General features: G+C 37.0%; 1 protein-coding gene across 1 annotated transcript; it reads left to right on the top strand.

Moving 5' to 3' along the window:
* The first annotated feature begins 12,657 nt into the window (after positions 1-12,657).
* On the top strand, positions 12,658-84,805 carry Macc1 (MET transcriptional regulator MACC1). Its single transcript, XM_021178531.3, has 5 exons — positions 12,658-12,736; positions 61,810-61,932; positions 63,700-65,738; positions 68,357-68,545; positions 83,372-84,805. The coding sequence occupies exons 2-5, from the start codon at positions 61,818-61,820 to the stop codon at positions 83,582-83,584; spliced, it is 2,556 nt and encodes an 851-aa protein (XP_021034190.1). The 5' UTR covers positions 12,658-12,736; positions 61,810-61,817; the 3' UTR covers positions 83,585-84,805.
* Positions 84,806-129,212: the final 44,407 nt, after the last annotated feature.

A 129,212-nucleotide genomic window follows, 5' to 3' on the forward strand; every position in this document is an offset into this window, starting at 1 on the left:
ATTGAATCCTTCCTAAAATAAAACTTTTATTCATATTATAAAAGCCCTGACTAATCATATATGCGTTTCAAACATTGGTTTTTAAGTGGGGGCTGGTGAGATGACTTAATTGTTAAAAGAACATGCTGAGAATCAGAGTTTGGTTGTTAGCACCCATTTCTAGTGGCTTACAACCATCTATAAGTCTAGGACTAAGGAATCAATGCCTTATTTTGGTCTCTGCATACACCCATGCACAAAATTTTGTCACTTACACAGAGACAGACAGAAACACACATACTTTAAAATTTAAAATGTGTAATTCTTATATCACCATTGGGAAATTAATAGCTAAGTTCTAGAATACGAATTGTACCATTTATTAAGAAAAATATATTCGTTGATCAACATTTTAAATACATTCAAAGGAATCAGAGTAACTTAAACTGGATATAATTCCAATTACAAATGGGTTATTTCCTTCTTCCTGCCAATATTAGTCTGGGGTGTGACTATCAAAAATTACCAGTTTGGAACTTAACATGATTGCTTGAGCATAGGACCAGTTTATTTCATTTCCCAGAAGCTCAGTAAAATTTGAAAGATTTTATTTATTTAAGATGACTTTTAAAGAAGATTTTTGTAAGATGACTTAGGCAATGCATATATTTCTTCTGAACTATCGAGAAAGAGAATTTTGTGGCAAGATACCAGCTATTTTCTCGCCTTTTTAATCAATGGTTACACACACTGGGAAGCATGTCTAATCACTACATTAAGTGTCACACATGAAGAATGCTTAAGAGATGTGGTGGGAAGACAGGAGATGGTTGTGTTGCTTATTTTGTCACCTGGACCATAGTTAACCTGTTATTAATAAGTTAATGTTGACAAACCCTTATCTGTCTTGAAAATAATATTTGTAATTTTCTCTGGCAATATTGAATATACATACTACTTTTTAATCTTTAGAACAGTTTCAACAAACATATCAATTTATTCCTATAAAATATAATTAAAAAAACTGTTGTATCTGTCATTCAATAATATACTTAGACTATATTTAATGGAGGTTTATTTTATCCTGATTCTGTCTTAACAACTGGAAAGATAATGATTAAGAAACATGTTGAGATACTGGCTTCAGGGAACCAACCAAAAGAACAAATGAGTTATTTACAAAATTTGTCATGGAATTTTAAGTTTCATAAAATTTCCTAAGGGATAGACATACTCCAAAGAATAAGAAAAATATTTCAGTGAAAGACAACTCAGAAAATTCTGGAATTGAAATAAGTGTCCTATGGGGCAGAACAAATCATCAAGATTGATATATGAAGAGTGAAGAGATAGAGAGCAAATTGGAAGATCTTAGAAGGCCTCATTAGTCAACTAAGAATCACAGACTTTCCTGAGAGCAAAGTAAAACTATTTGAGAATTTTAAAGTTGAAGCAATGATTTTTAAAACATTTACGTTTTGGGAAACATAAGAGTGGACTAAAGACCAGAACAAGTGAGTTAAGGGGGCCCAGCTAGGGAGTGCAGAGCTGGCTGGTGGCTGTGGGAATAAAATGAAGAGGATGGAATAAAATCTGTTTAGGAGGTATATAACAGGAGCTGGAATAGATACCAGGAGTTCTCTGAGAGTTTGATTTTCAAAAATGAATGGCTCGTGGAGCTATCCCTTAAGATACAAAACAGACATAGCAAGAATCCAGTCACTTTTATGATGCAGTTTCATATTGAGGTACACAGGTAGAAATGAGAAAGGGCTTAGGGCCCAGAAAACAGGTCTGATATGAATGTAAAATCCCGAGTGTATGCAAGACAACAGAAGCAATGCTAAGGATGACATCTCCCAAAAAAGGACATGGGGAAAGAGGACAAACAGTGCAGGAAAGAGTTTCCTTTTCTGTTCTGTCTGGTTGGTCCTCTGTGGGCTTCTTGTGCCAGGATAGGAATCTCTTTCTCTAGATTTAGGAAATTTTCTTTTATTCCTTTGGCTTGGAATTCTTTTCCTTCAGGAGATAGATAGATGATAAATAGATAGATAGATAGATAGATAGATAGATAGATAGATAGATAGATAGATAGATAGATAGAAGATAGTATATGCCTAGGAGTGGCTGGGTCCTCAGGTAGTACTATGTCCAGTTTTCTGAGGAACCGCCAAACTGATTTCCAGAGTGGTTGTACCAGCCTGCAATCACACCAGCAGTGGAAGAGTGTTCCTCACTCCAGTCAGAATGGTTAAGATCCAAAACCCAGGTGACAGCAGATGCTGCCAAAGATGTGGAGAAAGAGGAACACTCCTCCATTGTTGGTGGAATTGCAAGCTGGTACAACCACTCTGGAAATCAGTTTGCTGATTCCTCAGAAAACTGAACATAGTACTACCTGAGGACCCAGCAATACCACTGTTGGGCATATACCCAGAAGATGCTCCAATATTTAATAAGGACACATGCTCCACCATGTTCATAGCAGCCTTATTTATAATAGCCAGAAGCTGGAAACAACCCAGATGTTCCTCAACAGAGGATTGGATACAGAAAGTGTGGTACATTTACACAATGGAATACTACTCAGCTATTAAAAACAATGAATTTATGAAATTCTTAGGCAAATGTATGGATCTGGAGGATATCATCCTAAGTGAGGTAACCGAATCACCAAAGAACACACATGATATGTACTCAGTGATAAGTGGATATTAGTCCAGAAGCCCGAAATACCCAAGATTCAATTCACAAACCACATAGAAACACAAGAAGATGGAAGACAAAGTGTGGATACTTTGGTCCTTCCTAGAAGTGAGGAGAAAATGTCCATGGAAGGAGTTACAGAGAGAAAGTGTGGTACATAGACTGAAGGAATGACCATCCAGAGACCGACCTACCTGGGGATCCATCCCATATACAGTCACTAAACCCAGACACTATTGTGGATGCCAAGAAGAACTTGCTAACAGGAGCCTGATATAGCTGTCTCCTGAGAGGCTCGTCCAGTACCTGACAAACACAGAAGTGGATGCTCACAGCCATCCACTGGACTGAGCACAGGGTCCCCAATGAAGGAGCTAGAGAATGTGCCCAAGGAGCTGAAGGGGTTTGCAACCCCATAGGAGGAACAACAATATGAACTAACCAGTACCCCCCAGAGCCACCAGGGACTAAACAACCAACCAAAGAGTACACATGGTAACACTCACAACTCCAGTTGCATATGGAGCAGAGTGTGGTCTAGTTGGTCATCAATGGGAGGAAAGGCCCTTGGTCCTAGGAAGGCTCTATGTCCCAGTGTAGGGGAATGCCAGGGCCAGGAAGTGGGAGTGGGTGGGTTGATGAGCATTGGGAGAGGGGACAGGATAGGGAGTTTTTGGAGGTGAAACCAGGTAAAGGCATAACATTTGAAATGTAAATAAAGAAAATAACTAATTAAAAAAAATAAAGTTTACTTGAGAGGAATGTAGAAGTTGGCTTCTATATGGTGAAGGAAGCAGAGATATGTGGCTGGGAAGGCCTCAGATGAACACTGAACATTTCTTACAACCCAGGAAAATCACAGCTCTGAACTGCTAACAAATTTGCTCGAGAATTAGGGCTTACATGTGATCCTTCAGCTCTTTCTAAAGACAATTTATTTAGAGAATAAATAATACTTAAACAAACCTTACAGTAAATAATGAAGATATATTTACAAATCTTTTGTGGTATTTAATTCCAGTGTGATCTTTCCTTGCTGGCCCCAATGGTACCTGAAAGCAATGACAAGCTTTTACTTCCTTTACATCAGGATAAAGCTTTTGTCTACTGAGAACTAAGGCTAGTCAAAGCTCTACGAGACCAACATTTACTTTTGGTGACATCAGTTAAGTCTTTCATGGTACAAGAATACAGTGTTGAAGATGTATCAGGGAGACAGAAGTCAAAGTCTATAGGCACAGAATGTTACCCACCTTATTTGTGTAGTCATTCAGGAAGAACTTCCTGTGGTTAAGGAAAGAGCACACAGTCTTATAGAATTAAGGACCCTTAATGCCACTTGTTTTTATGTGCTTTCTCCACTGCAGTATGCTTTGCTCTTAGAACAATCACTTGTACTCAGTCAACAGCCAAGAAGTATTTGCTGAACACAAAAGGGTTCAACACTTACATTCAATACATTTTTGCCCTTGTAAATGAGTGTCAGAAATACTTTCTGTGGTTTTGCCATTCCTGTGACCACTCTATCTCTTATTGCTTTTTTGTCTTGGTGCCAATCAGTTATTTCCACCCTATTGCATTCTACTCATCTCTGAATGTTACTCAAACTTCTAGTGAGTTCATAGCTTCTTTCATTTTGTCAAGATGTTAGTCAGGGTTTTTCAGTGTGCACTGTCTATACTTCTATTTGAAAAATTTTATTTATGTGCCAAAGAGAAATGATAATGGGTTATCACTTAATATTAAAATATGCTAACAGGGCAGAGTCCACATGTTAGACTATATGATATTACTATCTAGCTATGTAGTTTTTCATTTTGTCCATGGAAAGCCATTGCTTATATAATTTGACAATCATCTAATATTCATTCACAAACACAGCATACATAGTGGGTAACAAATAAACATGCCAATACTTCTGTATGTATTCTGAAATGAAGAGTCTATGGACCAAGACTGTCTTTTATTATTTCAATGAATGCTGCTCCTGAGATATTTCTTCCATCATGTCCTTTCAGTTCCATTTTAATTCATTAAAATATTGTTAAGTTAAATTATATGCTATGCACTTTAAAAATAATTTCAATCTAGTTGCCTCTTACCAGTCATGTGAGGAGTAATGTCATGTTTTGTATGTCCTGAAAAATTTTGCCTGTCGCTAGGGTTTTTTTTTTTAATAAGGAAATTGTGGTGTGGCAAACAATCCATATAGATTCTCAAGTACAGGCAAACTTCTGTTTCTTCCTTTAGCCCCAGTCACTGCCACCTCCAGCTTTCTGCTTTTCATAACCTTATCTACATTGAAATGTTGTTGAGAGTACCACAAGACTCCCCTAGAAGTCTTGGTCCTCATGTCTTATATGTACAAATATGTTTCTGACATTGGAAAAGGGACTTTGTGGGTCTGTGCTTTGAGATGAGGGAGGGTGATAGGATTAGTCAGATTTGAATGTAATTATTGATCATTAAATCCAGACAGTTTTTCCACTGTTGTCACATACTAGATGGCAGAAGATAGATCAGAGAGACTTCATAAAAGGCTGCCACCTGCTTTTTCTGGCCTTGAAGGCATTTGAGTTGAGGAATGTGAATTCATGAGTGGCATCTAGAAGAGGAAAAGGGAAGAAGGACCCTTCCAATATCCATAAATGGATGTGATTCTGCAGACACTTTGGCTTTGACTCAGTGAAATGTGTGCCAGTCTCTTTAAATCCAGAACACAAAGATATTTTAAAATTACATTTAGTATGTTTGGGGACACATGCATGCAGAGGTCAGGGGACAATTTGCAAGGGATCTTCCTGTCATACAATATGGTGCTATTAATTGAACTCAGGTCCTCTGGCTTGGTGCTAGATGACTTTACTTGTGAGCCATCTCACTGGTCCAGAAACTAAAATTTGTAGTTTAAGCCATTAATTTTATAGTAATTTTATATTATTAATTAAAAATAAATATGCTATCAATGAGTATGTTAGCACTAGGCAAAGGTACCTTGATAGGTTAAGCATTCTGGATAGAAATCCTCCTTATAGAGTATTGGATGGGTGGTGTATGGTACCCATAGTCTTCTCTTCCATAGAGCTTGGAGATTTTTGACCCATATAGATAGATATACTGACATATGTATCTGTAGAGCTTTATCTTGCATCCTCAAATGATATTGTAGAGTTCATTGTGCCATAATACTAATTAGGAACATGAAATATATGAGCTAGCACTCTAGGGGAATGAGATCTTTTTCCTTCATGTCTTAAAAAATGTTTTATGTCTTGCGGAAGATTTAAAAGTCTTCAAGAAATAGATGTATTGCTTTCAACTAGTCTGACAATCACCAGAGGTAGTCAGCTTATACGACAAACTACTTATGGTGGTTCATAGCTTTGTAGATTTTAGTCAATGCTAGGTTCTTCTTGCTACTCATGTATCTACAGAGGGGCAGTATATCATGACAGGGTACCCAGTGAAATAGAATGCTCAGCTCGAGGACCAGAAATGAGAAGGAAGAAGGTTTCCCTTCAAGAGAATATTTCAATGGGCCGAGAACTTCCCATCAGATTTTACTTCTTCTTTTTTTTTTTTTTTTTGTAGTCACAAACCATTGATTTTATTAATTGAAAATAAATTTTTTACATAATAAATAAAAACACAAAAGCATACACTACTTATAGAGTTCTATGTTTAGTTGATATATTTATATCTTGTTATATGTGTTGAATGTGTCTATCATTTCAAATAGAATTTATTTATTTACACTCCAGAGACCTGGTAGGTGAGAGACTCTGAGGAATTAAAGGGAGGGACCTTAGATGAAATGCCTGACAGTAGAAAGAGGAAACTTATAGAGCCCACCTCCAGCAGGAAGACAGGGCATCAAATGAGGGAGGGGTTGCCATCCCACAGTCAAAACTCTTACCCATAATTGTTCCTGTTTGAAAGAACTACAGGGATGGAAATGGAGAGGATCCTGAAGAAAAGAAGGTCCAACAACAGGCCCAAAGTGGGATCCAGCTCAAGGGAAGGTCCCAAGTCTTAACTCTTTTACTGAGGCTATGGAACACTCACAAAAAGTGACCTAGTATAATCACACTCTGGAAGACCCAACAAACAGCTGAAAGAGTTAGATTCAGATATTTGCATCCAACCAATGGACAGAAGCTGCTGATTCCTGTGGTTGAATTAGGGAAAGGCTGAATGAAACTGAGGAGGAGGGTGAGATTTTACTTCTTAAAGATTCTAACTTGTTCCAATATCACCACATTGCAAAACAAGCCTTTAGGAAGCATTTATATGACACACAATGTCATATATCACCTAAACTATTTAGAGATATAAATAAGGGCTGTCTGAATCCCTTCCTTCCAACTTCCAGATTATGATTTTTGTAGAATACAATTCTAAGATGACATTCTTTTCTCAAAAAATATAAAAATCCTACCATTGATATACAAGAGATTAAGATTTCTCCCTAAATAGCTGATATAGTTGATATTCTGTGTACAAACACATACATATATGCACATGCAACACAGACACACAAAGTGAGAGAGAGAAACACATGTATATGTGCATGCTTCTATTAATGGAATGTGCAAATTTGTGACTTCTTAGAACTTATTGACAAAAAAACATGCTTTGGAAGTCCTATGAAAATCATAAACTCCAGATTAATGTAAATACACACAAAGGACTTTGTCTGAGTGGTGATGTTTATCTATGAGTGGCAATTATATTAATAAAATAGAGAAGAACCAGCGCATGGATAAATTTTACATCTAACATATAAGACAAGCAATATATAGGCCTTCTGGGAAAAAACTGTGCAGAGCATTTTTTCCCCTGAAGATTAGCAGCCGAAAGGTAGCCTGAAATATGCTGTGATGCTGTCAAGAGCTGACCCCTTCCCTTGAGGGTAATCCTGGAAGCAAATGAAAGGCAGCTGTAATGACTTCTAACCTGTTACTTGCTGGGGTTCAGTTTATAGATGATTCATCTCATGATTGAGCCCAGACTCAGAAAGATGTAATGAAGAAAAATGTGAAATTGTGAGAACTTGGCTCGCTTTCCTATTCTAGGAAAATAAGACCAATTATTCCTAAATTAACTCTAGTCCTAACATTCTATGATACTTGAGCTATTCCCCACAATTAAGTAGTAGTTGACCATATCATGAACTGTTTTTTTAAAATTTGCAGTGTGATCATGACTCAAGGGCAAAGTGACCCAGAAATGAAAGTTATAGCAAACCAGAGTCTGAAAGTCCATACATACTGAAACAGGATGAAGGAAAATTCCAAGGGTAATATTCTTCCAAGCTCCCAAATTTGTCTTCCTCTTTCCACAACAATCTATTAGGAAAAATGGACATTGGGGAATATACTGTTTTTCTTTCACTCTGGTGTAACTTCAATACAGGGATTGAACATATGTGACATTTAACATGTCATTAAGGGACATTTTTATTGGAAAAAGGTTTCATCATTAAGTAACAGTAAGCAATATCCTGAGCATATTCAAGCTCCTTTCCATGTCTTTTATTTTTCTCTGGGATATAGAAATTTGTAAGCTCCGCCACTTTCTAGACACAGAGAGGGAAATTTATTCAAATTCATAGCCATTTTCATCATTGGCTGGAAAAATTAGCTCTGCATTAATAAATAACTTGTCAAGCACCATGTATTTAGACAATTTTTAAGTTAGAAGGACTTTAAAGTAAGACTTCCTCATTTACTTCGTGATTCATTTTCTGTCAACAAATATGAACTATGACCAAGCAATTTGGAGCTTTTAGCCTTTTAACTATTTAGCAGTAAGTAATATCTAGTCTTTGATTTATTAGTATCTAGATATGGTGGGATATACAGAGCAGAGTTGATACCTATGACAATGTGGTACAAGATGTGATGGATAAGACTAAATAATTGAAGCTGATCAAAATTAAAAACCAGTATACAAAACTCCAGTCCCAGGTTTCTGAAAGGGCTGAGAAATCATAGCTTAAGAAGCTACAGAAGCAACCCAAACAATGTGTCTTGACAGGTTTATTATTTTTTGCTAAGTCATAGAAACCACAGTTTGCATGAATCACTAACATCATGAATCCCAGCTTTGTCCTCCTTGGTGGTCATAATCACAATCACATCCAAGAGTGAGGTGCTGTTTGCACAGCTGCCTTTGTTCACTGAGAGTGGATTGTCTTCTGTGCCTGTTTCTTTTTATTGACAGTTGCTAATTTTATCTCAGATAGTTGTAGCTGATCCACTATATTAAGAGCTTTGTCTCTCTCTTATCTACAAGGCTAAACAAGATAGCAAGTCACTAGACATTTACCTTCATTACTAGAATAAATAGATAAAAGGAAAGAGTAGAATTTAAACTTTAATGGAGTACATCAGTGTCTTTAGGCTGAGATGTTTTTTTGAGGGAATCTTGTTTTATTGTTACTCTTTGAGAATATATATATATATATATATATATATATATATATATATATATATTTATAGACATGCATACTGGGGAGTGAACATCACCTTTGATGAGGGAAAGAGGCCTGAAGTCCATGTTGTGGGTGTACACCATATCTGGCTCACTCTGTAAAGAACTAGATTTGTTGTTGATCAGAAGGCCTTTTGAATTCTAAAGAGCATGATACCCCTTAGTGAGTGATTCTTATCACGTAGTTTGGGTGCTGAAACTGTAGTCTCTTTGTCCTCCTTTTGACCCTTGCCAACCTATTGGCCCATTTGGCACCTTCATGTCCTACACTGAAGAAAATGGGATATTAATCCTTTATTGGCCATTCCAAATGCCCCTGAAACGAATAGTTATGCACGCTGTGACTAACCACAGAAGGCCTGCACTTGACACAAGCTAATATTCTGTGTATCCTGGTGTTTTTCAAAGAATCATGAACCAGTTAAAGTTCTTCCAATCTCTGGTTTCCTCCTCCAACCCACTAGATGGAAAGGGAATGGCCTCCATATTTTTCAACAAACCTGTGAATACATGAGGAAGTAACCTTTGTGGATATTTTAAATTTCTTTTAAGGACAATACATTCCAAGGTTGAATGAACATGGTCATGATTTTAGTAGGAAACTGAAAGCAGCTGGGAGAAGCATGCACAAGGCATCAATTCACTCACTCACAGCCATGTCAGTACAAGGAGTTGGGAAGGAAGCAGGGAAGGAGTAAAATGTGGAAAGAGATTTCCTAAAGGAAGCAACCCTAATCCCTGTGTGGAGGACTGGTGGTTGGCCTAACTTAGGCAGCTTTAATTATTTCCACACAGGCAGCCTATGGAGTCAACAACAGTACAATGCTATTAGAAACAGGGAGGTGAATGCTTTCATTATAGCCAGAAAGAACTCACCTTTATCAGATTGTCTTTGTGTCTGATGGTCCACAGAAATGTCACTGAGTGAGTCAGCACCAGGATCTGACTCACTTCCTCCACTACCGTTGACAGCTAGAAGACAGGTGAGCATGTGAAGACTCAGAGAATAACTCTGAGAGTGATGTGCACAACTAAGAAGTTCCGAGAATGCCTTTCTCTGTGTGAGGGAGATCAGTGATTAAGGACTGTTTTAAAGAGCCTATAATGTTTTAGGTTCAGACCCAGGAGATTAGGTTTTGGGGAAAGAAAAGCCAGAAATATGGGAACTAAGAATCAAAGATCCAAGATGAAGGCAAGAACAGAGCTCAAGAAAGCAACCATGGGGTAGAAAACTAGTCTTTAGAATTTAGAGAGTCAAGTAAGTACACTGCAGGAACTGGAGATGGAGAAAGAGCCTTCAATTCAAGTAGTGTCAGAGGCAGTATTTCTTTATTTAACACTGTGATTTTCTGTAAATAAGTGTAGTGGAGGCTGGTATGATGGTGCACTCCTATTGTCTCAAAAGACCAAAAAGGATTATGTTGCCAAGTCAACATGGATTGCATAGTAAGATCCTTATCTTAAAAACCAAGGCTAGAGGCTGGGGAGATGATTTTGTTGGAAAAGCCCTTGATGTGCAAGCTTGAGGACCTGAATTAAATCTCAAACTCCCATGTAAAAGTCCAGCTGTGGGGCTGTATATCTGTAATCCAAACACTAGAGGACAATACAAAAAGATTCCTGGAGCTGCTGGCCAGCCTAAAAAATAAGGTGGAGAGTAAGTAAGACAACAAGAAGACACTGACATTGTTTTCTGGTCTCTGTGTATTAGTACACACACACACACACACACACACGCACACGCACACGCGCGCACACACACACACACAGATCAGGATGGGGACGTAGCTCAATGGTAGATTTTCTTGCCTCCTATATGAAAGTCTCTGAGTTTGATCTCCAGCATTATGAGAAAGAAAGAAATATAAGTAAACGGTGTGGGAGCCTCAGTACATATTGGCCAGCAGACAGTTGTTCCAGCAGCATTTCCTGCAGAAATCTACTGGGTGGGAGAGAGATGACAGAAAACACTGAAATCCAACTTAGGTTCATATTGATATTATTTCCTGCATTGAGTATTTGCTTATCAGAAATATCTATGGGTATATTACTGAGTCAATGAGGTGGGGATAAAATAAAATTCTGCCTTCAAATAACGATAACAGTACTTTATATACACAAGCCCATATAAAATAAGAACACATGGAATAAGAGTATATCAGAAATTTTATTAAGTGGAAGTGACTAACTCTGATGAAGCCAGATGAAGCAAGAAAGCATTTTTCTTATTCAGTGAAAGGGAGACTCTTACCTATTTGATATAGAGAAACAGCTTGTAGAACAAAATGGATAGGGATAGGGAAATAGAGAACCATTATTTAGGGAAGCAATATAAACGAAACATAAGGAAGTTAGGTTGTAGTCAAGAGGTCAGGGATGGTTGGACTGTTATGAAACGACTCAAGAAGGAGCTTCAGCAGGACTCTGGCTGGACTGGGTTACTTTAACAGTACAGTTACAGAAACAGAGAACTGAAGAATTCTGGGACAGAGAGAGGAGAGCAGGAAATGGGAGATTCTCTTCTTGGTCATCTCTCTGCTGTCTTCTTGGTTTGATGACTCCTCATATTATGCTTTTAAATCCAGACCAAGCCAAGGCTCACTCCTTTCTGGGTTGTTTCTCACAGGAAATATGAGATTTAGATAGAGAGGCTGTATGAAAAAAAATGGGTAAAACACATTTCTTAGTTTTATATTCTTAAAAACTGTCCTGTTACTAATACTGCATAATATACTGTTTTATTAACTTATGCATTTCCTGTTCATTTTATTCCTCCTTAATTCTAAACAACTGGGAATAATGCTGGAATTTACAAAAGGAAAAAAATAGAGCCAGAAAGGAAAGGGGGGTTCATTTGCTCATAGTTTTTAAAGCCTATTATAAGTCTAGTGTTTTTGTTTTGTTTTGTTTTGTTTTTAAAGTAAGAAAGTTTTGGAAAATAAAGGAAGAAAACAGCCCTACATGTCTGCAGCATCTCCAAGTGATAAGGAAAGCGCTGATGTAGGAGGAACTGAAGCTGTCTCACCTTACCTCTGCTTTTCAATCCACCTGCCTCCCCAGGCACAGAGGTGCCCACACCCTGAATCACCGAAAGAGAATCTGGCCAGGCAGGTTCCACAGCTGTAAGAACATTTGTTTGCACAAAGAATTTTCATTTCCTGCCAAAGGAGTTCTTGAGGTTTTTGGCAAACATCACACCACTTTAATTTCCTTTTATGGAAAAAGAGCCTTAAGTCTAGTCTGATCTTAGATGTACCTTCTCCTTCCCAACCCCAAGCTTCATCCTCATCCAACCCCACATGACATTTTAAACAGCTTCAATTTTCTTAGAGTGAAATGGTAGCCATCTCCCTGATTTGATAGTTTCAGGTATGGAGCCTGAATTGTGGGTATTGTAGTTCTCTTGCCTTCCAGCGTTTCTGGTTGGGCAGCATCTGTGTCACGTTGGTAGGTATTTGAATCCCAGGTTGCTCTGTCAGGAAGAGTGCTGGTGCTCTTGGATCGCGGAGACAGGCATGTGCCTAAGCTGAAGAAACCTGGACTCATATCCACAGATGTAAGTGTTACTTTTAAAACATAATATTCCTTGCATTGTTGATGTGTGCTACACACCGGGAAGTTCATGATTTTCAGAACCATTAACTAATGGACTGGTTCTTCTTTTATAAGCACTGCTTGAAAAAAAAAACTGGGAGGTAACTTATTCAAAATACTTGTGGGACAGAGTTAGGACAACACTTTGAGGTATGGTTTAAAATAGCTTGTTTTTAAGAGAAGGAACAGGAGTAACATGAAAAGCAAGTTGTAGAACAAAAACAAACAAACAACAATACCTAACTTTAACCTGGATTAACATTTGCTTAAAAGCCTCTGAAAATACTCTTTCAAAGAGCATCTGATTTTGATGTGTTGAAAAGATTGAGCTTTGGAATTAGGTGGAGATGGTTTGACCCAAAGTAACGGGGTGTTTCATGCTATGAAGCCTCAGTTTCCTTATCTGTAAAGTGCACATAGTCTATCACATATCATCACATTATTCTTAACACATGCTAGGCAGTACCTGATAGAGGTGATTTAACCTCATCAAACTTAAGCGTTAATTAAGCTTTAGAAACTGATCAAAGAGACAAATAAATATATATATTTACTCACATAAGATAGCTAGATCAGTCAGTTTCAGAAACATAGAAAATAGAATGGTGGTTGCCAGGGTCTGGGAAAGAGAGGAAGCAGGCATTATTTTTTATGGGTGTAGAGTATAAGTTTTGCGCAATGGAACCATTCTGGAGATGGTTTCCATAACTGTGGCATTTGCTTGATGATACTGTACTTTATAAATAGTTAGGGTGGTGTTGTTACATTATGGTTTCCCACAATGAAATGACCAAAAGGAATGCAGTAAAACTCACAATGCTATCTGCTTATTAAGGTTCTTTGATTCCTTAAAGCGCATCTGAACCTGTATTCATTGTGCCCAATTTCAGGTAACTATTGAGTTGATGAGGCTAGGGTATTGTGTCTCCATCAGAATAGCTAAGAACTGATGGTGATGTACTTTAGCCACGTTTTTAAAGGTATCTGGATCTTAGTGGTTATCATTTTATGCCCTCCTTTACATAACTACATTATTTGCTTTAATTCATAATGATGAATTTTTCAGAATTTCCTAGGTAGAGTATAGAATGTACCAATTATGAAGTTCTGTTAATTAATACAATGGACATGGAAGCTGTAGTTAAACAATTCATTTATAACACTTACATCAAATGCATTGTTTATTTCTGTTTCTCACCTTCCCTGTAGCTAATTTTTAAGCAGAATATTTTTACCTGCCTGTGTCTTAGAAATAATTAAGAATATTAAACCAAAGCTTGCAAAAGTCATCTTGTGTTACATGTACTAGCTAGTTTGAAGGATAACATAGTTTGAAATTATATTGAAATTGAATATATGGTTATTTAATTTTTAGTAAGTCTTTTCTCAAAAGACCCTGGTATGGTCTCCTATATGTTACTAATAGAAGTGACCTATGATTTGGTTTCTGGAAAAAGTCTCATCTATTTGTTTAATAAATATATCTAGAACTGCTTCCGTGAGTTCCACCAGGGTTAGGCCTGGAGACCACAAGAATGTCTTAGGTAAGCCTTATCTATTCCACAAGACTCTACTCAAAATAATTAGCAGGAGAAGGGGCTCACCTATTAGTTACCTGGGATACTCAGGGAGTCACTACTGCTGATCCCTCCCCATAGAAAGTGTGATGGTGAGAATCATAGGATTACAAAGCAGCCTCTATAAGTCTTTATTTTGAATTGAAGGCAATGGAGGCTAGAAAAGTGAATGTGTGTAGGTGTCATTCAAAAGTGGATGCCATTGGAAGTAACAGTAACAGTGTAATACACTTTCAGAGGGCACTGAGGAAAGTGGTGGACCTTTAACTGGTCTAGAAGAATGGACAACGATGATCTCTCCAGAGAAAGATGGTGAGATTATTGCATGCACAGTAGCAGTTTCAAGACTGTATACATGAAATTATTTTAGGCAACATATAGGCTAGAGAATCATCACCATTGAAATATCAGACTTAGAAAGCTGCTATTTTCTAACATATCACACTATCTCAGGATAAATTTTTTTATTTGAAAATTCTTCTAATACTTGTTTTATCTTTATTCATAACACCACCAGAATACGCAATAGATTTTATCAGGTGAAAAGTAATTCAATTACTCTTTTAAAATAACATTCATTTATAGGTATTGATTATTTATTGCACATATATTAAAAACATAACATTTTAATGTTATAAGTTAACCTTTAAAACATTTATCTGAATTTAAAATAATAGTGGATTTACAGGCATATTAAATGAGAATATTGCTTGTATGGTAATTGGCAACAAGTCTGAGAAATGAATACTAAAGTTAGTTGAATTCTGAAATAGGAAAAAACTTAAACATAAAAATCTGGCATTTTCTATGTGTTTTGGGAAAGAAGGAATGTTGAGTATTCTATGGAGAGGCCAGTGGGAGATTTGGGACAATAGCTCTGAAATCGGATTGACTATGGAAACTTTAAAGAGATGTGGACTTCTAGATAACAGAGTATTCAAAATTGTCCTGACTCAGTGACTTAGGAACATTGTCTTAGAAGTATCTTAGGAGCCTTGCATTCCTCAGCAGATGCATCCAGGAGATAGCATGCAGGTGAGCTGGGGAATAGATGGCAGAGATATAATGGAACTCATGAAAACAGACTGGCAATTTAAGCATGGATAAAAAGGAGTCCAACAGATAAGGAGAGCGGCACAGGTGTGTATATATACATGTACACTGAGATGTACATACATGTGAAGGTTAGGCATTGGTGGCAGTTTTCTGCCTTTATCACACTTTCTTCCTTATTTTTTGACACTAAGTTTCTTATTGAACCTGGTGTTCACTGATTTGGATCTAATAGGTAAAGTCCTTAATGTACAAGCACAAAAACTTGTTTCACAGTAAAGACCTGTTTGGGATGCAGAGACATGCAGATCCCCAGAGCTTATTGGCAAACGGTCTAGCTAAATCAGTATACACATGTACCTGTGCACACTACCTCCCCGCAACACACACTCATAGAGAAATGAGGGTATAATCAATCCATAAGAATGTTGAACAATAATGACAAAGCTTGAATCAATCTTGAAAGCTTAAAAGAGAATGACTAACACTGTAGGCCATTGGAAATTGAGAAAAATAAATCTGTAAGCTGAAAGGGAAACTACAGTGTTCATCAAGAGAAAAGGGTAGTTACAGTGCAGTCAGAGCATGGCAGGAACAGTGAATGCCACCCATAAGAACAAGACCTAGCCTATTCTTCACCCCATCCCACTGAGGCTTTTGGGGAAGAAAACTGAAAAAAAAATCCTCCAGGTGTATAGAGATATTGGAAGCTGGTGAAAAGACACAACTTTATCTAATGACTGACTTTCTCCTGGGGTTCTCTCTTGATTACTTTGACTACCTTGCTCAGAGGTATTTGATGCTTCAATATCCAGGATAAATAAAGATTTATTTCTCAGAACACATAGGAATGTTTTCATCTCTAGCCAAGAGATGGGGTGGGTTTTGTTGTTGCTATTGGTGGTGGTAGATTTTTTTGTTTTGTTTTGCTTTGGTTTGGTTTTGGTTTTTATAGGAACAATAGAGGAATTTTGTATATTTCCTTTTTCAAATAGAGAAAGAAATTAATTCAAATGTTTCTTTAAATCATAAGCTATTTGAAGATAGCCATCACAAAGACTTGTATATTTAAGTACCAGATTCAGAAAAGAATAACATTAAAAATTTAAAAACAATATTTCTTAATCTTGATCCTCCCCAAACTCAAGGATCATACTATACTGTGTGTAGACCCTGCAGAGTGTATATGTATATGAATATTTCATTAGTTAATGTATTTATTTACTTTGCATCCGGATTGCAACTTCCCCTCTCTCCTTCCCAAGCAGTCCTTCCCTCTTCTCCCATCTCCCTCTCTCCCTTTTCTTTATAGAAGGAAAGGATATCAGCTCACCTTGGTATACCAAGTTTCATCTTCTTTTATTGAGACTAGACAAGGCAGCCCAGTTAGGGGAAAGGGATCCAAAGGTAGAAAACAGAGTTAAAGACTGTCCATGTTCCTGGTGTTAGGGGTCCCACATGAAGACCAAGCTACATATCTGTTACATATGAGTAAAGTATATTTTTACCTTATATTTTTAAAAAGTTTTATTCTTTCCACTGCCATATGGGCATATCTATAGGTGATATATAGATTGCCTTGGATACTTGGGCATTGTGCACAGACATTAAAGTATATATAATTCATATATAACTCCCTCTTTGCTCTCAACATACATTTTGAGATCAATTGGGTTGATCCATACAGAATGACCTATTAATTCCCACAGCTTCATTTTGTTATAATGCATAAAACTGTAAGATACTCTACCACATTTTCTTACAAACTTCAGAATTAGACTAGATAGTTTCTAGGAATGGATTTGTTGCACCAGAGGTATATTTGTCTCTTTTATGAGATACTGAAAACTGTTCCAACATGTTTATACCATGTTTATACTCTTTCCCCAGCCAAAATCAGACTTCCTGTTTTTTTTCCCATTATGGAGAAGTTTGTTGATAAAATTGGAACAAATAATCTTCCTGGATATAAGAAAAGTGAAGCACTCCTGTCATCTTGGAGATTCTGACAATTTTGGAACATTCCAATCTCTAAAATATGGTGAACAATTTCATTTTAAATTATCTATATTATTAGCTGATGGTGCAAGACATTGTCTGACTTTTCTTTTAAATGACATTAGTTTTGTTATAATTCAATTAATAGAAATTGTGATATTGATAATAAGGCCTAAGAGTATTAGAATATTTTCACAGGCCAAATAATGTATTAAATGCTTTATTTCGCTTACATTAAATTTTGAGGATCAGATGATAGTTTATTTTTTAGATAAATCAAAAAGGCATCCTTGAAGGATTCAAATAAGCTCATGTTTTTTTACTAAACTGAGTAGAGTTTAAGTTTACCTTCATGTGGATCCCCTAACTAGAACAGGGGTTATCCCTAAAGTTCCTGTCTGTCTGGAGCCTAACTGGGCTGCCTTGTCAGGTCTCAGTGAGATCTAACTATGTAGAGACTTGATGTGCCAGCATGTGGAGATACCCACAGGGGCCTTCACTCTTTGAGAGGAGTGGAAGGAACTGTGTGTGGGGGCCTGGAATGAGGGGAGCAATCAGAATGTAAAGTGAATAAATAAATTCATTAATTAAAAAAAGTTTGTCTAGTAAATACCAGATCTTATGTTTACAATTTGACCAAACTTTACAAAACTTTGTATACTTGAGAGAGGAAATTAAAGGGGTAAAAAACTTGGAGGGGATAGCTTTTAGACAATGTGGACAGCAAATCTCTAGCTGGAAAAGTTAAGTAATTTATTCAAACATTAATTCAACAAATAATTTTGAACATATACTATATAAGAGCTGAGCTATTTTGAAATATAGCAGTTATTAAGAAATATGGCACCTCTCCTTACTGATAAAAAAGCTTGGGATGGAGTATTCAGGAAGAAAAAAACCCAAAAGAACAAAGGAAAATGATGGAAAAGGTGGGTGGCCATAATGTGAAGGCTTTTCAGGTCATAATGTACACCTTTCACTGAGGTCTGAAAGAATATATGTAAGTTATATGGCAGCAACCATTATTTATTCATTCAATATTTATTGTACCTGTAGCTTGCTTAGTACTGAGGATGGAGGAAGTAAGGCACTTATCATGAAATAGAAGCGACAAAGAAAGTATAAAATGTATAATGAAATATGAAAATGAAGTCATGGGTTTACATCAGAGGCCAGTGGAGGGAAGAGCATGTAGGAGATATGCCACAGTGTTTTGAGGTGGTTGGATATCTTTTTAATATTTTTAAATTTTAATATATAAGTGCACCCTGTTGGTCCATTTGGTTTCTTGCATATGTATGATTTTAGGCTGACCACTTGGTATTGGATAACAAATTAGGTCATTCATCCCTAGGGAAAACTTTCTTTAGTGCTCGGCATTCCTTAGTTGTCTGTAGGTCTTAGTTTGTGGGTGGGGCCTATGCTTCTATGTTAATAGGTATTTTACTTGTTCAGGACAGTTTAGGCAGTCTTTTTTTTTTTTTTTTTTTTTTGAGGTATTGTGGATGAAGCTTCCCCACCATTTTTAAAAGCCTCAATTTCACAGCAGATTTCCTGGCCCTTGACTTTTATAATCTTTTTTGCTTCTTCATCTGAGATGTTCTCTGGACCTTACAAGAGTTTCGTTGTAGACATACCAAATGGATAAGGAACTCCTTGGTCAACTGTGTTCTGCATTTTTGGACAGGAATGTTTTTTGTAATGGTCTCTATTTATAGCAAAAAGAAGTTTCTTTGATGAGTGATGAGAGGTACATTTATTAGTGGATATATGGATAAATATTTAGAATGCAATTAGGAATTATACTGGTTTAGTAAAGTGGTTCTCCTTTAAGACCAATGGTTTCAGTATCCCTAGGTAGTAGGCTAGAGGATCAGGTATGATTTCCCTCCTGGTAAGAGAGTCTGGAATCCAATTAGAGAGCTGTTGGTTACTATCAAGTTAAGAGCACCACTATGAGAGGTCTTTGTTGTGGTTCACAGGTATCATGCCTGGTTGTTTTCCTTCCTCGAAAGCACTTCAGTTACTATGAAAGCTAGTCCTCAGAGAGTTTTTCAGTTCAGATCTGTTTCACATTCTCCAAGTCCTGTGTCCAAAGGACATAGTATCTTTATCAATAGGGACTTATCTTCACCATCTGGGAGGCAACCAAAGGCAACAGTAATTGCCCATATTGTTTTAGAAGTCTGATAAACTCCACTGACCAGGATATTGGATATTCTTAAAGAAGATAGATTTAGCATTTTATAAAAATATATAGTTTTTTTTCTTTCTGATTTAAAGGTCTTTTCTGCTTACTGTAATAAATTTAAGGATCATATTCATATTACTTTTAAGTTTGTGTGTCTGTGTATTAGTCTGGTTGTACCTAAAGTAGATATTCAGAATGGCAATTCACAAAAAGGTTGTGTGGCCTTTATGTCTCACTTATTATACATTACTAATTGTTATATCACTGTTACATGTTATTCTACAACAAAATTCAGATTAAGGGCAGTTGAGGATATATTGCAACTATTTCTTAAGAACAATGTAGACCCTTTCCAAAAGATGTGACATTAGTGATGGAGTATGATGGGAGTGATACCAACTACTTAGAAATTAGTAGATTGAGAACAATGCCTGAAGGGCAGGGAGGGGTCAAATTGATTCTGGATGACCTCATTCTTTCTCATATGGGTATCTTATTGGGTGGGTAATAGTGTGTTTGTTTCTTTAGATAGGAAGACAGGAGCAACAGGTTTTTGGAGAAGGACTATAAGTGATTTGAGTCCAGGCTGGTAGACTTTGACATTCTGTGGTTTTTCACACAAGGAAGTAACTGGGCAGATATATGAGTCAGCAGTGTAAATGGGTTATACCTGGATATAGAATCAGCAGACCTTAGGTATAGCTGCCATCATTGTTATAATTGTCTTTTCCAGTTGGTGCCTGTGACAAAGCAACAGCCAAAGAAAGTTAAGAATGAATAAGAAAGGCCAAAGAAGTAGGGGGAAATCCCACTTAGAAGAGAGTCAGTGAACAAAACAGGGGAACTTTTAAAGAATGGAGAAGTTGGAAGTGTGTGTCACAGAGAGGTCAATGAAGAATGAATGATGCCCTATTAAGTGTCATTGTTAGTTTTATCCAGAGCCATTTCTCCAGTGTTTCAGGGACAGGCATCAGATGACATAGGACTTGTGTTTCAGGAAAATTACATTTGGGCAATATGTAGAATGCCTTGCAAAAGAAAAAAATTAAGTGACAAACTAATTTAATGAAGAGGGTTATAGAAGGTGACAATAAAGACTAACCCAGAGCAGAGATTAAGGCATTAACAGAAAGAGACTAAGGCAGTTGGATATGTTGACTTGATGTCTTTGATATATGAAGAAGACGGCTGAAGTTAAGGGAGCACAAGATTTTAGTTGGGAATAAATGTGAAGATTGTAAAATAGTGAACAAAAGCAGTGTGATGGTGGAAATTTGAAAAGGAGAGCTGTTGTTTGAAGTTTATTTGGAGGTGAACACCAATTTGGAGGTGTGAGCACCAATCTCAGAGAGATACCTTGCAGGTGAATGTCAAGGTTCCGCAGCTCAGGGAAGGTATTTAGGTGAAATATTAATAAACTTCTCCTGTAAAAGCTGAGATTTGGAAGGAGGAAAAAGGCTGGAATACTTCAAGGATATTGATGAACATGAGAAGAGAAGAAATAAGACAACCTTTAGAAATAGCTAAATAAATATGTAATAGAGAAGAACCTACTGGAATGAACAGAGAAGGAATGATCAAGTAACAGCAGTAAAATCATGGAAACCTTAGCTCAAGAAATCAGAAGATGAGAGAACATTAGACATCCAAGGTTAAGGCCAAATCAGACAACAATCACAGAGAAGCAGGAAGAGAACCAAGCAGATAATCTGGGCTTCTTCCAGTTCTCTCTTATTGGGAAAGCTATGTGATACTGTGATTTATATCTTCTCCAAGTAAATTTTTTTCAATTTCTCTGTTTTTGTACATGCTATTAAATATTTACTGTAGATTTTGTAAAATGTACTTAAATGAATCCATAGGAAACATTTTATGAATTGGCAACATTGCCTAAAAATGACCTGCTTGGACACTATGAAAATTCATATATCTCTTGCAATTTTCAAGAAAATAAACTTTATTGATGTCAGAAGTAGTATTGATGCATATATTAAAATGCATCTGTTGAAAATTGCTCCTTAATAAGCCTAGCATAAATTGAATTCTAGGATCTACACATTAGAATGATGGGGAGAACCTCTTAACTCTTCTATGACTAGAATAGGGAGCTTTCATTAGTGCTTGCATCTTACTAAGTTGGTCATTCTCTTTTTGGATAATTTCAATAAGCAGAAAAAAGTAGCAGCTATTATTTGCTGTTAATATAAATAATTCAATCTAGTTTTTAAGTACAATGGTTAAACTTTCTTACTGTCATGTTACTTATGAAGTTATATGATGCACAGTTTGTGTTAGAATACTGCTCATGTTTCAACCTATTTTCTTTAATTCGTGTATAAAGAAAGAGTTGTAGATCATCTGTTTACTGGAAAACACCAAGCCCCTTGTTCACTCAGAGTTTTAGAGGTTGGTTTAATTAACTAATTGGCTGATTACGTGCTTTTTACTTTGACTTGGGTTGAAGCTCCAATGTCTTAGGCTGCCAGAACTGAAAAACAAATGCTGGGAATATTGTGCAAAGATAAAGACTTTTAATAAATCAAACTAAAACACAGCAGGCAAATATAGGCTTCAATATATTTCCCAATATCCATGTAAGGATAATAAAAGTATGTTGTTGGGCCAGTGAGATGGTTCAGGAGGTAAGTAAGGATGCTTGTTGTTGTCAAGCCTTACAATCTGAATTCAAGTGTCAAGACCTACATGGTAGAAAAACAGAACCAGTTCCAGTAACTTGTCTTCTGAATGTGGGCAGTGGCATGTGTACATTCACTTGTATGTATACATATCACATAAACACATAGACACAAAATCAATAAATAAAATGTGAAAAAAATTCAATGTTGTTTTGTACTCTTAGGTGTGAAACCCAAGCCCCTGCACATACCTGGCAGGAACTCTACCATTCATCCCTGAATATAAAGTAATTCTTACAAACAAAGCAATTCCACAGAGTATAGAAGTATATACATGCTCATATTTTATGTCTTAATATACAAATGCAGCATTTCTAGCTTCCAATAGTTTACTCATGATATTTTCTGATAGAATCCTCTTGCTTATGAGGCATACCTTTCCTAAACCATGCTGATCATGCATGTTCCAGTATCTGATGATAATTATCAGAGAGCCAATTTTGATCTGTATTGATTAGTTTTGCACAGAAACACAATGTAAATGGGGTGAGGATTATCTAAGAGTCAAAGACAATTGATTTCAGATACCTTAAAGAAATCTGGCAAAAAATCCCAGCGGGGAACATTTTCATAGCATTTAAACTGAATTCTACCTGCAACTAAACCAAAAGTGTGAACAGACATTAGGAATTTGTGAGAGTGATTTAGAAAGTTATTTCAGTCCTGATAGAGATAAAGTAATCTGTTCTCTCATGTCAACCTAGAGGATGGGGCTTCCTGTGTTTCTTTGCTAGCAATCAGAGCTCTAGGAGGCTTAAGAACTGAATGCCTCAGCTACTTCACAAACATGGCTGAAAAGTTTCTGTGGATCTCCTGAAATGTGGGTATGGGGACATATAGGACACACACACCACCACTACACATTAACAGTGGCATTGACAGTGATAAACATCAGCCAGGTCCATAATAGAGAACCAAAGGCAAATTTGTTTTTTGTTAGAGACACGGTCTCTCTAGCTGTCCTAGAGATCACTATGAAGACCAGGCTGGCCTTGAACTTATAGAGTACACCTGCCTCTGCCTTGTGATGGAATTCACCACTATGTCTGGTCTCAAAGACAGCTCAAAATTATTCTAGTAGAATACAAATGTTTTGCTATGGTTCTTCGCCACCTTCCTTATTCTCGAAATGGAGCCACCATTATTCCAGCAACTCGAGGCTGGGTGATAGTAGAGGAGTGGTAGGCAAGAGAAGAAGCAGAATGTACCCTCTTCCCAATTCCCCAAAGGCTATAGACCCATATAATGATGAGGCTGATCTATACCAGGAGCTTATATACTGATGGAAACTTTCATTAAAGGCAGGCAGATAAAGGTGAAAAAAATCCACATTAGTCTCCTTGCAAATTGGAAAGGAAAACATTTTTATCTAGTAGTTCCTAACTTGTTTATATTCATCAGAAGGTAAATATTAATCAGATAGAACCTCATCCTGTCTACTATCCAATAATTGTGTCTTCAGAAACATGCTATTAGCTCAATGTCTTAGCGGGTAGGCATGGTTATCTTCTTTGTCAACTTGATTGGCTTTGGAATCCCATGGGAGCTGGTGAGGTAAACCTCTGTTGTCGTCAGTAAAGGTGTTGTTTGTTTTTTGTATGTTTGTTTGTTTTTCAGAGAGAGAGCTGTGACAGAAATAAACCCTTTTCCCCTCAAGTTGTTTTTGTCAGTGTACTTTAATATAGAAACAGTAAAAGAAACAAGACAGTTATCCTTTACAAATGAAATTAATCATGGAAAAAAATGTTGCTTCATAGTAAGAATTCCACACTATGAAGTAAACTTCTTCATTTAAGGGGAAGGGAAAGTAGCAGGAGTCAGTGGGAAGAAAGTAAAAGGCAGGCATGGGGATACAGCACTATAATCTCAGCATTAGGAAGGCTAATAAGGTAAGGGAAAATGAGTGCCAGTCATGGCGACAAGTTGAATTCAAGGCTCTCCTTGGTTGATGAGATTCTTTCACAAGAAAAGGTGGTTAATTTACTGTACTTGGGATGTAAAACCTGCTTTCTGTCCAAGAAGACCGGTTGAATCTACCTTATCAATTTCCCCCACCATATGAGTCTACAGCCATTTTGGAGTTTAGAAGAGGTACTGACTATTTTTTTTCTTGCCTACCACACCTCTCCTATAACCCAGCTTCTAGCTGCTGGAGTATTGATAGCTCCACAGTCTGAGGATAAAGAAGGTGGACGAAACAGAACACTTGTATTCTACTTGAATATTTGGAAGTTGCCTTAGGCCCTTAGTTAGGCAGGTAGGCATAAGTCAGCTTTTTTTGGATGCAGAATGTTAGTGAAAATACAGTAGTGTTGAATGGGCACTGGACTTATCAGAATGGATGCTGGGTAGAATATGGAACATGACTACTCCTACTAGACATCCATTTTGCCTGGAAACAAAAGATAAACAGGAAATTATTTCCTGGACCTTGTGAAATTCCATTAGTGTATTGTACCCATGTTTCCTAGGTTGGGTTGGCCAGAGATGGCTTAAGAGTCTGAAGCTGTGCTCATGGAAATGTTTTCCCTGGATCAAGCAAAAAGAAAATTCACTTCTGAGTGTTGATACATTGCTTCAGCTCCCCTCTTATGCAACAACACTGCTTGATTTCTTACATCTTGGGCTAAATCTGGGTATTTGCTAAACTCAAAATTCCCTGTAATTAACCTATGCACTCTTGCCTGTAGCAATTTGACAACAATTTCCTTTCTCTTCCAGGATTTGTTGTTGTGAGCTGTAAGTTGGTCGAGACGACCAATACAAAAGGTCTTTTGTTAACCTCTCATTTCTTTGGATGTCATGGGGTGTTTTTCCAGTGTTTATTAGTTTGAACTGTAACTTCACACTGTTTGCTAATGGGAGAGGCATTTTCTTCTGTAGCTATTTCTTATAAGCTATTGAATGAGTGTGTAACATGTGTAGCTGCATGTGTTTGCATATGTAGGATGTGGGCACTGGGTTTTCTTTGTTCCGTTTGTTGTTCATGACTGCACAGGCAAACTCATTGCATCTTTAAAGCTAAGTTTACATTGGTCTCTTTCTTTTATGAAAATTTTTATAACTCATTACTTTCTTCTTGATTCATCTAGACCATTTAATTTGAGTTGCATTTGTCTTATAAAGCTTAAAAATGTCTATTTTAATTTTTTAAAAACAAAGCAAGGAGCCAGATTGAAGGCAAATCCCTGGTATCATTTCTGAGTGAATCTCTGTACTATGTCTCATCTGTGTGAATGAGCACCTTTTAATCAGTGCTGGGGGTTTGGTTCTCATAGTATTAAAAGATCTGTTTTCTCTCCTACTTAATTTGAGGAATTTTACTTATTCCTTTAGAAGAAATTCTTTCTCGATAATTATGGAACGATCTCTTTGGTGTTGTCACATGTGTAGTTAGAACAAGGTTGTTCAGGAATGGAACGCTGACATCAGACTAAGTGGATACCAAAGTGTCCATTTTGCTAGGCAAGGCCAAGGGTGGCCATCTGGGATCTCTCTGGCATCATCTAAGCTGATCTTCTGCCTCAAACACTACCCTCACTCTCCCAGGGCAGCATGTCTTTTGCTTTAGATAACTGTTCTGATGGTACCTACATTCTCCATGAGAAATTGCTAGGAGAAGGTTTATATGAGAATCTGTTTTCTCCTTTAGCAACTAATAATTTTCCCTTCTATTCACAGATTTCTTGTACAAGCCTTTATACAAGCTGCATAATATTTCAACATCTCAATGTTTTAGGTGCACGTGGTGCAAATAACATTGGTTGCTTCTCTTCTAAGACACTCTTGAGGACTAATAGCACAAGTGTAAGATGTTAGACACTCCTTAAATTCAAATTACTATGATTTAGCCACCCTTGCTTTCTAATGTCACCCAAGAAGTAGCCCTGACAGAGGATTTGGCATCAATAGTGAGCTTTGCAATGAAAAAGGGTTTTACAGTGCCTGCCCATTTAGACAACTTCTTTTTCTGTAGTCTCAACATCACATTTATGTGGAGAAAGGATTTGTTAAATGCTTTCAGTAGTATTCTCTTTTTCATTTACTCCTCATTGTTTTACCTATTCAAACATTATTATTTTATCCTTGTAGAGTCTTTAACTTAAAGAGTTCATCCTGTGTCCTTGCTGGGCATCAATTAAAGAAGAGGCTCTTGGTCCTGTGAAGGCGCAATGCCCAAGTGTAGGGAAATTTGAGGGTGCGGAGGTGGGAGTAGGTGGGTGGGGACACACCATCATAGAAGCAGGGGATGCGATAGAGGGTTTCTGGAGGGGGGGGAGAAATTGGGATAAGCAATTGAAAGGTAAATAAATAAAATATCCAATAATAATAATAATAAAGAGTTCATCCTGTGGCCAGTCTATCAGGATTTGTGGGATTTATTATTTTGACTAAATTAATTGTATAGAATGTATATAATTTGCCTATATGCATTGCTATCCTAAAAGAAAGTTAGTACTGGGGACCATGTAAGGGAGGTTGAGTGAAATCTAACTTACTGCAAGCCAGCTTTAGAAGCTTATCAAGTCACAACTGGGTAATCAAAGGGTGGAGTCTGTACAGAATATTTACTGATATGGATAAACCTGATATGCCTAAATTGGCCTATGTGTCACCTTTCTTCCCTTTCACCCACTAGGTGACTGACTACCTTTAAGCTCTCTTCCTGGACTGTGCTACTCTCTTCATTGTTTACATTATGAGCAGGCATAATAGGCTTGGCTCTTTATCCTTCTGAAGGTCTCATGCTGCCTTTGCATTTGATGCCTAGTGCTGTTCAGACAGCTCATGGGACTTTTCTCAAATACTAGTTTAATTAGTGCAGAGTTTCTCCAGCCTCAGAGAAAAGGACTCAGACATTGCTTTGATGGGCATGTCTAACACAGTGTTTTAACTTCTGTTCTTCCTACTCTCATCCTTCCCTGGAGGATCAGCTCTTCTCAGGAAATCCAGATGCTGTGGTCTTCATGAGATTTCTAAGTCACATCTAACACCAGGCCTTTCCCCTATTCTCTTCCTCACCTGTGTTAGTCATGAGGCAGGCTACCCCAGGTCTTTGTAGGTTAAGGGTTTCCCTACACTAGAGGGTGATGCCTTCTTTTTGTAGTCTTTGAGACTGTTGAAATCACTCAGATAAATCTTTCCCAGTGATGCAGGTACATTTCCAGAGGATAAACAAGCAAGCAAACAAACAAAAACTATATTGTAAAGAGTAAAAATTAAAACATTAGTGGTAGCTTTAGGAACATTTTTCCTTAAAGCTGTGATGTTAAATGCCAAAGAGTCCTTTAAAACTTTCCTGTTGTATGTAAAATTCAGGTGTAGGGTCAGGACTTTAAAATTTAAACTTCAAATGAACCTTCTTAAGTTTTCCATGACCTGTCTAAATCTTGTCAGGAATCTCTATTCATTATCCACAGGTTTTTAATGTTTCATTCTCCCTGGCAATATTTATAAAGTGAAGCATACCTTTAAGCTACTTCAATAGCAGTTTATTGACAACAGGACCATGACAGAATGCTCAAGTTTTATTTCATAAAGAAGTTCCCATGGATATGTCAAGAAGTAAAGATAGGACAACATTTAAAAATTCCTGAGGTAAGCACTAGTGAGAAAGTTCAGTGAGTCAAAGTGCCTGTCATGAAGCCTGAAGGCCCACGCTTGATCCCGGTCACACAGGGTAGGAAAAAATTGATTCCTATGTTATTCTCTTACCTCCAAACACATTCTGTGGCAAATTACATTTATGTACAAATACTTTAATATATGAATGTAATTTTAAAGTTTTTTTATTCTTACATCTGTATGTATATCCGTGTGTAAATGCACCCAGTGTGTACACCTGCCCACAGAAGCCAAAAGAGGGTGTTGAATCCCTTGGAGATGGATTAACTGGTGATTTTGAACCATCTGATGTGGGTATTAACAAAATTCAGGTGCCCTTGAAGATAGTAAGTGTGCTTAACCATCGAGTCATCTCCAGCACTATATAAATACAATTTAGAAGCCAACATTACAACATAGATGAGTGAACATCTCCAATGCCCTGCTCCCAGTTGTGGAGCAACAGACAGTCCAGGGGTTCTGGAAAAGTATAAAAGCAACAGTAAAATCTCTAACAAAAACTGAAAACAGAAATGCACAATTGTACTACAATAGCTAGAAATTTCATTCTAAGACCATCAGGTTCCAAAAACTTTGCTTATTACCACACTAGCTGAACACTGACTTCAAAAGCATGAGCATAATTATGATATTTTGGGCCAGTATTAACTTTTGGTCAATATTTGCATAGATCTTTCTATGTTAAGAAAATGCATATTTGGGTATCATTGGATCCAGTTTTGGAAGAGACCTGAATATTGGGTAGGCAAGTTCTTACAGATAAGTCACAGCTGTGCTGTACTTCATTTTTCATACTGAAAGTGACTGAAGTCAAACAAGTATTCAGATTTTTGCCTTCGAGAAACTTTGAATCATTTAGGTGACCTGAGAGTTCTCACTGCAGTGAAAGAGGGGAGGTCACAGGTAATGAGGATAAGCTTTTATACTCCTACATTTCTTACTTGGTTTATCTTTTCAATGTATTCTTTAATTTCTGGGAAATATTAGATTTGAAGAAACAGTTTCTTCACGTAGTATAGATGTATGTTTAAGTCATTCACTTAAGTTATTAAGCCCTTTTTCAGTTTTGAAGATAGACATTTCTGTGACTGTTAGCAGTAACATATTTTGTATAACTCAAATATACATGTCTGAGTTCTGTAAATGTAGCAGTCTGTAGAAGGATTTTAATCCATTAATATGGCTACTCTAGCTGGAATACAGACATGCCAACAATACACACCTTTAAGCCCAAACAATGAAGACAAAGTTAGTTTTAGAAGGAAGCACTCATGTTTGATAATGATGCTTAGTTGAATGGCAGACAAAGTGACAAATCAATTACATTGGTTTACATGCATGTACTGTTCTCCTCAATATGGCTTGATGTATGTATTCACAAAAATATATAATCAATAGAACTGGATCTCATTATAAACAAAAATCAAACCTTATACAATATGAACCAAGGATGACAGGTTGATAAATGCAATTATATATGTATTTTTAAAAATCATGTATAAAGAAAGTTACTCATGTGGACAGAAACCCAAGCTAAGTTGCCTTTGTAGCCTTGGTAAACTCTGAAACTCTTCAAATAAATGTTTTGTTGAAATTGACTTAAATAAGACTTGGCAATTGCTATGTCATGAACGGTGATCAGGACTTTTAAGAAATGTATATAGACAGTTTTGAATTCATGCTGTGACATTTGAATTCATACTGTGAGTGTTTATGAGAAATGTAGATGCTGCTATTGCTGCCTAAAAATAGCAACATGGATGTTTTGAGTGACAATTAAATTTTTGGCATGGTTCCTGATGCCAATGTGGACTCTGCAAGATAGGGCCTCAGATCAGGTGGGATTTTGTTTCTGAATGAGTTAGGTGTTAGGGTACAATGAAAACAACAAGGCTTACTTAAGTAAGGCTCTTCATACACTGCCATGTGAGCAGAAATGAATGCTTTCTCTTAGTCTCATTTTTGAATATTTAAGAGCTTCTGTATTCAATTTTTTAAAATTTAACATTCTTTTTAATTCCTTGAGATTTTGATACAATGTATTTTGATCACATTTACCTTCTACAACTCCTCCCAGATAACTCCTAATTTTCAAATCCCTCCCAACTTTGTATCTTTTTTAAAAAACAAATAACCCACCATGTCTAATTTATGTTCCCGTATATATTCATGGGTGTAATGCCTTCCCTTGAAACTTGGTTGACCTACCCAAAGCTACACCCTTAAAGAAAACTGACCTGTCTCCTCCAGACCCCTCGGAAGTCACCAACTGTCAACAGCTTCTCATATCGGGGCTTTTGTGAGGCCCTCACTTCTCCTTGTTAGAATGTTGACTGGCTTCATCTTATTCAGCTCTTATGCAGCTACCCACAGATGCTCTGGGTTCTTTGAATGTACTAGTCTGTAGAAGGATTTTAATCCACCAACATGGCTACTCTAGCTGGAATACAGAAACACCATTAGCACACACTTTTAGTCCTTCTGGCTGGAATACAGACATGCCCTTAATCCCAAACAATGAATGTAAAGTCAGTTTTAGAAGGAAGCACTTATATTTGAAAGTGATGATTATTTTGAGTGGCAGACAAAGAACCAAAGAAATATTTGGCAAAATAGCATATTCCCAACTCACACAAGAAGAGAAAGGAAAGAGGAGAGAGAGAGAGAGAGAGAGAGAGAGAGAGAGAGAGAGAGAGAGAGAGAGAGAGAGAGAGAGAGAGAGAGAGAGAGAGAGAGCATTACAGAAAGGGAGAAGAAGGTAGTTTTACTGAAAGAGTTTTATAGAGACAGGTTGAAGAGAGAGCTAGACACAGATAAAGACATAACAAGCCAGAAAATGAGAGTGAGCCAAAAAATTATAACACATTGCCAAAGTTAGTGTGAAGCCAAGCAGAATCATTCAGTCAGAAACAGAAAGAAGCTAATTTAAATCAGTCAGTTTAGAAAAGAGTTTCGAGCCAGAAAGCTGAGTTGAACCAGCCAGCCAGAATACAAAAAGAACAATAAAGGGTGAGCTTATTCAGCAGTAAGTATCAGAGGCTGAAAACATTCTAGGCCTCAATTGGATTGCACAGAAGGTAGAAGCTTCCAGGACTAGAGCTAAATTAGCAGACAGAGGCAGTAAGCCTCAGAGATGACAGTTACATCAGTCATACAAAGTTTACTTTTACAGCAGTTCCATATCCAGAAGATACTATTTCTTTCTGGTCCTCCCTGATCTCTCACTCTTACAATCTTTCCATTTCCTTATCAAAGATGGTATTCGAGCTTTGGAAGATGTCTTACTTAGGGTTTTACTGCTGGGAACCAACACAATGATCAAGGCAAGAGGCTGGCTCTCATGTTTAGAGGTTCAATCCATTACCATCAAGGCAGAAAATGGCAGCATCCAGTTAAACATCGTGCAGGAGGAGCTGAGAGTGCTACATCTTCATCTGAAGGCTGCTGGCAGAATACTGGCTTTCAGGCAGCTAAGATGAGGGTCTTAAAGCCAACCCCCACAGTGATGCACCTATTCCAACAAGGCAACACCTACAAATAGTGGCACTTCCTGAGCCAAGCATATTTAAACCATGGCAGATGATGATACAGATGCTCTGTTTGTAGCTGAAAATTCCAGTGATACTTATTTTCTGCAGTTTGATCAACTGTGAGTTTCTGCATTCATTACCTTCAACCGCACAAAGAAATTTCTCTGATAAGGACTATCTGTTATATTAACCTATAGTCAGAGATATTTAGTTTAGAGGGAAGTTTGATTCTATATTCACTCAGCAAAATTATTGTAGTAGGTTCACCTTCAAGGTCCATGAACTCCCCAAACATGCATTATTGACCAGATTTATGGCACCAGACATGCTTCCTCTTATAAAGAAAAATAAATACATTCATAAAACAATTATTACCCATAATATTTGTGCCTCTACTGTGCCTCTATATGCCCATAGCATAACTTGTTATGCTGGTATATTATTATAGTTTGCAGGGTTCCTAGCTATTGATAACTTTCCCCCACAGCAACCCATATAACACTTTTTAGCACTATGAAAGCTAGCCAGCAGGGAAGAACTTCCTGGTCAGCATCAACTTGATTTCTTTATGCCCTATGGCAAAGTGTATGGTATCTTCAGCAATTTGTCTTACTGAGTTCTTGTGGGCAACTAAGAACAATGACAATAGCCTGTATTGTGTTGCTGGTCTTTGGGATAGCCATGATGAACAACAGGTAGCTTATGTTTGGCATTAGGCTTTTCATTTGGCAATGTATGTCTTCTGCGAGGAGCATTATATCGTTTATATGGGAATTCCAATTAAAGCCATTTGTATGATTTGTGTGTGTTTGTGTTACATATAAAATATTATATGAATATATTACACGAAGCATATAAGATAGTAGGTTTTCACATGGCACTTTCAAATACCTTAATGTTAGCTATACCTCCTGCAGCCCCATTCTCTGGAATATGAGCAATAACTGCCTCTTTGCTCTGCTGTGATCAACATTTGGAAAAAGAATAAAAGTTCAGCTTTCTCCCCCTGGCATCACTGAGCTATACATCAGAATCTGGCTTACCCAGCAACTGTTTTATCTAAATTTATTTCTATCACTTAAAATGTTACCTTCTAAGCCCTTAGTAGTGATTTATAATTGGAATATAAACAAGAATAAAGAGGTTTTAAAATACTCAGGAAAGTGTTATTTCACATTTAATTTTTTTTTTCTTTTGACAGGATCTCAATCACTCTGTAGCTCAGGCTGGCTTGAAGCTCTCAAGTACCTAAGCCTCCTATGTACTAACAGTACAAGTGTATGATACCATGCCTGGCAACTATATTCTCTTGTTTTAAAATGGAACCATAATTTATGCATAGAAAGTGTAAATGAGAACTTCTTACTTCACAGATGGTAACAAGGAGGCTCCCAGAAGTCAAGGAGTGGTTGTAGGTGTTGGGAACCACATTTTACAAACCTAACTATACTCTGATGCTGCTGTTCCTATCATTCCTCAAGTACCCAAAATTTTGTCTTAAATAATGTATTTTTTCTTTAAAAATACTTATTGGAGAGGAGAGTGAGAAGGGGAGGGAAAGAGGGAAGATGAAAAGGGAAGGAAGGGAGAGAGAAAACACATGTGTGTCTCTTTCTCTGGAGATGGTAAGAGGATAGAGATGTTGGCTTTTTATTTCGTGGCTCCTAATGGTTTTACTTTGTTGTTGGTGAGGTAAAAAGGAGAACAGAAAGGCGCCAAACTTCTCTCAGATTCTGAGTTTACCTTCCTAATGATAGTTTGGTTTTTCCACATTAGACACAACATTACATACAAGAAAGCAGGAAGTGGTATTTTACAGCCAGACATGCCTTGTTAGCTGGACTATTAAATGGTTCCCTTGGTTTAGCTGTAACTTTTGCAGGATATATCTTATAAATATCAGAAATTAGTTACTGAAAGTGTTCGTATCACTTTCTACTAGCTGTAACAGGCTGTAACTAGATGAGAAATGAGAATTAGAAAGAAGTAAAAGGCAAAGTTGTATCTCATGACTATTACCTCAACCTAACAGTTTTCCCTTCTCCAAAATCCCCTTCCAGTTCTTATTTTTAATATGTGCATTGCATAATTGTAAGTAGACATTATACAGTATTTCATATAGTTAAGGAATTTGTGACTTCTTTTTAAGATGACCGTATGTCCTGAATTAGTAACTTACAATGTATTTAATTATTCCTCTGTTGTAGAAATTTGGAATTTTCAGGTTACTTTTCAATCATATATAAAATGTTCTGACAAAAGAGGTTTATAAAAACACAGCTGTCCCTATTCTAAATTATGTTTTTGGAGAAAAGACTGATTACTGATAATGTCCAAGAGAATTTTATGTTTACTGATGTGTATTCTTTAGGAATAAATTTTATATATGGTCTGAAATTTGTACAGCTTTTGGCTACTTGGTCTCCTTGGAAAAAGAAAAAGAAATTACAAACATTCTAGGTAACCTCCCACCTTGAGGTGACTCCACAGAGAAAAGCCACAAGCTCAGCATTTGCATTGTCACAGAGGCTTCAGGATACCATAATACTTCTACTTCATTAGAAGGAAGTGAGAGTTTGTTACCTTTAAAACTTCTTAAGTTTTCTGCTTTGTAATTTAAATATGTTAGTTAATTCAATCATATTCAGCATAAAGTCTGTTTTAGTATGCATTTTTTGATTGTTGGGGATAGCATATTTCATTATCTTTTATTACTGCATAGCAAAAATACTCCAAAGCTCACAGCTCAAAACAACATCCTTAATGTGTTTTGCAATCTGGTGGCCAAGATCAGAAGGGCGTTGGTCGCCTTGTTCTTCTGCTCACCTCTGATTAAAGCTATCATCTCCATCTTCTTCAGGATGCAAGATGTCTTCACAGTCATGTCTCATATTTGGAGAGGAGTGAATAGAAAACACTATTTAGTAGAGACTGGCCTTAAGAACATCTTTATGAGGTGTCTCCTACATGATGGTCTCAGGACAGTGTAGCTTCTTACTTGGCAGCTCTTTGGCAGCTGTTTCTGAGTACACCAAAGTTTCAAGAGGCTTTGTGCAGAAGATACAGGAATTTTTAAACCCCTAGATTTGGAAACCTCTGAATCCTTTTGTTATACCTAATATACCATATACAATATAGTATAATAAACTAATATTCATTTCTATGGCTAGTCTGGACACAAAGAAAATAAAGGCCATCTGTAACCTAGCACAGGCTGATAATGTTTTCCTGGATGCTTACAATTTGTATAAGTTCATAACATCATGTACTAGAATTGGAAGACAATAATATGCAAGCGGAATATTTATGTGTTTTCATGAGAATAAGGAAAATAGATTTGGCATTAATTTGTAACTTGTATAAATCTACTATATGCTTTAAAAAAGTATAAAAATATTTTTTCAATAATAAACTTAATGTCACTAGTTTATTGTTGTATTTTACATTGCTTTGTTTTTATCCTGTATTTATGTAGCTCATTTGTCTTTTTTATTAAAATTTTAATTAAATTTATTTTGTATGTGTTGGAGGTGTGTGCACATGCACAGTGCACACATTGAAGTCAGAGGACAACTTTTTTTTTATTACGTATTTTCCTCAATTACATTTCCAATGCTATCCAAAAAGTCCCCCAAACCCTCCCCCCGACTCCCCTACCCACCCATTCCCACTTTTTGGCCCTGGCGTTCCCCTGTACTGGGGCATATAAAGTTTGTAAGTCCAATGGGCCTCTCTTTCCAGTGATGACCGACTAGGCCATCTTTTGATACATATGCAGCTAGAGTCAAGAGCTCCGGGGTTCTGGTTAGTTCATAATGTTGTTCCACCTATAGGGTTGCAGATCCCTTTAGCTCCTTGGATATTTTCTCTAGCTCCTCCATTGGAGGCCCTGTGATCCATCCAATAGCTGACTGTGAACTTCCACTTATGTGTTTGCTAGGCCCCAGCATAGTCTCACTAGAAACTGCTATATCAGGGCCCTATCAGCACAATCTTGCTAGTGTATGCAATGGTGCAGAGGACAACTTTTGAGAGTCAGTTCTCATTTCATTATGTGAGTTTATGGGATAGAATTAATATTTTCAGACTTGGAAGCAAGCACTTTTTTGTGCTAAGCCATCTTGTTTTCCAAGGAAATAAAAATAATATATCAAATTTTAAAAATGGTCATAAAGAGGGAAAAAAAAAAACCAAAAAAACCAAACCTGTATAAAAGTTACCACTACAGGCAATGTTACATCTTGCCCCAGGCATTCACTTCCTTTCTTTGCATTTTTCTGTTTACTATAAGTTTCTAAGATCTCTCCATTTACCCTTCCAAGTTTCTATTGCAGGATTTCAGTTGGATTTTGCCCAGAAGAGGTCCTGGAAAAAGACTGAGAAAATAAATGTGAGTCAGCTGTTCCCAGCTTCTGGCCTCCTTGAGTGTCAGCAAGAAGCTATTGTCCCCAGTGCCCATAGCTCTGAAGTTCTCCTTGGTTCTCTCCTTTGTGGTGCTTCCTTGACTTAACCTGGGACCTGTAAGCACAGCCTGTATATCAGCTTGGCCAGGTTATGCTTCCTATTGGCATGAAACACACCCCACCCTTAGCTGTCCCAGAACTTCTTCCAGGTGCCTCATTCATGCTACCAAAACTTTTTTGTATTCCTAGAATGTCTTGAGTATACCTTCATAAGTAGGCCTAGGTATCTCTCACCACCTCTTCCCTTTTATTTCTCAGGGATAGTAGCTGCTTTCAGTTGTCAATAATATACCTTGGTTAGCTCACATGCTGGATTTTCTTTTTCTTTTTTTCTTTTTAAAACTTCTAAATACATTTTAAACTAATTCTCTCTGCTTGAAATATCTCACACCATTTCTGTTTTCCTTACCAAACTCTCAACAATATGGTAGGTCCCGTGTTACTGCCAGTCATTTGTAGATAGGAGTGGGATATCCATTAAAGAAGAATACATATTAGTATAGCTGGAATGGCAAAATGGTGATTATATGAGCGAGCCATTTATCAAATACAGTTGCATTACTTTTCCACAATTTTTAGGTCATTCCTTATTTATGGGCTCTGTACAGAGAACCAATTGTTCTTCTCAGGGAAGCAAACATTTTCAGATGAACTATTTATTTTTTTCTTGTCAATGCCAAATTCAATTTTGTACATGTTCAAGTCACAGAAATATGTCTTCTGATTATTCTGTCATTAACAGTTATGTGCATACTCTTACATCAAAAAGTGGGTTATTATTAGGAAAAGACATTTTAGTGAAAACACTTCCATTTTTCTTGATTTGAAAAATAGAAGTAAAATTCCATGAGTTGCCCCTTTGAAGCCATGAACTGCTCCAGAATTTTCAGTCTTTATTATTAGCTGTGCAGCTGTTGAAAGTGGCAAAAGGTACACTGGCTGATTCCTTTAAACAAATGAATTAGCCAAAAGGGATCTTTTTTATTTTACATTGGCTCTTATATTAATTTCTAGTTCTATACAATTTATCTTGAGAAAAATTATTTAATATCATCAGATGATAGTTTATTAAATAATATCTGGCCACCAAATGTTATGAATATTCTAAGTAATTTAAAATTAAAATGTTTAAGCTAAAGAAGAGACTGTTCAATATTAGGTATTTATTTATGAGGGATAACAATAATTATTTTTATATTGAGCAGATAAAATGGCATTGAACAAACACATAAAATCAGGTTTTTAAATTTTTATGCCTAATCCTGTACTTGTAATAGATACATTTTCATGTTCAATTTGATCATTATATTTTTATCTTTGAAGGACTACTTATAAGTAATCATATCTTAAGTGTGCTTCTTTATTGCTAAGTAAATCTTGTTTTACTTAATTTGAAAGGTGGGCCTTAGTGAAAGTAGAACTTTGTTCATTAAAGTCAGTTGTGACTGATTTAAAATGCTATTTCATGTGACTGCCTTTGTCAGCTGAGGTCAAAGGATGGGACTTGATTGGCAAGCTAGGTCAAGAATTACTTTTATAATCTTTAGAGTGGGCCTTATGAAAACAAAAGGACTAGAAAATTAAAAGTTACCGAACACTAAGCCTCAAAATCATTAAGGCAAGAAAGTTTCTGGGGTTTCTTTTCCTTCCCTGAGCACTTTTAACACAAGCACCACATTCAACCCAGAGTTAAGTAGCACAAGTTTTAGACAATATATACATTGTAAACAAACTTTCCATGTGTTTATTTTGAAGTGATTTTATCTGTGTCATCCTTGGTGACCACCTTTTAAGGATTTTCAGATACACATGGCTTAGTGGGCATTCAAAAATACCGCTCTGTCTCAGAGTGAACTAATAATACAGAGTCACACAGTCACAAACTCATGCATTTGAGTCATTTAAATGTTATATAATGTCACAATGTATTCCAAAAAGAACATATTTGTAGGGGATTTATTGTAGGGTTATATGTAAAAATGACTCATGTGTCATTTGTTAGTTATTCATACATTGGGCTCAAAGGACACTGAGTTATGTTGATATGCTATTTATCATCTGGTGGTAGTTTAGTTCAAGCAATCAATATTCTCCATGACATTGAATTAATATGCTTATTTTGAAAGTTAATTTGTAGCTTATAAATAGGAAATTTTGGTTTTTTGCCTGCTGAAAAGTTGCCATAAGTATATTGAGTTTAAGAAAATTGCAATGCAACTGTAATAAAGTATATACATTTAATCTCATTATCATTTATACTTTCAAAATTTATATATTGAGAAATCTGCAAAGCAGGGCAGGCCATGGAGTAAATGTTAAGTCACTAAGCCTCTTATAATATAGTAAAAATCAGTTCCCTGTAAACCTTAGTGACTTAATTTATTGTTACTTAGCTCCGTTTTAAAATTTAGTTTTACTGGAAGGTGTGGTGTTAGAACTTGTCTTTGTCACCTATAAGAGCCTAGAATGATCATATAGCATGGATTTTTAACGTTACCCATTACAGGACAAAATGTCAGCCAGCCAGTCTGTTTCCAGGCTGATTACATAACAGAATAACACATCTACTGGCATGGCTGTGGCTAGAGATAATGACAAGATCCTACCTGGCTGCTAGAGAGGGCAGAAAGACAACTTCTATCTGTGTTCAAAAGGACAAAGAGGTGTAAATATTTGCTGAAGGACATGGGTGAATGTTACAAGTTCAGACACACAAATTATGTGGAGATGTACATCTTTATGTAATTAAAAAAAATTCTTTAGAAATCTTCCCTAAGGAATCCTCACTAAATTCATTCTTCCTTTTTCTTTCTTCAAACATAACAATTCAAGTTTCTCAAACCAATTATTTGACATTTTGTGTTTGTCATATGAATTCTCCCAAAGTTTCCACATAGTATTTAAATAATATTCTGGGTGGAATTAAGAAAAATAGACTCATCTTAAATTTTTAGTATGTTTGACTTTTGTTTTTATTACTTTACTATTTTTTTCAATATGATCCTACAGTTTTATATATGAGCTCTCTCCTGACCACAGCCATAACTTCATAATCTGACTATTATTGGGTTGATTAATAATAATTAAATAATAATAATTAATTTTTAATTACTTTGTATAATTTACTAAACATCTTATTCTTCTGGACCATATTTTTCTGTTGAAGGTTCCCTGGACCCTTTATAATGTCAGTGGTGGTAAAATCATTATACCTTATTGAAAATCTCACAAGACATCTGAACCATTCTTTTCTACATCATACCAATAAAAAATGTTCTGAGCTTATGAGAATTTATGGAAAGGCCACACAAGGAAAACATGACAGGAGAGGTCAAAGGTTTTACTGAACTGTAACAATTGCATCCTGGGTTCTGCAGTGCCTGAGGTGACTTGGAGGAAACTCAGACATCCCTTGCCCCAAAAGACTCAGGACTGTAGGAGCATCTGAGGACTCATAACATATGCTGTTGAGAATGTGGACTGGGGAAAGGAGTGGTTAGCATTTGACTTTACTGCTATTCTTTGTCAGTGGTATAATATTGAGTAAGAACTGGTCCTTGTTTGCTACAGTTTCTCCAATTAGTGAATATTTACAACAATGTCTCTGACTAATCCCATAGTGTTGCTGTGAGAGTAAGAGTTAATACAAATGATAGCCAACTACATCTAACCTTTTCCAGCAGAGTTGCTATGAGCTACTGCAGACTGGAAGTAACATGATTTAGACAGCTTCTTCCTTACTTCTGCTGGATTTTCTTTTATTTACAGTCTAATCTCCATTATTTTATTTTACTAAAAATGCTTTAAAATGCTGAAAGTTTTAGTTTTTACTTTGTTCTCTACCTTCATCCTATACCATTTGCATAAAGATGGACTCCTTTCATTTATCATCATAAAGTCTGTCTGGAAAAACACCTCTGCTTTCTTCTAAAATTTTGTAAGCACCATTTGCTCTTAGCTAGGATAATCCAGCCTAGTTGAGAGGTCTTTCTTAGTTCTGTCTCCTTTTTCATGGCTTCATGCCACTTTAACTCAGCTTATGTTTTCTTCATTGAATTTAATTTGAGGTGTTTCTCTTGGATATGGTTCAAATGCCAGAAGCTATATATTTGAAAATATTATTGTAATGTGGTCCTTTAAATCTTCTAATGGATATTTCCCCAGGATATTTATAGAAATGCAACGAGTGACTTATTTCTGTTCTTACAATAGCAAATGGTAAACCTTTGCTCAAAAAATCAATTGTTCTTGATTCAGATTTAGCCTTTTCTATTTCTTAATACCAATACTAATTAATGATATTTCACAATCTGACAGAAGGTTGAAGAATGATGTGTGTTGTATACTTCAGAGTAGGGAGGACAATGCCTACTGATCATATTTGAAAAGCTTTCTCTTGCTGAGATTTACATTTCAAACTGATGACATTCTGGTCCCAAGACTAATATCTAAATGTGTAGATAAATATTGAATATCATTATTAATGCTGATCATCATAGGAAGAGAATAAGAAAGAAGGTGAAATATTAGTTAAGATATTTAATTTTCTATATTTGACCAGTTTCCTTTGATTGGCCTTGGTAGTCAATCACAAAATAATTTGTTGCTTTAGGAAAGAAAATAATGTCATTTTCTCAAAATTTAACCAATATTTCTGGAACCACATTCCATATGGAAAGAAAAGTATTTTTTGTTAAGAGAAAACATGTTGATGAACCTGTAAAAATATTGTGCTGTAAGCCACAGATGTCTCCTATGCCTCAAACATTTCTAATGTGTGAGGAACAGGTCTATTTTCCCCTCTGTGCTAATTTTCTTGTAAACAGTTATTCATGAAAAGGCATGGGTATAATTGAACAGACAGATTGCCATAACCCAGGCAGATTAAGTTAGAAACTTATAAGCACTCTCTGCTTGTTCCTATCCTATCTTTTAAAGCAAAGTAAGTGTCAAGGGCTTTATCTAGGAGTAAAAAAAAGAAAGATGGTGGCTGAAGAGATGGCTCCATGGGTAAGAGCACTGGCTGCTCTTCCAGAGTTCAATTCCTAGCACCCACATGGGAACTCACAACTGTCTGTAACCCCAGTTCCAGGGGACCTGTCACCCTCACACATATATAAGCAGGCAGAACACCAAGGTACATAAAATAAAAATAAATGTAAAAAAAAAAGTAAAAGAAAGATGTGTGGTAAGTGGAATGAAAAGTAGAAGTAAAAAGTGCTTCAGAGAGTGAAGACATGGCTATGTGGAAAGATGTGGGATTTGATATGCTCTTCCTAAAGAGTAATGGAAGGTTAAAGCCTCGTAAAGATATAGTCAATTTTAGCATTAGGTAAAGGGCTAGATGCTGTCAAATTCTTTTTTTTTTTTTAATCTAGGTTGTTATACTATAGCAAAAGTGAACTTGGGACTTGAGAGCAAATGTGTACAATGCTGGATGATAAAATCTAAGCTGGGAAGCAAATGAAGGTATTTGGGGGATAGAAAGTAGTGCTGAAAGTTGGAACCAAGTATTTAAAGCCTTAGAATTGAGTAATTTTTGGCACCACTGGAATATTACATGGAATCAGGGTTGGTGTGAGACTGAAGAAAGGCTTATAAGCCATAGAGAATTTCTCCTTTGCATGAATTTTATGGTCATTTATTACTCCAAGACAAATTACCAACTTGGATTCTTAAAATGAACAACCACCTGTCAGTTCACTGTTCTAGATACTAAATCTAGCACAGTTAGGTGGGTCCTCTCTCTCGAAGGTATCTTGATACTTACATATATTTTCACTGGGACTAACTTCTCCTAAGGGTTTCGGTGAAAAAACTCTACTGCACAGAGTTAGTTTTAAGAAATGGAAAGATGATTGGAATATTTGTTCTTTGATGTTTAGTTTTTTAAAATTATTTGTATGTTCTAAATATCAATTCTCTGTTAAATAGAGTTGGCAAAGTTTTCTCCATTCTGTAGGCTGCCTCTTTATTTGATTGAGCTGGATCACATGATAGTTACAATCATGAACACACAGTAGCTGTGACTATCAGTATGGGGCCTTGGAAAAAAGGATGAAAGGTGAACAAGGACATCAGGGAAATGGGGACTAGTTGGGAGGAACAATGGGGTCAGCATGGATGTGTGAGAGTAGTGAATGACTGTGCACATGGTCAATGTGTACAAGTGAAACTCTTAGAAACAAAAGAAAGAACATCAGCCAGTTACAGGAAGAAGCCACACACAGTTCCTCCTCATTTCTGCTGCCAGCTAGAGAACTTTCTGCTTTTCAGTGGCTCACTTGACTTCCATGTGCCTCAGAAGAATTTGCATTTGCCACATAATGTAACATAGTCATGCATTTGCATCTTATCAGAACAGAAAATGAACTTTCAGTCAAGGGAAGACATCAGAGAGTGGCGAAAGTTACTGGGATAAGACCATCTTAGAACTCAGCCTCCTTACACTAGTCACATCACACTTAATTAAGTATTTTTCTCTAGTGTAGAGGAGCTGACATCTTCACTAAGTACAAGGTTTATAATGGTTCTGTGCAATTTGTTTCCTAGATTCATATCATTTGCTTTTGCAGTTGCTCTATTTTATGGGTATTTTTAGTTGGAAATGGAAATTCCCCCATGAATTTATTGTTATTTGATTCATGAGTTATGTTTATTTTATATTTGGCTGCCTAGACTTCTCATTAATTCTAATAATGCCATCTACTACTCTCTTGCCTTTGTTAGAAGCATCATAACAGTTTTATAGATAGTAATTTTTCTCTTTTCAAATTTTTCTCTGTTCATATTTTAATTTCTTTTTCCTTTTCACTGCCTTGATTATAAAATCTAGTGTGCAAAAAAAGTAGAAATGACATGATTTCCTTTCCTCATGCCTCTAGACTCAGAGCTTTTTAACATTTTCATAACTATGCAGAACAGGCTTAAGGCAAGCAGTGGACATTAGAGAAAACATCCCATCATGTTCTTAGGTTGTTGACATATTTTGTATCATGTAAAGAATAGACTTCTAGAAAGTGATCTTCATAAGGCAGTGAAAGGGAAATTTTCACCTATTAAATTCATTCTATTGCTATTACTATGCTATCAAAATGGAAGCTGACTGAGTCAGCATGTATCACTCACTCAATGCTTTTTATGGATCTCATTTGTTTATGCTTTATGGATAATATCTAACCTTACATTATTTCAGTTCCACTGTAATTACGCATTTAACAATGTTATACTTATTAAGAAGAACCGTAATTATTTACGATGTGAGTTATTTATATGAGGTTTTTATAACTAAAACTTGCTGTAACCATAGTTTATTCAACTATAAATCTAGTGAATTACAGAAAAGTCCATAGCAGAATAAGGGTGAGCACAGAGTTTATAAAATATTGACATAATTTTAATCAATTATTGACTATGTGTTTCTAATAAAATTAGTGAATAGACTAATAACAAGAAACCTTTTCATTAGGAACAGATTCTTATGTTCAGTTCTGGTTTTAGAGTAGTAAGAAATATTTAGACATTAATATTTGTTATAATCTGAGGAATTAAAATGTAACAAAGAATAAAATAGGAAGTATTTAGAAATATGAACTAGAGAACAAAAGAGGATATTGAAATTTTTCTTAATGAAGTAAGAGAAAGAGATGAATAAAAGCAAATTATCAAACAAAAACTCGTAGAAAAATAAATAAAATCCCATAGTTTTAAAGATGAGAAGACTAGTAGAACTCAATTATTTAAACACAGCCTCTGTTAACTACTGTGACTTATTAGGGATCTGACCATTGTCTGCTAATGGTAGCATAGATAACACCTAGTCATATAATTAAAATAAGGACATAGAATAAGATAATGTTCAATAAATATCTTACCTACTTCAAGATACAATCCATTTAAGATATCATTGTTTCAAATTACTCAAGGGAGAAAATATGGGGACAAAGTATGGAGCAGAGACTGAAGGAAAAGCCATCCAGAGAATGCCCCACCTGGGGATCCATCCCAATTACAGTCACCAAACACAGATACTATTGTGGATGGCAAAAAATGCATGGTGACAGGAGCCTGAAATAGCTCTCTCCTGAGAGGCTCTGCTAGAGCCTGACAAACACAGAGGCGGATGCTCTCAGCCAACCATTGGACTGAGCACAGGGTCCCTAATGGAGGAGTTAGAGAAAGGACTCAAGGATCTGAGTAGTTTGCAACCACATAGAACAACAATATCAACCAACCAGACACCCCAGAGCTCCCAGGGACTAAACTACCAACCAAGGAGTACACATGAAGAGATCCATGGCTCTAGCTGTATATGTAGCAGAAGATGGCCTTGTCGAACATCAATGGGAGGAGAGGCCCTTGGTCCTGTGAAGGCTTGATGCCTCAGTGTAGGGGAATGTGAGGGTGGGGAGGCAGGAGTGGGTAGATGGGTGGGAGAACACCCTCATAGAAGCTGGAGAGGGAGGTTGGAATAGGGGTCTTCCAGGGGTGGGGAAACAGGGAAAGGGGATAACATTTGAAATGTAAATAAAGAAAATATCCAATTTTTGAGAGAGAGAGAGAGAGAGAGAGAGAGAGAGAGAGAGAGAGAGGCAGAGAGAGAGAGACAGAGAGAGAGAGACAGGGAGAGAGAGAGAGACAGAGAGACAGAGACAGAGAGAGACTAAAACCAGAGTAACATGAAAGAAATTGAGATTGCCTGAGAATGTCTGTTGCCTGCCTAAAGTGTTAGGGACAGAAGAGGTCAAGTAGAAGAATGAGACTAGAGATGTGTCTAGGGACTGGATTATGAATCATGTAGAGATTGTTATGACAGTAGGGAGCCTTGAGGAAACCGTTAAAGGGATTTTACCACAGATCATTTCAAATTTAGACATTTGTTTTGTAGCAATTTCTTCCAAATTGAAATATTCCCACAGGTAGGGTGAAGGGAGACAGGACACACAAGATGCAAACAACTCACAAGTCCCAGGAAATTCTCCAAAAACCCATGATTATCAAAGCTTTTCCCCAGTATTACAGAAGCTGTAAACAAAGACTGAGTTAAGAGACAGTTGACTGTACCAGCCTACTTCCAAGTCATTTTGAGGTTTCCAGAGAGGTGATTTTTGTAAGCCATAATCCAGAGTGAAGTGGATTGCCAGTGATGGAACTACCTGTGAGTAGTCCATGCTCCTATATGTAACTCCCCACCCATATCTCTGTAAATAAACTTAGGGATCTCATTGGTTTATGAAAAAAAAAGATACCATTGTTTCACATAACACACACACACACACACACACACACACACACACACACACTAAGATTGCAAGGGAGAAAGGAAAAAAGAAAGAAAAAGAAAAAAGTCAACACGGTGACAATACCAAACCCTGACATTAATTACCTGGGTTTCTTTTTCTTCTCTATTTTTTTTTCAGAGTAGTTGAACCATGAGAATGAAAGCTTGTAAAATTATGAAGTATGACAATCCAAACAATGTTGGTATGTTAGTGTCAGTATCACATGAAGTATAAATTGCTTTACATTCTTGTCAGAGAAAAAGAGTACTAGAAAGAAATAAGGACCCTTGTCACCATTATTTCACAGAGAGCACCTATTTCTATTCAGTTCAGTACTGCAGCACGTAGGGCTCACAGTTGGATGTGAACACTGATGGCTTTTGGTCACACAGCCTCTCTGACTGCCTTTGGTGCCGGAAGAAAACAAGAGAGGCACATGAGAATAGGGTTGGGAGGATGGGAGTCAGTGGGAGTGGGAGGAGAGAAGGCAGTCAAAGGAAATGATCACAGTGCGTTGTATACAGTTATGATACTGCCAACAGAATGCCAACTTTAACAACAAAAATAACGGGAAGCAACAATTACTTTTCCTTAATATCTCTTAATATCAATGGACTCAACTCCCCAATAAAAAGACATAGACTAACAAACTGGCTACACAAACAAGACCCAACATTTTGCTGCTTACAGGAAACTCATCTCAGAGAAAAAGATAGACACTACCTCAGAATGAAAGGCTGGAAAACAATTTTCCAAGCAAATGGTATGAAGAAACAAGCTGGAGTAGCCATTCTAGTATCTGATAAGATTGACTTCCAACCCAAAGTCATCAAAAAAGACAGGGAGGGGCACTTCATACTCATCAAAGGTAAAATCCTCTGCCTTTCGCTTGCTGCCATGCCTCCCTGCATGGTAGACTCTTACTGCCTTGAAACCGTAAGCCCAAATAAACCATTCTGCAAGATGCTTTGGTCAAGGTGTTTTATTGTAACAACAGTAAAGCAACTAATACAGAAATTGTGATTGATTACTCATGAAGGAATGTGAATATTAATTCACATATGAATATATAAATTAATTTTAACTTTATTTGGAACTCAAATTTTTTGTTTTAGCCTCCTCAGTGCTGGGATCTCAAGCATCCACCAGTGTGTCTTGTCATATACATTCCTTTAATGTATGATTTACATTTTTATGATAGTATTTTATGTGAATAAATGAGAATGTGGCATTTTGAATGATATAAAGTAAATGTCAAAAGTGTATTTTGGGACGATGAGAATTTTATTGTTGTATTTTTCTGTATTAAATGTATTTGCATGCACATAAGACATCAAATTTTAATACATATCTTGCTTTTATTTCATTTTATTATTTTTAATTATGTATTCACTATGTACGTATGTATGTATGTATGTATGTATGTGTGTGTGTGTATGTATGTGTGTATGTATGTATTCCTATCTCCACAAGACTGTAGGTGCCATTAAAGGCCACAGGTGTTTAATCCTTCTGGAGCTAGAACTACAGGTAGTTGTAAGCTTCCTAACATAGATATTGAGAATTGTACTCAGGGCCCCTGGAAGAGCTTTACATCTCTCCAAACCATAGATCTTGCTTTTGAACAAAAATATTATTACATTTTTTAGTAATTTCCTGTATCACTATGTATTTGCTAACATTGTTTTTGTTGATGATATAAAATTTACATAACCATTCTAAAATGTCTTTCTTCCACATGAGTTCTAGCAGGTAGTTTCACTGTCTTTTAACTTAAAAGGTTTGGAATAATTTCTTCACATTTCTTTCTTGCACTACAGTGAACTCTGTGCATTTTAGATAGGGGAAGTCTCACCATGGTAATTATAGATAAGTAGCTATCTAGTTCTCTGGCAAGTCCCGTTTAATAGTCTTATATCTTTTGACACACATTGACAGAGTGCATTATTTACTTTGAACCATTCAATCAATACTGCTAAGAGCTTACTTCATGAGTCCTGGCAAGTGTTGAGATCCAAAGCTGACTCAGGTAGTCCCTGCTCACAGAAGTCACACTGCAGTGCTCAGTGCTCAATCTATGCTGCCCTTTAATTCATGTAATCATCTGTTCACTCACCCAATTCCTTGAGTCTGTTTGTTTCTAAAAGTTACATTGGTACCTGTGTACTAAAAGGGAAGCAATTATCCATATTACACATGTTCAGGTGACACAATTACTCTTTAAAAAATAATAGAGTCTTCAACAAAACCAAAAGTGCTAATCTCAGCTGTCCTTGTCAGCCCTAAAGCAGGCTAATAGCAGTGTCTCTAGTATGACCTGAATGATGGCATGGGCTAAGATGGCATGTAGCCAGGATGAATCAGATTGTCTGTGTGTCAGAGGTTTTTGAAATGAGTAATGGTGGGTAAATACACATTCATATGAGCAGCTAATCTCAGTCTTCACCATCTATTTACTTTGGTGCTGAGCTATGGAATTCCACCTGAACCACAAGAAATAATGTGATAAAGGAGTCAAGATTTTCATATACAATAATTTAAGTTTTAGATCTATAACATGGTCCCAATAGGCCAGTGGACTATTGTCTTGAAAGAATATTATATATTAGAACTGCGATTTATTTTATATACCCAGCAATGTGCTTACATAAGACAAAAACAAGTGAAACATTCATATTCTCAGAACCTCATATTCCAGTGCCCCTTAGTAGTCTTTGTGTAACAGAACCTCCCCGTGTGTGTGTGTGTGTGTGTGTGTGTGTGTGTGTGTGTGTGCATATATGTATGTATGTAAGTATGAACTCTGTCTTAGACTCTGTTTTGTTTTGTTTTTGTCTTCTGTCATTTTTTTAAGCTCCAAATTGACTTTTATGCAGAGGAATGGTTGAACGTCACTATTTTATACAATGCTGTCCAGAGAGGCCAGGGAGCAAGCAAGAATGGTATAGAACCTTAGCACTGCTCTCTAGAAAGACCCTGAGCTGACACCAGGTGGTGCTATGCACAAAACTCTAGGCATTCCTCCAGTAGCTCCTGATCTGGTGCCTGACTGGTGCCCCTCAGAATAGCAAAGGATCTCAGCAGAGAGAAAAGCCCATTTACCTTGGAGTAAAGGCTGTATGGACAAATGGATGCTCCCACTTACAAAGGCTCATAATGGCTTTGGGCTGCTTAATGACTTCAAGTTTTAAGTTGATTTTATGAAAGAAAAATATTGAAGGATGATTCTGAGTTCTGAGGATTTCCTTTGCATTTGTTTTTCCATTTCTCTTATAAATATGCTTAATTTAGTTAGAATCCACATACTTGAATATTCAAAAATACATTATGTTTAACAGTGGTTATATAAGAAATGTTGATATAAGAGAATGTTTCTGTGGTTATTAGGATTTGTGATTAATTCTATACATTAATGATGGAGCAAGAATAGGCTGAAAGCCATTACATTTTATTGCAAAAATACTGATAAAATCTAATCATAACATTATTATTCAGTTATCCTTTCCAAAGAGATGCAAGGGCTGCAGTCAGATTGAACAATTTAACTAGATTTAACTAGAATGACACTTAAATCTACATAGTGTTTCTCCTTTTTTCTACTTTCTAATATTTTTTCATGGTACTAGGGATTGGACTCTGAGCCTTTATCATATCAGTAAGCACTTTACCTATGAGCTACACATTCAGTCCCCTCCTTTCTAATGTTCACACATCGTATTCTTCCTTAAAACCATCACAATTAAAGCCGGGTTTAGTGGTACAACCTGTATAACATCTGCCCAGGATTTTCTAGCTTTCATAGTCTCTGGTGAGAACTCTGGTATAATTCTGATAGGTTTGCCTTTACATGTTACTTGACATTTTTCCCTTACTGCTTTTAATATTCTTTCTTTGTTTTGTGCATTTGGTGTTGTGATTATTGTATGTCGGGAGCAATTTCTTTTTGGTCCAATCTATTTGGAGTTCTGTAGGTTTCTTGTATGTTCATGGGCATCTCTTTCTTTAGGTTAGGGAAGTTTTCTTCTATAATTTTGCTGAAGATATTTACTGGCCCTGTAAGCTGGAAATCTTCACTCTCTTCTATATCTATTATCCTTAGGTTTGGTCTTCTCATTATGTCCTGGATTTCCTGGATGTTTTGTGTTAGGAGCTTTTTGCATTTTGCATTTTCTTTGACTGCTGTGTCAATGTTTTCTATGGTATCTTATGCACTTGAGATTCTCTCTTCTATCTCTTGTATTCTGTTGGTGATGCTTGCATCGATGACTCCTGATCTCTTTCCTAGGTTTTATATGTCCAGAGTTGTTTCCCTTTGTGATTTCTTTATTGTTTCTATTTCCATTTTTAGATCCTGGATGGTTTTGTTCAATTCCTTCACCTGTTTGGTTGTGTTTTCCTGCAATTTTTTAAAGGGATTTTTGTGTTTCCTCTTTAATGGCTTCTAGCTGTTTACCTGTGTTCACTTGTATTTCTTTAAGGGAGTTATTTATTTCCTTCTAGAAGTCCTCTATCAGCATCATAAGATATGATTTTAAGTCCAAATCTTGCTTTTCCGGTGTGTTGCGGTATCCAGGACTTGCTGTTGTGGGAGAACTGGTTCAGATGATGCCATGGAGCCTTGGTTTCTGTTGGTAAGGTTCTTGTACTTCTTTTTCACCATCTGGTTATCTCTGGTGTTAGTTGGTCTTGCTGTCTCTGGCTGGAACTTGTCCCTCCTGTAGACCTGTAAACCTGTGTCCCCAGTTCCCAGGTGCAGATGGTAACAGGAAGGACCCTGTCCCAGCTGCTCTGCTGTTCCTGTGCACTCTGGACTGGACCTGCCTTGGAAAGTTACCAGAGAGAAAACAGAGATCTCACCTCCAAGCCTGGGAGTCAGAGCACTCCCTGGAGACCAGCTCACCTCTGGCAGAACCCATGCACAGAGGGCTGTGGGACAGCCCTAGCTCCCAGGTGCAGATGGCTACCAGAAGGACCAGTGGTACATACCTGAAATTCTAAGACTTGGGAGACAGAGGCAGGAGAACCAGGAGTTAGGGTCATCCTTTTCTACAAGCAAATTTCAGACCTGCCTGAGCAGTAAGCACCCAAACACAAAACACACAATTAGCATCGGCTCAGGTGTGCTAAAAATAGAAAGGAAATCTTTTTAAGCAATGCCTGTTTTATTGAAAGTTCATAATATTTAATTTTTATTTAAAAAGATATAAGTTGCAATTTAAAGTATTATTTTATTTTCCTTCTGTAGATGAGAAAATTGGTGCTGAGATTAGTGAAATTATTTCTAGTTTTTGACTCAAAATAACACATTACACCTTTAATTACAATGGCAATTTTCTTTCTACTTCAGCCCACTATATTGACCTCTGCTGTCATGAATCCAGGCCTTCTTTTTGGCAGAAATAATGACAATAGATGGTAAAAACTGTGTGTGAGTATGGAAAAGAGATAATATAGGGTCTTAAGACATTACTAGTCAGCAAGTGTTTCTGTTTCTTAGTGAAGGAGAGAAGGAAGAAGGGAGGAAGGGAGGGAGAGAGGGAAGGATGGATGGAGGGAGGGAGGGAGGGAGGGAGAGAGGGAAGACGAGAGGGAGGGAGGATAGATTCTCAAGACACCTCTGTCAGAAGCCACTGTTAGAGCAGATCACTTCTCCAAGTTCTTTCTAACTTTTCCCTCTTAATAATTCAGAGAAACAGAGGGAAAGAAGATGGATCCTCTAACCCAGCTATTTTAATGTAACATTTCATTTAATCCCTGAGGTAGCTTGACAAAAACTATGAAATGATTAAAAATTAATAAAAGTAGTTTATCTTTTTACAGACAATACACTGAGCCTATAAATGTTTATTGTTTCACAATTTTATATGAAAAGATTGGAAACTAGAGAATTCTGACTCCAAAACCTTTGTGATTTTTCAAAATGGATTTGGATATAAAAACAGAACACCAAAACATGGCTCATGGATAACCAGGAAGTGCTTGTGATTTACTGGCAAGAATGTTTTGAAGCAAATAAGATAACAAACTCTGACGCAGGTTCAATTCCTTGGAATTTGTGGGCCTGAAGCTTCAGCTTCAATGATTACACTGTAAATCTCACTCTGGGTTCAGCCCTTTTGAGTCAGTAGTTGATCTGTGTACCTTTAGAAAAGTACAACCCAGAATATTTCTCTTAAATGGTAGGTGTGGGTGTGGGGTATAGTGCAGAAGAGTTATGTCTTAAGACCAAAAATTATGTCATAGATGTAATTTTTAGTGAAGGAGAGAAGGAAGAAGGGAGGAAGGGAGGGAGAGAGGGAAGGATGGATGGAGGGAGGGAGGGAGGGAGGGAGAGAGGGAAGACGAGAGGGAGGGAGGATAGATTCTCAAGACACCTCTGTCAGAAGCCACTGTTAGAGCAGATCACTTCTCCAAGTTCTTTCTAACTTTTCCCTCTTAATAATTCAGAGAATTATTGTCCAGCTGGCAACTCAAGCAGCATCTCAACTTGCCCAGTTCTGGACTAATTCGTTCCCAAGAGTTTGTTAGAAATATATAATACTTAAGGCTAGTGTTGAGCAATAGGGTGCTGGAAATGTCCTATGTTAATGGTAGCAAACTCATTAACAATTTTCCACACTTGCTCACTCTGTAGCCTAGAAAAACTGCAACCTATTTCTAGGATAGTATACAAATATAGAGACACCTTCTGCTCAAATCTGTGCCTTAGCTCTTTGATGAGCATCTAACTTTTACATTCTCAGAAGAAAGCTGCTCAGGATATAGGTATCAATACTTGACTGTTTAACCTGAAACCTGTCAACAGAAATTCAGGTGAGAAATGCTGTGTTTGCTAGGTCTCAGTACGTAGACGCGTTGTGTTTCTTCTTATTTGGGGACTGATGTGTATATGTATGTTAAGATCTGAGGCAGAGAACTGTTTGGCTGGATCCACAGTTTCCTTCTGACCTGACAGAATTGGCCCTGGGTAAGATCACAGCATTGACATGTATCAAGAGATTTCAGGGAAGTGGATTTGTTGTTGACATGGCTCTGAGACATACTGTCAGTAGATTAATGATGCTTCTCCTCACTCCTCTTCCTTCCCAATAATGCTGTGTCTCTATTAAGTGTTTGATTTATAACACATGCTCACTGGAAAGCTTGGACATAATAGTGTTTTTCTAATGTAGTCACTTTTACAAGGAAAGTCCCATTTCTAGATCATTGCTGAGTAAACTGAAGAGTTTGGAAATATTTTTGTTTTGATCTTTTGACCAACTTCCTGCAAATGTCACCCCTAATTTCTTCTTTTATTTTAATATTTTTACCCAATAATAATATATACTCCTATGTTTAAATTTGTGCTATTTGAATATTTTTAAGTATTCTTAAAATATTTTTTGAACCAAAGAATGGTGTATGGGTGGGTATATGCACAGCCATGAAAATATATATAAAATTATATATATATATATATATATATATATATATATATATATATATCCTAGAACAATTATATTCTTAACCTAATGCTAGATTACTGTTTTACAATGTATATTTTATCAGTTGTCTGCAATACTACTTTAACTACCCCTTTCTTCATGTTCCATGCTCTGAACTTTCAAAAAATGCCATATTTTATTAATTTGCATATTTATTTATTTATTCATTTCGGTAAACTTCTGATATTTCCACCTTAGTTCTTTAAAATTTTAAGGTGTGGTAAAACTGATAATGAGAGAGGAGTCCAACCTCAGTGGCTTACAAATCTACTTATATCTAACTAGTTACATAATAAATCTTTTTTTTTTTTTGCCATGTTTTCTATTCATCTTAAACACTAAGCCATGATGATGCTTGCTGGTATATAACAATAATTTTCTACACTGGTGGAGTTAATGGAAATAAGTAGCCCTCTTCCCTTAACTCTTTCCTTCTAGTGCAATTCATAGCCAGTTGATAGTTGCTTTACTACTAAACCTACCAATTCTTCACTTCTCTGCAACTGATTTTATTGATAGTAAAACATGTTTTTTTTTTTCATTTAAACCAATGCTCCCCCCTTCTTTTCAGGGCCACTTCACTTTTTTTTTAAATTTAGATTAAATTATTTTATTTATATTAAAATTATTTTTGATGTACTCATTTTTATTGGATATTTTCTTTATTCACATTTCAAATGTTATTCCCTTCCCTAGTTTTCCCTCCGAAAAACACCCTCTCCCTCCCCAAGCTCACCAACCCACCCACTCCCACTTCCTGGCCCTGGCATTCCCCCACACTGGGGCATACAGCCTTCATAGGTACACAGGGCCTCTCCTCCCATTGATGACCGACTAGGCCATCCTCTGCTTCCCTACCCACAGAATCATCTAAAGTGGCTGCTGATATTTACCTTCAGACTGTCAGCCTACTAAATATTTGCTTAGAATGATAGAAGATAACAAATACTGGAGCTACTCCATACCTGGTGTTGGGGTATATACATCTCCATCAGAATGTTCCCTAAGGGTGACATCCTAGAAGGCCACATTTTCATCAGCATACAGACCATTAACATGCTAGTGAGCACCTTCAGTGACAGTGGTTCCTTTGTGTGCCAGTTAGGTCCTTGATACCATTGCATTTGCATGGTAATGTAATATTATTTGGACAGGTTTGACATTTAAAAGTAAAAGAAAAGTCTATTAGACTATCAGATGATTTCCTGACATTTTAGTGTTTGTTGCCATTTATAAAAGTGATAGCTGACATGGACAGCTATTTATTTTTCTTTTTTATTAGATATTTTCTTTATTTACATTTTAAATGCTATCCTGAAAGTTCCCTATACTCTCCCCCTGCCCTGCTCCCTCTACCCACCCAATCCTACTTCTTGGCCCTGGTGTTCCCATGTACTCGGGCATATAAAGTTCGCAAGACCAAGGGGCCTCTCTTCCCAATGATGGCCGACTAGGCCATCTTCTGTTACATATGCAGGTAGAGATACGAACTCTGGGGATACTGGTTAGTTCATATTGTTGTTCTACCTATAGGGTTGCAGACCCCTTCATCTCCTTGGGTACTTTCTCTAGCTCCTCCATTGGGGTCCCTGTGTTCCATCCAATAGATGACTGTGAGCATCCACTTCTGTATTTGCCAGGCACTGGCATAGCCTCACATGAGAAAACTCAAGATACAATTTGCAAAACACAAGAAAATCAAGAAGGAAAACCAACGTGTGGGTACTTCATTCCTCCTTAGAATAGGGAACAAAATACCCATGGAAGGAGTTACAGAGACAAAGTTTGGAGCTAAGACAAGAGGATGGGCCATCCAGAGGCTACCCCACCCAGGGTAATCCCATAATCAGCCACCAAACCCAGACACTATTGCATATGCCAGCAAGATTTTCTGAAAGGGCATATTTATTTTTAATGCCCTATAACACACTATGGAAAGAACTAAATATAATACAGGTCTTTGGAAATCAAAGGCGCCCAAGATATTCAGACTATTGAAGATACTTGGAGCCTTCTGGCACCTATAGGACTGATTTTCACTATATAAAGGCCACATAATTATTTTCCCTATGTAAAGACCACTGTAAACATTTCAAAGGGCTAGGGTTAGCTTAGTGCTAGAGCACTTCTAGAATGTTCAAGGCCTCTGGTTTCATCTACAGCATGGGAAAAGCAGATTGACACCTTAAAAAAAAAAAGAAAGAAATCTCTTTTTTGAGGGTTTGTTTTTTTTTTTTTTTTTTTTTTTGAGTTTTTTGAGACAGGGTTTCTCTGTGTATCCCTAGCTGTCCTTGAACTCACTTTGTAGACCAGGCTGGCCTCAAACTCAGAAATCCGCCTGCCTCTGCCTCCCGAGTGCTGGGACTAAAGGCATGCACCACCATGCCTGGTTCTTTTAATTTATGTATTTATTCACTTTACAACCCAATATCAGCTCTTCCTCTCCTCCCAGTACCTTAACAGACAAATCCTCCATCCATTTAACCTTCCCTTTCTTTTAGAAGGGGAAGTCCCTGTCTGAGTGCCAGCTCCTCTAATAACAACCTCCGCACAACACACACATCAAGTTGCTCTGGAACTAGGCACATCTTCTCCCACTGAAGATAGACAAGGCTGTCCGCTTAAAGGCATGGGGTCCACAGGCAGTCAGGCAGGTAACAAGCTCAGGGATAGTCCCTGTTCCAGTTGTTGGGGGACCTGCATGAGGTCCAAGCTGCTCATCTGCTACATATGTGCATGTGGGCTAGGTCCAACCTGTGCTCACTCTGTGGTTGGTGATTCAGTCTCTGGGAGTCCCCAAGTATCTAGGTTATTTGACTCAGTTGATCTTCTTGTGGAGTCCATGTCTTCTTCAGTCCCTCAAACCCAACTCTTCTGTAAAACTCTGCATCTCTTTCCATTGGCTGCTGGGTGGAGCCTCTCAGAGGGCAGTTTCAATAAATATCTGGGCTTTCTGTTGTTTCTGTTTTTGTTGAAGTTCAGGTTTAATCCATGGTGATCTGGTAAATGCATGGGATTATTTCAATCTTCTTGTATCTGTTGTGGTTTGGTTTGTGACCAATTATATGGTCAATTTTGGAGAAGGTTCCATGAGGTGCTGAGAAGGTATATTCTTTTGTGTTTGGGTGAAATGTTCTATTTGGTTTATAACCTCTGTTAGTTTCATTATTTCTCTGTTTAGTGTTTGTCCCAATGATCTGTCCATTGTTTAAAGTGGAGTATTGAGGCTTCCCTCTATTAATGTGTGGGTTGTGATGTATGACTTAAGCTTTAATAATGTTTCTCTTATAAATGTCGGTACCCCTGGATTTGGGATATTCTAAATTGAAGTGTCCTCTTAGTGGATTTTAATTTTGACGAGAATGAAGTATCCTTCCCTGTCTCTTTTGATCACTTTTGTGTGAAAGTCTATTTTATTAGATATTAGGATGGCTACTCCAGTTTGTTTCTTGGGTCTGTTTCCTTGAAAACTTTTTTCCAGGCCTTTATACTAAGATGATGTCTATCTTTATTGATGAAGTATGTTTCTTATATACACAATGGATTCTGTTTATGGATCCATTCTGCTAGCCTTTGGCTTTTTACTGGGGAATTGAGTCCATTGTTTTTGAGAGATATTGATAACCAATGATTGTTACTTCCTCTTATTTTGATATTGGTGGTAGTTGAGTGTGTGTGTGTGTGTGTGTTCCATTGGTTTTAATGGTGTGAAAGTATTTATTTCTTGTGTTTTTTAGATTATTGAGGTTGAGTTTTCCTTCTAGTATCCTCTGTAAAGCTGGGTTAGTAGAAGGTATTGTTTTAGTTTGGTTTTGTCTTAGAATATCTTAGTTTCTCTAACAAGTGTGATTGAAAGTTTTATTGGGTATAGTAGTCTTGTCTGATATCTGTGGTCTCTTATGGTCTGCAAGAACTCCAGGCCCTTCTAATCTTTAGAGTCTCAGATAGGAAATCTGGTGTAATGCAGATATGTCTACCTTTTCCCTTTGTAGCTTTTAAAATTCTTTCTTTGTTCCATATATTTAGTGTTTTTATTACTATATGGTGGAAGAATTTTTTCTTGTCCTGTCTGGTGTTGTGTAAGCTTCTTGTAAATTTATAGGCATCTCTTTCTTTAGGTTAGGGAAATTTTCTTCTATGATTTTGTTGAAGATATTTTCTTGGCCTTTGAACTTGGGATCTTCTTTTTCTACTCCTATTATTCTTAGGTGTGGTATTTTCCCAGATTTCATTGATGTTTTGTGTCATAAACTTTCTAGATTTTGCATTTTTTGACTGATATATTGATTTATTCTATCATATCGTCTACACTTGTGATGCTTTCTTCCATCTCCTGTATTCTGTTATTGATGTTTATGTCTGTAGTTCCAGTTCTGTTTCCTAGGTTTTCCATTTCCAGAATTGTTTTGGTTTGTGTTTTCTTTATTGTTTCTATTTCCCCTTTCAGGTATTAAACAGTTTCATTTATATCTTTCACCTGTTTCCTTGTCTTTTCTTGTATTTCTTTATATTTATTTGCTTATTTTTTTTTAATCCCTCTACCTGTTTGAATGAATTTTCCTGTATTTCCTTAAGAGATTTATTCATGTCTTCTTTAAAGGCCTATGCCATCTTTGGAAGATTGGATTGAGATCCTCTTCTTATGCTTCAGTTTCATTAGGATATCCAGGGTTTGTTGTAGCAAGATAGCTGGGCTCTGGTGGCACCATATTGCCCTGGGTCTTGTTGATTGTGTCCTTACTCTGTCATTTAGGCATCTGTTTTTCCCTCGTGTTGACTAGATGATCCTAATGGTACCAGGACTTCTTGGGAAGGTGGGGCGAGCAGTGGGACAGACAGTGGAGGTCAGGGTACTGGACTCTGCTGGCTGTGCCTCAGGCAGACTCCACTTTGCAGACTGTGCCATGGGCAGACCCTAATCTGCAGGTTGTGTCTCAGTGTGACTCAACTGGGATGACTGGAAAATCTGACTGGGATAGGACTTGTGGAGCAGGGTTCCAAGCGGGTTAGTCTTGGAACTCCCCAAAGGTTTCCAGTGGGAAACAGGATGCACTTGGGGTCCCTCAAGTGTCCTCTTGACTGCAGAGCAAGTCCAGAGCTAGACAATGGATCTCAGGGATCTGTGTGTAACTCACCTCTGCAGGCTGTGTCCCTGGAGGGATGGTGGGCATATCCGACTAGGATGAGATTGATCAGGCAGGGCTGTTAGCTGGTTTGTTTGGGGGACCCTGACAGGTTTCCGCAGGGAGGCAGGACATTCTTGGCGTCCTGCAAGGCTCCTCTGGACCAAATAGCAAGCCCAGAGCTAGACAATGGAGCTCAGGGGATGGAGCACCACTCACCTCTGCAGGCTGTCCCAGGATGACCAGCTGGGGTGGTGGGAAAGAAATCTTTTAAAATGCATTGTTTTTAAGGTTTGTTGTTGTTTTTTGTTTGTTATATATCAAATTCTATACCCTCTTCCCACTTTTTTCTCCCTCAAAAAGCTCTTGAAGTATTTAAGTTGTATATTTGGTCAGTTTTAACAGTTGCCTAACTGCTGATTACTATTAGTAAAATATGGCAAGGACAAAACTTTACTCATCAGTTCTTTAAGTAAAACGTGGTGGCTGGGTTTTAAAAATTCATACTAAATAAAAGGCACATCAGAAAGCCTGTGTTCCAAATAAAGTAGGATTTTTTGATATCTGCTCATTCCAGAAAACACAGATTCATGCTTCTCTAGAAAATGTTTGATGACAAATGCTGCTTTGGATAGCAGCTGCCTTAAGTAAAACAGCAAGAAAACACAAGGTAGTGATAAGTGTGACTGTTCTCTTTGCCACCCTGGATAAACAAGTCTTGTTCTCTGAAAAGGGCACATGCTTTCCTTTGCCACTCCAGATTGTTTGCCATATTTCACATCTCCTGTTGTCCATATTCTAATCCAGATTTAGGATCTAGTACTGTGGTGAATTTTGTTTACTGAGGATTGGGAAAGGAAGAATTTCAGGAGGCTGTTGGAAGCAGCTTGGAACCCAGATGGGAAAGCACTGGAGTTTTTGGGTGTGTCTCTCAGCATGAGCCTCACACAAACACAAAATCATTGGGCAACTTTGTTCCAGATTCTTGGCTACAACTGCAGACTTTCTACTGCAGAAGCAGTCAGGTGAGCCCAGCAGGCTGTATTTGATTAGGCCAGCAGGTGAATCTGGTACTGGACTTTAAAAGAACCAGGTTGAGGGACAGCCGATGACTGGGGTGACGGTACTGAAAGGTGAATCTACGAAGAACTACAAGGAATAACCCTGTTCCTCTGTTCCCAAGATGCTTTAATCCATCATCGAGGGTCTTGTGCTGGCCGTCCTGAAGTGTCATGATCCTTCCATAGTAATATTAATTGTCCAAAGTCCTGTGAGTGTTTTCCCTGTGAGTGAAGGTTTCTTGTTTTATTTTAATGGGTAAGATTTCTTTTAACTTGGAAGGTTATTCATTTCAAAGGAATCTTGGAATGTAAATTGTTCTTTGTTGTTCTTCCCTCCCTCCCCCCAATAAGAAATGAAAGAGCTCAGGCAGATGGTTAAATTGTCTTTTCATTTAAAATGTACTTTATCTCTCTGAAAATGCTTTTCCACTGAAAGACCTGTTTTTCTATGTTAATTAGAGTTTGCTGAATTTTGCTAGAGGACTTGAGCTCTGTCAGACTGTGGTGTGCTAAGGACTTTTAGCTTTGGACATCATACTTGGTGAAATCCAACCACGGAATTTTTAAAGGGCTGCCAGGAAACTCGAGGACTCAAAGAAATTTGCATATTGCATAATTCAATTTTTTAACTCAATCTTTCAATGTAATTTCCTATCAGAGGAAAGCTTGTCATTGGACCGTTTGGGTCGTTAAGTGTGCTTCCTTTGAAGATATTTCTGCCAGTGTCCTTCCTTTCCTCCTTTCTGTGCCCCTCTTTTCTTCCTCCTTTCTTTTTCAATTTTCTCTTTCTAAAGCAGAAAAGGTTTTTAGTTTCTTTATTTTTTTTTTCTGTCTGTGAGTGATATCTTTCTTGGTACCTCACTGACTTGTAAGTCACTGTGTAGCCCAGGCTGGCCTTGACCTCACAGCAATCCCACTGCCTCAACTTTCCAAGACCTGGTATTAAAGACATGACTCACCACTTTCTGGAAAACAACACCCAAAACCACTTCTTTTGAAAAGAAGTCAATAACTTTAAAGTATTATGCCAAATAGGATGGTCAACTTGAAGGAGTTATTGCCAACACATTAGTCAGAAGAAGCAAAAAGGCTATTGCTGGAATGTGGGCAGGAATGTTGGCCAGCCTGAGGAGGCAACATTGGGAACTTTAGGATAGAGAAGAAGGAATTTTATGTAACCAGGTGTATGTGCTGGCTCTAACATTAGGAAGAGAGTTTTATATGCCAGTCTTACTTCCTTTGGAACTTAGTCATGTCCTATTACTTGGGCTTGAAAAGGTTTTCTTTTATAAGCATGGGTATCTTGCCTGCATGTGTCTTTGTAACAGCCTTGTGCATGCTGTACCTTCAGAGTCTAGAAGGCTGTGTTGGATGCACTGGTACTAATGTGAGGAGCCCCTACAAGGGAATAGAACCTATGTCTTCTGGAAGAGTGGGACATGTTTTAAATATAGCCATCTCGCCAACATCGTGGGGCTTATTTCCACTGAAAATCAGATTTTTAAAACATTTTCAGTGCTGCCAAGACGCAAAGAGAAATCTACATGTAACATGAATCTCAGGAAATAAAAACTCTAAACATGATGTTTACACTTTCAATTGTAATTCATCTGTATTAACATGGAAAAGTACTTGTATAACAAAATACCGCAATTTATCTATTTATATGGTAAAAGATATTTTGTTTAAATTCAGTTTATATTTACATAATTAATGGACATTATGTATAATACCCTTTCAAATTTAGATTATTATACAATTACATTTTCCTCTTCTCTTTCCCCCCTCCTTCAAGCACTCATATATTCCACCCTTGCTCCCTTTCAAATTTATGGCCTCTTTTTTTCATTAATTATTTTTACACATATATGCATATACATATGTATTCTAAATATAGCAATACGCCTTGCTAAGTCTGTATAATACTACAGCATGTATGTTTTCAGGGCTGAACATTTGATACTGCATAACCAGTTGGAGTGTTCCTCCTGGGGAAGACTTCTCTAGACTTCACCATTCTTTAGTTACCTACATAGTTTCAGAAAAGCAACTGAATAGAGTTGGAATCCCTAGGTAACAGGCTGTGAATGTCCTCACAGATCTTGCCAGATGGATTTCCAAGTGGTTTTGTTGTATCTATTAATACTTCTACCAGAGTATATATAATTTCCCTTTTTATTAGGTTTTCTGTTTAGGATACCATATGAGATTTTACAGGTAAAGCTTTCCTGTCATACAAAAGACACTATCTCAAAGACTATTTCCTGGTCTTCTAGTTTTACAGTCTCTCACCCTGAAATGTTTCCTGAGCCTTAGGTATAGGGGTTGTATTGTAGATATATCTAGTGGGGAGTAGGTACCCATAGTCAGTTGTTCTTTGTAATAGTCTCTGCTGCAGAAAGAAGCATCTTTGATGAAGGGTAAGAGCTACACCTATCTGTGGGTAAAGGATGGGTATTTAGAATGCAATTAGAAATTATACTTGTAAAAAAAAAGAAATTAAACTTGTTTAGGAGAGTGGCAGTAATTCTCCTCATTTGGCTAGGTTTACAGTGTCTGGTGTGAATTCCCTTCTATTATGTAAGCCTTAAGTCTAGTTGGATGACTGTTGTTTACTTTCATGTTTGTTATATGTAATTTTCTAGTAGTCAGATATTCTCTATTTATTAAAGTATCAATTTATTATCCTTCGTCTTATCTTTGAGATGTTCGCTGATTATTTTATACTAACTCATTAATGAATTCTTTACCAGGTTAAACTGTGATTATTCCAAAATTGTCATAAAAGAAAATGGTAACACACATGTCTGGATATCTACCAGAATGAGAGACATATGTAGATATTCTTACATGAAGTTTTCTGTTTAAATATGAATGAACATTTTTTAGATTGTTTCCTCTGTCATCTTACTTATATGTGCTTACAATAAATATACCTCTATTTGCTTTGTAGGTAGCAAAATGCTAATCAGTGAAAGAGCCTATTGTTGGCCACGAGGAATTGGTCGAAGTAGATCTGAAGGAAATTTGATTGACATGGAAGCCTCGAAACTCTCAAAAAATCAAAATATTACAGGTACAAAAATTTATAATATGATAATATTGTTATGTAAATAAATAAAATAATTACCAGTACATAGGGAATGTTTGCCTCTAAAAGGTGCTATGGAAGATTTACAAAATTATCAAGTACAAGTGCTATCACAGAGTAGAAATCATTAAAAGTAAATGATTTCTTAAGAAAGCACACTAATAGGGGCTAGAAAGATGCCTCAGTGGGTAAAATGATTGCTTTATAAGAATGAGAAGAAGGCTTTGTTTTGCCAGTATACATTAAAATCCATGTTTGAGTGTGCATCTGTAGTCTCAGCACTATGGATCAGAGACTGGCAAATACCTGGAGCTTACTGCCCAGCAAGTGTAACTAATCAGTGAACTCCAGCTTCAGTGCTGTCTCAAAGATAAGGTGAAGTGTTATAAAGGAATACACCTGAAGTTGACTTCTGTTTGCCACATGTAGATATAATTATGTGTACTCCTTCCAACACATATACAACACACACACATACACACACAAATAAAGAAATCACACTCACAGATTAAAAACAGATATCAAAAAAGAGGCACAAATTAACAAGTGAATAGTATATCCTGCAAATATTTTAAACTTGGGGGGATGGAGACGAAGATACATAGGAACTGAGAAACCTAATAATCTTCATGGAGCAAAATCCAATTGACCTGATACTAAGAGAGAAAAAAATTAAGCTTTAAGAGAGTTGGGGATTTGTAGTAATAAGGGAAATACTATTTTTGTTTTTCAAAACCTGTCTTATACCTTTTAATAGTAGCATAACTCACTTAAGATAAAGGTTCCACAAATATAGGAAAAAAAGTAACAATTTTCTGAAATTCTTTTTTCTAGAGAATTTCAGATAACTCAATTATCTATGATAGCTTTCATTGTCCCTAAAGCAGTATCGAATGCACAATGTCCACATGTTTGTGACTAGTATTTCTATAAAAGAGCCAAACAAATGCTATTCTAAACATGAAGTGATCCTGATGCTACGGGATGGATTAGAAATGTTTTCTGTGTTCTTCTATCCCTTTCCAAGGATGTAGTAAAGTGTGTCTGTGTCTGGTGACATCCTACCAAATACAATCTCTCCAAAGTCCAGTAAAATACTTAGAGGCAATAAATTCATGGGAAATCTGTTTTTTCATGGGCCTTTTATACACATACAAAATATATCATTAAGTCTATTAATACAATGTCACCAGAAAATGAATAATGATAATGTTAACTTAGAAGACTGTTTTGAAAACTATTTGATTGTGTGTCGATATTTTTGACATTTCTCAGATATCATTTGAAAAAAACCAATTAATCTTTTGGATATGATGAGATCAACAGCTCAATGTTTAGAAAAACTTGATGTTGCCTGTTTTTTCAGGAGTTTACTTTTGGAAAATGAAACATAAGATAATAAGGTATAACTTTATGCTAGCATAAATAAATGTGTTAAATACATTATTAATGTATTGTATGTAACTATATACTGTACTCAACATTTACTTTATATTTTATGATACATTAAGATAAAATTAATATACTACTCAAAACAACTATGTATAAAATGCCCCTTCCTCATTATAAACAAATTAATATGATTTAATCCTGAGTTTCTAGTAGACATCAGCCTGGAGATCAAAAGTGAAAATCTAAAGTAAATTTTGAGGTTTTAAGGTATGAAGAAATTTTAAGGTATGAAGAAATCATGGTTGTATCTTAGACTCTTATTTCATTTTATCTTTGCTTTGTTTTTGTTTAAATAATAAGCACGGCAAGGGCTAGGCTTGCCTCACAACTGGCCAGATGCTCCTACCCTCCATGGTGATAGTGATGCCAAAGCTACAAATCCATTCTGGAAGGAACTGTCTGCCTCAAACCCATTTCTGGAGGACATCACACAGCTAAGAAATAACAAAAAGAGAGATAATATGTCTATCTTGAAGGAAGATCCTTTTCTTTTTTTAAGACAAATAGAAACAGAAAATTCTTTTGACTCCTCTGGTGATGAACTTGACATGGATCAGGGGCTTAAGTCATCTTCCTCAAGGAAGTCAGGAAGGTCTAAGAGTGTTTCTGAACTCCTGGATGTTTTAGGTGATAGGACACACACTCATCAAAGTATACATAGCTCTGATCAGATCCTAATACAAGACTTAGAATGGCTACAAAATGACCGAGAAGCATATAAAATGGCTTGGCTAAGTCAACGTCAGTTGGCTCGCTCTTGCCTAGATCTGAATACAATTAATCAGAGTCCTGGGTGGGCTCAAACACAAATTGCGGAGACCATTGCAGTTTGTAAATTAAATCACCAAGGAGGGTCAGTCCAATTACCTGACTCAGACATCACTATTCATGTACCCCAAGGACATATAGCTGTGGGAGAATTCCAGGAGGTATCTCTGAGAGCATTTCTGGATCCTCCACCAAAGTTGAACCATGATCTCTCTTGTACTGTAAGTCCTCTCTTGGAAATCAGATTAAGCAATCTGAATACCATGGAAGCTATTTTGTTGGAGATGAAAACTGGAACAGAAGTAAAAACAGATCCTCTGAGCCAAGTCATGACTAAAATGGTGTGTTTGCACAGCCTGGACAGAGAAGGCCCTTTCCAAGCATTAAACACCTGCTATATCTACAAAGATACCATCCAAGCTAAGCTTCTTGACCTGAGCCATGTAATGTATATAGTCATAGCTGCACAAGCTACGATCATTCAGCCGCCAGCTGTTACTATTTGGGATTATATCCACAAAACCACCTCTATTGGAATTTATGGACCTAAATATCTCCATCCAAGCTTTACTACTGTTTTCACTGTTTGTGGACACAACTATGTGCCAGGAAAGTTTACAGTCTCTGACATTAGGAAGGGTGGAAAAAACACATCTCCAGTCGTATTTCACCTCTGGGGAAAACATTCATTTTCACTTGACAAGCCAAAAGATTTAATTATCTCAGCTTTTTCGTGTGATCCTGATTTTGAAGTAAAGGAAGAGGGAGAAAGAAAAGTAATTGCACAAAGGCAATTGGAAGCAGGCGTGGTAGTTCATCAACAAGTTTTCTTTTCTTCAATTGATCACAGAGAGATGCACTTGTTTGTTTTCCGGGTTCAGGTAAAGCCCCCCAATGGAAAACCAGTGACACAGTTCTTTGTCACTTCACCTGATCCATCCCCAAATCTAAAAAGGTTCTCATATCTGCCAGGATTTTTCCAGAAGAGAGAAGACAGGAGAGTGCCTTTATTGTCAACAGGACTTGTTAAGTATCCCACTTTCCAAGATAAAAAATTGAACTTTACCAATTATGGGGTTGCACTGAAGACAGTACTGAGGCAAAATAAGATTGACTATTTGCTTGAATATTTAAAAGGAGACACAATTGCCCTTCTTGGTGAAGGTACAGTAAGAGCCATAGGACAGTCCAAAGTGAAAGAATGGTACGTAGGAGTCCTCCGAGGTAAGATCGGACTCGTGCATTGTAAAAATGTCAAAGTGATTTCCCAAGAACAGGTGATATCAATGTCTGATGGCACTTTGACAACCAAGAATCTTCTGGAACAAATTGCCTTGCCATTTAAAAGTCTGACTTATATATATTCTGTTGTATTGACCTTGGTGTCAGAAAAAGTTCACGACTGGAAAGTTTTAGCTAATGTCCTGGGTTACTCACATCTGGCACAGGAAGATTTTAATAGAATTCAAGCTGACAAGGAACCAGAAAGGGTTTCTTACGTTGTCAAGAAGTTAAAGGAAGATTGCCATGAAGACAGAAATACCAGGAAGTTCCTTTATGAACTGATTGTGGTAAGTATTGGTTGATCATAATAATTCATTTTAGAGAATTTGATAAACTTGATGATATTTATAACAAAAATTAGAGGTGAAATGAAAACCTAGAGGTCTCAGATACATTGAATCCATTGAACACCCAAAAAGTTTTTCACTTTTTGTGCAAGGTCATAGCTTTGGATTCATGAACTGAGAGTTGTAATTTTTCTCAGAAAATTGGTCTGTAAAGATAATCTAAAAGTTGTGTTTGTGTTGGGATTTTTATTTTAAACTCAAGAAATTATTTCTTCTTTTGTCATATATTTAGACAGCCCTTCAAATATTATAGGAGCTCCATAATATAAAATTAAAGAAGAACAATAAACAATACTACCCAGGCTTATGTGAGGCTCATTTTTGAGTGTTTGTTTTCTTCAAACACATAAGTATTATCTATTTACTTTATCAGTTTAATATTTCTTTGTATGTAATGCTTCATGATTCCAGCAATGATTCTGCTAACATTGTATTTAATATTCTAATGGAATTCTAAAGGGTCAACTCTTTACAGCATGTATTAACCCCAATTAAAAGCCTTGAGGAGAGTTATAAAAAAGTTGGTTTTAAAGCAGAAATTCAGTGTTATAGTAAAAAAAAAAACCATCAAGATGATATTTCTAAAGAACATTAACATATGGCTGTATGCTTATAGCCAATAATTTCTAAATGCTAATACATTCTTCAAATAATGTGTGTATATGTGTTGGGGGTGCTTAAATACATTGTAAGTACATGTTAGTAAGTTTACTGAATAGAATAACTATGAAAACAGTGCTTATAAGAACAAAAATGATGAATCAGGCAGTGGGCAGAGACAGTAAAAACGTAAATTCTAATAAATCAGGAAACAGAAGAAAAAAATGGTGGGTAAATTCAATCTGTGGCGTTAATAGTAATTGTTATGTTAAAGAAATATATTAACAACCAAGAGCAGTTAAAACTTTAGACTTATAATGTCTAGTTAACTAGTGGACAGTTTTATTATGGTATGTTATGTTGTTATTTATTATGTTCTCAGTGACTATGGACCAAGTGATTGAATATTAGAAACTTCTCTGCCTCCTAGAAGCCATGCATTCATTTTATAATAGCTTTTTTTCTTTTTTTGGTAACTTAGATGTTCATCACAGACTACAGAACTACCAACAAGAAGTTACTTTCTTTTCTTAGCAACTGAAAATAAGTTATCTTTTTCTAATGACCTGAACATTTAGGTCTGATCATACCAGAAGTTTGGGGAGGGAATAATAAATCATAAATGCCCTGATTAAACAATCTGGTGGAGACTTATTCAACTAATGCTAAGCCTCAGTGGTGCCATTAGGACACCCTTCTGGAAGAGGCTTAGGCCTGGCTATCTTTTAGCAAAGCAATGGATCCTTCTGTGATATAGAGTTGAATATTCAAACATTCTTTGTGTAATTTTTTCTTGCTCTGTGTCTTGATGGGCCAATTTGAGAAGTTAAGAGTGATTGCCCTTGTCTACTTAATATATGCGATATTTCTGAAAGTCCTTCAGCATATGATTTTTATCTTAATTCTAGAAGATTAGACAGAATTGTACTGTCACCATATTCATTATAAAAAGCATTGCAAAGATATAGCAAATATTTCTTATGAAATTATTCTCACCACAAAAACTCAAGTGTACTTTGGAGACTTGCTTACCTGGTATTGCTTCTTACTGGAGCTACCACTTATCAGTATAAATAGAGGGGTCAATAGAACTGACTACAGTCAATGAACTGTACTTCTAACTATAGGTCTCATGGGGATATTAGTGCATTTTAATTGGTGCTTTTTTATTAATTTAGTTTTATTTACTCTTTTATATAGGTAGGATAAAACCCCTAGGTATCCTTACATAATGAGGAAGTGCCAAGCATGTTTACGAATATATATATATATATATATATATATATATATATATTCCTCAAAACATAAAAAAAAACTCTTAGACTTGCCTGAAACAAGGTAGAGACATGAACAATTAAGAAATAGTCTGATAACATTTCACTTTCCCATTGTATGAGAGTGTTCACTTTTATTACCTTTTGGTTTATATTAACAGAATCACATTAGTAGTGATTTAAACTCAGAAACTTCTGTAGCTTTGTTCAAAATTAAAGGAGTATCATAATATCTATTCAATAAACATGATTCTAAAAAATGTAGTTGAAATAGATTCTGTATTAATCCTCTGGTAGGGCAAAGAATAAGGGTTTTTTTGGGAAAATAAGTAATTACCTCTAGATTCAGAAATTATTAATTGCTGGAGTCATGGGTACTGATAAAGGATGGATATTGTTCCATTAAGGGATTAAGACATATATCAGTAAAGTGGTTTATCCATGATCCTATGGTTAGCTACTGAGGCTATTAAAACTTTCCTCTAACTCTAGAATAGTTATGATCACTGTAGTTGCTTGTTGAGTTTTTTTAAATGTGAATCAGCATTCTGAGTTTAAAAACCCCAACTATATGTGTGGTGGGGAAAGGGATTCAGATTTCTAAAATACATAATGCAAATTATAGTTTAGAGGGAAAAAAATCAATGAGTTGTTTCTAAATATGATCCACACTTGCTGCCCCAGGCTCTGCTAAAAATGGATTGCCAAGAGTTAGTGGCACATCTTATCCAAGAGGCTGTTATTCTGACTTCAGCTGTGAAACTTGGAAGAAGCTGGAGGGAACTTGCTGAGAAGTCTGCAGGACTCACTAAGCATCAGATGCAGGCGTATGAAATTCCTCACCGAGGAAAATCTGGAGATGTTTCAGCAGAGGTAAGATTTTCATATATTCCATTGAATGCTGACTGACTACAGGCAAGTAAAGAAAATGTGAGTTAGTCTTCTCCATATTCATGAATAAATGAAAGAACATTCAGGAAGACCTACTAACTGAAGTTACCATCTAGATAATACTGTTGGACATGTCTGAAATATATCATACTTATAAAAAGATCATTCATATTTCTCTCATTGGATTTCATATTAACATAGCTTTTGATTAAATTAATCTATTACATCAGGACAATGAGGACACAAGGCTACAAGAATGGAAGTCATAGAATAGGTATATTTTGAAGTCAAGCAATAATATCAATTAAGTCAACCAACACAAGATATACTAATCAACATCACTACACAAACTTAATCATTTATGACAAATCATAAATGCTTAATGATGAATATGAGGAGAGCGGATGATTTGGGGCCACTAGAAATGACTGACAAGAGTCATGTCACCTCTGGGAATTCTATGCACAATAAGAAGTATAAATACCATACACAGAACAACAGCATTTAATACAAAGATATTCATCAGAAAACCTTGAAAAAAAAAGGAAAAGAAAACTTGTTTGTACCAGGTTTATGTGGATTCTGCTATGCACATGCATACACATATTTCTTTAGATTTCCTTAAAAGTGATGTGATCTGATTTTCATTGAATTAAATAAAAATATTTACAGTGATGAAATATTTTTTAAAGTTAAAATATTTTGTAAAATGTTAAAACTTTTTCAAGAGATTTTAGTTAAGGTCAATTTCTGTTTTGAGATGGTGATGTTAGAAGCACCAGCTGCATGTTCTTTGTCATTTTGAGTCATACACATGATATTTACTTTGGAGATTCCTCTTCTTACTGTGAAGCCACAGTTCTGTTGGGTGACCAGGTTGCAGACTTTCCAGGAGGTGTTCAGTTAGTTAAGTCAGTTAATGCCTTCCAGCAGCTGTCAGCTGGACAGCTGCTGAATCCCTGAAACTCAGCCCACAGGCAAAGACTTGTAAACAAAACTCTATCTAGGAGAGACCAGAGACTGGACAGATATGCCTTAACTACACGTATACCTGTAACCCTAGAAAGGAATTACAGCCTATTAATGAGCAGACTCTATCGTGAACATAGCACACAAGATGTTTTCTAAGTGAGTTGAAAAATCAGGCTGAGAAAAGAGTATTATGAGAATTATGCTGCTGTGGTCCTGGCATTTCAGTTAACCAATTATAAAGCTGTCTAATTGAAAGCTTTACTTCTTTTGTCTGTAATAGGGCCTTGTTTTTTTTTATGAATTTTGTTTAGACTTACTGGAGTGCTATTTACCCTGCCAGTCCTCCTAAGCATCTGGAGTCTCTCTAATTGTGTTTATTGTTTGTCTAAAATCTTGATGCAGGCCTATTTTCCATTATTTACTTTCACACAGCCCAAATCATAAGTGCCTAAGTCTATGTCTAAGGCTGATAAAATCTTGTTATAAGCAAAAGAAAAAGCCCCTAGATGTTTTCTAGAGACAACAATTCAATTCCTTGTAACTAATACTAACAGCTAGTATCTGACACATGTTATAACCTAGGTAAACTCCTGAGCATTTTGGCCTGAAGCCACTCTAAATGTCTTATAGACAAATTTTACCAGTTAGGCCACTTAAAGGGGCAATGTATGCTTATTTCCATATCCTTAAAATGTCCTTGAGGTGTTTTATTCTCCTTGAAAGGAGAAGTATCTTAAACATGACCAATTTGACAAGTCAGTAGCTGATTTATGAACAGTTCTGAGTGAAAGTACTGGGATGTCAATACCCGCACTTGCCCTGTTTCCCTCCTTTTCAACTTGTTTTTCTTCTTTTTGTTTACTTTCAATATGTTCTGCAATTACTTGGCACTTATCTGGATTTGGCACTGTTTTAGGAATAATATAAGTATGGTATTTAAAGTAACAAAACATATGAGGGCCACAAAAAATTCACCTACCATGTAGACTGACTGCTAGAATTAGCATGTCCTAAAGCTAACTGTACAGCAAAGACCTTTTGCTTCAAGACTGAGCATTCAACTCTGCACTTGGAATCCAAGATGGTGTATTCAGGGCTGGAGGATTAGGCTACTCGCTTTCTCTTTCCATTTTTATTTTTCTTTTTTCGAGAGACATTAATGTGGTGGGGGATTAACTTAGAAACTCATAAAATTAGTGTAAGGAAAGAAACCAGTTGATAGAACCACTGGAAGACCCTCCTTCTGGCCACAGAACCTGTGTGAGGGAAAAACCACCGTCTTCAGAAGTGAAGGAAAGGTATTACTTCACTGACTCTGATGACCTAGGACTACAGCTTTCCCATCCCTCTGGCCTACTTCTCTTAGTAATCTCTATTTCTACCTCTATGACTGTGCCCCTGGTACAGTTCTGTCCTCTGTAATACAGAACCTGGAAATATCAGCTGGTTTTCCCAGGACTCAGTTGAGCAATAATGGGATTGTGTTGCTTCCAAAATTCGCATGATCATTTTTATCAAGCCTCAAGCTGATTGAAGAAGGGGGATACCGAATGTGCCTTTCACATGCATTTTAATGCTTTTGACCATTCAGTCTTTCTAAGTGAAGGAAAAGTCTTTCTTTGGAGAATTCTGAGAATATCACTTTTTTTTAAATAAACAACAACTCAAATTATCTTCTAAGTTACTACAACTACTTTATTAAAGCCCATAATGTTTAGAACCAACCAAATGGATATAAGCAAAACACATTTTAAAAATTATTTTATAGGTTTTTAAAAGACTTAGTTTTATATTGTGCATATGAATGGATGTTTTGCCTGTATGTTTGTCTATGCACCAAATGCATGTCTGGTGCCTGTGGAAGCCATATTTGGTATCAGATTCCCTGAAACTGACCTTACAGATTGTTGTGCAGGGAATTGAACCTGTGTCCTCTGTAAGAGAAGTCAGTGATGTTAACTACTGAGCTATCTCTTTAGCCCATGGGAAACATATTTTAAAGAAAAATGTTTCCTTCAGAAAATATGTTTATACTATACAAGGATGTAAGTAAATGCTAACTTTTTTCTGTGAAAGTTAGTATCAACTAGTTAGTATTGCTTGCTGTTGGGACCCTTATCCTTCTTCTGGGTTTCCTCATCTAGATTTAATATGAAGGGAGGTGCCTAATCTTATTGCAACCTGATTTGCTATATTTGGTTGATATTCCTGGGAGGCCTACCCTTTTCTGAAGGAAAATGGAAGAGAAGTAGAGGTAATAGGGGAGTCTACAAGAAGAGGAGAGAAGGGGAAACTGGGGTCAGGATGTAATATATGAAAAATTATATATATACATATATATGTGTATATATATAACAATTTCTTTGTAGTTTTTCTGAGGATATTTCAAATTTTAATTTGAAATACTAGAAAAATAGCACAATTTAAAAAGTTTGACATTACAGGAAGAAGATCAGAGGACTCCAAAGCTCACACATACATAAGCCTGAGGCAGATCCTCAGCCAGCCTTCTGGATATTATTAACAAATGTGACATTGAATTCTCTGTAACTCTCATCTATGGACTCTCTCTCTAACAATAAACACCAGGCTCCTCCTTTCCTATTCACTAAAAACCCTGAAGGTTCGTTTTATACTTTAAATTACTTCTGCCCACTTACCTCTTCTCTCTACAGGCACCAGCAGGCCTTAGGAGGGGTAGTTCCTTTGGCATGTCACACTGGGCCACTGTCTCCATGGAGACTCAGTAAAGCTAAGATTTTTAATCACCATCTGTTTTTCATCTCTGAAAATATTCACATGGAGAACAGTATAGCCAACCAGGTATAATTCTTTTTGCAGTCACTTTTTAGTTCAAGTTTAATTCCCTCTTGTTTTTTCTAGAAGCAGTCTTTTTTTAATTTTCCCCTTCCTTTCTGACATCTGGAGTGCTCAAAATATTTTATCCTATATGTTGATTAAAAGTGAGAATGTAGAAACTGGTGTGATCTATTGTTATTTTAAATGTAAGGACCCTGGTTAGGTTTCTGTAGCCCTTTTTAAAAAGTCAAGCGTGGAGATGGAGATAAGCTAGAGCCTCTGGGACAGCCCAACCAAACCAAGATTAGGGGATTGGAGAGATGGCTCAATGTGTTAAGAGTGACTACTGTACAAGTATGAGACTCTGAGCTCAGATCTCAGCACTCATATAAAAAGCCAAATATGGACAAGCAGCTTCATCTGCTTGTAATCATTGGTACTGGCATTCGATCAGTCAAGCTGTGGGTTTAGTGAAAGACTGTCTCTTAAGGGAATAAGTAGAAGAGTGTGTATGGGCATACAGCCTCTCCTTCTCAATCTTAGAAACTATGGACAGACAGACAGGTGTATGTCTGTATGAAAAAAATAATCTATAATTTTTTATATGTGAATGAAGGTTTTATATAGAATTCACTCCTGTTTTGTATCTTTCCCATTTATCGTTTTCTTTAGTGTTTCATTCATCTACACACTTAATATACTTTGTGAGTCAACCAGTTCTTATTTAGCATTGGCTCAGAAACTGCAAAGCACACAGACAGGAGTAAAATAAAACCTTTTTTCATTTTATGATAAAGTGCCAATTATTAAATAGAAAAAAAATTAAAGGAAGCTTCACTATTGAGCTACATCTTCATTGGGAAGTACATGATACCATAAAATGAAAATAACTCAGTCATATGAGAATCTTCTTCACATATTTCATTAATCTCTGCAAACACCAAGACATTAGAATCATCCTTTTTATTACACACATGTACCCTGAGTATTAGTGCATTTATGTAACATTCAGTTGACACAGTGAGTGACAGAGCTAGGGTTTGAACCCTGTCTCTGTCACTTATGGTCCCATCCACTAATCTAGACAGAAGACGAACTTTTACAGAGTTGACTGATTAAGAAAAGCTCAAAGTGATCAGGAGACTTTGGGAGATGCCTCCAGATACCAAAGAACCAATAACATTTCAGTTACTTAGAGAACCTGGACTCCAGTTAGTAGTAAGCCCTAGGAGTGCACTAACAGGATGTCATACGTGGAGAAGAGAGATGTGGTGTTTTTCCTGCAGGAATTCCTAGGCAAGACTTCTGGTAAAGCTCCCTATCCTGGATTCTTGGTCCATTATTCTGTTCATTAGCCCCTGACTTTGGACAAGTTACTTGACTTTTCTAAGAATTTTTAAACTTAGTCATACAGCACTATCTTTTCATGTGTTTAGATAGATGGTTGGATGATATAACATATATAAAATATTTGTGATATTTGATGACAGTTGTCATCAGGAAACACATAGTATCAATTGTTTTGTTGAAGAGAAAGAGTTGGATTTGACAAAGCTATGACCTTGAGTGATTTTTTTTCTGGAAAAAGGAATCAAATGGTGCCACTTTTAGTGACATGACTGAGAAAGAATGTAGGTAAGAAAAATGTCAGAGTGATTTCAGGGTCTTTGTGCTAAGAAATTGGCAGGCTGTTAACATATGGGAAAAAATGAGGAAAAGTTTTAGCCAATCTGCTTTTCCTTATGGGCTTAACATTTAATTTTCCTCAGAAAATATTTCTGACAAAAGATACAAGGGATGTCCTTGGACCATTGGAACTCTCTGGTTTACAGATAACTCTGGGTTTATTTATTTTGGTACTCTGCTGTGTCCTTATTTCTCTAAGTCTGGAGCTGTTGCAGTCTTGCTATGTAAATCTTTGTTGTTTTGCAGTTAGACACACATTTATTCTTTCTTAAAGGAAAACATATTCTATGGAAAGTCACCTATCAGTAACAGAGTATATAAAATATTCTCTCAGAACTTCAGTGTTTGAATTAGAGACTTGGGACAGTCATGTATATATATGGAGATAGGGTGTCACATAGAGGTGTCACATAGAGATGTCACTATACAGCTAAAAATGACTTTGAACTTATTTTTTTCCCCAGATTTCCACTGTAGACATGGGCCTTATGCATGTTTATGTGGTAGGAGAGACTGAACTCAGAGATTGATAGCCAAGCATTCTATCAATTAAGCTACATTTCCCAGGCCTGATTTTAACTTTTCTTTATTAAGTCTGTTATTAGGGTGAGAGGGCTCTGTGGTTTCAGAAAACCAAACCCAGCTAAGTGTAAGACTCAACAGAAATGTTTTTAAAAACCACTTGGTAATAAAATTAATTTGTGGTGATCCTTTAGTGAAATGACGCTGGATTTATGATTTATAACTCAGGGACCTGGATTCTTGCCTGGATATGTGACTGTGATTTTGTTACTAAGCCTCAAACTCAGTGGTAATTACTTGTGATCAACTACCTAATGTATGTGAGAAATTTTTACATCTTTTGCTTTATGTGCTTAGTGATGCTTTTATGGCATCTTGTACAGTTTCTTTGACAGCAGGAAAAAGTAAAAACTTTACCCAGAGAAAAATTTATAGCTTATCAAAGATATTGGAGCTACACAGCCAAGAGGCTTAACTTCCAACACAGCATGTGCACTTTTAAACCCTTGCCATCATATTTCCCAGAACTTGCTTTACTATTTATGTAGGAAAGAATGGATTAGAGAAATGTAAATTTTCCAAACTTTGACACTCAGATATGTCTTCAAGGGATGAAAGCTCCTATTAGGAAAAAGACAATAAGGAGTTCCCCTAACTAGGAATTTTGTGAGAATGGCCTATCCAGCAGGCTTCTATATCATGATAGACTAATTTGAGCAACTGACTTGCAAGGAATGCCTCCTCTGTAATTGTCTAGTTCATGATTAATCCAAGAAGTCCCAGAAGGATATTCTTTATTGCAAACATAGCTGGCTACCCCAAGACCAATATTTTTCTGCTTTCCAAGAGAATCTTTATTTTTTCCTTTTCCGAGACAGGGTTTCTCTGTGTAGCCCTGGCTGTCCTGGAACTCACTCTGTAGACCAGGCTGACCTCGAACTTAGAAATCTGCCTGCCTCTGCCTCCCAAGTGCTGGGATTAAAGACATGCACCACCACTGCCCGGCCAAGAGAATCTTAATCTTCAGATTTTAATCAAACAGTGTCTCTCTTGAAAAAATAGGATATCCCAGAGGAGTTATATTTCTTTTTCTTTCAAAAACAACAGCCACGTCTTTTTAACAATATTTACATATTACTAATCAGAGATGGTGTAAGGCCTACCTGGATTTTGGGAATAATGTGCTGAACACAGAACACATATAATAATCATTAGGAATGCAAACATGCCTCAATGCTCCTGCAGCTAATGGTACTTAAAATGAAATGCTGCTCCTATAATTTTATGAGGTATGAGTAGGTGGATTATTAATCCTCTAGTGTGGCAAAATGCAATTATCCAAAGGTAATTAAAATCCATTACATTCTTTGTGTTATTTCTCTTTTATGAGCTAAAAAGACAGACTGGGATGCTCAGTTCTGATTTGCTCCTGTTCTTGGTGCATTTTGTCATCTGGTGCATTATCTAATGAGTTGCATTGGGTTTCTGGAATAAGTAACTTTATTGTTCTTGTCTCTATTTCTGTTTCATTGCGACTAGCATCCCACATATTATAACATCATTGCTCCTTACTTTTACTGTATCCACTAATACTGAGAAGAAAAACCAAGAGAAAGACATTATTTCTCCCATACTGGGGCTTTGGAAAACCACTTAATTTAATAGACTAAAATTTTGGATGCTGCTCTGTATATAAAAAGAAGGGAGCACATAGATGAAAAATGAAGAGTTTTTAAAAAGAAAAGGAAAGAAAAGAAAAGAAGAAAAGAAAAGGAAAGGAAAGGAAAGGAAAGGAAAGGAAAGAAAAGAAAAGAAAAGAAAAGAAAAGAAAAGAAAAGAAAAGAAAAGAAAAGGAAAGGAAAGGAAAGAAAAGGAAAGAAAAATGGAGACTATCGTGTCTCCATTAACCTCACGTTTCCTGCTCCAGGATGGACCTATACTGCCAGGAAATTAACATTAAGAATTCTAAAGGGCTGGGGAGATGGATTAGTGTGTAAAGACTTTTACCATAAGCCTGAGAACCCAAATTCTTAACTGAACCTCAGCTCCCATGCAAATTCCAGCTGGGCATGGCATCTGTCTACAACGTTAGCAGTTACAAGGTAAAAATAAATAAATAAATAAATAAAAGATTTGATGGAGCAAGCTGATCAGTTAAACTAGGTGTATGTATAAAAGAACTCTGTCTTGATATACAAGGTTGGATATTGTACATTGATCTCAACTTCTTGCTTCCACACATAAGTGCACATGTACTTGCATACCCACACACATATGGACACATATATACAAATGCACACCATATATACACGCACACAGAAAAGAAAATCTGAGAGCAGAAGAGTAAGGAAAGATATGTGCCTTACATGTTTGTGACAGAGATGAAAAAGTTGAGGGAATTTGCTCTGTGGTTAAGACTAACTCAACAAAACCAAACTCTGTCTTCCTTTTGGTTTCCAGGGCACAAGAACAATGTCTGATATATATATTTGCTTTTAACTTTTTTTAATTAGATATTTTCTTCATTTACATTTCCAATGGTATCCCAAAAGTCCCCCATACCCTCCCCCCACCACTTCCCTACCCACCCACTCCCACTTCTTGGCCCTGGCATTCCCCTGTACTGGGGCATATAAAGTTTGCAAGACCAATGGACCTCTTTTTCCAATGATGCCCGATTAGGCCATCTTCTGATACATATGCAGTTAGAGACACGAGCTCCGGAGGGTACTGGTTAGTTCATATTGCTATTCCACCTATAGGGTTGCAGATCCCTTTAGCTCCTTGGGTACTTTCTCTAGCTCCTTCATTGGGATCCCTGTGATCCATCCAATAGCTGACTGTGGGCATCCACTTCTGTGTTTGCTAGGCCCCGGCATATCCTCACAAAAGACAGCTAAACTTAGAATACCCAAGATATAAGATACAATTTGCAAAACACATGAAACTCAAGAAGAATGAAGACCAAAGTGTGGACACTTTGCCCCTTATTAGAACTGGGAACAAAACACCCATGGAAGGCGTTACAGAGACAAAGTTTGGAGCTGAGACGAAAGGATGGACCATCTAGAGACTGCCATACCCGGGGATCCATCCCATAATCAGCCTCCAAATGCTGACCCCATTGCATACACTAGCAATATTTTGCTGAAGTGTCTGATAGCTTACCTTAGTCATAACATTAAACTTGGAAATTTATTTTTAAAACTTAGATAACATATATGGTAAGAGAAATGAGATGGTCATGTTTATCTACAATTCATTTTTGGTGTTTAACTTAGGTTGATATAAAACAAAAATTATTCATTCAACACATTTTATTTCTTCCATTTCCTGGGATGAAGATTTTATTTTCCCCGTAATTTCTCAGAAAATGTGAACCTTTTGCGAATTTCCCGGGGTTGTATTATATTTTGATATAGAATTTCACACAATTGATACATGTAAGTCATCTATATTTTTGACTTTATATTTCTTCATTTTATGGAGGCAAGTATAAATAAAATATAAATTCTGAAAATTAAATGTGGACATTTAACATCAATATCAAAGAATTTTAATCCAAGTCTCATATATCTTCTCCATAAGAAAAAATGATTAGACCATTCTGAGGAACGGTGACTTTGTGAAAGAAAAGCTTAATATAGAAAAGTTATACACTCCTGATATTTGTTTACTAAGGAATGATGTATTTCTTAAACTCTAGTAGTTCTTTCACTGTATGCAGTTTACAACTATTGGCAGAACTGTGTGCTTTCTCAATGTCACTATTACTTGTCCCTTTAATTATTGTAGTGGTTTAGATGGGACATTTCCACATAGGCTCATGCATTCATTCACTTTGGTCCCTAGTTGCTGGTGCTGGGTGGGGGGGCATTATAGAACTTTTAGGACCTGGAGCCTTTCTGAAGGAAGTTCATCACCTGGGGAAGACTTTGCTTTCTCTGCTTTCCATGTTGAGCTGTGATCTCTTAGCTTCTTGCCTGCTGTCATACCTCCACAACTATTATGGACATCTTGGCCCTCTGGAACCTTAAGTAAAATAAACTATTTTTTCTTAAATTGTTTTTGGCCATGAATTTTATCACACCAATAGAAAAGAAACCAATACAATTACTGACCTTCTTATCAAAATGATTCAAGCACCCTTTTGTTTTTATGTTTCTGGCTAATGAAACTTTACCTTTTTTCTTGGATTTTTTTTATATGATACCTCTTCAGTCCTTGATAATCTTAAATTATCTGGAAAAGGTAGGACTTAAACCACAAATTGTTTTTCTTTATAGAATGCTTATTTTTAATTGTTTTCTTTTAAATAATTCACCTATTTCCTGCTGACTGTTCCTCTAGTTATATTACTCTTCTCCCCATACTCAAATTCCATATGTGATCCAGTTGTTTGGTGGTTTCTGTTTCTTTGTACTTCTTTATAGCCAAAGCATATTCCTCTTTATGTACTTCACACTGGCATTTCTAGGGTTACCACGGATGGGCAGATTGTCCACATCTTTGCTTGCCTGTGTTATGCTTCATTATACCACTTGATGTTATAACATGTGAAGGAGGAGACAGAAAAGTTTGCTGTCTGTGTCATGGAGGTGAAGTTTAACAGCCAGCTTTGCAAGAGGGAAAACCTTTCAATCACTGCTTTGTCTAACTTACACACACACACACACACACACACACACACACACACACACACACACAGAGTCAGCTATGTGGGGCTATGGAATTGACTCCAGACAAGTCACTAGATATCCTTTAGAGTCAGCTGTGAACCACTGTTTTTGAAACATTATTACTGTTCTACACTCTGACTCTAGTCTCTAGCCTTTGTTTCTTTATCTCACTAGTGTCTACTATAGTTTACTTTAAAGTATACATTTCCACACACACACTTCTCTTTTTTGACATTTTCTTCTACTCATCTATTTTTCTTGATCACTGTGATATGGATGATGTCCAGTCATTGACTTCTTTCAGGTCATCTGACCATTCTAAGTTCTTATCAGATAGCCCCTGTCCGTCTCACATATGGAATGTCTCACACTCCATAAGGCAAAAAGGAGCTTCTGTATCTTGCCCCTATTAAAATTTTACCTATTTTCCTCCATATATACTAAAAAGTATTAAATGTAACTACAGTATGGGTGCCTTAGTGAAGAAACAAGCCTTGGGAATTATTGTACATACTTTATAGCTTTAAAAATCCAAAGCTCAAACTGAACTATCAAATAAGCAATGGAACTTGGATGTGAGCATAAGATTCTGGCAGCAAAGCTCACTTTCCTTTACAGCTTATCATTCCTTGTCTAATGGCAAGGTCGTGCCTTATGGCAGGAGAGTTGGTTCATCAGATAAAAGTGTTGGCTGTTCTTGCAGAGTACTGTATTCGTTTCCCAGAACCCACATTGTGGCTCCAAACCATTTGTAACTCCAGTTTCAGAAGATTCAAAGCCCTTTTATGTCCTCTAAGGGTGCCAGTCACACACATAGTCCATATACATAAATACAGGGAGAACTCCCATAAACATAAAATAAAACCTTTTGCAAAATAAGACATGTCTTTCTCACGTTGATTGTTGCAAGTCAATTGATAGACACCTTTTCTATTTATTAATTACCAAGTCATGTCTGTTCACCTATTTCGTGCTAATATTTGTCCAACTGTCTACCTTGTTCCTATCAGTAAGCTTCTAAAAAGTAAGAAACATGCTTATTTTTCATCTTATGCTTTGCTATCACAAAAATTCTTGAAGGGATATATACTTGGGGAGTCTTGACTTATCAAGTAAAACAATTAGTGGGCAAAGATGTATTTACCATCTTTATACTGTGTATGATAGTATTTTTTCTACCATGTGGGTTGAAAGTCACTAGTGATTTAGTGTATGGAAAATCACATTTTATACCAAAGACATATGCAGGCTTAGTTTCCTGCATGAAAAATTCATATTTTAGTTAAAATCAAGGCTATCTATGTCCTGTTGTTTCCATTCTAAGACTCTTATAACCATTTCTGTTTGAGTATGATTTAGACTTCAGGGTCTCTCAGATGAGTTTAAGGCAATATCCTCCCCTACATTTCTGATTAATTTAGGTATTCCTGGGTGCTTTATTTGTACTTTCAAAAGACTTACAGAGAGATCAGACCTCAATAATCAATCCACCTTTCTCTGAATTTCTAGGCCTGGATGCCCTATTCTGTGCTCTGTGCAAACTAGCTAATGTGAGGGGGTTATGTAGTACTCTGTACAAATGTTTGGAGAGATGTGGGTTCTAATTTATGTGTCAATTCATATGTACCTCAAGGCTTCTTTGTATATACTAATATATTGTTGTGGACAAAGAAAAAGTAGGCAAGGGCTTGTCTGCTTCAGAAAGTCAGTGGGGTTGTTTAATGACCAATGAGTATAAAGGCACTTGTTTGTGCATCATAGTAAATAATGTCAAAACTACCCATTGGAAATTCCCAACAGATACCTGCTTTCTGTAGTGTTCTATGCTATTCTGTGCCATCACCTATTACTATTTCCAAATACATTTCTTTAACTTAGCCACAAAGGAACTTAGAACAGTCTGAGAGGCCATTAAATATGAATAAACAATACAAGAAAAATTGAAAAGTATTATCCCAGCTAATTGAGTATTAGTGAATGCGTGAATTCAATGTAGAATATAAATTCAGAGCATGTATAGACAAGATACGTCCACAGAGATTAGTCACCTGCTTAGTACATCTCTCATCTAAGCAGTGACAGTTGAGATAGAGCCTGACAGAAGCTTCTATTAATATGGCTTAATTTGTCTTTCTTTTTTTTTCTTTGTTTTGTTTTTCGAGACAGGGTTTTTCTGAATAGCTCTGGCTGTTCTGGAACTCACTCTGTAGACCAGGCTGGCCTTGAACTCAGAAATCTGCCTGCCTCTGTCTCTCAAATGCTGGGATTAAAGGCATGCACCACCACTCCCCAGCTAATGAACTAATACTAGTAAGAGTAGTGCACATAGTTTGTGTTCAACAAAAAACTTTAAGAAAAGGGAATACTGCATTGGTCTTATTTAAGTGGCAGAAAATACAAATTCCCATAAGCAGGATTAATGAGGGTAAACTTTTATGCAAAACTCTATGGTAGTGGTTTTCAATCTTTCTAATGCTGCAGCCCTTTAATACAGTTCCTCATGTTGTGGTGACACCAAAGCATAAAATTATTTTATCATTGCTTCATAACTGTAGTTTTGTTTCTGCTAAGACTCATAATGTAAATCAGTGTTTTGGGTGATCTTTGGGGGTAGTGACTCACACATAGAGAACCAATACTCCAAGGTGACTTCTGTTTCTTTATATTATACCTTACCATGACATGACTTTGGTTATTACATTTCCTTCTCTATTTTTCGGAATTAACCTTTGCAAGAGAGGTGAGGGATGGGTGTTCATGTCTTCACAGAAATATCAACTTAAACAAATAACATCATATTACCCCCAGGAGCTTTTTTTTTTATGTGGACTGGAACAAAACATAATGGTATTTTATAGAGATTTATTCTTTCCATTCCAATTATAGATTGTATGGGTGATAGAGAAGGCAAGTGAAAAATTGTATACAATTACATGGAATATTGATGTTAGTGGAGGTAACATTTTAAGAAAGCAATCCTATGCAATATTTAACTCAAAGTTGGCACTTTAACATTTTACAAGTGGTAGAATTACAAATAAGCCAATTTGATGAGTCCAAATGAGTAATGAGTACCAATGTTTACATTCCAAATATTCTAATTATATGTGTATGGCTTGTTATTTTCTTAAAATAAATCCATGCTAACCTCTGTATATGTCTGTATTCTTCCATTTGTCTTATTTGGTTTGCCTTTGTCTTCATTCCCTCTGAGCCTGTTGCCTTGGTAACCATCACTATGTGCTTGTATGTGAAGCTTTCCTTTGACGTACATTTATTTCTATGGAAACAGTGATGTCATTGGTGTGGGCAGGTGCTCAGGGGAAGCAAAGTAAAGAAACATAGAATGTTGGTCTTTCTTTGGATCATAAATGTACCATGAAAGTAAGTTTTCAAGGTTATGAACTGTAATTGTGTTTTTATTTTAATTTGATCATCAAGCTACAGTTTTGCTTACGTATAGATTTGCTGAAATGGAATGAATTAAAAGTGCAAAGCATATTTGATAGCACATTGTCATGATATGTAATACCATTAAACACAATACAATTACATATATGTAACAAACCTTAACCTTAAAAGTCAGAGTGTTAAAAGTTTATTTAATTGTATTTATTATTATTAAAAATATATGATGTTGATAGGCTGGTTTGGTAGGTAAAGGTTTGTCATGAAGCTGACAACTGAGTTTGATCCCTTTTTCTCACATGGTAGAAGAGAACTGAACTCCAGCAAATTATCCTCTGACTTGCACATGCATTTGTGGCATGCATTCACCACCATGACCACACAAACACAATGAACACATACATAATAAAATTTTCATGCAAGGAATTTTATATTAACATGTACACTAGTTAGTACATCAAGAAAAAAAATTCACACAGCCATTATATTAAAAAAAAACAACCTAGTTTAAGAAACATAGGGATATAGAAAATGGTTATTTTTTTTTACATCAAAGGCTCACATAATAGGCATTCCATTTTATTTTAATTATTAAGAAATTCTCTGTCTCTGTCTTTCTGTTTCTGTCTCTGTCTCTGTCTCCCTCTCTGTCTCTGTCTGTCTGTCTGTCTGTCTGTCTGTCTCTGTCTCTCTTTCTCTATTTGTCTGTTATTCACTTAATTATATTTTCTTTTCTTTATAGATGATGTGGAAACCTGCCTATGATTTTCTCTATGCATGGAGTTTTCACTATGGAAATAGCTACAGAGATGTGTTACAAGATCTTCAATCAGCTTTGGACAGAATGAAAAACCCTGTCACTAAACGGTGGAGAGATTTAACTGGAACTTTAATACTTATAAATTCTTTAGAGATTCTGAGAGTGACTGCTTTCTCTACTTCTCAGGAAATATAGAATGAAACAAATTTAGGGAGCAAAGAGAATGGTAAGGGGGAAAGGGGTATATGTGAGAGGGGGAAGGGAGAAGGAGAGGGAGAGAGAAATAAAGGAGGATGAACTCAAAGATGCCTTACATTTGGAAAATTAAATGCAGAAATCAAAGGTAGAAGACTACCCATGAGGCTAGCGTAAAGTCAGTTTACTGCCTTAAAAAAATCCGGTTTTAATTTTTGAAAAACCATACCACATAGCAGGGCAGTAAAGAAGACAAATAATAAAAATGCATACTGAGAAACAAAACATGTTCCTCTCTTTGAGCATCTCTTAAGTAATTTCCAGAAGGAAAATATAACACCATCATAAAAAAATGTCTTCAAACATGCACTAAGAATTTTTGTCATCTATCTTCTGCATCTTGGGACTATATCTAATTGGAAGTTTTCTCCCATGATCAGAATGCAAAATAATCCTTTATCCATCAGGCTATTTAATACTGTTATTACAAACAATTACTATCACCAAAACACTCAGTCCTAAGATACTGACATCTTTGTGTATGTGCTCACATGAAGACATGCTCTGTGTGTATGTGTGAACATATCCCAAAGTACATTACAAAACTTGTGGAAAACAAGGCTAATGTGAGACCATGAATCAGTATAGATAAATGTTAATGATTGGCAGAGTTGACAAAAAAATGGTCTCTGTTCAATCATTGCATGGCTGCCAATGTCTTTGTATTTGAGCCTTCCTTTACTTATTGTAGTTTTCTTAAAGGATAGTGAATCTAGTGATAGGCATACAGTTACTTGATATAAGATATTATGATGAAGAATGCATGATTTCTGGCTTCAGTGCTATTAATAATAAGGATGGGCAATAAAAAGATAACACCGTTATATGTAAAAAGTGGCATCTACAATGACAGCTGCTATGGAGAAGCTGTGAGGCTGGAGTAGAGGATATCATATGAATGGGGAAGAGAGTGGATTCAACAGAATTCTGAGAAGCAAAGCCTGTAGAGGCTCATGTATTGATGTTGGCAGGGTAGGAAGGATGGGAGCTAGAAATAATTGGATCCTTCAGATAGTGGACAGACACCTCGGGGTTGAAGGAGATGGAGGGACAGGGGTAAGACAAAGGTACACAGGTAAAAGGACAAGGCTGAAGTTAATTGGAAAGGAGGCAACAGTCAGATCACTAAAACCTTTAGCACTTAGGAAGGAAAGATACACCTCAAAGGTAACTTGGATAAGCTGAATAAAGTGTTTTTTGTGAATTTCTGAATAAAACATGTCTCTTTTTTTTGTAAAAACTAAGAGCATAATCATTTTAGAGCTTTTAATACTCACACTGCAAGGTATTTGGTATGCTGGAAAAAGTATTTTGAACTAGTGTTTAGAACAATCTTAACAACATTCACTATATATTTGATGATGACAGAGTCTGACCAAGGGCTTATAGTTCAAGGACAGAATTTATTTTAGTTGAAAATAAATTCAGAGAGGAAAGAAAAAAATCAGCCAACTTGTTAGCCTAGGGCACAGTGACTTGAAATAGTGACTTTGCTTCCTTTAAAACATTGTTGGAATCTTATTAATGTGTTAGCAAACTTGAGAATTTTAGGAAGGGATAGCAAGGATTTAGCATCTGGGTTTTTTCCAGACTGTAAGATCTAAAAATGAGTAGAGCTTGTTAGCTGATCAGTGTAGTAAGATCAAACCAACCAACCAACAAACAAAAAAACCTACCACCAACAAAACAATTTAGATTTGTACTTCGTGACACCTAAAGGCTGTGGTTGGAATTTTAAGCAGTTTTAAAAAATAAAAACCATCTCTGTAATTCAAGCATGAAACAGTGGTTTAAATATCAACACATAGATAAAACTCATGATCTCCCCTCCTGGCCCCTCACATGGGTTTGGGAGGGTGGTATGGTCAGGATGCAAAGTGAATACATAAATATATGGGAAAAAGAAAATCCTCATGGTCTCTTATTTTATTTTTTCATGGGAATTTTAAAAACATGTTCAGTCTGTCCTTTCAAATTTGTTTTGATATATTTTTATAAATTATACCTCCTTTTCTGCATTTTATATTATTTTTGCTGTGGTGCATTTTCTTAATCAGAATAGATTGATTCAGTAATCACAAGCTGACTTTCCTATTTGGCAGGAAGTCAATGGAATTAATAAGGCACTTACAGTCTCTCTTTGACATCATTAAAGCATCAAAAACTATTAATCTAAAACGTCACCAAGCATTACGAAAATGGAAAGAGATTAGATGGTCCTTTTAGTTCCCCAGTCTTTTCATTTAATGATGCACAAATTAGTTCAGTCCCTAGCTTGAAATGTTGCAATTATTCATTAAAATTCCCAAATTCTAGGCTTCTTTATTCAGGGGGCTTCACATGAGTCCATCAGAGAATTCCTTCTAGTGTACCCCTAACTGTTTATACCAATCACAGACACAGCACACTTTTATGTCATACAAATAACGCTGCATAAGTTGTGAACTTGTACATAACTAAGTTTGCAGAATAATCAATCAATGGATGCCATTCAACTGAAAAAGGGACCGATGGTAAACATCTTTAAATATGTGACATGAGTTTCCAAATTTGAATTTTTAGTCCATATTACTGTACATGAAATATTTTGTGAGTTTTTGATGTCTAAGGAATATTTGAGGTAATATAAAAGTCAAAACTTAGTAAGTGTAGGTTTTTGAAATTAAAATGGATTTTCTACTGTTTATACAAACATAATTAGATCCTCTTCCTATATGAACCATGTACCCATGTGGTGCTGTATAGAACATTGGGAAGGGATGTATAGTCATAAGACAAAGACACATCACTATCATGCTGAGTAGGAAAAATACATAAATAGTGTCCAGAATAAAATAGCACCTAAGTGTGGTTTCTTGCATGCACGCTTAACTGGTTTACACACTATAAAATGACTATTTATACACAAAACCTTGAGTTTGCACAGATTTAGCATCTTATACACATCTGATATTTAACCTGTGTTAAGATCAGTTTCATTCCCTGGATATTGCTGCAGAACACACATACACAGTACATTTATATTGATTTTATATATAAATATAAATTTTACATTTAAATAGTAGTTTTTCAATTTTTAATAATAGTGTAAGTTTATAGAATGGGGAATTGGGTGAAAAGATCAGAACTGAATAATAATTAGTAAAATCAAAGAGAAAACTTTTTTTGGCATGGAAAGCTTCCTCTTCAAGTTGACAGTCCAAAAGTAGAGTGTTGTGGCTTCTAATCTTTGCCTACTAATCTAAACAAGCCTTTAGATCAGTCACTCAGCCTTCTGGAATTCAGTTTCTCAGTAATAAAAGAACCTAAAACCAAGTAACTGTGAAAGCTTTCCTTTCAGTTAAGTGTTTAAAAGTATATAATAGGCTGTGCACATTGTGGTTTTATTTGTTTTGTTAAGAGGGAGAATGTGAAAGACAATAATTTGGTTACAAAACATCCATATCAAAATGATAACCAGTATGGATAATGGATAGTACATATATAACATACTGTATTGGACATTATATCACTGAAGTAAATAATTAAAATGGAAACCCTGAGAAAGGAAAATTATATTTTGGCTCATAGTTCATACATTTTAGTTCACCATTCCATGGCTTTGTGTTATAATGCCTGTGTTGAGGCAGAGCATTATGGTGGATGAATGAGGAAAGTCTTTCAGTAAATGATAAATAGGAAGCAAAGAGAGAGAGAAGCAGAGGCTAGGGGCCAGGTATAACTTTCAAAAGTACACTGCCAGTATCTCCTTCCTCCATGCACCACATTCCTGGTATTAATCCCCAGAACCACAAAAATGAATTTCTCATAGTTATTTATTTGTATAGTCCACCGTGTCTTTTTTTTTTTTTTTTTGAGCTGAATATTCTACAGTCTCTTATTCTCTGCACCTTGACTGAGTTTAGGTTCCTGTGTAAATTGTCATTTACTTTTAAAAGAAACTACTCTTGTGAGGTTTGAGAGATATACTGACCTATGGGAATAATAATCACTCAGTAGAAATCAATTTAATACTGTGTTCATTTAGCACAATAATAATACAAGTTTTACTCCAAAGGACTTGTCTATCCACAGGTTCTTGGCCCAACAGTGGTCTACATATGGATATCCAGTTATGAAATGGGACTTAAATACAACCAGAAAGTGATTGTTTACTTCCATGATGCTTATGCCACTATTATACTAGTTTGACATGGATTTGCAGGGCTAATATCTGGTTAAGACTCATGATTAATTTTCTCCCCTGGTAGTGTGCATGGTTACCTATCAGCATTATGATAGCTACCTAGTAGGGATGAAACCTCCAGGTCAGTATGAGTCTTGAAATCTATGACTCTTATAGCAGTATGTGGTGTCTTCAGTAATAGGGTCTTTCCTCAAGCTCTGGAGAGTAACCTAGAACATTGGCAAAATAGCCTGTAACATTTGTGGTCTATGGGACCTCACTGGTTCTGGTGGTCTGAATTGGCCCCATAGACTCATGTGTTGGATGCTTGGTCCACACCTAATGGGACTATTAGGAGGTGTGGCCTTGTTGGAGGAAATGCATCACTGTGGAGCTGAGCCTTGAGGTTTCTTATGCTCAAGCTCCATTTACTGTTGAATTTAGTCAGTCCTTCTGCTGCCTGGAGATAAAGATGTAGACCTCTCACTTTCACAGTTTCACTCAGTGGCCTTTGAAGCCTCCATGGAGGGACTCTGCCACACATGTGTTCCTTGCAGCTTTCCCTAACCCTGGAGGAAGATTTCACAGCACCTTTACACCTTTCTTGATAAAGCCAGAAACCTGTGGCTAAAACTTCCAAATTATACTACCTGCTGACCCCCTGCATGACTTACATTTGCATGAGCTTTGATTTAGTCATAGTTTCCTTTGTTGATGGGTTGGGTCTTGCCCTGCGGATACCACTCTCTTTATTCCATTTAGCATCTAGCTTTTCTTTAAGCATCCATTTTCCTTGAGCACAGAACGTGACTCCCATGTTACACTCACTGGTTATCCTTTTCTCTGAAAGCTGTACATTTTGCACTTGTTTTTGCCCTACTGCTCTTTTTCAATATAGATCTGCATATGAGTGATCACTAACAACTGTACGACACAGTCAATACTAGGCTATCTTGAAATCTCCTCTGACAATATTAGTGCAAAACTCAAGGGCAGAAAGCACCCATATTCTTTGCCAAAATATCATAAAACTGGTCTCTAATATTTTCCCTCTCTGAAACTACTTGAGCTGGGCCTCCATAGTTACATTGCTCTCAATATCACTGTCTTCCATGTTTCTATTAATGCCCATTAAGCTCTGCTTACAGCATTCAACCAGTTTTCTAGTAAAAAATCCCAAAGACTTTCATATTTCTCCAAACAACAGCATGGTTCAGCCTGTCACAACAATATTCTAGTTTCTGTTACCAACTTCTGTCTTAGTTACTGTGCTATTGCTGTAAAGAGACACTATGACCAAAGCAGCTTATAAAAGAAAACATTTAATTGGGGTGCTTGCTTAAAGTTTTAGAGTGTTAGTCTGATTATCATGGTGAGAAGTGTGGGGGCTGGCAGGCAGGCATAGCACCAATAGCAATAGCTAGCTAAGAGCTTACATTCATTCTCATCTTTCTTGTGTTAGGAGACAGTTGCTTGAAACCTGCCATCTCAAAAATGACCTCTACCTTGCCAACAGGGTCAAAACTAAGGTCTTGTCTTCAGGCCCAGGAAACAGTGTCTATCCTGTTTCTCCAAGTGTTTCATGTCTATCTGTTAACCAGTAAAGAATATAAAGAGGGAAGTTGGTGTTATCTAAATTAGGGCATACAAGGGACTATATGTGGTTTACCCACTCCATTGTTCCCTTATCATTTTGAATTCTGGACCAGAAATCCAGCAGGGGGCCTAACTGTAGAAGTTGAGTCAAGGATCCTAAAACCTGAAACCTGGATAAAGCACAGTCACCAATGCTTACTTCCTTACTTAAATCTTTGTGTTAAGATATGATTGAACAATACTACAGCCTACGCTGATCCTCCTCACTTTGTAGTCCCATCCTTTAAAAAATGCTGTGCAATCTCCCTTCTGGGATGCTGTTCAGATCCCAAAATGATCACCTCCTTGCCCATGGAGAAAATAAAGTTTTCATTTTAAGCTTTTATCTTAGAAGTGAATTTTCTCAGCTTCTTCCCAAACCAAAGAATACAAAGAAAACAAAGATAGAGCAAGAATTGATGTCCCCCCACCCCTCTCTGCCACTGACTTGTCAATAAAAGCTGTAAGTTATCAGCTACTGCTCTTGTACCATGCTAGAGCATGCCTATCTGCTTCCATGTTTCTTACCATTAATGGTCATGGACTAGCCCTCTAAAATTGTAAGTCCCAAATCTAATGATTTCTCTTACAAGCTGCCTTGTTCATGGTTATCTCTTCATATCAATAGATAAGTAACTAAGAAGTAGGGTATCATGTCTTATATTGAGGTCATTAATCAATTTGGAGTTGAATTTTGGGAAGAGTAAGAGATAAAGACCTAGTTCATTCTTCCAAAGAATCCATCTTTAGACAATGGTGCTGGCTACATCCAGGTTAGCTAGCACCATTGTCTAAAGATGCTGTCTTTTCTATAATATACATTGTTAGCCTATTAGTCATCATGGAAATGCAAATCAAAATGACCCTAAGATTCCACCTCACAACAGTCAGAATGGCTAAGATCAAAAACTCAGGTGACAGCAGATGCTGCCAAAGATGAGGAGAAAGAGGAACACTCCTCCATTGTTGGTGGGATTGTAAGCTTGTACAACCACTCTGGAAATCAGTCTGACAGTTCCTCAGAAAATTGGACATAGTGCTACTTGAGGACCCAGCAATGCCACTCCTGGGCATATACCCAGAATATGCTCCAACAAATAGTAAGGACACATGCTCCACTATGTTCATAGCAACCATATTTATAATAGCCAGAAGCTGGAAACAACTCAGATGTCCCTCAACAGGGAATGGAAACAGAAAATGTGGTATATTTACACAATGGAATACTACTAAGTTATTAAAAACAACGACTTCATGAAATTCGCAGGCAAATGGATGAAACTTGAGAATATCATCCTGAGTGAGGTAGTCACCTCAATCACAAAGGAACAAACACGGTATGTACTCACTGATAAGTGGGTATTAGCACAAAAGTTGGGAATACCCATGATTTAATTCACAGACTATATAAAGCCTAAGAAGAAGGAAGACCAAAATGTGGATACTTCAGTACTTTTTAGAAGGGTGAGCAAAATACTCATAGGAGAAATTATGGAGAGAAAGTGTGGAGCAGAGACTGAAGAAAAGTCCATTAGAGACTGCCCCACCTGGGGCATTCATTGCACATACAGCCATCAAACCCAGATGTCATGGTGGATGCCAGGAAGTGCTTGCTGTTGGAAGCCTTATATGACTGACTCCTGAAAGGCTCTGCCAGAGCCTGACAAATACAGAAGAAGCTTGCAGCCAACTATTTGACTGAGTTTGGGGGTCCTGATGGAGGAGTTGGAGAATAGAACGAAGGAGCTGAGGGGGTTTGCAGCCCCATGGAGATAGCAACAGTGTCAACAGGCCAGATCCCCTGTAGCTCCCAGGGACTAGACCACCAGCCAAAGAATTCACATGAAGCGATCCATGGCACTGGCCACATATTAGGCAGAGGATGGCCTTGTTGGATACCAGTGGAAGAAGAGGCCCTTGGGCCTGAGGGTGTTCAATGCTCCAGTGTAGGGTAATGTCAGGGTGGGAAGCACCTTCCTAAAGGCAGGGGGAGTGGGGAAGTGATAGGAGGTTTCAGAATGGGAGACCTGGAAAGAGATAAACATTTGAAATATAAATAAATAAAATATCCAATCCGCCCCCCCCTCCAAAAAAAGTGTAATAAAACTGAAAAAAAAATAAAAAAGAGACCTTTTAAACTTTAAAAATAAAAATAAAAGGATTAGAAGAATTAAGTGATGTGTCTTAGCTGGATGAAATATGTCACTGGGGGTGGGCTTTAAGGTTTCAAAGACCCATGTGAAGCCCAGAGTCCCTCTTTGCCAATCAGGATGTAGCTATCAGCTATTGCTCTAACACCTGCCTGCAAGCCTCCATGCTCCCCACCATGAGGATAATGGACTAAATCTCAGAAACTGTAAGCAGCCCCTAATTAACAGCTTTCTCCTATAAAAGTTACCTTGGTCATGGTGTCTTTTACAAAAACAAAACAGTGACTGAATCACTCCAACTATATCTAGTAGCAGCCTCAGGTTAAAGTTACCATTTGGCACTCTTTGAAGTTCTGTTCTTAAAATGTTTATTCAAATTGGTGTAAGCATAAAGAAAGTATTTTATCAACTGAAATCCCTGGGGAACTTTCAGTCTTCTAGTGATTTTGAACTCACAATGAATGATTCAGATACTCTGGTCTTGTTTCTGTTTTTAGTTTGCTGTTGTTTGTTTGTTACTCTCTGAACTGGTGGTTAGTTAGGTATTTTCTCCTTCTCTGTTTTTATTATACAAGTTTTATTCTTGGGCTCCCCAAATCTGCCCAACACTTTTGTACTCACTCTATACTGCTCTGTGTGAACAGCACCCTCATATTTAAATTTCAGTTTCAAGGTGTTCTGGCCTTGAATTGTGCTCTGATTGCTCTGGCCACAGAGCAATCAGGTTTAGATTCAAAAGGTAATAGTAGTGCCCCAAGTATATCCTAGGGAGTAGATACAGATCAACCAATAGTCCAGCTCTGCTTTAGCTTGTTGACTAGGGGCAGCTGGCAATGGTTTCCCAAGGTCCCATATTTTCATTCCCCAAACCCAGTCAGGAGTGAGTGCTGTTATATACTGTTGGGAACTAAAAAGGGGCCCTTGGGTAAGAGGGGGAAAGGGGGAAGGCCTAACGCCCCGCCAGGGTTCCATTTAGGCATGGGAGGGCTGCCACAAGCTTTCCACTCAGCCCCGGGTGGGCATCCAAGCCTCTGACCCACTCTTCAGGGGGTAAACAGGGGGCAGCCCAACCTGGGATTCCTGGACTACTTTTCTAAAGACCAGGGGTTATAGGAGAGAGGGAAGAGGAAAGAGAGGTTATCACACCTGCGAGAGTGAGTGCATCGGATCTTAACTGGAGCACAGGAAGGGCTTCCATCAGGAGATTAGAAAAGGCTCATTAGGAGAAAGCCTATCCCATCCTCCATGCGCAGTGGGCCTTGATGAGTAGAGACATTCTATGGTTTTAGAGCTTTATTATAGAAAGGCAGGGAGAGAGAAAGAAGGTAGGAGAGGTGGGGGGAAGGCTAGAGAGAAAGAGAGAGTAAGAGGGAGAGAGTGAGAGGAGAGGAGAGGAGAAGACAAAGAGAGAGTGGAGTAAGAGAGAGACAAGTAAGAGAGTGACGTGGGGCTGAACAGCCCTCTTATATTTACTGTTGCTAGGTAACTGGAGAGGAGTTTAGCCTGAAGGTCAGAAGCTCAGGCCATTACCTACATGACTTCTAACCATACTTCTCTTGTGGGAGTTGGGGGAAGGATAACAGGTAGGAGCCAGAGTTCCAGGAGCATGAGGGAATGCCTACCGTGTCATGTGGGTGAATTATCACTATTCTGGGGTTCTGACCTAAGCTCAACTGGAGACCAGCCTGTCTGTGCATAGCCCAATGCCCCACAATATACACCTAGGTCATTATTTCTTCTATGAACTCTTACAGCAATAGAGCTCTTGTCAAGGGAAGACTAACTTAGGTGCCAGTGCCCAAGGAATCTTAGAACACTCTTTCCTTCAAATTGACCTGTGGTTGAAACTAAAACAAAGAGCCAGTGGATCTTTCAGGCTGAGCATCGATCCCTCAGCTAGTCTCTGGGGGAAGGGTCTAATAAGTGGAGGTGTGTGTGTGTGTGTGTGTGTGTGTGTGTGTGTGTGTGTGTGTGTGTGATAGGACTACTCTTAATAACCTGCTAATTCATTGGTACCTCATTTAAACCACAAGTTCAGAGAGTAGAAACCATTGATCTCACAAGGTAGAAACAGGACCATTTCTTAGAAATTCAATGATGTAAATGGTAAGGCATTTTCCTACTAAAATTTATTCTAAAAATGTGATGTGATATTAACCTTGGCAACCTTTCCCCTTTAAATCTTTAGTTCTTAAATTAGAAGCTCATCATCTGAGTTCTGTACCTGAGATTGGGCAATGGGCCTGTTTCTGTCAACTCCTGCACTAAATCAATGCTAACTAATCATAATGCCACAGACTATTTTCTGCCCTCCATATGCCAGCTTATAAACTGTCCATTATAGGACAGTCACGTGAAACTTCTTGAAGGCTACAGGTGTCTTTGGGTTAGAAGATCAGAAGTAGATCTATTACTTCGCAATCCCCATCACCATGTAGACACTCTTCACCTGCTGTTAAGAAGAAAGTGCTAAGCACACAGTGAGAGGATGTACTCCTGGAAGATCATTTCACAAAAGTACAGAATTAGGATCAAGTGTCTTGACACCAGCTAGAACATCTCACAGATCCCACAGAACAGTTCCCGAAGGAAATTAAGAAGCAGGTTTAAGACCAGTTGTTTTTTTCCACCATTCTCAGCCCCTCTTATGAACACATAATAACCCTAAATGCCACCCAAATCACAATAGGAATAAAGACTGAAATGAATTAGATGGTTTTAAGACATCATTGAAAAATAGAGTACAATGAAAGGAATATTACAGGCAAAGGTGCTGTTCATTTTTAAATGTATGCCAGCTTTATTAAGATGTAATTCACATATCATTTAATCCACACATCTGTTCATTTTTAAAGCCCACAGTCATTTTCCTTTGCATTTAGTTCTCAATGAATATTTGTTTATTATAGTGCATGTTTAATAATATGTGCATGGATCGATGCTGTTTAGGAAAGAAACGTTATACTTTTCAAGGTTAAGTAGAATGCTATGAAACAATACAATAGGTGAACAAGGTCGTTCATCAGAGGAAGAGGAGTAGACACTCCTACTGTATTTTGAAAGATATTTTCAAATAATTTACACTCTAGACAACCTTAGTATTCTGCCTCAAGCTAGATTTTGAACCTATTGTTTCCACCAATTAGTAAATTCTGTTTATTTATGAAAAAATTAGTTTGATAAAGCTACCATATCAAAGTACCATAAACTAGGTCATCAAACAACAGAAATGTATGTCCTCCATATTCTAGGAGTGAGAAATAAAGTGAAGGTTGTGATGGCTTGAGAAAAGAATTTGCTCAGGGCCTTATCAGATGCCTTTTCATGACCTTCACTCCTTGGTTGAGCCATGACCTCTTTTTAAAAGGACATCATTGTGCTGCATTAGGGTTGGCTCTGTGTTTATCCTGATCTAATTATCTAATATCAAAGTCTGCCATCTATCTTTAAGGCTATCACATTCCTAGGATTAAGTCAAATGTACCACATGAGTAATGCAGAGCACAATTCTGCCTCAACAAAAATGACTAGGCATAACTTTTATTCATTTTTTTGCTTTAATTACAGCAATTAACAACTTTGGTCAAATGAATTTTAATGCAAGTAAGCATGATGATGATGATGATTTTATCAACAGGAAGTCAACAAAGGCTGAACAATGAAGACGAAGGACAGATCTGGCTGATATCAACAGCTGGAACTGATTCTGCATCATTTTTTAACCTCCAGCATCCTGTCAATTCAGATTCTGCTTATTAGTGCTAATGGCAAGCCACAGACATGTATGTAGACAATGTGTGTTTATAGATGATGTCTAATGGCTGTCTTTGTTGTTCCGGTAAAATCTGAGTACTACAGTAAACAGTGGCTTATTGAATTTTTTGCTTTGTTTTAAGATGGCATTTGCTGCCAAGGCTGTACTTATACATCTTGTTCCGAAGGCAAATAGGAGGGTTGTGCGTGGGTGTGTGTATTTGTATTTAGGTAGATTAAAAGCTCATTTGGCAGTTAGTTTCAACTGTTGCTGTCAGTACAGAGCAAACTTGATGTTTCTCCTTCTCTCTAGACTTCTTAAATTCTATAGTCCTATGTCCTGGGAATGTAGCATAGGCACAATTTATAAGCTTTACTGCCTTCTCACCCCTATTTGTTTATTGATATCTTCTGTATTATTTAGGATTAGGACACACCTTCAAATGGAAAGTTTCTGAAATCCTATGCAAGTTTCCTTATTAAATATTACAGTGAGGACTACATTAGCTTACTCCTTGATTTCCCTGAGATCAAAGGGCACTTGGAACACAACATTTAAACTCTGTGTAAATTCAGGGATCTATTAGTAAGTCCTGACTCAACAGAAATAGCTCATTTATGAGCAGGGCTTTTATATTAATAAAAGAGATTGTATTTCTACAGCATTCCTGTACTTGAGGGAGTCCTTAAAATACCTCTAATCTTGAGTAAACAATACCAAGAAGAAATAATTCTACCACCTGGTAGTTGAAGCTAGAAAAGATGTTGAAAGAGGCCCAATTAGGACTAGTTGTGAAGATGTGACTTTGACAAGGCTGTTTTTGTGTTTTCAAAATAATAAATGTTTCAATGACTGGAGAAAAATCTAGGTTTTAGATAAGATGATAGGGAAAAATATTGGAGCACCAAAGATTTTAGCAGAATTTTGTCTCCCAAAAATATATAAATCCATAAATCTGTAGAGTATCAAAGCAAATCTATGAAAAAATATTATCTAAAATTAGACCTATAAGGGATTCTTTTAATAAGAAAGCCCCTTTCAATCAATCCATTAACTACAAGATTTTTAAAGAGAAATTTAAAATGCAAGATTTTTAATGCTTTTGTTTATTTTTAAAAGGTCTTGTTTAAAACAAAGAAAAGTTAAAGGCACTTTATTTAACTTATATAATGCCTATTTTCACTCCTGTTGTGCTCATTGTGACTTTCTTTTGACAGGAATGGCAGACATAGCCTATTTCTGTTTCTTTTCTGGTGGTTCTATATTAATACAACTATTACTAAGATGGTTAGATTAATTTTCTGCTGAAGCAATTTGCCACATTCATGTTGGATATACATTTTTAGAACTAAATGACCAATCAGATAGAAATTGCTTACAATTCCATTCTGTAATTAGAATATCTTATGATTAAGAAACCCATCTGTTATATGTTGAAGCATTGTTTGGGTATATGCCCAGGAGTGGTAGAGCTGGGTCCTCAGGTAGAACTATGTCCAATTTTGTGAGGAACCGCCAGACTGATTTCCAGAGTGGTTGTGTCAGACTGCAATCCTACCAGCAACGGAGGAGCCTCTTTCTCCACATCCTCACCAGCACCTGCTGTCACCTGAGTTTTTTACCTTAGCCATTCTGACTGGTGGGAGGTGGAATCTCAGGGTCATTTTGATTTGCATTTCCCTGATGATTAAAGATGTTGAACATTTCTTTAAGTGCTTCTCAGTCATTTGAGATTCTTCAGTTGAGAATTCTTTGTTTAGGTCTGTACCCCATTTTTAAATTGGGTTTTTTGGTTCTCTGGAGTCTAACTTCTTCACTTCTTTGTATATTTTGGATATTAGCCCTCTATCAGATGTAGGGTTGTTAAAGATCTTTTCCCAATCTGTGGATTGCTAGTTTGTCCTGATGACAGTATCCTTTGCCTTACAGAAGCTTTGCAATTTTATGAGGCCCCATTTGCCAATTGTTAATCTTAGAGCATGAGCCATTGGTGTTCTCTTTAGGAAAATTTCCCCTGTGCCACTGTGTTTGAGGCTCTTTCCCATTTTCTCTTCTATCAGATTCAGTGTATATGTGGTTTTATGTGGAGGTCCTTGATCCACTTGTCTTGAGCTTTGTACAGGAGATAAGAATGGATCAAGTGGCATTCTTTTACATGAAGACTAGCTCTATTTGTTGAATATGCTGTTTTCCTCTGGATGGTTTTGGCTTCTTTGTCAAAGATCAGGTGACCATAGGTGTGTAGGTTTAATTCTCAGTCTTCAATTCTATTCCACATGTTCCACTATGTTCATAGCAGCCTTATTTATAATAGCCAGAAGCTGGAAACAAACCAGATGCCCCTCAACAGAGGAATGGATACAGAGAATGTGGTACATTTATACAGTGGAGTACTATTCAGATATTAAAGACAATGAGTTCATGAAATTCGAAGGCAAATGGATGGAACTAGAAAATATCATCCTGAGTTAGGTAACCCAGTCACAAAAGAATATACATGATATACACTCACTGATAAGTGGATATTAGGCAAAATGCTTGGAATAACTACTATACAACTCACCAACCATATGAAGCTCAAGAAGAAGGAAGACCAAGGTGGATTCTTTAGTCTTACTTAGAAGGGGGAACAAAATAATCACCAGAGGGAGAGGGAGAGAGGGAGGGAGGGGAGAGAAAGAGAAAGGGAGGAAGGGAGGGACCTGGGAACAAGAAAGCAAGGAGAGGGAAAGGGTGTAGGATCAGGTGTGAGAGGAGACTGGAGGAAGTACAGAGGATCAGGATATTGAATAGAGGTGTGTAGCAGTGGGAGATGGGGAACTGGCAGTAGCCACTAGAAAGTCTCATATGCAACGGAAGCAAGAGGTTCCCAGGACCCAACAGGGATGAGATTAGCAGAAAATCCCAACAAAGGAGAGATAGAACCTGTAGAGACCATGTCCAGCAGTTAGGCATAGCTTCTAGTTGAGGAATGGGGCCACCCACCCATCTCAAAACTATTAACCCAGAATTGCTCCTGTCTAAAGGAAATGCAGGGACAAAGAGTGGAATAGAGACTGAAGGAAAGGGCATCCAGAGACTGCCCCACCTAGAGATCCATCTAATCTGCAGACTCCAAACCCAGATACTATTGCTAATGTCAAGAAGCACTTGCTGACAGGAACCTGGTATAGCTATCCCCTGAGAGGCTCTACCAAAGCCTGACCAATACAGATGTGGATGCTTGCAGCAAATCATGGGACTGAGCACAGGGACCCCAATGGAGTAGTTAGGGGAAGGATTGAAGGAGCTGACAGGGTTTGCAATCATACAAAGATATCAACCAACTAGACACCCCCCCCCCAGAGCTCTCAGGGACTAAACTACCAACCAAAGAGTACACATCAAGGGACCCATGGTTCCAGCTGCAGATATAGAAGAGGATTGCCTTATCTGGCATCAGTGGGAGGGGAGCCCCCTTGGTCCTGTAGAAGATCGATGACCAAGTGTAGGGGCATGCTAGGGCAGTAAGGTGGGAGCAGGTAGGTGGGTGAGGGAGCATCCTCATAGAAGCAGGGAGTATTGGGGAAGGGGTAAGGGACTTGCTGGGGTGGGGGTGGGGAACCAGAAAAGGGGGATAACATTTGAAATGTAAATAAATGAAATAATCAATTAAGAAACAACAACATAAAAACAACCCACCCAATAAACCCATCTGATAGTTACTTAGATTTCATTTCAATAACTTACATATTATGAGACAGGTGATGGTGGTCGATGCCTTTAATCCCAGCACTCAGTAGGCAGAGGCAGGAAGATCTCTGAGTTTGAGGCCAGCCTGATCTATAGAGTGAATTCCAGGACAATCAGAACTACACAGAGAAACCTTTTCTCAATAGAGAAACATACATTCAGGCAAACAAAAATAACATACACATTACAGAACCCATTATCTAAAAATGCAGGTTACTCAGGTTTTGAACATTTCTCCTTTGATACAAATCTGTTGGTATTTTACCCTAAATATGCCTTTTTATCTATTCACGCAGAAACTCATCGTTTAATATATATTGATAAAATGTATAATCTGTGTTGTATGTCCTGCAGGTGAAATGATCTAATAAGATAGCTTCCCTATTTTTTATTAGATATTTTCTTTATTTACATTTCAAATGTTATCCCCTTTCCTAGTTTCCCATCCAAAAAGCCCCTATCCTCTTCCCCCTTCCCCTGCTCCCTAACCCACACACTTCCATTCCCAGTTCTGACATTCCCTTATACTGGGGACTAGAACCTTCACAGGACCTAGGGCCTCTCCTCCCATTGATGACTGACTAGGCCATTCTTAGCTACATATTATAGCTAGAGCCACATGTCCCACCATGTGTTTTCTTTGATTGGTGGTTTACTTCTAAGGAGCTCTAAGATCAAAAATTCAGGTGACAGCAGATGCTGGTGAAAATGTGGAGAAAGAGGAACATTCCTCCATTGCTGGTAGTACCGCAAGCTGGTACAGCCAATCTGGAAATCAGTTTGGCGGTTTCTCAGAAAATTGGACATAGTTCTACCAGAAATCAAGCAATACCACTCTGGGCATATACCCAGAAGATGCTCCAACATGTAATAAAGGCACATGCTCCACTATGTTCATAGCAGCCTTTTTATAATAGCCAGATGTCCCTCAACAGATGAATGGATACAGAAAATGTGGTACATTTACACAATGGAGTACTACTCAGCTATTAAAAACAATTAGTTTATGGAATTCTTAGACAAATGGATGGATCTGGAGGACATCTTCTTGAGTGGGGTAACCCAATCACAAAAGAACACACGTGATATGTACTCACTGATAAGTGGATATTAGCCCAGAAGTTCAGAATCCTTCTTAGAAGAGGGAACAAAACCCCATAGAAGGAGTTACAGAGACAGAGCAGAGTCTGAAGGGACGACCATACAGAGACTGCCCCACTTGGGGATCCATCCCACAAACAACCACCAGACCCAGACACTATGGCAGATGCCAACAAGAACCTGCTGACAGGAGCCAGATATAGCTGTCTCCTGAGGGCCTTTGCCAGTGCCTGTCAAATACAGAAATGGATGCTCACAACCACCCATTGGACAGAGCACAAGGTCCCCAATGAAGAAGCTAGAGAAAGTACCCAAGGAGCTGAGCGGTCTGAAGCCCCATAGGAGGAACATCAATATGAAGCTTCCCTATTTTTATGGTTTTTGTAGTTGGTAAGAAACTGCTTTTGAAAGTGCTTCCTCTAGACGTTTAGATATAACTATTCTCTCAATTGTTTAAACATTTCCTCATTAAGCTGTGCTCTAAATTTTTCTTTATTTCAAATAGTTTCTGACTATCCACTACCTACATGACTTTCCTGTGCCTTGATATCCACTGCTTACACGATATTCCTTGGGTATATGCCACATTACCTGGAGCACACATATCTATTCAGTCTTTTACTTAGAATGCTTATTTAGACTTTATTACATGTTACACAAGCATGAATCCAGTCATGTTTTAGACAATCTTTTTTTCTGTGACAAATACTTGAGAAAAATAGCTTAGAGAGAGGAAAGGTGTGTCTCACAATGTCAGAGTTTATTGACATTGTCAATGTCTCTCTACCCATGGTAAAGCTGAACATCATGGTGCTTCACTATGACCTTCCAGCAATGCAATTAAATTATTGGATGGAGTCATACTCACATGACCCAGTCAACTCCTAAAGCCTGTCACTTGGCAACCAAAGTTTTAATACACAAGTCTTTGGGGCATTCTGATACAAACCCAAACATGATGATACCTGAACTGAAAAGCTCATGACCCACAAGAAGTTTCAGAATGACAATTGCTTCCCTAATTGTGGTAAAATACTTCCATTTTTAGCCTATGCTCTGCAAATAAGGAAACGGTGCATCATAGATTTGTGACTTAACTTTGTATTTTATCAGTTTTGTAGCTCCAGACACAGGCCAAATATAGCAAGTTTATTGAGCTAAGCAAGCAGTCTGTAATGGATGCTGTACAAGAGGCTGCAAAATCAGTATTCAGACATGAAATGGAACTGGGGGTGGTGGCACACACCTTTAAATCTAGCATGTGGGAAGTGAACACAGATGGTTCTCTGTGAGTGTGTGGCCAGCCTGGACTATATAGCAGTTCCAGGACAGCTAGAGTTAGATCTATGCAGTGGGTTTCTGTCTCAAAACTCAAACAAACAAACAAACAAACAAACAAACAAACAAACAGCAAACAGGAGATATAGGACACATGTAATACAAACCTTTACAGGACAGAGGTGCACTAGAGCACATATTCATGTTTCTAATCACTATCAGTTTGAAAAGATGAAAATATTTGTGGCATAAGCAAGTTTACATATTGTCAGCTTTATGAAATAATAGTGTATTGTTTCCTTTTCTTTCTCCTCCTCCCAGAAGTGTCAGCTTCTGTGACTGTGACTCAGTCCTCTCAAAAACATCTTAGATACAAACATCACTTCTCTGTCATTTTATTCTCAACTTGGGATGTCTTTGTACCCTCCTGTGCTCTGAGCTAGAGCATTTTATTTTGAGAATAGTTCACATTTCTGTTACAAAGGTGTAATCCGAATGGGAAAAGTTCCCCCATATGCTCATGTATTTCAGCACTTTGTTTCCAGTTAGTGACACTGCTTGGGATGGTTATGGAGTCTTTAGGAGGTAAAGCTTTGCTGGTGAAAGTGCATTACTGAAGGAGAGTTTTAGAGATTTATAGACCTCCCCCAGACTTGCTGTCTTGTCTCCCCTTCTGGGTTCCTTTGGTGGAATGAAAATGTTATCACCAGCTTCTGGCTTCTGCCATCATGCATCTCTTCACTGTATTAATGAACTTTATCCTGCTGGAACCTTACACCAAAGTAAACCCTTCCTTTCTGAAGCTGCTTTTGGTCAAGACTATCAGCAACAAAACAGTGACTAATACAAATGGGAATTTATAACCAAAATAGCTTCAATCATATGCTTACTCATCCATCTACTCATTTCATTTATTCATTAAGTTTCTAAAATAAATTTAGTGCTTAGATTACCCTTGGAATTAAGTTTTGTAGGTTGAATGAATAAATAGGGCAGGGCTTAATAAACCAATCTTATTTTTTCCATAGATTACATTATTCATTGTTTCATAGGCAGGAAGATGATTGGGGTAATGGTAGCTAGATGAACCACTAGTATCTGATAGAGAGATAATTTCAATAGTGCAAGAGGATTGATGTCCAGTACTGTATCTGTCCACTGTCCCTGCTGTGATTCTGGCCTCAAGTGATTAGCATGTCCGTGATGTTATTCTAAGAAAGCCAGGGCTTCAGAAGGATATTTGGTAAATGTCGGTGTTCTTTTGAGTCTACTTCATGGTCAGTTTGAAGGTGTTTCATTGCCATGGCTTTTTTTTTTTTTTGGTTATCAAATATTTTAAATATAAACCCTACCTCCCTGAGATCTTACTTCACCTCATCTATCATTTCAGAATATCTCTTCCTGGTAGAAGTTTATCCAGCAGTCTTACCATGATAGAAGAAAAGTCACAGGTGTGCAGATTGGTGAACAGTGTTGTCAGATTGATAACATAGGCAGGTTCATTTCCAGGATGATAATAAGTAGATTGCCTGCTTTGTAAGATTAAAAGTACTCATAGAGATCCATTGCTAAGTGTTCTTGAACTGTAAAACTTCCATAAGCAAAGGTTGAGATGGTCCAGATAGGGAAGTGATCAATCCCTAGAGGAAAACAGAAACCAAGGGAGGACAATAGAGAGAAGACTGAGAGGAAAGCTAAACTGCTTCTCTACAGTGTCTTAGTGAGGTGGAAATGAAGGCAGAGTCATTTCAGAAACTTGATATAAGCATATATTTTTTGGTCAAATTGAACTTCATGATCATATGAGAGTGATAGGGAAAAGATTCTCAACCTTCATGAAGAAACTGCAATTTAAATGTGTCGTGGGTCAAAGTTCAAATAGCTGGATGAAGCTGTTCTATCATATAAACCAGTACTTTATAATAAGCACAGTATACAATGAAATATTGATGATATTATGAGAGAAGCTAAACTTTTATGCTGAATGGTTGAATACTCTTTAGATATTATGCTCATGAGATTTTTCCTTTTGTTAGGATAAAATATTCTGACAAAAGCAATGTAAGGAAGGATTTATTTTTGCTCACAGTTCCAAGGTATAGTCCATCAATGTGAGGAAGGCGTGGTAGCAGGAGCTTGAGCAGGCAGATGCTCACATTGATTCCATAGTCAGAAGGTAGAGAGTGATAGATGTTAATACTAAAGCTCAGCTTGCTTGCTCCATATATGTATATATATATGACCAAGCCAGTTCAGTCAGTCAACAGGGTCTGAAGCGAGGGAATAAGGACTGAAAAAGAAAAAGTGACAAAATTTTAGCATGACTCCAGTCAGAAATGAGACTGAAGCATCTTTATTTCTCTCCAGCCTGCTTTTATATCATAATAGGTACATCCAAAACACATCGTCACTTCTTATATCAAAGTAATCAAGTGAAGTAGTAAACAAGGACATCACACAGTAAAGTAATTAAGCAGAGTAGTAAGCAAAAAGATCACATAAGAAAATAATTATGCAAAACAGTAGACAAAACCCTATAGTCATTGTTATTCTTATCTAAGCCTCCTTTCTTGTCTGAGCCCAGTGACAAATGCCAAACTTCTAGAAATAGCACCAAAAGCTCTCAACATATATATGATATGATGTGTGTGTATACATATACACACATATATATATGTGAATGATATGTGACATATACAGATATAATATTTGTATATCTTATTTTTTATTGATTCTTTGTGAATTTCACATCATGTACCCTAATCCCAGTCATCTTCCCATCTCCCTCTGCCCTTGCAAACTCCTTCCATAAAGAAAAGACAAACAAACAAACAAACGCAAAAAAGAATTATATCACTTTCTCTTTCCTTTTTTTTTTTTTTTGTCCCCCTTACCACTCTCAAGTACCATGCCTTAAACCCCTTTCATGTGCTCCTACTCTCAAAATAATAGCCTCTGATTTTTGGTTAATATTGTTAGAGAGGGGTAGAGAGAGAACAAAAATAGTACTTCACCCCCATGATATGGTGCTGCCCACAGTTAAAGTGGGTCTTCCTACCTCAATTAATCTAATCTTGATAATCACCGACAGAGATACCCAAAGCTAACCTAATTTAGATAATGCCTCATAGGTGTTCCTGGAGGCTTTTCTCTAAGAAGATTCTAGATCTTGTCAAGTTGACCATCAATATTAACCATCACAACTGCAGATATTTCTTTTCGCTGTTCAGGATTTAACGCTACCAGGCTTTTATCTATCATCAAAGTCCATGGTATAAAACATGATTGACAAAGAATGATTGTTCATTCATTCACATTCTGCCTGTGAAGCTAAACAAAAGAGCCCACAGCACTACCAGACCCAAGCATGGTTTATGTCAAACTTACCTCTTCTTTTGAACTATAAGGCTAGATAACCTTATAAATATCAATACTTCATAAAAATATCAGTACACCACATTAGAGGGTGAACATTTCCCTGGAGAGAAGGCTCTATCTATGGGTATTGTGTCTCTCTGGGTGTTTAGGGTGTTTTACTCTTTCACTTGGCACTGTGAAAGGCTAGCTTCTGTTTAGGTTTTTATCTCAGTATTCTATAATGGATGCTGCTAGTAAATATGGAAGCAAAATTAGGAACAGTAGTCCTCAGTTTTAAATGTGGTGATATTTTAAACTTTTCATTCCCAGGAACATCAAAAGAGTTAATGCAATGTAAATAAGTTATTTGTAAAACCATTATGTGATGCACATAGGCAAACCATTCCTTTGTAGTGCCCTTAGCTCTAGAGGTGCTGCTGGAGCATCTGAAATTTAACTAGGGATTAGGGTCATTAAGATTTAATCTTTCTATTTGAAAGGTTCAAGCAGCAGATATTTTTATATGAAGTGGCAATAGAGACCTGAAGAAACAACACAAGAGAAGCTAAGGAGCTATTGAAATGACTTATGATTGCTTACTTTCTAATCACACACACACAAAATAGGTACAGGAAGTAAGAAATTTTGTGTCAAAAGGAATAACATGGATGACTTGGGTGCTAGTGTCTCAGATTAACAGCATGTATAATTCAGCAAATCACAAGTGCAGTGTCATTTGTCTTTAAAGGTAGGATGCTCCACAAGAAAGCTTCTGAAGTAGGTACAGACTTTCAAGGAAACTTTTGGGGTTGCAACCTTTCAAGGGAAAGGATGGCAGTCTCTTCTGCCAGAACTCCAGCAGGACCAAGCTATGAATCTTAGATGAGGTTTTATAAGCATGAGCAGGAAGCAGAGAATGTGCAATTATACTTGCTGAGCAGAATCAGAGCTAAGGATGTTTGGGACTCTTTATTTCTCTGTTAAGAGCATGAGCAAAAAGCTTTGCCTTGTCTCTAGTCCCAGATTCCCAATATTTTACAGCCTGGTACTCAGTTTCTAAGACATGACATTATTTGTAGCTCATTTTGTCAGTTTTTCATCATTATTTTAAAAAATGTTATCATTATATTACATCTACATTAAAGATGATAAAATAGGTGTCTTAAAATATACAAAAGACTGCCTTAAAATTGTGTTACCTATATATTTTCCTTTGTTATTGTATCTTATACTCATACTGTCACAAGCCTCAACAGCCTACAGATGTAACTAATAATGTACCCCAAAACAGAAATTCATAAATAAAAATTACATCAAAAGCATAATGTAGAGTAAGAGTGTCAGGTGGACATGGTCATGTGATAACTTTTAATGAATCTGTTTAAGAACTTAAAATAATTATATATTACCGATGATCAAAGCATGTGTGGTAAAGGTATGAAACACATGTGTTCCACAAATACACTGTAACTTCATATTCAGAGAGGAAATACTGGGGCATTTACTAGCTTTATAATAACATTTGTGTATTTCTTTTCTAAATTGACTGCAGAGACATTTGCACCAGGTAATATTATTTGTTTAGTGATATTTTTGCAAATGAGTCTTAGGATAAATAATATATCCTGTATATTTAATATTGATAAATAAGTTATGTCATAGAGTCTATACTCTATGCTTTTGCTAGGAAGGATCACCCTCATGAAAAACAAAAAGAAAAGGTCAAATCATTCACTAATTTCTAGCTAATATCACCATTTAGTAGTTAAGACTACTTTTTCACCTAACATTTAGGTACAACATTTTAAACAATGCTTCATGTAAAATATTTTATAAGGATAATTTTTATGCCAAGAGAATAGTATGCAATAAAAATTGAAGTCATTATAGTTTTCCAGTAAAATATTAAAAATTGCACTATTTTTTTAAGAGGAGTTATCTCTCATACAAGAAGAAACAGTCAACCAAAATATTCTGGAGTAAGGATTGGGAAAATTTCTTATAGCACTTTAACTATTGGTGAAGCAGATTATCTCTCTGGGTCTGTAACTCTTTAATATCAAAGGAAGACTTGACATATAAGTCCACTCAGTCAATGAAAAACAACAAAGTATTAAAAAGTTTGACTATAAAGTCAGGCTAATGTATGAGAGAAGAAGTAGTCATTGTCTTATATGATGCTTGTATAATCAGACAACATGAGAATCCTTAGCTCTTTTTTTTTTCCTTTTTTTCAAAGATGAGGTATGACCATGCTGGGCCTGTAGCTGCATAAAAATGATTCTGTGGGAATCCAGATAAATCTTAGGCTCTTATCTTAGGCTCTTCTCAGACATTGTCAGTATTAATTAGAGGGATGAAATAATAAAGGCATGAGTGGCTTCATTACTAAAAAGTGGGTTCTGGGATATGAGAAGAATTTGGCTTATTCATTTACCACCTAAGGCAAGAAAATTATATGCTAAAATTTGCATTCCTCCATTTAAATTATCAATTCAATTTATTTCTGAAGCTCAAATATTCTTTCTGAACAAGCTACTTTTTTTTTTTTTAATTTCTCTGTGCCAGCAACTTCTACAAGTACTCAGTGCAGCAGTGAGACTGGTCTGCTGTTTAGGAAGAACAACTCAGGCTTGAAAGACAATTCAACCTCATTAAAGTAAAAAGTCAAACTGTAGGCTTAATTTTTCAAAACCTACTTTAATAAGGGTTCTTAAACACTTCAATCTCCCTTCTAACTCACTCACCGAAGGTAGGGAAGAAGAAAGGTTAATAGGAAACAGATATGTGGATTTGTTTAGAAATAGTTCTTTGGGGCAATTCCAAACACGAATCAGGAGCAGTAGTCCAGTCCAATTGTAAGCACCAAACACAAATCGGTAGCAGTGGATCAATCCAGAAGGAACCTCGATGCTTTGCCGAATTGGCACAAGAAGCTGCCAGAACACCATGAAAAGTTCTTTGGCTCTTTTCTTTTTATGAAGTCATGACAAGCAAAGATCAGCAAAGACCAGTAAAGCGTTGCAATATCAACCAAGGCAATAACGTTTTCTCACTATCTGTAGGGCTATATTTATATTCTTTCTAAACATCACATGCCCTCTCAAGTGTTTGCTCCAGCAAAACATCACATGCCCTTTCACAAGACAGCTTCTAGAAAAACATCACTGTCTCTGTTTTCAGCAAGACATCCTTTCATATGACAGTTTCCAGAAAAACATCACATGACACAACTGAGTCTCCAAAGAAACCAGAAATTTCCACTTCATCAAACTTAAAATTCTCTTGATGCCCACCACTTTCTAGAATGCCAAGATCCTCCCCCTTGAGAAGGCAGTTTCCCCAAAACAAGTAGACCTTGATTGACCACTAAACTCTGACATTCAGAGACTATTTTGCTAAATTATACAACTCCTCTGGGACCATTTCCTTATTATTATAGATAATAACAAACAGACACATCTTACTAAGTTATTGTGATGGTTAATAGAATACTTAATATAAAGTAATCTGCAAATAGAGGACTGCCTGGTCTGGCAGTGAGAGAAGACATGCCTAACCCTTGAAAGACTTGAGACCCTAGGGAGTGGGGAGGCCTGGCAGGGGTGTAGTGTGTTGGGGGTTGGGAATATTCTCTTGGAGATGGGGGGGGTGGAGAAATGGGATGAGGAACTGTGAGATTGTGGATCAGGAAGGGAGTAATAACTGGACTGCAAAAAATTAAAAGTAATTAAAGAAATACTCTGCAAATTAACCACTCAAATATGGGGCAGGCATGTGTGACACATAGAAGTGAATATATTTCTGTTGGTTCCCAATTTTTTTAATTTTTAATAAGACCACAACATTTTAAAATAGTGATATTAATGCTTTCATTTTACTGTCCCCAAACATACAGACATTATTTGGCTCTCTAACAATTAAAATGAAATGACGACTTTAGTTTACTAAGAGAATGGAGTCACCGCACAAAGAGCTCAGCTATGGTTCTATATAGCCATTCCCAACACAGGCTCCATCATTTCATTTGTCAACAGTCCATCTCCAGGTGGATCATGTTTCCCTAACACATCTTATTCTGTGCTGCCTAGTTTAATGTCAACCTGACACAAGCTAGAGTCATCTGAGCAGAGGGAGCCTCAATTGAGAAAAATACCTCCATAAGATAAGGCATTTTTTAAATTAGTGATTTATTCCAGGTTCTAAAAGAAAGTAGGTTTAACAAGGCAAGAAGAACAAACTAGTAAACAGCATTCCTCCATGGCCTCTGCATCAGTTCCAGATTCTAAGTTCCCACCTGGTTTGAGTTCCTGGCTTGGCTTCCTTCTGTGGTCCTGACTCATGATAAGCCAAATAAATCCTCTCTTCCTCAAGTTGCTTTTAGTCAAAGTGTTTCCTGACAGCAATTGTATCCCTAGATAGGACACTGTCCAACTGCTAATCATCTACTATCCTTTTGTTTTTATTCAAATTTCTTGTGTTATTTGTTGTAAAAGGATTCTCTGAGTAATGAGCCTTTTCTCTGCTGCATCAGGTAATCTTAGAAATCAGATTCAGAACCCATACTGAGTTACTGTGTTCCTCTTTGGTTCATACTGTTAATTTTCTCACTTCAGCTCTATGGTAGTCACAATACCAATCAAATAATTGAAACTCTTTTGTGTGTTGTTTCATAAGCAATCAGAAACAAAGAGTTCTATTTTTGACTGAAAGGAAGTCACAGCAAGGGGCTAATGATGATCTTTGCTTTTACATTGTGTGTCTTTCTATATCATCAGTGAGTCTGAGAAGAGAAGGCTGCAAACAGCTTTTCCAAGACAGCTCTGAGCCCCTATAGCTTTCCCATTAGTGAAGGCACTTCCGGAACTGCATTCTCTTCTGTTCTCCTTACTTTGGCTTAAGAAAACATCAAATTTCCGGATTGCTTTCTAAAATGATCCAGACAAAACCATATATAGCTAAGGAAAGAGGGGATATAATTATGTGATCTCTCACTTGTTGTTATCAGCTAAGTGAAATGAAAACAGATTCCATGGGGATTTTCCATTTTCCTCAGTCCTTGTCTTCTGCCTGCATAAAATCATAGAAATAACTGGTTTGTTAAAATTAACTGTGGCCAGGTTCTTTATACCAAGAACCTTAATATTAGCAGATCGCTCATGATGACCTAGCTTGTAAGGTGAACTAGTTGCTCAACTTTGAGTGCTTGGGTGAAGCACCAACAGAACCACACTTGGAGAATATAATGATGAGGATGTGACTTTTGTCAAAGATGCTAGTTTTAGTTGCCATTTTCTGGGGATGTATACAGGATAGTTTGGAAACAATCTATATACTAAAATATAGGTTCCATTTTTGAAACATCTTTGCCTTAGCTCTGAGCACTTGACTTGCTCTAATGTATAACTGATCATCCCATCATTCTCTAAACACTACAGTGCTGGAGCAACTTTTAGAAAACACACAGATAATATTAGACTTTTGACTAAGGACCACAATAAGATTATTCTCTTAATGTACTATGAATCTCCATACCCTGTGCTAGATAATGTGTGCTACTGTAATGCTCCATTAAAATTTAGAGTTTGGTGTTTTGGGAAAAGATAAAGGAAGCTTCTACAGAAAATGTGTGTTTTACATTCTTTTTCAATGTATAGATTTATTATATGTGGAAATATAGACAAATGCTTTGTCTTTGTTTCTGGTGTTAAAAATGAACAAGTAAGCTTTAATTCAGAGATACATGGTGTAGGTGAGAAGATCGCAATGAATAAACTTTAAAAAGAGAGTGTGATTCAGATGTACTTAGAAGAAACTAATTTCCATTACTATTATTAAATAATGAAACAAAAAAGCATTTTTTAGCTATAGCTCAAAGGAGGTGAACAATGATGTTAATTTGTGATAGGGGACAGAGAGCATGACTTCATTATTGGGCATACTTTTTCTTTTGCTTGTGGCAATACAGAACAGTGTGTGCGTGTGTGTGTATGTGTGTGTGTGTGGGTGTGTGTGTGTGTGTGTATGTGTGTGTGTGTAACTGAAATGTATTTATAATGAGAACAAGTGTTCTTTTTTCTAAAATTGCTGAGGAGACTTGCCAGGACATAGAATGTTCTATAGACTACGGTGTGAACCATTAGGTACTAGAAAGTCCTTATTTCTAGTGTTGTTGCTTAATAGCATTACACATATCCTTACCACATTATACATTTTCTGAATTGTAAAATATATATTAGATAAACTGCTATTTTGTATGGAGACCTGCTTTCTTTGAACATAAATATTATAAGTGGGTACAACTGAGGTACAAAAATTTTAAATGACCTAAATACTTTCTTTGGGAAAATGTCAAAATGCATTGTATTATATTGAACTATATTGAGATGTATTATTAAAAATATTCCATGAGTGCAAAAAGCACACATGTATGTTTATAGTCTTTAAAATAAAATAGTACTAATTTTGTCTAGAATTGTGCAATTGTTCCATATAAGCTTCATCTGTTCAAATAAAACATTTCCTACTTTTCATATATCATTCCTTTCATAGTTTTAAACATTTTATCCCAGCCTCTAAAAAAATATTCTAAATTTTCCTACCTATGCATACTATGTTTCCTCTACACATAATAAAACCAATTCTGAAAATTTAGGTTGTTTGCATTGTACCCTCCTATAAAAGTTTTAAATGGTTCTAACTCTTGCTTATTGTGTTGTGTCTGTCTTTCAACACTCACTGACAACCAGGGCTTCTCTAGCAAACTACCCTTTTTTTTCTAAGTCATTCTTTCTCATCTACAATAAATATAAATCAAATAATAGTTTTCAAATTTAGGCCAATGAACTGTAAGTTAAATATTTTTTAGTGACATTGATTTTAGTTTTTTGTGGATGCATTTCATGCCATTCTCTAGTCAATATTCTGCCTGGTTGGTATTTGCAGACATTACTCTTCTGGTTTTGAAAGGACAAAAGTAGAAGAGGAGAAAAGGTAGAGATGAGGTTTTCACCTGGCCTAAAAGACATAAATGGGAGCAGGAATGATTGTTAAGGAGGTATGTTATGAAAACCACAATTCAATTGGCAAAGCTGAGGCTTCAAGTATAAGACAGAAAGGATTGTGAGATGTAGTCTCAATAACTAAGGAGGTATTGCTGGATCTAGCGGTAGTACTATGACCAGTTTTCTGAGGAACTGCCAGACTGATTTCCAGAGTGGTTGTACCAGACAAGCAACATTCTTTACACACCACTTTCACATGCTCTAGACCCAGAAGGAAGCCGTTTTTATGTTCCATCTTATTACTTTCAAAGCTGGAATAGTAAAAATCGGGACTTATTTAGCTTTTTAAATATGTTATCTCATTTTATTTCTGAAAATGACAATTAGTTAAAACACAAATTTGCCAATAATAATATCTCATCTTTTACATGAGACACAGAGAAAAGAATTACTCATGTTCTCTTCAGACAGTTCTGGAGTCCTCTTCTGTCTACAGTAGGAGAGCTTGGAGAAAGGTCAGAGTTCTTCACAGAAAAAATAATGTATGTGGAAAATTGAGTAAAGTGTATAAAGAGTGACAATAGCAAACTGAAGTTTTTTTCATCATTGCTGTTAAATACTTACACAATAATCATAAGCTTAACTTTCATGTGATAAAAAAGATGTCAAGAAGGGAAGTGGCTTGCTTAAAAAACAAAGATAAATATATAGGAAGGTCTTTCTAATGTTCACTTTTCCTGCTGTTATGACCAAATGCCCAGCAAAAGCAACATAAATGAAGAAAGCTATTTTGTCTTGGTTTCCCCATTATGATGGGGTAGGATTGGTGGGGTTGCTGATGAGAACATTGTTAGTGCAAATTTTAAAGTGACAATTTTTCTTTATCCTGACTAGCTCCCAAATAAATGAGACAGAGACAATAAGATTTAATTAGCCTTTATGGCACAATAGCTGCACAGTATTGATTTATTTTAATTCTCCAAACTACCTCTCAGCCACTCCTGAGATACTTTCATTTTAGTATTGATCTGACTCTCTTGGCGCTAGTAATGTTCCCATGATGGCTTCTTGGCCCTTTCCTCAAGGGGAATTCTCTCTTTTCTTTCTTGTTTTCTTCCCCTGGCTGGGATCAGAAGTCCAGCCCTATTCTCTCCTCTGCTCAGCCATTGGCTGACTAGCTTTTATTGACAAATCGGAGAATAAATGGAAGCAGTGTTTACACAACACTGAGGCAGAAGATACTTAGAATAAGCATTATAGTGGATTGCAACCAGGCATGGAGGCAGACAAATCAACATAATACAAGGACAATCCTTACACGGTGATTATTAACATGCTTATAGAACATTCTACTGCTGCGCCTCACATTTGAGTTTAGACAGGAAGCAGAAAATTTAGATGGATAATGGGGCCAAATTATAACTTCCAAAGGTACAAACCTGGTGATCCACTTCTTCCCACTGTGCTTCTCACCTCAAAGGTCCCACAGCCTTCCTAAACAGTGAACCAACTGGAGAGCAAGTGTGCAAACACACACCAATATGGATGGGGATGGGTAACTCATTTCCAATTCAAACCAAATGATACTCATAAGAAGCTAGGAGAATTTAGCATCAACGTTGAGCTGTTCCCTCAGGACTGTCAGAGTCTATCCTCAAGTATGCTAATCATCTGCTTTGAGACAGATTCTTCTGTATTTTGTAACCCTAATGATGGTGGTGATAGCTATGATTTTAATAACAGTGCAGTTCTGCATCACTGTTTTTTAGCATTGATAAATCTTGGTAAGTAAAGTGTAGTAAAGATGGAGTATATGATGTTTATTTCAGTCTGTTAACTATTTATAAAACTTGAGGAAAATACCTAATCCTAAATTTTAACTTTAGTGATAAGAAACTGAATTTTTGAAGAAGTCAGATCAACTTATGTTTATGGAATTGCAAGGATGTACATGGAGTACATTTTATGCATTTTAGAGTTCAACATATTTCTCATATCGTGGGTACTCTTATAATAACCAGACTTTTGAGGCTTGGTTCCTAAATAAACAGGGACAGTGAGAAGTAGGACCGAAGTGATCCAATATCATAGGCCTTCACTCCTAAGTTGATCTCTTCTTTGGTATCTATACAAGCATGGTAAGGTGAGGCAGTATCAATTATCATTAGAAGGGCAAAAATCAGGTTTCAACAAGACAATTCTATTTCTGCTCTACTGCTAGGATGCCAAGGGCACAGTTCAAAAACACAGGACTATCCAGTATCACTATGCTCTCCCATGTGTTTCCTTAGATGACATCAGCGTTGGTCTAGGCATCATCAAGTTTCAGATGCTATGTAAGTTTGATACTCTATAATAACAGTGGCCTATATCAATGTCCCACACTCAGATTTAGTGGGGTTGGTGTCAGTAATCTTATATAAAAATATCGGTATTAAAGCTTTTTTAGTTATATTTAAGCTCTTTTCATTAGCCTGCTCATTTTCATCTAGTAATGGAACATGCTTTCTGGTGTATTATTAAATATTCATTTCTAACAGAATTAGCTTGTTGTATTTTAATAAGCATGGAGTATTCTCTTTTCTAGACTAATAAGGAATCTCTTGAAAATGCATTAAATAATACAACTTTTTGGAAAATGTCATGAAGAGTTAGGATGTATTTGAGGTTCTATAGAAAATGAATCAAAGTAAAAAATGAATGACCATTTATGGAACCCATCTGAGAGCAACGGTGGTAGAAAACATCCTTTTACTTAAGAGAGCAGTACACACAATATTATAAACTGCAACATGAAAGACTTATATATGCTTTGCGTATGAGGACTTAGGAGATTCTCTTAGGAATAAGTTTTCAGGAGATGCCTTAATAGTGTATTTAGAAGCAACCTTCCAAGAAGAAACCAGGAAAGCTGAATCAGTTTCATTCTAAATCGTCATTGTCTGTGACCTGGAACAAATCGATAAAGGTTGTTCAGATCATCTTTGGAAAATGTAATTAATTCAACTTTCTTTTTTTTTTGATTTTTAATATTTTTATTACATATTTTCCTCAATTACATTTCCAATGCTATCCCAAAAGTCCCCCATAGCGCCCCCCACTTCCCTACCCACCCATTCCCATTCTTTTGGCCCTGGCATTCCCCTATTTTGGGGCATGTAAAGTTTGCAAGTCCAATGGGCCTCTCTTTCCATTGATGGCCGACTAGGCCATCTTTCGATACATATGCAGCTAGAGACAAGAGCTCCGGGGTTCTGGTTAGTACATCATGTTGTTCGAACAATAGGGTTGCAGATCCCTTTAGCTCCTTGGGTACTTTCTCTAGCTTCTCCATTGGGAGCCCTGTGATACATCCAATAGCTGACTGTGAACATCCACTCCTGTGTTTGCTAGGCCCCGGCATCGTCTCACAAGAGACAGCTATATTTGGGTTAATTCAACTTTCTAATTCAAGTCAATTTATATGAATTGATCCTTCACCATGTTCTTGGGATAGGAATAGTTAGCTTTATTTCACTCTGTGTGATGGTTTGAATATGCTTGGCCCTGGGAATAGCACTATTAGGAGTGGCCTTGTTGGAGGAAGTGTGTTGTTGTGGGTGTGGGCTTTAAGACCTTTGTCCTAGCTCTTTGGGAGCCAGTCTTCTCCTAGCTTCCTTTGAAACAATAGCTTCCCATATCTGCCTGGACGCTGTGATGCTCCCACCTTGATCATAATGGACTGAACCTCTGAACCTGTAAGCCAGCCCCAATTAAATGTTGTCCTTATATCAGTTGCCTTGGTTATGGTTTCTGTTCACAGCAGTAAAACCCTAACTTAGATACTCTGGTAATCTGTTATTTAGATAGGAAGCCAAACAGTACACATCAAATCTTAATATAAAATTTAACCACTATTACAAGATAAGAAAATGAACATGCACAATAGCTAAATGTTGGTTGAGGCTGGAGGGAGGAGAGGCTGGCTTCACAGATGTCATTTAAGCCAGATAAAGAACACTTCCCTTTTCCTTCATTGGGAGAAGATGCTCATTAATTTTTTTGAATAATATATCTTTTCTTTTTGACTGACCAATATTTCTTGATGTATAAACTCCTTCATTTGGTAAAGAATTAATTATTAACTAAATTGGCTTTTAAAACATAAGCACTTGCCGGGCAGTGGTGGTGCACACCTTTAATCCCAGCACTTGGGAGGCAGAGGCAGGCGGATTTCTGAGTTTGAGGCCAGCCTGGTCTACAAAGTGAGTTCCAGGACAGCCAGGACTATACAGAAAAACCCTGTCTCGAAAAACCAAAAAACAAAACAAAACAAAACAAAAACAAAAACAAAAAACATAAGCGCTCTATTGTGTATGTGTCTTTGAAGACCAGAGTTGGAAATAGACATTCTTATTTTTCAAATGGAGAATTTGAGTAAGAAAATAATACAATAGCAAACTAGAAGAAAATTGACATTTTTGTCTATACAAAGAAACATTATTTTATTCAGACATTTTAATTAATAAGTCAAAATATCAAACTAACAAATTAAAAATTCTAACATTCAACAAGATTGTATAAAAACATTTTATTACAGGGATAGATTCTGAGAAATGTATGGCTAGGGGATTTTTTTATGGTATATTTACACAAGTGAAGATGATTCATCACTATAACCTTGTGAGATCCGCCTTCTAGTATGTGATCCATCATTGGATGAAAATGTTATACAAGGTGCTGGGGAAATAGCTCATTGATTAAGAGCTCTTATAGAAGAACTGGGTTCAGTTTCCAGCACTCACATGTTAGATCACAAACACCTATAACTCTTTACCCAGGGAATTCAATGTTCTCTTCTGGACCCTTGGGGTACCTGCAAATATACATATGTGCACATACCACATATGTGGTACACTTTCAAATAAGCAGATGCACATATACACATAAAATAAAAAATTCTTACAAACCTTAGTTAACATATGATTGTATTTGTACATGGATATGCACTTAACTGTTACTGTTTCATTTTAGAAGTTAGAATAGAGTCAATAATTTAGTACCTGGATTTGGGCTTGGTAAAGACTCAACAGTATGAATGTCTCAACATTCAAATGGAATGACTTGGGGAAAATGAATTATGATTATGAAAGGGAAGGTCACCACTATTCAAAATAAAGTTAACATTGTCTCAAGAAGCAACTTTGCATTTATTCAAATATGTCAGACATGGCAAGTGAAGCGACGAAGCTCTATTCCACTGAAGAAGAGGAGATGACTGAGAACTGAGGTATAAAAAATAAAATGAGCAGCTGAGAGGGAAAAAGGCCAAAAATACTGATTCTTTATCCTGAGCCAATTGTGAATGCTATGTGTCCTCAAGATATATAAAGAAGCTAAACTGAAAAGAAAACAGATGAATCTTTCCCCCCTTCCCATTGTGAATTAGGTACCATCTGCAAAGACAAAATGCTGAAGCAAATACAAGTATGCAAATATGCTACAGACAAAATGACATATATGTATGCAGATTTCTCTGTGATAACTATAAAATACATTTTAAAATGTACATCTTCAATTATAATGAATGGATATGAATTGACTTCTTTAGTACTTTGATTATAATTTTAATAGATACCAAACTTACATTTGAGAAGCTGGACTTTAATTCTAGTCATATGGTTCTGAGCATCCATTTTCAAGCCAATAAAACAGTGCTGAGTAGGATTTTTCTATTAATAGATATTGATTTGTTATTAACACGAAATTGGATCACTTCTATATTTATTCTTATCAACCAAAGGGGAAAGAGGACAGTTATTTCTACTATTTCTTCACAGTCGATGGGGAAAAGCTTGAATTTTGCATATTGTTTCCTGTCTGGAGATTGTTGGGACTGGGCTCTTTGAGTTTCAAAGCAGGTTTGTCACTAGTTACTTGGTTATTCACCCTTCTTCTGGATATATTTAGCTATAACAGAGTGGCAGTACAAGGAGAAGGAATTTTATGAGTTAGAGCATAATCAGTTCTCAATATTTGTTTCTGAGGGATGCATGAAGATTCCCAATTCCTTTGCTCAAAGCCTTCTTGTCTCTCATATTCCAAACATAAGCTTATACCATTCTGACAAGGTAAGAGCTGCAACACAATTGCCCAAAAATTCCACTCTAACCACTTATGGTTCTTTTTAATAACATATACATGTGTGTATACAAACACACACATACACATATGTCTTCATCTTGACATAACTATAGGTGGCAAACATGTTCACTTTGAAATGTGACTAGTTCATAGTTCTTGCATAATGTGGTACTCATTCATATACCTATATAACACAGTGAATGTATTAATTTTCAAGGACATGAGGTAAGTACAGTAAGGACATAAACTAAATCTCTTTATGAATTACTACACACTTCAGTTGTGAAACATAGGCACAATACACCCAGTTTTAATAAAGTGTGACATATCTTTTCAGAGAAAATTAATTATGGAGATGCTGCAATTTAGTACACTTAAATCTGGTTTAACAATTAGATTCTGTGTTTATCAATTAATGGCTCAAAGAAAGATATTTTATAGGAGAACATGCTAAAATGTCATTCTGGAACTGTCCTGTTTCAGAATTACACAAATCAGAGTAACATCTAGTCACTTATTTGTATCATTTAAGAGAACATAAGAATTTACTAATAAAATGGCATTCAAATAGTCTTTCCCTCTCCCCACTCTGTTTAGGTTTGGTCTTGCTGTGAATTGTAATACTAAATGCAGTCCCCCAAGACATGGAGTCAGCATGTAGACCCAAGTGACAATACGTGACCTTGCCCCCAAGTTATTTCTGACTGATAAATAAAGATGCCAACAGCCAATAGCTGACATAGACACATAGGTGAGATTAAGGATTCCCCAGCTTAGTATCATAGGAGAACTAGGAGGATGAGTAAGTCACTATGAGTTACGTGAGTTTAAGAGAACATGTTCCTGAGGGCCAGCCAATTGGAGTTAAGAGCAGCCCAGATGAAAAATCGTAAGTAGTAATTCTGGGTTATTGATAAGAAAGTAATTTCTAATAGCATAGAGGGTCAATATCTTCCCAGTTCGTGTGCTGCTTAAGGCTTATTGTAAATATAGAGGTTGCGTGGGTCTTTTATCCAGGAACTGAATGGTCAAAGGTGGGGCAGAAAAAATTCTGCAGTACCCGCTCCTCTCCCCATCTCTTGTGTGTGTATTGTGTATGCATTAGTGCATAGGAATGAGCCAGCATTTGAATGACAGAGCAGGATGTTCAGAGTCTATCTTTCCTTTCCTTTCCTTTCTTTTCTTTCCTTTCCTTTCCTTTTTTTTTTTTTTTCATTTATGAGTATGAGTCTGGAAGCCAGAAAAAGACAACAGATCCCAGAACCAGAGTTACAAGGGCTTATGAGTCACCATACAGTTTCTGGAACCCAAGTCCTGTGGAAGAGCAGTAAGCACGCATAACCACTGAGCCATCTTTTCAGCTCTGAGACAGTTTCTTACTGAAATGCAAGCTGGAGATTTTGGCTGGGCTGACACCTGTCTCACCGGCCTCTATCTTTAGTGCTGGGATCATAGGCACCTGCAGCCATGCTTTGCTACTTACATGAATACTGAGGACTCAAATTCAATTACTTTTGCTTACAAAAAAAGCAATGTACCCACTGAGTAATCTTCTTAGCTTCTTCAAATAATCTTTTATTATTATTATTTATTAATTTTAAATTATGTGTAGTTATGTGTGTCTGAGTGTGGGTTGTACAGGTAAGGGCAGTGCTTGTAGAAGCCAGAAAAGTGTGCTGAATTCCCGTGAAAGTGGAGTTATAGGTATTTGTGAGTTGATTGATGTGAGTCCTAGGCACTGAACTCCGGTACTTTGTAAAAGCAGTTCATGCTCTTAACTGCTTATCTGTGCCTTCAGCACCTCTTATAGGTTACATATATGCATAACATACATTTGTTTACATATATGTTCATGAGCCCAAGAATACTATGGTGCTTGCATGAAGGCTAGAGGACAATTGTAGGAGTTAATTCTTTCCTTCTATTATATGGTCTCTATGATCAAGCTCATGAACTTGGGCTTGGCAGTAAGAGTTGTCTCGTCCATTCAAATAAACTTTTTAAAACACACTTTTTGTCTTCAGTTCTTCGTATAAAATAAAAATAATTATCTTATAAAAAAATCCTTTCGTTAAGTCAGTGCGCAACTTTGTTCTTTTAGATTACATGTTGGCCTAACTTATTTCATAGATATTAACAAGAAATTTGATAATTACAGTGAAGCTCTGGATTTGGTATGTATTAATTTGGAACACTGCAATAGCTAAGTGACAGCTTAACCTCATCCCATGGATACTGGTGTGTAGTGTTCCAGTGAAAGAAGGGTAAATATAAAAGAATTAATGTTTGGTTTCTTTATGAGTTTTTTTTTTAATTTCTTTTCTTTTTCTTACACAAGTAAGTAAATTTGTACTGTGAAAAAGCTAATCCCTGTTAATATCCAAAAGAATAACAATTACTTTTGCACAATGAGTTGGGATTGTAATACAAGAAACTTGCAGGGAGGTATTCTAACTATATGCAAACTATAGCAAGTATTAAACGCCATGCTGAGGAAATTGAATGTTATACCTTAGGAATTCTATTTATTAATGTTAACTTTGAATTTCATTGGCATGAACTGGTGAATATGAATGTTGATTGGAAATCCCATGGAGACCTTATTGTGCTTTCTATCAAAAGACTCCACTGAAAAAGTCCTGATTCCTGGGAAGGACTTCAGAGTCACTGACCTCCATTCAACCTTAGGTAAAAATTGACCAGGGTATCCTTGAAGATTTACTGAATTGAACAGAGTAGTGAAGGTGAAAAAGAGATGGAATGCCTTAAGGAGAAGTTCTTTGAAACATGGCAAAGGTCATCCAAGGAGTGATTGAGAATAACAGTTTCAGTATGTGGAATGGTTTCCTTATACACACCTCTAAGAGCATACAGACTTAATTCTGTATTATAAGATGAACACTTATTAGGTATTTCCGTTACTTTTGTACAACTATGGCAAACATCCCTGTAAGAACAACATAGCAAGGAATGAGTAATATATTTTACCCCACAGTTTCAGAGATTTCAGATCAGAGTTCTCTGCAATATTAACATTGAGAAAACCATGGTATAGGAGAATTTCATGGAGAATAGTCTTCAACTCATGATTGATAAGAAAATAATAAGTATAGCACTAGAGAATAGAAATAACCTTGGAAACCATACCCCCAATGACCTTCAAATAAGCCCCATCTGCTAAGGTTCTGCAACCTTCCAAAAATCACCACTAGGTGGAATCAAACATGAGCCCATGGGGAAATATTTCAAGTTCAAGCCATATAGTTCTATTCTGTGCCTCAAATGCCAGCCTTAGTTTTGTTTCTCAGAGTCTGATAAAATAGCCTCACAAAGAAACTAACGAAGAAGAGTGTTGCTTTAACTTACTATTTCAGGTTCCATTTCAGTTCAGTATTTCATTTGTGCCTTTACTGGGCGGTAATCCACATTTACAGTGTTTCTGTCATTTTGGGGCCTCCATTGCAGCCTAGTATGTACCTTAAAGCTTCATACTCAGCACACAGAGACTGTCTGTAGGAGCTTCAAACATGCCGCATAGTGTCCATTTCCTATTTGTTTCCTTGAAATGTGGGTCGAAACCTTCATGATCCCATAACTTTCAAATTCTGTATTCCTGAAAAACTATTATGTAGAAAATATTATGGTCTGCTAGCAGCTGGAGCAATAATTGGATCTATAAGAACTGTATGCACATTAGCTTTTCAGTGCCTAAATGGTTGAACATAGGGAAAGGGGTGCTTGGGAAATGACTTAGGTGAATCTGCAGGAGCAGGGTATCCTAGAGCATTCTTTTCTCAAGGGAAAGTCTTAAATGGCTTTAGTCTTTCATATCCATGAACCTACCTTGGTTGGAGCATGAATAATTTCTGAATTATTCAAGGCATATTTTCTATTGTTTTAATCCAAAGTAGGTAGTTTCTACTTAATGGTAACAGGCTCTTCAGAAACCATGCTTCTTCGGCTCTAACACAGGCTTTTCTGAGCATATTACAAGTTCATCAATCTATTCCAATCTACTATTGTTTCTGAGACTCATTGTAATTTGCCTAAAGGTGCTCAGCAGTAATGGTGCCACTACCCAAAGACTATAATGCCTTAATAGTTCCTCTGCTGTGAATATTAGTTCATCACTTTTACACTCAACCTCTCACAGTTTCAGGGAACAAACAAATATAGGCAAATTATTTGCTATGATATAATTTGTGTGACTTCTAGAAAGAGTTCTTATTTCTACATACAATATTATAAGCATATATATATGTATATCAATATCAGATCCCACACAATGGTCTAAAACCATTTTAGTTTTTCTCTTTTATTCTTCTGAAAACCTACTCAAATTTCTCCTGAAAACCAGTTCCAAACTTTTAACACAGACAGTCAAGCTTAGTCATACCAAGCCCATTTTTCTATTCTTGTGACAAAATACCTGGCAATATATCTCAATGGAAGATAACTTTTCTGAAGTTAACAGTTTTAGAGATTTCGGTCTACAGTCCTTGACACTATTTAATGTTTTTCCCACAGTGAATCACTGTGGTAGAGTAGTTCTCCACCTCATTATGAACAGGAAACAGAAACCAAGAAAGGACAATAGGTCCAACCCTCAAAGATATACCTTCTGGTATCTATTTTGCCAGTGTTGGTCATACCTGCCAAAGATTCTGAAACCTCCCAAGACACTACCAGCTAGGAACCAAGTAAGACTACTAGGGTAGTTCACATTTAAACCATGACTACTGGGGTAGCTCATACTTTAACCACAACATGTACTTGATTAACGTGTATTAAGTGAATAATGAATATTCTCCAAAATGATTCCTTTACAAAAGATTTATTATTGTTCTGCTTTGCTTTTATTGTCAAAATTATTTCAAGTTGGTGTGATGGTTAATTTTGATTGTCAAAAGTGGGTGTGTCTGTGAGGGTATTCCCAAACACAGGATGCAAAGGCTCTGATTTAATCATAAATTACTCCTTTGATGGATTCATATGATATTAATATTGCAATGTGGTGGAAGGCAAAGAGATGGGCTTCTTGGAAGAAACAGGTCACTGGGTGTATGTCCTTGGAGCCATAGCTCACTCTATCTCCTTCATGTATTTCCCTATTCTTGCTCTCGTCCACCAAGAAGTGGAGGAGCTCATTTTTATCACATTCCTATGGTTGTAATATTCTTCTGAAGCATATGGTGCCAAATGACCAGAGATGAACACTCTTAAGCCTTGAGCCAAAAATGAATTTTTCCCTATATTGTCATATCTGTTGTATATCTGGTCACAGTGACATGAAAAATGACTAAGACAGCAAAGTATGTTTTCTCACTAAAATGTATCTTTCATTATTGTATATATAGCAACAAATAGAAGATATTTGTGTGTATACATATTACATTGAAAGTAAATGTCTTAGAATGAGGGAATGAATGTGTACAAAATTTTCATAGATACTTAATTGGTAATCATGGCACACTTTCCTTACTCCAATATCTTCACTTTCTTCCAGGATCATTCCTGCAATTTTCAAGAAAGTATCTTGGATATTAAAATCTGAGGAGAAAAAAGTTCACAATACATATATGCCCAATTTAAAACAATGAGAATGCTGTCAGATCTCACACCATTAAAAGCAAAGCCTTCTAGAATAGAAAGGGGAAAGACTAAAACAGAAAGGAAAGAAGTAAGGGAAGGAAGAAGACAAGAGAGGGAGGGAGAGAGGCATTGAAGCCCTCCTCTGAACTCTTGTTCTTGGCAAGATAATTTCTTGCTATTGTCATTTGCTCCACTGTTGTATTTTTCTGCAACTAGAAGACATTTCAAAGACAAACACAATTTTGACTTTATCTTACTTGTTCTTGAACATACTGCTCCCTGTAAATTTGCCTGTTGTTTATATCGGACACTGGTCTAGTGTTCATCCCTCTAGTTCTTTTGGCACTGGTTGTTTATTAATAATTATATTTAATTGTAAAAACACAATACTAACTGTCAGGTAAAATAACAAACCATTAATACAAAAACTTCTTTAACTTTTAAATAAGAATATTTATAGAAGGGGCCAGGAGGGGATTTGTGATGTAGTTAATTTAAAAAGAAGTATATTTATGTGTTATTTCCATTAATGCCATTAGGAAGATGTTATTCCATTTTAAAGATGAGTAGTAAACAAAAAAAAAAGAAAGAAAGAAAGAAAAGAAAAAAGAAAAAGCCTGGTGGTGTTGGCACATGCCTTTAATCCTAGCACTTGGGAGGCAGAGGGAGGTGGATTTCTGAGTTCGAGGCCAGCCTGGTCTATGAAGTGAATTCCAGGGCAGTCAGGGCTACACAGAAAAACCCTGTCTCAAAAACAAACAAACAAACAACAACAAAAACAAAAAAAAAGAGTAATTAGAGACATATCTTGATTGATTAAACACCTGTCCAATGTCACACAACTATTAAATTCCAGCTGAAAAACTAGAACTGAATACAGCACTTTGCTGAGTTTTCAGGCAAATTCTGGTGGTCCTTGAACCCTTAAGCTAACCCTTTCATTGCAACTGACTGTCAATGGAACCATCTGACTATATAGAACAAATGTATCTGGTTGCTCCTTTCTGAGTCTATTTCCTCATAACATAAGCTACATTTTGGTAAATGCTTCTGAAAACTTCAACAGTGATGCTTTTTCACACTTATGTTATTTAATTCCTCTCACTTGTCTCTCAGCAGTTGGATGCCATTCTCAAAACTGTTCAATTTCTTTTCACATAGTTTCTCCTTAAAATGTAGTTTATAATCTGTTAATCATCTAGGCTTTCTAGAGAACAAAGCCAACAAGATCACACACACCACAGGGCAAAGTAGCCTGATGTATAGATTACTTTCTGTGGGGCCAAAAAGCTGTGTGACTAGAGGAGCCAGTATGGAGCAAGAGTAAGGTTGAGACATGCCCAAACCCCAAAAATCTCATCCTGAGACCTACAGGAGTTGGGACTGTTCCCTCTTTGATTGTGGGCCTGCATGTCCTTGTGCATGTAGCCTGAATGACCCCCACCTTTGCCATCCTTGAGGTCATCACATAGCCTGGTGGCTAAATCACAGGTTTAACTTCCTCTTTCCCTATAAGGATATGTCCAGCTAGCTCCTGGAATTCTTCTTCAAACAAATGAAGCATTCCCAGCACCTCAATACCAGCCAATAATGTACACTTACCTTAAACATCCTCTACCCACTCCCCAAGGTTTTTATAGCCCTTGTTATGCCCAATAAAAGAGAGCTGTTTCACTGATAAGCATCTTGGAGAAGGCTGTTTCTTCTGGGCACTAAAGCTGGCTGAGTTCTTGTGGACCCATCTGCCCAGATAAACTTTGCTCCTTCTACTCCTGCAGGGTATACAGTGGTGCTTGGATACTCTGAGGACAGAAGCAGAACCAGGCTGACTACATTTCTCCTGTTTGGACAGAAACCTACAAAAAGCAACTCAAGTAAAGGTTTATTAGGTTTCAAAGTTCAAGGTTACAGCCATTCATCCAGAGAAGTCATGGGGACAGAAACTTGTGGCAGATGGTTACATTTTATCTGAAGTCAGGATGCAGAGTACAATGAATGCTACTGCAGTGTTGGCTTTCCATCTTTATTCAATCCAGGACCACAGCTCTTGGAATGGTACTGCCTGCAGAAAAGGTGGGTTTTCCCACTTTAGTTAATTTAATCTAGATATTCCCTCAGGTTTGCCTGGACTCTTGCCCCTCATTGGTTCAAGGCTTGTCATGTTGACAACCAACACCCATTTAGCTTCTGTTCTTTAGTGTAGTAGAGACTGGACTCATCCTACCAGGCAAGGCACAGTATCAGCAGCAGCTGTAGGCAAATACTGCTCACACCAAATTCATTTCCAAGTCTGGTAGCTTAACCCTCCAGTCATCTGTCATCAGACCACTTTCTTCTGAAACTTTCCCTTTTTGTTTAACCATCATCTATCTTCTAAGATGTTTTCTGTAGATTTCTCACTCATTTCTTTATTTTTACTCTTTCTGCTCCAGTGATAGGCCATTCACTGCACATTCATTAATGTGATTCAATCTATCCATTTGCCCTGAGATAAAGACCCCTAATCTTTCTTGTCCTAGACAGGATTTCCTCTGGAAATTACCCACTCTAACCTATCTTGCTCCTCACAGTTCCCTTTAAACTGATTTCGTTTATTTAATTAAGCAGGCCTGCCTTTCACAAACCAGACCACATACTATTTTAATTCCTCTTCCTGAAGCAATCTCTCTTCACCCAGCTAACCTCTGGCCTTCCTTCCTACAAAACTTAGTTCATATGCCACATTTTCATCCAACATTATGACTCCTCTGAAATGTCAGTTTCCCAACTTCCAGCAGCATTCATTTTCCTTTGGTTCTATCACCAGTGAGGTATATTTGCCTTTCCTTGACTAATTATTGGAATAGGAACTTTGAAGGAGAAGCTTAACAGTTCTTTAAAGCTCATCATTCTCTACTTCCTTGAGTACACCTCACCTGTTATTCTCTGAACCCCAAACATATATCCTACCAAATATTCACTATTATAATTCACTACATCTAGAGATGCTTTTAGTAGAATGTACCTCATCTACCTGGCCAGCTTGTGTCTATAATGTGTAGATTTATGAAGTGTCCCTGTGGTGATGAAGAAAGGTTAATCACACAGCTAGAACAAAACTATGGAAATAATGGATAAACGAAGAGACATAGCAGCCAGAGGCCTACCTGTGATAACTCAAGTCATAAAGTCTGAGGATCATTCATTCCAGAACTAAAATACATTAAAATGTCAAAGCAGGAGGTGTATTTGGTAGGTTTCGGCTTGCCAGAGAGTGGTATGGTAGATCTCATTAATCTACAACCTTTGCTAATGAAATGTGAAGCTTCATGCTGTTGACTCATGTTCTTCTTATTATATAAGCACCTCTGTTCCCTGTCTCACAAGCCCCCTAAAAGCAGGAAGGTGACTATTTTAAGCTGGTATTATTTTCATTATTTTATTCATTGAATCAGTTCAGCAGATGGTAATTCAGTTGTTTCTCTAAGGCTAGTAAACACCATGCCCCCTGTGTTAAGCCTCATCCCCTGATATACATTTAGAGAAAGATCCCCAAACATATGACTAGTATTTAGCATATATAAGATGGTCAATAAATATATGTTTGACTGATATTGCCTTCTTCACAGTTAGTCTATCTTGGACACACTTACTCCTGTGGGGAAATGCAAGTTCCCCATGCAATTAGATTGGACACCTGTGATAAAGTTGGATTTAGTCTAGTTTGAATTTCAGAGGCTATTTACTTCAGAATACAAACGACTGAGATCAAGTAAAACATGTGTGCATTATTTTTCCATGTTCTAGCAAATGATAAAACTTGGGTTGAGGTTATTTTGTAGGAAGGTGGCAGATCTGCTATGTATTGGTTCCTGTCTAATAAACACAATAACCTTTCTTCTGTCATGTAAAATAGTTCAAACCAGAAATCCTAAGGGATTTTTGTGAAGTACTTCATTTTTGAGACTAAATTGTAAACTAGCAAACTTTGTTTATTCTGTCAAAAACATAAGTGAAAATTTGCAAGATATAATTGTGTGTGAAAAGTTTCTAGGGAACATTCAGTTTCTTTTCTTCCCTTGATTATTCCATTTGTTACATTCTTTTTCTAAATGTGGATGAGGTTCAACACAGGGGGCATGGTGTTTACTAGCCTTGGAGAAACAACTGAATTACCATCTGCTGAACTGATTCAATGAATAAATGTATGCCACAATTTTCCCAGCATTATGTGACATTTCTCCTAGGGAGAGGTAAGCAAACATCTATCTTCCCAGATAGGGAACCAACAACAAACCACAGTAAGGATCGCCTCAAAGTCCAACTGATGAACCAACTTTTTAAATTCAGATTACTGACAGGAATATGGGTGATGGTTACAGCGATGGGAGCAGAAATAGCTCAAAAGCAGCATCTTTATCAAAAGCCTAACCCAATATGGATGACATAGAGCTCACTGCACAACTTGTGGACAGTTCAACAATATGGAGGGTCTCCTTTCTAGATCACTCTGTTGATTTTAGCCTCTTTCGGGCCTCTTGATATGTTTCAGCTTTGTTCAGGCAACTTGGATCATCTGCTTCTTCCAGAAAACTCACCTGGTCTAATAGTGTCTCTCAGTCCTTATTATGTAGATGTTGTGGGAAATACTAAAAATGAACAGCAGTTCCCGCGCTATGCTGGGCACCAGTGGGACACATGGCTCCACTGGGGTGTTCTCAACTCGTCGGGTTCTCTGGCTCCGAGCTCCCGAAACGCCTGTACCCAACTCACTTAAGACTCCTTGGCAGGTCGCTCCATGCAACGACCACCCACCCCTCAGTCAGTTGCCACAACACCCAGCAACCCAGTAGAAGCAAAATTCTAGAAGCTTATAATCAGTCAGATTTATATATCAACAAATTCTCAATTCACAAGAAGCCCACACAATAATTTCAGAGTCAATTGATAATGATACAAGCTGCCCACCTAGATTAGGCAAGTTGCCTCAATTATTTTATCCTTATATGATATTATATTTCCCTGTGGCTATTTAGAGCTACCCTGAATCTGTATCATCCTGTTCGTTCTCCATCTTGCTTCCTTCTCCCTACCTGTTGCCTCTGTCTCTGCCACTCTTTGCTCCGCCTCCCTTTTCCATGTCCAATCACAGGCTTCTTGTATAAATAATTAAATTAATTGGACAGGGAAAATCCTGCAACATGTAGACATCGGAGAGAGGAATGTAATGAATCTGTTCAGTTTCAGGGGCATCCTGAACTTTTGTACTGTTTACTTCCTGAGCTTAATGAGATTCATCTCCCTTTGGAACACTAAGTCTTTATGCATTTCCCTCTAGGACACAATGTTTTTGTTGGGGGGGGGCTGCTTTACAATACTCAGCAAGTGCACAATATGTACCAGGTTCCCTTATAAGTAATTAAGAGTCAGTTGTGAGATGTCTCTGGCCTTGCTCTCAATGTGCTAACATATCTAATGACAATTAGCGAAAAATAACTGTGCTGAAGGAAAGATATATATCATAACTATGGGGCAAAAAGAAGGATCAATTTTCATTTGTGAACAGTTAGAGAATGACTTTATAACTAGAGTGATATTGAAACCAGATCACCAAAAGATGAAGAATGTAAACAAAGGCATAGATCCACCACTGACAATTCCCCATAATAGAAACATTCATAGTGTCTTTGGATGATTC

Source organism: Mus caroli, unplaced genomic scaffold (genome assembly GCF_978045245.1).
Source record: "Mus caroli unplaced genomic scaffold, Mus_caroli_1 scaffold_14, whole genome shotgun sequence".
Taxonomy (NCBI): domain Eukaryota; kingdom Metazoa; phylum Chordata; class Mammalia; order Rodentia; family Muridae; genus Mus; species Mus caroli.

Bases quoted from the DNA above. Each gene is read 5' to 3' on its own strand.
- Macc1 (XM_021178531.3), top strand. From the start codon at position 61,818: ATGCTAATCAGTGAAAGAGCCTATTGTTGGCCACGAGGAATTGGTCGA. The intron at 65,739-68,356 runs GTAAGTATTGGT...TTGCTGCCCCAG, and splicing joins TCCTTTATGAACTGATTGTG to GCTCTGCTAAAAATGGATTG. The intron at 68,546-83,371 runs GTAAGATTTTCA...TTTTCTTTATAG, and splicing joins CTGGAGATGTTTCAGCAGAG to ATGATGTGGAAACCTGCCTA.